At 44.1% G+C, this 143,472-nt stretch overlaps 2 protein-coding genes and 1 non-coding gene across 17 annotated transcripts; 2 read left to right on the top strand and 1 right to left on the bottom strand.

Annotated features, from left to right (window-relative positions):
• Positions 1 to 46,684: 46,684 nt before the first annotated feature.
• On the top strand, positions 46,685 to 121,650 carry FMNL3 (formin like 3). 5 transcript variants are annotated; one of them, XM_077170821.1, is made up of 27 exons: positions 46,685 to 47,083; positions 97,701 to 97,784; positions 99,638 to 99,718; positions 99,990 to 100,066; positions 103,232 to 103,315; positions 106,014 to 106,166; positions 107,275 to 107,383; positions 107,570 to 107,646; positions 107,962 to 108,055; positions 109,127 to 109,201; positions 109,797 to 109,907; positions 110,216 to 110,362; positions 110,791 to 110,892; positions 111,873 to 112,152; positions 112,613 to 112,681; positions 112,770 to 112,894; positions 113,109 to 113,311; positions 114,210 to 114,444; positions 114,542 to 114,610; positions 114,734 to 114,814; positions 114,914 to 115,043; positions 115,741 to 115,901; positions 116,235 to 116,336; positions 116,675 to 116,767; positions 117,067 to 117,190; positions 117,320 to 117,436; positions 118,081 to 121,650. In XM_077170821.1, the coding sequence occupies exons 1-26, from the start codon at positions 46,958 to 46,960 to the stop codon at positions 117,409 to 117,411; spliced, it is 3,084 nt and encodes a 1,027-aa protein (XP_077026936.1). In that variant the 5' UTR covers positions 46,685 to 46,957; the 3' UTR covers positions 117,412 to 117,436; positions 118,081 to 121,650. The 5 variants fall into 5 exon arrangements, with proteins under 5 accessions (XP_077026936.1, XP_077026934.1, XP_077026935.1 ...); XM_077170819.1 differs by having other exon boundaries at positions 110,213 to 110,362; positions 118,081 to 121,648; XM_077170820.1 differs by lacking the exon at positions 117,320 to 117,436 and having other exon boundaries at positions 110,213 to 110,362; positions 118,081 to 121,647.
• LOC143642924 (U6 spliceosomal RNA) lies at positions 82,000 to 82,106 on the top strand. The gene has a single exon (XR_013155983.1). It is a non-coding gene; the product is annotated as a U6 spliceosomal RNA (small nuclear RNA).
• PRPF40B (pre-mRNA processing factor 40B) lies at positions 119,254 to 143,264 on the bottom strand. 11 transcript variants are annotated; one of them, XM_077170829.1, is made up of 26 exons: positions 143,129 to 143,263; positions 133,764 to 133,844; positions 132,875 to 133,018; positions 132,482 to 132,547; positions 131,764 to 131,791; positions 131,507 to 131,532; positions 131,253 to 131,363; positions 130,828 to 130,948; positions 130,702 to 130,726; positions 130,264 to 130,467; positions 129,890 to 130,019; positions 129,744 to 129,808; positions 129,016 to 129,180; positions 128,804 to 128,912; positions 128,276 to 128,426; positions 127,438 to 127,571; positions 126,674 to 126,788; positions 126,413 to 126,504; positions 121,974 to 122,090; positions 121,618 to 121,755; positions 121,312 to 121,407; positions 120,990 to 121,076; positions 120,591 to 120,765; positions 120,161 to 120,222; positions 119,914 to 120,057; positions 119,254 to 119,833 (listed from the first exon to the last, which is right to left on the bottom strand). In XM_077170829.1, exons 1-26 carry the CDS (start codon positions 143,129 to 143,131, stop codon positions 119,783 to 119,785), a joined length of 2,640 nt encoding a protein of 879 aa, XP_077026944.1. In that variant the 5' UTR covers positions 143,132 to 143,263; the 3' UTR covers positions 119,254 to 119,782. The 11 variants fall into 11 exon arrangements, with proteins under 11 accessions (XP_077026944.1, XP_077026945.1, XP_077026940.1 ...); XM_077170830.1 differs by having other exon boundaries at positions 119,254 to 119,813; positions 130,876 to 130,948; positions 143,129 to 143,262; XM_077170825.1 differs by having other exon boundaries at positions 119,254 to 120,057; positions 143,129 to 143,264.
• Between the last annotated feature and the right edge of the window lie 208 nt (positions 143,265 to 143,472).

Raw genomic sequence — 143,472 nt, 5'->3', positions numbered from 1 at the left:
TGCATTATCATTTTATTTCTTTTTCTAAATCGATGCATATGTACTAAGAAATGATGACCATACACCTATGTGATGATATTAAGAATTACTGATTGCATATGTAGAATGGAATGATTTCTAAATGTTGTGTTAGTTAATTTTTTTTAATGAATAAAAAAAGTGATATAGAATGCATGTAAATGGAAAAGGAGAGTGGCAGCTCTTAGTAAATAAACAATAAAATACAACTATTACTAAGAAAAAAAAAACAAGGCATCAGTGGCTAATAGAGATTAAATTGAGTCAAGAGGCTATTCTGGAGGCTACTCTTATGCAAGCCTCAGTTACACAGTGCTAATTGCCTTGGTCTGCTAAACCTCAACCAACATCACTTCAGTTGATTCTTTTTTTTTTCTTTTTATCCAAAGACAAGGTCTAACTTTAATAACAAACACCCAAAGTTATAACATTTTACCTTTACCAACTATTTATGTAGGCACAAATATGGTGTCTAAATTTTAAACTATACAGTTAACGTCTGTTGACACTTAACATCTAGGACTTGAGCTGAGACTCTATAAAGGTTTCGTGCACTCAGTTTGCTTTCCTGGAATCTATCATTTCTGGAGGTTGCCTTGGCTAGATAAATCTCGAAACCCAGAGGGATCAGCCTCTCCAAAATTATCAACTAATCACATCCCCTTATTCTTAGTGTCAACATTCCTTCTCAACATGAAAAAGTCCAAACGGGCATAGCCTAAAGATCCCTATAGATTGGGAGAAGGATTAAAGGAGAAGGAGGAGGTATAACAGAGAAGATAGGATTTAACAAATGCGTATGATTGCTACATCACTATATTAATATTCTTTCCAGGCTCCAGTGTTTTGGCGCAACTAGAAGGAAAAATTTGAGATGGTAGTATAGTAGCCCATGACAAACTCTGGGATCTGTTCTGTAACTACTTGTTGAAGTGTGCTTTGAAAATTATTGCTTTTTCTTTCTTTGCTTTGTATATATGTTATATTTTACAATTAAAAAATGTTTAAAAAAAAAAAAAGGTTAAGGGGTGGGCGGGCCACGGTGGCTCAGCAGGCAAGAATGCTTACCTGCCATGCCAGAGGACCCGGGTTCGTTTCCCAGTGCCTGCCCATGTGGAAAAAAAAAAAAAAAAGTTAAGAGGCAGCCAACTCAATGGGAAAAAATATTGGAAAAATCACATATCAGACAAAGATTTGATTTCCTGTATATACAAAGAAATCATACAACTCAACAACAAAAGAATAAACAATCCAATTATAAAATGGGCTAAAGATATGAATAGGCATTTTTCTGGAAAGCAAATACAGATGGCTCAAGCACATAAAGAGATGCTCATTTTCACTGGCTATAAGACTACAATGAGATACCACCTCACACCTATAAGAATGGCTGCTATTAAACAAACAGGAAACTATAAATGTTGGAGCGGATGTGGAGAAACTGGGACACTTATGCACTGCTGGTGGGAATGTATAATCGTGCAGCCACTATGAAAGACTGTTTGGTGGTTCCTCAGGAAACTAAATATCGTGTTGCCCCATGACCCAGCAATAGCACTACTTGGTATATACCCAGAAGAGATTAAAGCAATGACACAAACAGACATTTGCATAGCGATGTTCATAGCAGCATTATTCACAATCGCCAAAAGATGGCAACAAACCAAATGCCCATCAACAGAGGTGTGGATCAACAAAGTGTGGTGTACACATACAATGGAATATTATGCAGCAGTAAGACAAAATGACATCCAGAAGCACATGACAAGATGGGTGAACCTTGAGGACATAATGCTGAGTGAAATTAGCCAGACACAAAAGGATAGATACTGTATGATTCCACTCTCATGACCAGCATAAACATATAATCAGAGGCTTATAATACAGAAGATGGGGACTTAGAGATACATAGAAGCTAGGATAGGTGAACCATTAGCTAATGAGGTTGAACTCCAGTATAAGGGAAGAGATAGGAGTGAAGGTGATTCTCTAGTGGGTCTAGAAGTAATATTATCATAGTGAAGATGAACAAGATTGAAAGGGGTTGTATAGACCTACATATCCCACTGACTCACACCAGAAAAATGAATGAGTTCTTGTAAGAATTACTTCAAAGATATGATTCTTGTATAAAGAGTGTTTAAGCCAAGCATACAGGGGAAAAACTGCTATTGCATGCTATGAGCTATGTTCAAAAGGAAAACATCAGCACTAACACAGCAACAGCAGAGGTAAATAATGGGGGGAGGGACAAGAGTTAAGAGGAGGTTTAGATTTCCTATTTGGAGAGGGTGTGTTTATTGGTTTTCTTTCTCTTGGGAACAATGAAATTATCTAAAATTGAGAATGTTGATGAACTGTGGACTTTGGGCAATATACATGATGCCCGACGAATGCAGGTGGCTGAAGGATGCACTGATGGAGAAGTAGATTGGCGAATGATGGTGTATACTTATGAACGAAGGTTGTGCTACTACAAAAAGGAACAATGCCGTGAGGCATGCAACGATGTGAATGAACATGTGGGACATTTGGTGAAACAAAATAAGACAGAAAACAACAACAACAACAATGGTGTGGTCACCTTTAGAAAAGGCCTATAAGAAAACAGAGGGCTAGATTGTAAGCTTTTAGAGCAGACACAGTAAGTCCGGCAGGGTGATTATTACTTCTGGATTTTGAGAAGCTGTTTTATATATATAACCTGATATTTAGGGATAAGAATGAAGCTAAACAGGTTGGGGTTAAAGTAATTCAGAACATAGGAGTAAGGAAGACAGTGTCTATATTTTGGAACCACACGTACTCTTTGAGACCAATGGAAGAAAGGTTTATTTGATCCTGGAGCTGAAATTTTCTGTAGTGCATAATCTAATTCAACCTATCTGTATAGCTCATTTGAACAACTGAAACACAGGAAGCACAGAATAAGAAAGAGGTCCTTTAATCCTGTATAGATTATTGTAATGCCTGGAAACATCCTAGAGTATATGTCATGGCCAGGTTCATGTGTCAACTTGGTCAAGTTGTGGTACCTGTTTGTCTGGTTAGGCAAGTGCTGGCCTGTTTGTTGCAATGATGACATTTCATAGAATTAGATCATGATCACGTCAGCTACATCCACAGCTGATTCCATTTGTAATCAGCCAAAGGGGAGTGTCTTCTGCAATGAGCGATGCTTAATCTAATCACGGGAAGCCTTTTAAGGAGGATTCAGAAGAGACAGGCTCTATTCCTACTTCGACTGGTGAGCCTCTCCTGTGGAGTTTGTCCAGACCCTCCATTGGAGTTGTCGGCTTCACAGCCTGCCCTGCGGATTTTGGATCATCCTTCCCGCGGTCACATGAGACACTTTTATAAATTTTATATTTGCGAGTGTTCCCTGTTGATTCTGTTTCTCTAGAGAACCGTAACTAATACAATATATTAAGCAGATAATCAAAAAGTATTGGATAAGTCCCCTGAGGGAGGGGAGAAAGACTATGAAGCTGTTAAATTTTACCATCAGGGAATCTCCTGATACTGTGTCAAACTTTAGAGACACCCAAATCAATAGGCCATGCCCTCGATCATGGGGTTTACTCTTGTGAAATTTATGTAGGTGGCATAGAAGCTTAGACTACTTATAGGCATGCCTAAAAGTTACTTCTGGAGGATCTCTGTTGTTGTTCAGATGTGGCTTCAGTCTCTCTAAGCTCAACTCTGCAAGTGAAATCACTGCCTTCCCCTCTATGTGGGGCATAATATCTAGGGGTGAAAGTCTCCCTGTCAACATGGGTGATGACTCCCAGGGATGAATCCAGACCTGGCACTGTGGGATCAGCAATTCCATCATGACCAAAAGGGGGGAAAGTAGTATAATTAATAAAGTATCCATGGCAGAGAGAGCTCAAATAGAATCTAGAGGCTACTCTGGAGGTTCCTCTTGCACAAGCTCCAGGTAGACCTTCCTACCTGTCATAACCTGCCAGCCCCCAACCAGGACCATTCCAGCCAACCCTAAAGAACACCTAGGGCAATATATAAGATTCTACAAGGGTTCCATGCACTAGAGTAACTTTCCAGAAACCTACAACCTCCAGTGGGTCCCTGGTCCAGATAAGTCCTGAAACCTAGCTCAGCCTCTCCAGGATATCAGATAGTTCCATCTCCCTACCCCATATTAGTGACAGACCCTTCCAATATCAAAAATTTAGAATGGCCATAGCCCAAACAACTCCAAAGAGAGGTATAGAAAGATCAAAGGTGATGTTCGAGTGATACATGGAAGATAGGCCTTACCAAATGAACGTGAATGCTGAATCATTAAATCGATATCTTTTTTAGTCATCAATATTTTAGAGCAGCTAGAAATAAAAACCTAAAATTTGAAATTATAACCCACTTCAAAGTCTGAAATGTTTTCTACAACTAATTGTGGTGCTGTGCTTTGAAATTTATAGCTTTTTTGTATATATGTTATTGTTCACAAGAAAAGAAAGACAAAAAAAGTTGATTGTGATGATAAAAAAGCATTTAAGCCCTCTAACCTCCTATATTCTGGAACAGCTAGTAGGAAAAATCTGAGAGGATCATATGGCAGCCCATGACAAACTCTGGGATCTATCCTGTAACCACTTTTTGAAGAGTGGTTTGAAAACTATTGCTTTTTTATTTCTTTGTTTTGTATATATGTTATACTATACAGTAAAAAAAAAAAGTAGGCCCACAAATTATTTGATACTCCTCCCTTCAAAAGGTGGAGCCTAAGTCCCCTCCCCTTAAGTACAGGCTGGACTTAGTGTCTTCTCTCTAATAAACAGATTACAATGGATGTGATGGTGTGCAACTTTGAAGATTAGGTCATAAAAAGCACTGCAGTTTCTGTGCTCTCTCTCGGATCCTTATAACTAGCTGCCATGACATGAGGGCACTCGAGCAGCCCTGTGAAAAGCCCATGTGGCTAGAAACTGAGACCTTATGCCAACAACATTTGTAACTGAGAATTAAGAATTAACAAATAATTATGATTATTAAATCATTATATAGTTGTTTTTCTTACCTTCTCTTATATTGTAAAATAGCCAAAAGGTAATTTTACACCTGAAATTAGTGAACTGTAACCAACTGCCTTGATCTTTGATAATAATTGTATAATGATATAACTTTTATCTTGTGATTGTAAAATGCTCATGACTGATCCCACTAATATCCCTTTATCCTGTTTTATAACTTTAGAGTCTTATGATCACAAAGACAACCCCTAATGTTTATTAACAAAGGGAGTTGAGTCAGCCCAAAATTGACCCTCCCCAATTTCTAAACTATCTTACTAGACAAAGCTAGCATGTAATCAATCTTTGCATGCTCAATAATTAAAGCATTTCACACTTCATCATCTTGAGTAATTATGCTCATCATCCTAAGGCCTGCCCATCTTTTGATACTATAAAATTATCAGAGTTACTGAAGTTTAGAGAGACAGATTTTTAGGTTGATAGGTCATCTGATCTCTTCCTTCACACTTGGCAATAAACTCTCTCTTTTTGAAACCCTGGTATTCTAGTTTGCTAGCTGCCTAAATGCAATGTACCAGAAATAAAATGGCTTTTTAAAAGGGGAATTTAGTACATTGCTAGTTTACAGTTCTAAGGCCAAGATAATGTCCCAATTAAAGCAAGTCTATAGCAATGTCCAATCAAAGGTATCCAAGGAAAGATACCTTGGTTCAAGAAGGCCAATGAAGTTCAGGGTTTCTCTCTCATCTGAGAAGACACATGGTGAACACAGTCATGGTTTCTCCCTCAGCTGGAAGGGCACATGGCAAGCACAGCATCATCTCCCAGCTTTCTCTCCTGGCTTCCTGTTTCATGAAGCTCCCCGGGAGGTATCTTCCTTCTTCATCTCCAAAGCGCTGGCTGATGGACTCTCTGCTTCATGGTGCTGCAGCATTCTCTGTTCTCTCTGAATAGCCTTCATTCTCCAAAATGTTTCCTCCTTCACAGGACTCCAGAAATTTATCAAGGCACCCCCAAATGGGTGGAGACATGTCGTCACTTAATCCAGTTTAACAACCACTCCTGATTAAATCACACCTCCAAGGTGGATGATCTGATTACAGTTTCAAACATACAGTACCTTTATGAAATGGGATTTTTTGTTGTTGTTGTTGTTACATGGGCAGGCACCGGGAATCGAACCCGGGTCCTCTGGCATGGCAGGTAAGCATTCTTGCCTGCTGACCCATTGTGGCCTGCCTATGAAATGGGATTTTGATTAACACATGGCTTTTCTAGGGTACATACGTCCTTTCAAACCAGCATACCTGGTGTCATAGATTGGCTGTTACATGCATTGGGCAGAGAACCTCACATTTGATCAGAATCACTATGAAGAAACTGAGACCTCTTCTTACAACCATGTGATAGAGATATATTGAATGCCGACAAGCCTTCAGATGCTACAGCCCCTGCCAAGAGCGACTCATGAGAGACCCTGAGCCAGAAGCACCCACTAAGCTGCTCCCAGATTCATGACACTGAGAAACTATGAAAGACGATCAATGTTTTTTTAATTTTTTTGTTTCAAGCTACTGAGTTTTGGATCAATTTGTTTAAGCAGTAATGTGTAACTAATGCCATCATCCAGTTTCCTTTCTTGATTCCACCTGATAATATGACCACACTGGAGGGTTTCACAGCTTGAGCACTTTAGGGGTGCTTTCCATGGGGGGAGAGAGGAGATCAGGAGCCAGTCTGGAAGTACTAGGGATATGATCTGATTTAATGTGGGTTTTTTTGTTTGTTTTTAAATGAAGTTTCATTAAGATATATTCACACAGCATACAAACCATCCAAAGTATACAATCACTGGCTCACGGTATCATCTCATAGTTGTACATGCGTCCCATGGTCAATTTTAGAACATTTTCATTATTCCAGAAAAGAAATAAGAAAAAAAAATCCAAATCCTCCTATACCCCTTTTTTAGTTTACTTTAGCTGCTGGAATGCAATATACCAGAAATGAAATGGCCTTTATAAAGGGAATTTATTGAGTTGCAAGTTTACAGTTCTAAACTGAAAATGTTCAAATTAAGGCACCAACAAGAGGTAACCTTCACTCAAGAAAGGCTGGTGCTGTCCAGAACACTTCTGTCAGCCTGGAAGGCACGTGGCTAGTGTCTACGGGGGTCTTTGGCTTCTGGACACCTCTGTTAACTGGGAAGGCACATGGAGATGATGGCTAGCTTTCTCTACTGGCCTCTCAAATGGCTTCCTCAAGGACATTTTCTTTCTCATCTCCAAAGGTCTCTGGCTGTGTGGGCACTAAAGCTTTTTCCAAAATGGTTCCCTCTTAAAGGTCTCCAGTAAGCAACCCCACCTTGAATGGATGGAAACATATCTCCATGGAAACCACTTGATCAAAAGGTCCCACTCACAACTGGGTGGGTCACATATCCATGAAAACAACTTAATCAAGATCTTACCCAACAATATTGACAAGGATTAAAGAACATGGCTTTTCTGGGGTACACAATAGTTTCAAACAATATTATTGATCCATGGTGTTGGTGTGGTACCTTTGTTACTGAATATTAAAACATTAATGTTAACTGTAGCCCATAGATTGCAAAAGTACATTTTCCCCACATACCCCTCAGTGCTGGTTTGAAACTGTTGTGTACCTTAGAAAAGCCATGTTCTTTATTCCTCATTCAATATTGTTGGGTGGGATCTTTTTTTTTTTTTTTAACTTTTTTTATTAATTAAAAAAAATTAACAAACAAAAAATTAAGATATTATTCCATTCTACATATACAATCAGTAATTCTTAATATCATCACATGGTTGCATATTCATCATTTCTTAGAACATTTGCATCAATTTAGAAAAAGAAATAGAAAGACAACAGAAAAAGAAATAAAATGATAACAGAAAAAAAAAGATTATACCTACCATAACCCTTACCCCTCACTTTCATTTACCACTAGCATTTCAAACTAAATTTATTTTAACATTTGTTCCCCCTATTATTTATTTTTATTCCATATGTTTTACTTTTCTGCTGATATAGTAGCTAAAAGGAGCATCAGACACAAGGTTTTCACATTCGCAGTCTCATTGTGAAAGCTATGTCATTGTTCAATCATCATCAAGAAACATGGCTACTGGAACACAGCTCTATCTTTTCAGGCAGATCCCTCCAGCCTCTCTGCTACATCTTGAACAACAAGGTGATATCTACTTAATGCATAAGAATAACCTCCAGGATAACCTCTCCACTCTGTTTGGAATCTCTCAGCCATTGACACTTAGTCTCATTTCACTTTTCCCCTTTGATTGAGAAGGTTCTCTCAATCCCTTGATGTTAATTCTCAGCTCATTCTAGGATTTTTCTCAGTCCCTTGATGCTGAGTCTCAGCTCATTCCAGGATCTCTGTCCCATATTGCCAGGAAGGTCCACACCCCTGGGAGTCATGTCCCACGCAGAGAGGGGGAGGGTGGTGAGACTGCTTGTCATGTTGACTGGAGAGAGAGGCCACATCTGAGCAACAAAAGGGGCTCTCTTGGTGGTGACTCTTACGCCTAAATTTTAAGTAGACTTGACCTATCCTTTGTGGGGTTAAATTTCATATGAACAAACCCCAAGACTGGGGGCTCAGCCTATAGCTTTGGTTGTCCACACTGCTTGTGAGAATATCAAGAATTCAACTTGGGGAAGCTGAATTTCTCCCCGCTCTCACCATTCCCCGAAGGGGGCTTGCAAATACTTTTCCAGTCACTGATCAAATCACTCTGGGATTCATCGGGCATCACTCTGGACAAACCAACAAAATCTCATGTCCTACCTGAGATTCCAAGTACTTATGACATTCAATCAAACTATCTACATGAGTTATATTAGGAAATGCTCTAGTCAAAATATAAATTTTGTAACAAATAAACATTTTTTGCTTTAGTCTCACACATAAGGTGACATTTTAAAGTATTAATTATCATCTATTTTCAGCACCCTGCAATAATGACATTCCTTTGTTATTCCTCATGCAAAAACATTTTTAAAATTTGTATGTTGTACATTTCACTATTATTATACACTCTAGGCATTCCTAGATTATACCATCTCGATCTTTAACATCTATCTTTCTTTCTGATTTCATTTATGTCCCCAGCCCTCCTCCCTCTATCATTCTCACATGCAGCTTCATTCAGTGTTTTAACATAATTACACTGCAGTTAGGTAGCATTGTGCTGTCCATTTCTGAGTTTTTGTATCCAGTCCTGTTGCACAGTCTGTATCCCTTCAGCTCCACTTACCCACTATCTTACCCTATTTCTATCTCCTGATGGTCTCTGTTACCAACGACATACTCCAAGTTTATTCACTAATGTCAGTTCATATCAGTGGGACCATACAGTATTTGTCCTTTAGTTTTTGGCTAGTCTCACTCAGCATAATGGTCTCAAGGTCCATCCATGTTATTACATACTTCATAAGTTTATTCTGTCTTAGAGCTGCATAATATTCCATCGTATGTATATACCACAATTTGTTTAGCCACTCGTCTGTTGATGGACATTTTGTCTGTTTCCATCTCCTTGCAATTGTAAATAATGCTGCTATAAACCTTGGTGTGCAAATGTCTGTTTGTGTCTTTGCCCTTAAGTCCTCTGAGTAGATACCTAGCAATGGTATTGCTGGGTCATATGGCAATTCTATATTCATCTTTTTGAGGAACCGCCAAACTCCTTCCACAGTGGTTGCACCATTTGACATTCGGGTGGGATCTTTTTTATTAAGTTATTTCGATGGAGATGTGATCCACCCAATTGTGGATGGCACCTTTTGATTATGGGGGTTCCATGGATATGTGTCTCCACCCACTCAAGGTGGGTCACTTACTGGAGTCCTTTAACAGAGAACAATTTTGGAAAAAGCTTCAGAGCTGACAAAGAGAGAGACCTTTGGAGATACAGAAAGAAAACGCCTCCAGGGAAGCCCTTTGAAATGAGAAGCCAAGAGAGAAAGCTAACAAACCTTGCCTTGAATCTTCCCAGCTGACAGCGTTGTAGTGGACTCATCGTTCTTTCTTGAGTCAAGGTATCTTTCTGTGGATGCCTTAGTTTCGACATGCCTTAGGATTGTAAACTTGTAACTTAATAAATTTTCCTTATAAAAGGCAACCCATTTCTGGTATATTGCATTTCTGGCAGCATTAATAAACTAAAACATTCTGTATTATTAACTCTCTGCAATAGTGTCATACATTTTTTTCTAGTTCACAAAATAACTTTTAAATATTTTTACAGTTGCTCACAGAAATTGTCTACCACAAGATTCACTGTGTTATACATTCCCACGCTTAAACTCCAACTTTCCTGTTGGTGATATACATGACTCTAAACTTCCCCTTAATTATTATTATTAATTATTTTTACAATAATGTGTAACCATCACCTCTATCCATTTCCCAATGTTTAAGTTCAATCTAGTTAAACATTCTGCACATATTAAGCACCTGGTCCCCATTCCTTAGCCTCATTCTGTATCCTGGTAACCTATATTCCACATTTTATGTCTATGAACTTACTTATTATACTAAGTTCATATCAGTGAGATCATATGATATTGTCCTTTTGTGTTGACTTATTTCACTTAACATAATGTCCCCAAGGTTTATCCATGCTGTCACGTGCGTTAGGACTTCATTCCATCTCACTGCTGAATAATATTCAGTCATATGTATATAGCACATTTTGTTTATCCATCCATTCATTGATGGACACTTGGGTTGTTCCCATCTTTCGACAATTGTGAATAATGTCGCTATTAACATTGGTGTGAAAATATCTGGTCACATCCGCACCTTCAGATACTCTGAGTATATCTGAGTGGAAGGATTGCCAGGTGGTAAAGCAACTCTATACTAAGCTCCCTGAGGAAATGCCAAACTGCCCTCCACAACAGCTGTACCATTTTACCTTCCCACCAGCCGTCAATAACTGTCCCAGTTTCTCCATATCTTCTCCAACACTTGTATTTTCCTGCTGTTTTGTTTTTTAACAATGGTCATTCTAGTAGGTATGAAGTGACATCTCACTGAGGTTTTGATTTGCGTTTCTCTCATTTTTGAAGGACAGCTTTGCTGGTTGGTAGTTTTTCTCTTCCAGTATCTTAAAGTGTCATGTGACTATCTTCTCGTCTCCATGGTGTCTGATGAGAAATCAGCACTTAGTCTTAGTTGTCTTCCCTTATATGTGGTGAGTCACTTTTCTCTTGATGCTTCTAGAATTTTCTCCTCTTTGGTATTTGACAGTCTGATTAGTATGTTTCTTGGAGTGGGTTTATTCAGATTTATTCTGCTTGGAGTATGTTGGGCTTCTTGGATTTGCATATTCATGTCTTTTATAAGGGTTGGGAAATATTCAGCCATTATTTCTTCGAATATTCTCTCTGGCCCTTTACCTGTCTCTTCTCCTTTTGGGACACCCATGATGCATATGTTTGTGCACTTTTTGTTGTCAACCATATCTCTGAGACTCTGCTCAAAATTTTCCATGTTTTTCTCCTTTTGTTCTTTTGTTTGTTTGAATTTGATTGCTCTGCCTTCTAGCTCATTGATTCTTCTGCCTCTTCAAATCTGCTGTTGTGGCTCTCTTATAAATTTAAAATTTCATCTACCATGCTTTTATTACCATAATGTCTGTTATTTTTCCATGTATTCTTTCAAATTCTTCCTTATGCTCTTCTTGTGTCTTCTTAATACCCTTTATACACATTTTCCTTCATTTCTTTGAACTGATTCAGGACATTTATTTGCACATTTTTGATTAGTTGTTCCAAATTCTGTGTCTCCTCTGACTTCTTGATTTGTTCCTTTGACTGAGCCATTCCTTCCTGAGTTTTAGTGTGCCTTGTTTTTTGTTTTTGTCTTTTGCTGATATCTGGTTACCTGTGTTGATGGGTCTATTTTGAGGGTGGTTTCTCTCTCTTGCCTAGGATTTAGTTGTTGTCTGGATTTGTCTTAGGGCACTGATTTGATAGTTGGGTCATCAGTATTCCTCAGCCAAAACAGGGCCAGATAACCATGCAAGGGGTATAAATCAGCTACAATGGGCCTTGGATAGGGTCTGAAGAGGTTCTGAGAAGCCCTGCAGTTTTTCCCTTGTACATTCCAATCTGCCCAGCAGATGGCACTGTTAAATGATTTCCTTATACTCAGAAGCTATTTATCTCTGGGAGCCCCACAGCATCAGACCAGGTGGAACTGAAATTGCAGGGTTTTTGTGCACTCACTTCGCTGGCCAAAGACTGGCTCAGTGTTGGGCTGTATCCTCCTTCATATTTGTGGTGGAGGACTCCCACAGCTGCCCCAGTCTGGCACTGTCCCCCTGATGCTATTTCCCTCAAGTGTGGGGTCTGGACACCAAGACCCAGAGCTGGAAATACAGTCTCTGTCCATGTTTTCACAGACTATTTTTCCCTCACCGACCTGGGCCTTGAGATGTCCTCCCTTGACCCCTCAGTCCCCAAACAGTTGATTCAGATGGTTTCTGCCTAGCTACTTGCTGGTTTGGGGAAGAATCTGTGGTTCCCTCCCTAATCCTCCAGAAGTTCTTCCTGCTGCCCTTTTGTATTCTGCTCTCCCCAGTAGTTTGAGTCCTGCCGTGGGTCCCTGTGGACTAAGGTCTCTGGGTATGGATATAAGTGAGGGTCTGTCTCACTGCTGTGAGAGGTTTTATAGGCTGTGTCCCTGGTGGGACATGGGAGGGATCCCGGCTGCTGCCTGTGAACAATTCCTGAGCTGTGTGGGACCGAGTGGGAGTAAGAGACAGGACCAGCTGGTCCAGGGTGGAAGTTTCCTACCTGATATTTTTCTCTTTCTTTGATTCAGTGTTTGTGGGATCCTTCTCCAGTCCTGACCTTCCTTCAGAGTTCTAACAAGTGAGATTTGTCCCTTTTTTCACTGTATCTTTGGGGGAGAGGTTTTCAGTCGCTGTCCTACATCACCATGTTGATTGATTAGTGTTTTAAAACAATCATTCTGGCTAATATGTGGTAAGCGGAACGTAAGGGAACAAGAGTGGCACCTAGAAAGGAGCTACACTATTGGAATAGAACAAATGAGGGAGAAAAGGGGCTTAGGCCACAGTGACTACGTGTGAAGATGGAGACAAGAGAATGGATACTGCTCACAGGGAAGACTAGGGGAGGGAAAAGCAACCTGGTTCTGTCTGAAATAATTACCTTGTAAATGTGGGAGTCCAAAAATCTAATGGACTTTATCTAATACTTCTTTCCCTTGAAACCACCTCTTCCTTTGGCTTCACCAACACAGCACTACCTGTTCTTCTTTAGCCTCACTGACTGTTCCATCTCTGTCTCTTCCTCCTGACTTCTCTGTCTCATCAATAGCAACTCATTCTCCATTGTATCCAAGATTAAAACCTGGAGTTATTCTCAACTCTTCTGTCTTTTTTCTTTCTTCAACAAATATTTGTTAAGTCCGTAATATGTACCAGATCTGCATTATGTATTTGAGATGCATTGGTGCAAATAGTAATTGTCTCAGCTTTTATGAAGTGTGCTGGTCTGAATCTGTGATGGACCCCAGAAAAGCCATGCCCTTTGATCCTCATTCAATATTGCTGGGTGGGAGTATTTTGATTGTTTCTATGAAGATGTGACCCACCCAATTGTGGGTGGTAATTTTGATTAGATGATTTCTATGGAGGTGTGTCTCCACCCACTGAAGGTGGAGTTGCTTGCTGGAATCTTTTAAAAGAGGAAACATTTTGGAGAGAGTCTCTTTTTGGCAGAGCCACAAGAAAGTCAGCAGATGCTACCATGTTTGCCATGTGCCCTTCCAGCTGAGAGAGAAACGTTGAACATCGTTGGCCTTCTTGAGCCAACATATCTTTCCCTGGATGCCTTAAATTGGACATTTCTATAGATTTGTTTTAATTGGGACATTTTCTTGACCTTAGAACTGTAAACTAGTAACTCATTAAATTCCCCTTTTTAAAAGCCATTCTGTTTCTGGTATATTGCATTCCAGCAGCTAGCAAACTGGAACATGAAGTTTTCACATTCTTGGGGGAAACAGGCATAAATATTATGTGTAAATATATATAATATAAATATTATAAATTATGTGTTTATAATAAATAGTCACTAAGTGAATATCTGTAGTGTATTTTTTCCAGTCCAAATGTCTCTGCCTTACTTTATTTATTTTATAGGTTTATTGAAGTAGAATTGATATTTTAATAATCTGCACATATTTAAAGTATACAATTTGATGAGTTTTGACATATGTATGTACCCATGAGACCATAATCAGAATCAAAATAATGAACATATGTTACCCCCAAAATATCCTCATGACCCTTGTAATCTTCTGATCTTCACCTATTTATTCCTAGGTGTGTTAGCCAGGGTTTTCCAGAGAAACAGAACCAACAGGAGAGATCTGTAAATAAAAGATTTGTAAAGGTGTCTCACATGACCTTAGGAATGGAAGAGTCCAAAATCCATAGGGCAGGCTGTGAAGCTGGCAGCTCCGATGAAGGGTCTGGATGAACACAGGAGAGACTTGCTTGGTGAAGAAACAGTGAAAGAGTCTCTCTTCTTCCTTAAAAGCCTTCAACGGATTGGATTATCTCATTGTGGGAGACCTGCCTTATGTATGTGGCAGGTGCAATCAACTGAGTGGTAATTTAATCAACCAGCTATGAAATGTTCTTGCAGCAACAGTAATGCCAGTACTTGCCTGACCAGACAATTGGGCATAATCACTTGGCCAAGTTGGCACCAGAACTTAATCATCACAGTCCACCCCTTGTTAATCTGGCCGCTTGAAACAAGCTTAATTTCCAAATAGAACACAACAACTGACATGTTTTACCTAACAATACTCAACTGTCCTGCGTACAGCCAGAAATGCACTATATCTCTCCAGAACAGGGTGTGAGTCCTTAGCTGACATTCACTCTTAAACTTCATATCCTATGACTTATATACTATTTTCAACATGAACAATACAACTTATATCATACAATAAGAGGAAAACAAGATATTTGCTTATGTACAAATCAAACATATCCATAACAAAACAGGGAGGAAATATTTATACAATCACAGCCCTTGTTTCTATAACTGGTCATGTGGTCATAGTTCATATTTCTCACTATCTTCTTCTACTGTTCACTCCATATTCTCTTTACCCTCAGCAAGCGCTTCAGCTGGTTGTGGTTCTTTGCCAGGTGGGGTGACTCAGATCTTCATTCCTAAAGTTTCTGGGCCACTGGTAGTTCTGTCTGGATTGGGTTGTTACAGTTTTCCCTTGACTTTAGTCACAGGGCATGGTAGTACTAGAGATGCCCTAGGGAATCTCCTGTATTCCAGGAAAACTCTTCTTTACCTCCAATGTGTAGTTGCAGTCATATTTTCCCTTGATAGTCAAGATCAATCACCCCAGACAGAACAGTAATCCACTTTCATGCCTGCTGATTCAGTGGCCAGGTGGTGGGCTTAATTTCCAGTTCAGTGGAATCAGTGTTGTGTCTCCTGGAAGGAATACTCCTCCTTTTGGAACTAAGATCTGTAGACCAACAGAGCTTAAGATTTGAGGGACGGGAAGTCCCTCAAGAATTTTCTCAGTGGACCACTAGGGGTAATAGTGAGTGGTGTCACTCCCATTCCCACCCCTTAATTCCTAGACCTGTGAATTCTGGCTAAGGGAGAGAAAGCACCATACAGCAAATGTTGACTCAGAGCATACACAGCCTCCTGGAGAACATTGCCCCAGGCCTGCAAGGTATTGCCATCTATTTGACACTGTAATTGGGTCTTTAAAGGCCATTCCACCATTCTATCAACCCAGGTGCCTCTGCATGATAGGGAACATGGTAAGACCAGAAAATTTCATGAGCCTACGCCCATTCCCACACTTCAATTGCTGTGAAGTGGGCTTCTTGATCAGAAGCTATGCTCTGTGAAATACCATGACAATGGATAACGCATTCCGTAAGTCCATGGATGGTAGTTTCTGCCAAAGCATTGCGCTCAGGGAATGCAAACCCATATCTGGAATATGTGTCTATTCCAATTAGAACAAATCACTACCCCTTCCATGATAGGAGTAATCCAATGTAATCAACCTGCCACCAGGTAGCAGGCTAATCACCTCAGGGAATGGTGCTATATTGGGAACTGACTGTGGGTGTCTGCTGCTGGCAGATTGGGCACTCAGCAGTGGCTGTAGCCAGGTCAGCCTTGGTGAGTGGAAGTCCTTGTAGCTGAGTCCATGCATAACCTGCATCCCTACCACCATGATCACTTTGTTCATGAGCCCACTGGGCAATGACAGGAGTGGCTGAGGAAAGAGGATGACTCGTAGCCACAGGATGGGTCATTTTATCCATGTGATTACTAAAACCTTCTTCAGCTGAAGTCACCTCTGGTGAGCATTCATATGGGACACAAATATCTTTGCCCATTCAGAAAGGTCTATCCACATACGTCTTCCCCAGACTTCTTTGTCACCAATTTTCCAATAATGCTCCTTACAAGTACTTTACCATCCAACCAAAACAGTAGCAACAGCCCATGAGTCAGTATACAAATGCACCTCTGGCCAGTTCTCCTTCCAAGCAAAATGAACAACCATGTACACTGCTTGAAGTTCCCTACACTAGGAGAATTTCCCCTCACAACTGTCCTTTAAGGACATACAAGAATGGAGTTGTAGTTCTGCAGCTGTCCATTTCTGGGTGGTCCCTGCATATTGTGCAGAACCATCTGTAAGACAGGACCGAGTTTTCTCTTCTTCAGTCAACTGACTGTAAGGAACTCCCCAAGAGGCCATAACTCTGGTCTGGGTAAGAGAAGGCAATGTAGCAGGAGTGGAGGCCATGGGCATTTGGGTCACTTCCTCATGTAACTTACTTGTGACTTCAAGTAATGTACCATTTCCACTCTATGATGGAATGCTACTGTGCATGCCAATTTTAAAGTTTGGGGGGGTCCGACAACAGCCATTTTGTGATAGACAACTCAGGTCTCATGGTAACTTGGGCCCGTGGCTAAACATTCAGTCTCTACTAAGGCCCAGTAGCAGGCTAAAAGCTGTTCCTCAAAAGCAGAGTAGTTATCTGCAGTGGATGATAAGGCTTTGCTCCAAATCCTAAGGGTTCAGGACTGTGAGTCCCCTATAGGGGCCTGCCAAGGGCTCCAGGCAGCATCCCTATTTGCCACTGACACTTCCAGCATCATTGAATCTGCTGGATCATATAGCCCAAGTGGCAAAGAAGCTTGCACAGCAGCCTGGACCTGTTGCAGAGCCTCCTCTTTTTCTGGTCCCCATTCAAAACTAGCAGCTTTTCTGGTCACTCAATAAATGGGCCAGAGTAGCACACCCAAATGAGGAATAAGTTGTCTCAAAAATCCAAAGAGGCCAACTAGGTATTGTGCCTCTTTTTTGGTCATAGGAGGGGTCAGATGCAACAGCTTATCCTTCACCTTAGAAGAGATATCTTGATATGCCCCACACCACTGGGCACCTAGAAATTTCACTGAGGTGGAAAGACCCTGTATTTTTGTTGAATTTATATCCCATCCCCTGACCTGCAAATGCCTTACCAATAAATAAGTCTAGAGTAGTTGCTACTTCTTGCTCAATAGGTCAATCAGCATGATATCATCAATATAATGGACCAGTGTGATGTCTTGTGGGAGGGAGAAATGATCAAGGTCACTGCAGACAAAATTATAACATAGGGCTAGAGAGTTGAAATACCCCTGAGGCAGTACAGTGGAGGTACACTGCTGGCCCTGCCAGCTGAATGCAAACTGTTTTTGGTGGTCCTTACTGACAGCTCTTGAGAAAAAAGCACTTGCCAGATCAATAGTTGCATACTAGGTACCAGGCAATACGTTGATTTGCTCAAGCAATGATACCACATCTAGGACAGCAGCTGCAATTGGAATCACCACCTGGTTAAGTTTATGATAATCCACTGTCATCTTCAAAGACCCATTTGTTTTCTGCACAGGCCAAATAGGAGAGTTGAATGGGGATGTGGTATTGCTTCTGATTCACTATTTTGCTAGGTAAGGGCAGTTCTGGTGGCTTTCACTTAACTTTTCCTACCATAATGGCCCTCACTCCATGAGTCGGAGAACCAACGTGCAGATTCTGCCAGTTGCTGAGTAAGTCGATTCCAATTATGCATTCTGGAACTGGGGAAATGACCACAGAATGAGTCCAGGGACCTGCTGGACTCATTGTGCAATCGACCTGAACTAAAACCCCATCAATCACCTGGCCTCCATAAACCCTTACTCTAATTGGTGAACCAGAGTGACATTTTGGGTATCCTGGAATTAGTATCACTTCTGAGCCAGTATCTAATAATCCCTGAAATATTTGCTCATTCCCTTTTCCCCAGTGCACAGTCACCCTGGTAAAAGGCCGTCGGTCTCCTTAGGGAAGGCTGGGAGGAATGTTAACAGTGTAAATTTTGGGCAGCGTAACAGAGTCTTTCCCCACAGGTACCTGACCTTCCCCTCATTCAAAGGGCTCCGGGTCTATAAATTTTTTCAAGTCTGGGAATTAATTAAGGGGTCACAATTCTTTGTTTTTGTAATTCAAGTTAGACTTCTGTTCACTTGACCTAGAATTCTTCTGTTTATAAAGCTCAAAGAAGAATTTAGTAGACTGCCCATCTATTTTACTTATAGGTACCCCATGATCTATTAGCCAATGCCACAAGTCTTTGTGAGTCAGATTATTTTGACTGCTGCTTTGAATTTGTTGTCTATTATGGTGGCCACACCTACCTTGTATATGGTGATTAACTGTCACCACATGGCTTCTGCCAACTTGGGATCCAATCATCCCCATTGTGTTTAAGGACTCCAGCTCAGTGACAGCAGTTCCCACAGTAATATCTGACCTACAGAGTGACTACAGAGCTCTTTGGGAATGACAGAGCTAGTCTCTTGAATTTATTTCTCAAGGTTCTGGTGAAAGATGTGTCCTCTGGACAGTCCTGGGGTGTGGGAGCAGGTCTTCCATGATAAATCCACCCTAACAGTCCCATCTCCCTAAGCTCCTGAATCCCCTCATCTTAATTATACCAGGGCAGTTCTGGCATTTCAACCTCAGGTTGTCAGCCACCTTTGGATCCATGTTTCAGTCAATAATCCAAACAAAGTGTTAATGCCCTTTCTAACCTCTCAAGCTACAACACTGAATGCAGAATCTCTGTTTAGTGGGCCCATATCAATAAATTCAGCTTGATCCAACTGTATATTCCTTCCACCATTATCCCACACCCTTAATATCCATTTCCAGACATATTCCCTTGATTTCTGCCTTTATAGACTGGAAAACTCATGCAGTTCTTTTGGAGTACAGTATATCTCCTCATGGGTCACACATTGCACCTCACCTTTCAGGACCTATTGGGACTTCAGTCTAATCATAGGTCTTGAAGAAAAGGGGGGTGGTGGGGGTGGGTCATGAAAAGAAGTAGAAATGTCTTTCAAGCCAATTACCTCAGGGCATTCCACTGCAGTTTCATCTGGTGAAACAGGATTAGTTGCTCCAGACAGGATTGAGGGCTGTTTCCCCAGGGGAGGTAGTTACAGGGTTAGCAGTCAGTGAAGGGTTAATCTCTTTAGATGGAGGCTGGATGGCAGAATCCTCTCAGGTGACTAGAGGCCAGGAAGCTGTTTCCCCAAGGCAGGCTGGAGGTCAGGAAGCTCTTTCCTCAGGGAAGTCCATTACTGGTCTATCTAGCAAAGGCTCAGCAGATTCCAGAGATCCTGTCTCCGCATCACCATCATTATCAAGCCATATACCACCGCCCCACATTTCAGGATCCCTTTCTTTTTCAATCAAAGCCCTTACTTTAACAGGAGATACCCTGCAAGTTTGAGATTTTAGTTTACGTTGTAAATCCGCTATTCACACAGTGAGGCTTTGCGTCTGTTTTTCAGAAATCTCAAGTCTGCGACCACAGGAAACAAGATTTTCTTACAGGGCACATGGGAAATTTTACATCATTCAAATGGTGCTGAAGTTCTAAATGTGAAGCCTTCAGCTCACCCCTTTCCCTCATCACTGTATCCAGTGTATCTAACAACAACAAGCCAACATCATTTTACCTCTTAATTCCACAAAAGTCTGTAAAATTGTCAAAAACATTATCAGTCAGAGCCTTGCCTCATATAAGCATACAATTAACAAACTCTAATGGTGATATTTTGAGTATCTCTTTTGCCAACTCACCCCATGGACTGTCAATACCATCTTGATTATTGAAAACAGAGTCATTAGTGCCTCTGAGTCTAGTCAGAGTAAAAAATCAATTGTAAAAACCCATTTTTAAGATTCAGTTTCTCAAGAACCATTCCTGGTACCAAGCTGTATTAGGGTTCTCTAGAGAAACAGAGCCCTACTGTTTCAACAGGAGAAATCTGAAATATGAGATTTATAGAGGTGTCTCATGCAATCATGACAATGGAAGAGCCCAAAATCAGGACAGGTTGTGAAGCCAGAGGCTCCAATGAAGGGTCCTAATGAACTCCACAGAAGAGGCTCACTTGCTGGAGAAGCAGTAAAAGTCTCTTTTCTTAAAAAGATTTCAACTGATTGGATTACCTCATTGTGGGAGGTATGCCTTAGTTGATCACAGATGTAATTGATTGACTGATGATTTAACTAACCAACTATCTTTGCAGCAATGGTCAGGCCAGTGCTTGTTTGACCAGACAATTGGGCATAATCATTTGGCCAAGTTGACACCAGAAGCTAACCATCACACTAGCAACCATTGATCTACTTTCTATCACTATAGATTGGTTTATATTTTCTAGAATTATATATAAATGGAATCATACAACATGCACCTTTTTTTTTTTACATTCAAATTATACTATTTTGTTTTCCTTGGAGGTCAGGTTATTATTATTTTAAATTTTTATTTTATTTATTTTTAACTTTTTTATTGTGTAGTATCACATATATACAAAACAAAGAAATAAAAAAAACAATAGTTTTCAAAGCACTCTTCAACAAGTAGCTACGGGACAGATCCCAGAGTTTGTCATGGGCTATACCTTACGATCCTTTCAGATTTTTCCTTCTAGCTGCTCCAGAATATCCTTATTTTTTTGTTTGAATTACTTTATTCTGCATAATTATTCTGAGATGTATCCATGTTATATTGTCATAGTTCATTCTTTTTTCTTTTTTAAAAATTTATTTATTAATTAAAAAAATTAACAAATGAAATAAAAATTAACATAGATAATCAGTAATTCACAATATCATCACTTAGTTACATATTCATCATTTCTTAGAACATTTGCATCCATTCAGAAAAAGAAATAAAAAGACAATAGAAAAAGAAATAAAACGAAAACAGAAAAAAAAAAGATTATACCTACCATACCCCTTACCCCTCCCTTTCACTGATCATTAGCATTTTAAACTAAATTTATTTTAACATTTGTTCCCCCTATTATTTATTTTTATTCCATATATTCTACTCATCTGTTGACAAGGTAGATAAAAGGAGCATCAGACACAAGGTTTTCACAATCACGCAGTCACATTGTGAAAGCTATATCATTATTCAATCATCTTCAAGAAACATGGCTACTGGAACACAGCTCTACATCTTCAGGCAGTTCCCTCCAGCCTGTCCCTTAATCTTGAATAACAAGGTGATATCTACTCAATGTGTAAGAATAACCTCCAGGATAACCTCTCGACTCTGTTTGGAATCTCTCAGCCATTGACACTTTGTCTCATTTCACTCTTCCCCCTTTTGGTCGAGAAGGTTTTCTCAATCCTTCGATGCTGAGTCTCAGCTCATTCTAGGTTTTTTCTCAATCCCTTGATGCTGAAGCTCAGCTCATCCCAGGATTTCTGTCCCACATTGCCAGGAAGGTCCACACCGGTGGGAGTCATGTCCCACGTAGACAGGGGGAGGGTGGTGAGATTGCTTGTTGTGTTGGCTGGAGAGAGAGGCCACATCTGAGCAACAAAAGAGGCTCTCTTGGGTATGACTCTTAGGCCTAAATTTTAAGTAGACTTGACCTATTCTTTGTGGGGTTAAGTTTCATATGAACAAACCCCAAGACTGGGGGCTCAGCCTATAGCTTTGGTTGTCCACACTACTTGTGAGAATATCAAGAATTCAACTTGGGGAAGTTGAATTTCTCCCCACTCTCACCATTCCCCGAAGGGGGCTTTGCAAATACTTTTCCACTCACTGATTGAATCACTCTGGGATTCATTGGGGCATCACTCTGGGCAAACCAACAAAGTCTCATGTCCTACCTGAGATTCCAAGTACTTATGGTGTTCAATCAAACTATCCACATAAGTTATATTATGAAATGCACTAGTCAAAATATAAATTTTGTACAAAATAAACATTTTTTGCTTTAGTCTCACACAGTTCATTCCTTTTAATTACTGAGGATATTTTTATTCTATGGTTATACCATAATTTGTTTATCCTTTCACCTGTTGATGGACTTTGGTATTATTTCCAGGGTTTTGCTGCTGAGAACATTTATATACATACCTTTATGTGTCCACATTTTTTTCATTTCCAGGAGTAGAATGGCTGGATCATGTGGTAGATGTATGTTTAATTTTTAAAAAATGTTTATCATTTTAAAAAACTACCATAAATGGCTGTATCATTTTACACTCACACCAACAGGCCCAGTTTTTCCATATCCTCACAAACACTTAGTTGGTTCAGACTTTTACATTTTAGGTATATAGTGGTATCTTACTGTGGTTTTAATTTGCATTTCCCTAATGACTAATGATATTGAATATCTGTTAATGTGTTTATTTGTCATCCATTTTTCTTCTCTGGTGAATGATCTGCTCCAATCTTTTGCTATTTTTAAAGTTGATTGTTTTCTTATTATTGACTTTTGAGACTTCTTTATATATTTTGAATATAAGCCCCTTATCAAATATACAATTTGCAGTACTTTATCCTATATTATGCCTTGTTTTCCATTCTCTTAACGTCATCTTTCAAATAACAACATTGGTTTTTAATTTTGATGAAATTCAGTATATTGAATTGTTCTTTTATGGTTTGTGCTTTTGACATCATAGTTGAGAAATTTTGCCTAACCCAAGGTCACAAAAGAGTATTCATATGTTTTCTTTTAGAAGTTTTATAGTGTTAGGCTTTATATTTAAGTCTATGATCCATTTTGAGTTAATTTTTGGATATCATACTAAGTATGGCTCTTAAATCCCTACCCCTCCCCCATAGGTTATCCAATTCTCCAGCACCATTTGTTGAAAAGATTATCAATTCTCCACTTCTTTTCTTTTATATGTTTGTTGAAAATGAATTGTTCATATATGAGTGAATCTATTTCTGGACTGTAATCTCTTCCATTAATCTTATTTGTCCATATTTATGCCAATATTACATTGTTTTGATTATTGTAGCTTTATAACACATCTCTAAGTCATAGGGTATTAATTATTCAGCGATCTTTTTTCTTTTTCAAAGTTATTTTGGCTATTCTAGGTCCTTTGCCATTCCTATAAATTTGAAAAAAGTTTGTGAGTGCCACAAAAAACTCCTGCTGAGAGTTTGATTGGGATTATAGTTAACTCTGTAGATCAATTTGGGGGAAATTGACATCTTAACATTATTGAGTCTTTGGATCCATGAACACAGTGTATCTCCTCCTTTATTTAGGTTTCCCTTTATTTCTTTCAGTAATTTTTGTAGTTTTCATTGTTCAAGACTTTCACATCTTTTGTCTGCTTTATTCCTAAGTAGTTCATATTTTTGATACCAGTGAAAATATATTTTTATTTCAGTTTCTGATTGTTTATTGCTAGAAATAAATTGTCTTTTTTAATTGTGAAAAATAACATATGTGCAAAAAAGCAATACATTTCAAAGCACACCACAAAAATTAGTTATAGAACAAATTTCAAAGTTTGGTATGGGTTACAGTTGCACAGTTTTAGGTTTTTCCTTCTAGCTGCTCAAAGAGACTGGCAACTTAAGAAATATCAATATAATGATTCAGCAATCATATTCATTTGTCAAATCCTATCTTCTTTGTTATAACTTAACTTTCTCTTTTGAGCTTTCTCTCACTCTTTAGAGTTATTTGGACTATGCCCATTCTAGTTTTTTCATGTTGGACAGGACTATCAATAATATGGGATAAGGGAATGGAACAAGTTGATGTTCTTGGAGAGGCTGGCCCCTCTGGGTTTCAGGACTTATCTGGCCTAGGACCTCATCTGGAGGTGGTAGCTTTCTGGAAAATAATCACAGTTCATGGAATCTTTGTAGAATCTCAGATAAAGCCCTAGGTGTTCTTTAGGGTTAGCAGAAATGGTTTTGGTTGGGGGTTGGCAAACCAGGATAAGTAGCAATATCTAGCTGAAGCTTACATGACAGTAACCTCTTGACTCTGTTTGAACTCTCTCAGCCACTGATACCTTATTTGTTACAATTCTTTTCCCTCTTTGATCAGGAAGGCATTGTTGATCCCATGGTGCCAGGGCCAGGCTCTTCCCTGGGAGTCAATTGACTATTTTAATGGAGAAGTTGAATATTTTATTATTATTATTAAATGGTTTATTACTTTGCTGCAAAGCTGTTGCTTCATTCTATGAGAATAGCACCAGCAAATGTGGTTTTGCTTTGCTAAAGTTGCCAGAATGCAATATACCAGAAATGGAATGGCTTTAAAAATGGGAATTTATTACAAGTTTACAGTTCTAAGGCCTTAAGAATGTCCAAACTAAGGCATCCAGAGAAAAATATCTTGACTCAAGAAAGGTTGATGAGTCCAGAACACCTTTGTGAGCTGGGAAGTCACATGATGACCATTGCTAGCTTTCTTTCCTGGCTTCTCACTTTCAAATGGCTTCCCCAGGGTGTTTTCTTTCTGTATCTCCAATGGTCTCTCTTTGTCAGCTCTGAAGCTTTTTCCAAAGTGGTTCCCTTTTAAAGGACTCCAGTAAGCGACCCACCTTGAATGGGTGGAGACACGTCTCCATGGAAATCATCTAATCAAAAGTCCTACCCACAACTGGGGGGACACATCTCCATGGAAACAACTTAATCAAAAAGATCCCACCCAACAATATTGATTCAGGATTAAAGAACATGGCTTTTCTGGGGTATGCAACAGTTTCAAACCAGTACACATGGTATATTGCAAAATTAGTATAGCACAGCTCCTCATCTGACACTGTACAATTAGCAAAAGCTTATCTCCACTTTCATTTATTTCCAATGAAAAAAAATCATTAAGTATTTTGACCCAAATCCAGGGATTGAGGCAAGCAAGTTACAATATTACATAAGGCTTAAGATAACCATATTATCCTTGAATTGCATACTTTTTTACAAGTAGTTTTTACTTTAGATAAATCATGAATTCTGAATATAACTATATCTTAGTCCAAATCACAGGGTGGTATGAAAAAGTTGTATATTGTGTTTAGTTGTTATTTTTAGTTATGGGGTATTTTCTTTCAATAGCATAGTTGGTACCAGTAGTTTCCATTTTCCTATTGCTATTGCTAAAAATTGCTATTACAAATCTCTATGCACCAATAAGTTAAAATATTGGGTTAAGTTGTTTCAGAGTAGTTAATTTAAGGGTTCCATTTTCACTCCTCAATGGATTTTATGTATTTCTCATATGTTTCTTCCTTCACTAATTCATCAAGTTCTGAAGGATTTACTCAATGTCATATTGATCAGCCAACCACCTTCACAACAAGGCTTGTTGACAAGTCCTGGATTTTCTGCAAGAGCTTCATTAATTTCTGTTACTTCTCCTGATAGAGGAAAATAAAGTTCACTTTCCAAAGCACCAAATTCATAATATTTGTTCACTTTTGTCCCAATCTCAGGAAAACTACAGTAAACAACATCTCCCAAAACTTTGATACTGGTCAAAAGTGGTGGTTTCTCTGCCCTAAGCGCTCAAATGACCAATTCCTGACACCAGGGTTTCTAAGAGTTTATTGCTAGACACTAAGCAGGAGATCAGATGCATAAAAAATTGTTTCCCCAAACTGCAGTAAATCCGACAATTTTAAAAGTAAATCAAAAGATGGGCAGGTTTAGGGTTATGAGCACAATGGCTTGAGATGAGAAGGTTAAAGATGATCTAATTATTGAGTATATGTGGATTGATTACATGCTTAGTAACAGAATGTATATAAGAAAATGGTGGCTTTAATATGATGATAGATTTTTAATATTATAATGAGGTACAAGTCACTTACAGGTTAAAATTTAAACTACTGAGCATGTCAGGTGGACCCATTTTGATTAGCTCCAACTTCCTTTATCAAGAAAGCTTTGGAATTGGTTAGTTCTGGTCAGACTCAAGACTCTTCATTAATATACAACAGGGGCTGTCTTTAGTGGTCATAAGACTAAAAAGTTGAAAAGTCAGATAAAGGGGTAGTACAAGTGAGGGTCAGTCACAAGGTTTCTGTAATCACAGGGGCACAAGATAAAGGCTATCTAGTTATGGAATCATTATCAAAGATCAAGGTAACTGGGTTACAGTTAAGCAATTTCAGGTATTTCTTTGTGGCTATTCTAATACACTAGAAAGTAAAAAGAAATATCGATACAGTGATTCAAGAATCATAATCAGTACTTTTTTTGTTTTCCACCTCCCTCCTGCTCTTTTGGGAACTTGAAGTATATTAGGCCATTTAAAATTGCCCTACAATTCACTGATGCTCTATTCATTTTTCATAAAATTACCTTTTCTCTCTGTGTTCCATTTTCAAGTTCACTAATTTCTCCTGTAAGGTCTAATCTGACATTAATCATATCCAAGGTATTTTCCATCTCACACATTATAATTTCCATCTTTATAAGCTTTACATATATAATTATACATATATAATTATTATCATATCTTCCATAACTTTTTGTGATATATGAAATACATTTACAACTGTTTCACTGTCCTTGTCTGAAAATTCTAAAAGTTGTGTCAGTTCTGGGTCGGTTTTTTTTTTTTTTAACATACCATACCCTCTCACCCCTCCCCCTCACTGATCACCAGCATTTCAATCTAAATTCATTTTAACATTTGTTCCCCCTATTATTCATCTTTATTCCATATGTTTTACTCCTCTCTTGATAAGATAGATAAAAGGAGCATCAGACACAAGATTCTTGCAATCACACAGTCACATTGTGAACGCTGTATCATTATACAATCATCTTCAAGAAACATGGCTCCTGGAACACAGCTCCACATTTTCAGGCAGTTCCCTCCAGCCTCTCCACTACATCTTTACTAACAAGGTGATATCTATTTAATGTGTAAGAATAAGCTCCAGGATAAACTCTCGACTCTGTTTGGAATCTCTCAGCCTTTGACACTTAATTTTGTCTCATTTCACTCTTCCCCCTTTTGGTCAAGAAGGTTTTCTCAATCCCCTGATGCTGAGTCTCAGTTCATTCTAGAGTTTTTCTCAATCCCTTGATGCTGAGTCCCAGCTCATTCTAGGATTTCTGTCTCACTTTGCCAGGAAGGTCCACACCCCTGGGAGTCATGTCCCACATAGACAGAAGGAGGGTGGTGAGTTTGCTTGTTGTGTTGGCTGAAGAGAGAAGTCACATCTGAGCAACAAAAGAGGTTCTCTTGGGGATGACTCTTAGGCCTAATTTTAAGTACGCTTGATCTATCTCTTGTGGGGTTAAGTTTCATATGAACAAACCCCAAGATTGGGGACTCAGCCTATAGCTTTGGTTGTCCACACTTCTTGTGAGAATATCAAGAATTCAACTTGGGAAAGCTGAATTTTCCCCCTTTCTCACCATTCCCTGAAGGGGACTTTGCAAATACTTTTTGATTCACTGTTCAAATCACTCTGGGATTTACTGGGATCTGGGTCAGTTTTGATTGATTTCTTTTTCTCCTTATTATGGGATGTATTTTCTTGTTTCATTGCATGCCTAGCAAGTTTGTTTATTGTTTATTTGTTTTCTGGTTTGTTTGTTTGATAACATTCGTAGGTTAACAGAAAAAAATCATGTAGAAAGTTCAGAATCCCCATAAACCATGCCCCCCCAATTTTCTCTATTGTTAACATTTCGCAGTACTGTGCTATATTTGTTACAACTGATATTGACAAACTAATATTATTATAATTATATTATTAACTATAATTTAGAGTTTATTTTGGTTTCACCCTTCCTGTTGTACAGTTGTATCATTTGTTTGCTTTTTAGTTTTTATTGTAGTAACATATATACAACATAAAATTTCCCATTTTTACCACTTTCAAATATGCAGTTAAGTAGTATTAGTTACATTCACACCATCCAATACCAAAACTTTTATATCACCTGAAACAGAAAGTCTGTACCAATTAAGCATTAATCCCTCCTTCCTCATCTCTACCTCTGCCCCTGGTAATCTATATTCTTATTTCTGACTCTATGAATTTGCTTACTCTATTATTTCATATCAGTGAGACAGAAACAATGTTTGTCCTTTTGTGTCTGCCTCATTTCACTCAGTATGATGCCTTCAGCATCCATGTTGTTGCATGTTCAGAACTTCATTCATTTTTATAGCTGAATAATATTCCATTGTATGGATACATCATATTTTGCTTATTCATTCATCTGTTGATGGACACTTGGGTTGCTTCCATTTTTGGCAATTGTGAATAATGCTGCTATGAACAGTAGTGTGCAAATATCTATACTAATCCTTGCTTTCAATTCTTTGGGGTATATAGCTATAAGTGGGATTGCCAGGTCATATAAGCTTGGTAAGTTTTGATTGAATACAAACACTATGAATTTTAACTTTTTGGTGCTTGATTTTTTTATATAAATATTCTTGAGCTTTGTTCTGGGATGCAGTTAAGTTACCTGAAAATAGTTGATCCTCCTGGGATTTGCTTTTACAGTATTTAAGGCAGGGCCAGAACAGTGCTCAGGCTAGGGTTATTTATTCCCCTGTACTGAAGGAAGACATTTCTGTGGATGCTACCTCATGATTTTTTTTTTTCTGAATCATGAGGTTCTCTAGTCAAGCTGATTTTCTTTCAACACTGCTATGTCTATCCTTTTGGGAGCTCCTTTCCCAGGCCTCAGGTGGATTCTTCATATATATATATACACTGATCAGTACTCACCTGAACACTGGAGGGGGATCTCGTGAAGGTCTCTGGAATTCTCTCTCAGTGCAGCACTCTCCTCTCCTGTACTCTGTCTTGTGAACTCTAGCCACTTTGGACTCCTTGAACTCTCAGCTCTATCTCCTTAACTCAGGGCTCTGCCTGGGTTCTTCTCCCTACACTTTTTTTTTATATTAATTAACGGGGAAAAAAAAAGAAATTAACCCAACATTTAGAAATCATACCATTCTACATATGCAATCAGTAATTCTTTTTTTTTTTTTTTTTTTTTAAAGGAAAGACAGAGAGAAGGAAGGAAGGATAGAAGGAAGGAAGGAAGGAAGAAAGGGAAACATTTTTAAACATTTTCTTGTTTTTTATTGTATTCTGTTTCTCCGTTTTTGTTACATGGGCTGGGGCCGGGAATCGAACCGAGGTCCTCCGGCATAGCAGGCAAGCACTTTGCCCGCTGAGCCACCGCGGCCCGCCCAATCAGTAATTCTTAACATCATCACATAGATGCATGATCATCATTTCTTAGTACATATGCATCAGTTTAGAAGAACTAGCGACACACCAGACAAAGATATAGAGTGTTAATATAGAGAAAAGAAATAAAAGTAATAATAATAGTAAAAAAAAACAAAAAACAAAAAAACAAAAACAAATAAACAACCAAACAAAACCTATAGCTCAGATGCAGCTTCATTCAGTGTTTTAACATGATTACTTTACAATTAGGTATTATTGTGCTGTCCATTTTTGAGTTTTTGTATCTAGTCCTGTTGCACAGTCTGTATCTCTTCAGCTCCAATTACCCATTATCTTACCCTGTTTCTACCTCCTGCTGGACTCTGTTACCAATGACATATTCCAAGTTTATTCTCAAATGTCGATTCACATCAGTGGGACCATACAGTATTTGTCCTTTAGTTTTCGGCTAGACACACTCAGCATAATGTTCTCTAGGTCCATCCATGTTATTACATGCTTCATAAGTTTATCCTGTCTTAAAGCTGCATAATATTCCATCGTATGTATATACCACAGTTTGTTTAGTCATTCTTCTGTTGATGGACATTTTGGCTGTTTCCATCTCTTTGCAATTGTAAATAACGCTGCTATAAACATTGGTGTGCAAATGTCCGTTTCTGTCTTTGCCCTTAAGTCCTTTGAGTAGATACCCAGCAATGGTATTTCTGGGTCATATGGCAATTCTATATTCAGCTTTTTGAGGAACCGCCAAGCTGCCTTCCACAGTGGTTGCACCATTTGACATTCCCACCAACAGTGGATAAGTGTGCCTCTTTCTCTGCATCCTCTCCAGCACTTGTCATTTTCTGTTTTGTTGATAATGGCCATTCTGGTGGGTGTGAGATGATATCTCATTGTGGTTTTTTTTTTTTAAACTTTTTTTATTAATTAAAAAAATCAACAAACAAAACATTAAGAGATCATTCCATTCTACATATACAATCGGTAATTCTTAATATCATCACATAGTTGCATATTCATCATTTCTTAGAACATTTGCATCAATTTAGAAAGAGAAATAAAAAGACAACAGAAAAAGAAATAAAACAATAACAGGGAAAAAAAAGATTATACATACCATACCCCTTACCCCTCGCTTTCATTTACCACTAGCATTTCAAACTAAATTTATTTTAACATTTGTTCCCCCTATTATTTATTTTTATTCCATATGTTCTACTCTTCTGTTGATATAGTAGCTAAAAGGAGCATCAGACACAAGGTTTTCACATTCGCAGAGTCTCATTGTGAAAGCTATATCATTGTTCAATCATCATCAAGAAACATGGCTACTGGAACACAATTCTACATTTTCAGGCAGTTCCCTCCAGCCTCTCCACTACATCTTGAACAACAAGGTGATATCTACTTAATGCATAAGAATAACCTCCAGGATAACCTCTCAACTCTGTTTGGAATCTCTCAGCCATTGACAATTAGTCTCATTTCACTCTTCCTCCTTTGGTCGAGAAGGTTCTCTCAATCCCTTGATGTTAATTCTCAGCTCATTCTAGGGTTTTTCTCAGTCCCTTGATGCTGAGTCTCAGCTCATTCCAGGATCTCTGTCCCACATTGCCAGGAAGGTCCACACCCCTGGGAGTCATGTCCCACGCAGAGAGGGGAAGGGTGGTGAGACTGCTCGTTGTGTTGGCTGGAGAGTGAGGCCACATCTGAGCAACAAAAGAGGCTCTCTTGGGGGTGACTCTTAGGCCTAAATTTTTTTTTTTAGTTTTGTTAAAGCATTTTTTTTTTATTAATTAACGGAAAAAAAGAAATAAACCCAACATTTAGAAATCATATCATTCTACATATGCAATCAGTAATTCTTAACATCATCACATAGATACATGATCATTGTTTCTTAGTACATTTGCATTGGTTTAGAAGAACTAGCAACACAACTGAAAAAGATATAGAATGTTAATATAGAGAAAAAAATAAAAGTAATAATAGTAAGAACAAAACAAAACAAAACAAAAAAAAACAAAAACCTATAGCTCGGATGCAGCTTCATTCAGTATTTTAACATGATTACTTTACAATTAGGTATTATTGTGCTGTCCATTTTTGAGTTTTTGTATCTAGTCCTGTTGCACAGTCTGTATCCCATCAGCTCCAATTACCCATTATCTTATCCTGTTTCTAACTCCTGCTGAACTCTGTTACCAATGACATATTCCAAGTTTATTCTCGAATGTCGATTCACATCATTGGGATCATACAGTATTTGTCTTTTAGTTTTTGGCTAGACTCACTCAGCATAATGTTCTCTAGGTCCATCCATGTTATTACATGCTTCATAATTTTATCCTGCCTTAAAGCTGCATAATATTCCATCATATGTATATGCCACAGTTTGTTTAGCCACTCGTCTGTTGATGGACATTTTGACTGTTTCCATCTCTTTGCAATTGTAAATAATGCTGCTATAAACATTGGTGTGCAAATGTCCGTTTGAGTTTTTGCCCTTAATTCCTTTGAGTAGATTCCCAGCAATGGTATTGCTGGGTCGTATGGCAATTCTATATTCAGCTTTTTGAGGAACCACCAAACTGCCTTCCACAGTGGTTGCACCATTTGACATTCCCACCAACAGTGGATAAGTGTGCCTCTTTCACCGCATCCTCTCCAGCATTTGTCATTTTCTGTTTTGTTGATAATGGCCATTCTGGTGGGTGTGAGATGATATCTCATTGTGGTTTTGATTTGCATTTCTCTAATGGCCAGGGACATTGAGCATCTCTTTATGTGCCTTTTGGCCATTTGTATTTCCTCTTCTGGTAGGTGTCTGTTCAAGTCTTTTTCCCATTTTGTAATTGGGTTGGCTGTCTTTTTGTTGTTGAGTTGAACAATCTCTTTATAAATTCTGGATACTAGACCTTTATCTGATATGTCATTTCCGAATATTATCTCCCATTGTGTAGGCTGTCTTTCTACTTTCTTGATGAAGTTCTTTGATGCACAAAAGTGTTTAATTTTGAGGAGCTCCCATTTGTTTATTTCCTTCTTCAGTGCTCTTGCTTTGGGTTTAAGGTCCATAAAACCGCCTCCGATTGTAAGTTTCATAAGATATCTCCCTACATTTTCCTCTAACTGTTTTATGGTCTTAGACCTAATGTTTAGATCTTTGATCCATTTTGAGTTAACTTTTGTATAAGGTGTGAGATACGGGTCTTCTTTCATTCTTTTGCATATGGATATCCAGTTCTCTAGACACCATTTATTGAAGAGACTGTTCTGTCCCAGGTGAGTTGGCTTGACTGCCTTATCAAAGATCAAATGTCCGTAGATGAGAGGGTCTATATCTGAGCACTCTATTCGATTCCATTGGTCAATATATCTATCTTTATGCCAATACCATGCTGTTTTGACCACTGTGTCTTCATAATATGCTTTAAAGTCCGGCAGTGCGAGACCTCCAGCTTTGTTTTTTTTCCTCAAGATGTTTTTTGCAATTCGGGACACCCTGCCTTTCCAGATAAATTTGCTTATTGGTTTTTCTATTTCTGAAAAATAAGTTGTTGGGATTTTGATTGGTATTGCATTGAATCTGTAGATCAATTTAGGTAGGATTGACATCTTAACTATATTTAGTCTTCCAATCCATGAACACGTTATGCCCTTCCATTTTTTAGGTCTTCTGTGATTTCTTTTAGCAGTTTTTTGTAGTTTTCTTTATATAGGTTTTTGTCTCTTTAGTTAAATTTATTCCTAGGTATTTTATTCTTTTAGCTGCAATTGTAAATGGGATTCGTTTCTTGATTTCCCCCTCAGCTTGTTCATTACTAGTGTATAGAAATGCTACAGATTTTTGAATGTTGATCTTCTAACCTGCTACTTTGCTGTACTCATTTATTAGCTCTAGTAGTTTTGTTGTGGATTTTTCCATGTTTTCACGTATAGTATCATATCATCTGCAAACAGTGATAGTTTTACTTCTTCCTTTCCAATTTTGATGCCTTGTATTTCTTTTTCTTGTCTAATTGCTCTGGCTAGAACCTCCAACACAATGTTGAATAATAGTGGTGATAGTTGACATCCTTGTCTTGTTCCTGATCTTAGGGGGAAAGTTTTCAATTTTTCCCCATTGAGGATGATATTAGCTGTGGGTTTTTCATATATTCCCTCTATCATTTTAAGGAAGTTCCCTTGTATTCCTATCTTTTGAAGTGTTTTCAACAGGAAAGGATGTTGAATCTTGTCAAATACCTTCTCTGCATCAACTGAGAAGATCATGTGATTTTTCTGCTTTGATTTGTTGATATGGTGTATTACATTAATTGATTTTCTTATGTTGAACCATCCTTGCATACCTGGGATGAATCCTACTTGGTCATGATGTATAATTCTTTTAATGTGTTGTTGGATATGATTTGCTAGAATTTTATTGAGGATTTTTGCATCTATATTCATTAGAGAGATTGGTCTGTAGTTTTCTTTTTTTGTAATATCTTTGCCTGGTTTTGGTATGAAGGTGATGTTGGCTTCGTAAAATGAATTAGGTAGTTTTCCCTCCGCTTCAATTTTTTTAAAGAGTTTGAGGAGAGTTGGTACTAATTCTTTCTGGACTATTTGATAGAATTCACATGTGAAGCCGTCTGGTCCTGGACTTTTCTTTTTAGGAAGCTTTTGAATGACTGATTCAATTTCTTTACTTGTGATTGGTTTGTTGAGGTCATCTATTTCTTCTTGAATCAAAGTTGGTTGTTCATGTCTTTCCAAGAACCCGTCCATTTCATCTAAATTGTTGTATTTATTAGCGTAAAGTTGTTCATAGTATCCTGTTATTACCTCCTTTATTTCTGTGAGGTCAGTGGTTATGTCTCCTCTTCCATTTCTGATCTTATTTATTTGCATCCTCTCTCTTCTTCTTTTTGTCAGTCTTGCTAAGGGCCCATCAATCTTATTGATTTTCTCATCAAACCAACTTCTGGCCTTATTGATTTTCTCTTTTGTTTTCAATTTCATTTATTTCTGCTCTAATCTTTGTTATTTCTTTCCTTTTACTTGCTTTGGGATTAGTTTGCTATTCTTTCTCCAGTTCTTCCAAGTGGACAGTTAATTCCTGCATTTTTGCCTTTTCTTCTTTCCTGATATAGGCATTTAGGGCAATAAATTTCCCTCTTAGCACTGCCTTTGTGCGTCCCATAAGTTTTGATATGTTGTGTTTCATTTTTATTTGCCTCGAGGTCTTTACTAATTTCTCTTGCAATTTCTTCTTTGACCCACTTGTTGTTTAAGAGTGTGTTGTTGAGCCTCCATGTATTTGTGAATTTTCTGGCACTCCGCCTATTATTGATTTCCAACTTCATTCCTTTATGATCCAAGAAAGTGTTGTGTATGATTTCAATCTTTTTAAATTTGTTAAGACTTACTTTGTGACCCAGCATATGATCTATCTTTGAGAATGGTCCATGAGCACTTGAGAAAAAGGTGTATCCTGCTGTTGTGGGATGTAATGTCCTATAAATGTCTGTTAAGTCTAGCTCATTTATAGTAATATTCAGATTCTCTATTTCTTTATTGATCCTCTGTCTAGATGTTCTGTCCATTGATGAGACTGGTGAATTGAAGTCTCCAACTATTATGGTATATGTGTCTATTTCCCTTTTCAGTGTTTGCTGTGTATTCCTCACGTATTTTGGGGCATTCTGGTTTGGTGCGTAAATATTTATGATTGTTATGTCTTCTTGTTTAATTGTTCCTTTTATTAGTATATAGTGTCCTTCTTTGTCTCCTTTAACTGTTTTACATTTGAAGTCTAATTTGTTGGATATTACTATAGCCACTCCTGCTCTTTTCTGATTGTTATTTGCATGAAATATCTTTTCCCAACCTTTCACTTTCAACCTATATTTATCTTTGGGTCTAAGATGTGTTTCCTGTAGACAGCATATAGAAAGATCCTGTTTTTTAATCCATTCTGCCAGTCTATGTCTTTTGATTGGGGAATTCAGTCCATTAACATTTAGAGTTATTACTGTTTGGATAATATTTTCCTCTACCATTTTGCCTTTTGTATTATATATATCATATCTGACTTTCCTTCTTTTTACACTCTTCTCCATACCTCTCTCTTCTGTCTTTTCGTATCTGACTGTAGTGCTCCCTTTAGTATTTCTTGCAGAGCTGGTCTCTTGGTCACAAATTCTCTTAGTGACTTTTTGTCTGAGAATGTTTTAATTTCTCCCTCATTTTTGAAGGACAATTTTGCTGGATACAGGAGTCTTGGTTGGCAGTTTTTCTCTTTTAGTAATTTTAAATATATCATCCCACTCTCTTCTAGCTTCCATGGTTTCTGCTGAGAAATCTACACGTAGTCTTATTGGGTTTCCATTGTATTTGATGGATTGTTTTTCTCTTGCTGCTTTCAAGATCCTCTCTTTCTCTTTGACCTCTGACATTCTAACTAGTAAGTGTCTTGGAGAACGCCTATTTGGGTCTAATCTCTTTGGGGTGTGCTGCACTTCTTGGATCTGTAATTTTAGGTCTTTCATAAGAGTTGGGAAATTTTCAGTGATAATTTCTTCCATTAGTTTTTCTCCTCCTATTCCCTTCTCTTCTCCTTCTGGGACACCCACAACACGTATATTTGTGCGGTTCACATTGCCCGTGAGTTCCCTGATACCCTGTTCAAATTTTTCCATTCTTTTCCCAATAGTTTCTGTTTCTTTTTGGAATTCAGATGTTCCATCCTCCAAATCACTAATTCTATCTTCTGTCTCTTTAAATCTGTCATTGTAGGTATCCATTGCTTTTTCCATCTTTTCTACTTTATCCTTCACTTCCATAAGCTTTGTGATTTGTTTTTTCAGTTTTTCTATTTCTTCTTTTTGTTCAGCCCATGTCTTCTTCATGTCCTCCCTCAATTTATCAATTTCGTTTTTGAAGAGGTTTTCCATTTCTGTTCGTATATTCAGCATTAGTTGTTTCAGCTCCTGTATCTCATTTGAACTATTGGTTTTTTCCTTTGACTGGGCCATATTTTCAATTTTCTGAGCGTGATCTGTTATCTTCTGCTGGCGTCTGGGCATTTAGTCAGATTTCCCTGGCTGTTGGACCCCACAGGTTGAAAGATTTTTCTGTGAAATCTCTGGGTTCTGTTTTTCTTATCCTGCCCAGTAGGTGGCGCTCGTGGCACACGTTTGTCTACGGGTTCCACCAGTAAAAGTTGCTGTGGGTCCTTTAACTTTGGAAAACTCTCGCCGTGGGGGAGTATCAGCAGCCGAAGCGGCTTGGAAGAGTGCCAGCTGGCCCGGGGGTCCGAACGTGGGGAGGGTCGCAGGCCACCGCAGCCTGGGAGAGCGCCCGACCGAATTTCCTAGTCGGCCCGGGGCGCCAAATGTGGCGGTAGGGTGCCAGCTGCCGCAGCCTGGGTGAGTGCACTGTTCCCAGCCGGACCGGGGAGTCACGTGTTTGGAAGGGACCCCCCGGTCACCATTCTCCGCGGTCTGGGGATTTCCGACCCAACTCTCTCAGTTGGTCTGGGGGGCCTCGTGTCGTGGGGGCGCCAGCTGCTGCGGCCCGAGGGGACCGCCTGCCCAATTCTGCCAGCTGGCCTGGGAAGGAGGAAGGGAGGGACTCCGGCCACTTGCTGTCCTGCCCAGGAAAGCCCGTGCCCCTCGGCGATCTCTCCGGAGCTGGTTCTCCCAGACAGTCAGCCCTTCCAGGATGGGGTACGCCGTCCCTTTGATCTCCATTGTGGCTCTGGGAGCTGCTCTGTATCATCTCCACTCCCCCAGTAGCTGTTCTGGAGGAGGAAAGGTGAGGGTGGCAAGGTTGTCGAGGCCGGAGGCGGAGGAGCCGGTGAAGGCGGAAGAGGGCACGGTGGTGGTTGGAGAGCCGCCGGAGCAGGAGGAGAAAGGGAAGGATAAGATGGCGGATGGAACACCGCCGGAGCAGAAGGGGGAAGAGGGAGAGGAGGACGGGCTGGCAGGTGGGATGTGGGCGCCGCGCCGCACCGGCGGGCAAAGAGGGAGAGGAGGGCAGGCTGGCAGGCAGGGGTGGGCGCCGGCAGACAAAGAGGGAGAGGAGGGCGGGCTGGCAGGCGGGGCGTGGGCGCTGGCGGACAAAGAGGGAGAGCTCTCCCTACACTTTTGCCCACAGACTCTCTGAGGGCAGTAAGCTAGGGCAACCATTGGGCTCACCTTGTTGTTTCCCATCTCTTGGATCATGGCCCTTCATTGCATGATCTCCACTGTCTTGAAACGTCCTTCGTTGCCTTCTGTCCACAGCCTTGAAGACCACTGCTTCACCTATTTTGTTCATTTTTGGATGTTCCAGGCAGTCTCTTTTATTCCATTTCAGTGGAAAACAGAAGCCCCCATTCATATTTAACAAACATTACAGAGCATTGTACTAGGGTCAAGGCAAAATTCCTCACTAATCATTATTCTCTTCAATCACCTTTCTTTGCTCTTTTCAATTTTTTTTTTATCTTGGCCTATTGTTCCCTCTGGCTGAAGTGTCATAATCTGTATTGTTTAATATTTGAAATAATTATTTGGCATTAGAAAATCCACATCTATCAGAGTGATTCCCTAGAGGTTTATAGTAAGTAGTCACTGAATGAGTGACTAAAATTGACATTAATTCACATTGTTAAATACTTACTTGTGCTAGGCATGATCTAAATGCTTTACATCTATGAATTGATCTAGTGCCTCAATAAATTCTTTGGGGTAAATGCTATTATTATCCCAATTTGTAAATGAGGAACCTAAGAATAAATAACTCAAGTCATTTGGCAAAATTATATAGCAAGGGTGCTGGAACTAAGAAATGATCCAGGCAGTCTGATTCTAGACTGTTTGCTTTTAACTACACAGCATAAAAAATTACTAAAGTCACTTCCTGTGCCAATGAGTGAATTACATTCAGTTCTATTCTTTTCCATCCTCCTCTCTCTTCATTCAGGAGAAGTTAGGTCGATTTTCTATATAGTTACATAGTATAATAAATGAATAAATGCTAACTCTGATAGTTACCCATATCCTTCCACGTTTCCAGTATTTCTCCAGGGATAGTTGATTGTGAAATGAGCTGGGGGGAAAAATAACATGTCCAAATAGAGATGGAGAAAATAATTAATAATCAATAGTGATAAGAAGCATATTCATGGTCATCTGGAGCTGGGAGTGGGAGGGGATTGTTAGGAAAGGGGCACCATCAATTTCCATTTCTTTGTACCTAAAAGTTCAGTTTTAACCTCTCTTTCTTGTTGCATTTTACTACAATCTGCAACGAGCAGCCAGGTTGCATTTTCCACATTTAGATTGGAAATTCCTTCTGCTAAATATCTAAGTTCATCTCTCTCAAATTCTGCCTTCCATCCACAAAGATTGCCCACCTCCCAGTCTGCAACACCACGTTCATCATTTCTGTCTAAAGCCTCGCTGGAGGTATCTTTAGAGTCCACATTCTATCAACAGTCTCTTCAAAGCATTCTAGGCCTTCTCTATCAAACTCCTCAAAATTCTTCCAAAATCTTCCCCTTATCCATTTAAAAAGCTTAGTTCCAACATGTTTGGTATTTGTAAACTGTAGCACCCCACTTCTCCACTACCAAAATCTGTATTGGCTTGCTAATGCTGCTAAAATGCATTATACCATAAATAGAACAGCTTTTAAAAAAGGGAATTTATTAAGATGCAAGCTCTAAGGCTATAAAAATGTCCGAACTAAGGCATTCAGGGAAAGATAACTTGATTCAACAAAGGCCAATGGATCCAGAACTCCTCTGTCAGCTGGAAAAGCACATGGCTGGCGCCTGCTGGTCTTTTGGCTTCTGATTTCAAACAGCTCCCCCAGGGGCATTTTCATTCTGTGTCTCCAAACATCTAGGTGTCCTGTTGGCTCTCTCTGTCAGTTCTGAAGCTTTTTCCAAAATGTTTCCCTTTTAATGGGAATAAGCCACCCACCTTGAATGGGTACAGACACATCTCCATGGAAACCACCTAATCAAAAGTCCCACCCACACCTCTCTCTCCAGCCAACACAACAAGCAAACTCACCACACTCCCCCTGTCTATGTGGGACATGACTCCCAGGGGTGTGGACCTTCCTGGCAACGTGGGACAGAGATCCTAGAATGAACTGAGACTCAGCATCAAGGGATTAAGAAAAACCCTAGAATGAACTGAGACTCAGCATCGAGGGATTGAGAAAACCTTCTCGACCAAAAGGGGGAAGAGTGAAATGAGACAAAGTGTCAATGGCTGAGAGATTCCAAACGGAGTCAAGACGTTATCCTGGGGTTATTCTTATGCATTAAGTAGATATCACCTTGTTAGTCAAGATGTAATGGAGAGGCTGGAGGGAACTGCCTGAAAATGTAGAGCTGTGTTCCAGTAGCCATGTTTCTTGAAGATGATTGTATAATGATATAGCGTTCACAATGTGACTGTGTGATTGTGAAAACCTTGTGTCTGATGCTCCTTTTATCTACCTTGTCAACAAATGAATAGGACACACGGAATAAAAATAAATAATAGGGGGAACAAATGTTAAAATAAATTTAGAGTGAAATGCTAGTGATCAATGAAAGGGAGGGGTAAGGGTTATGGCATGTATAATTTTTTTATTTTTTTCTGTTTTCGTTTTTTTTATTTTTCTGCTGTCTTATTTTCTTTTTCTGAATTGATGCAAATGTTCTAAGAAATGATCATGATGATGAATATGCAACTATGTGATGATATTGCAAATTACTGATTATATATGTAGAACGGAATGATCATATGTTAAGAATATTTGTGCTTCTTTCTTATCACATGTTTTTTTAAAAAAATTTAAATTAATTAAATAAAATAAAATTTAAAAAGTCCCACCCACATTTCGGTGGGTTACATCTCCATGGAAAGAACTTAATCAAAATGATTCCACCCAAAAATATTGAATGAGTATTAAAGAACATGGTTTTTATAGGGTATACAACAGTTTCAACAACCTTGTGTTCTGAAAATACCTGGAGGGTTTGTGTTTCCTACATTGAACCCTGAGTGATACAAGCAGTCAAGATATTTCTGGGAGGAATGCTAAAGAATAAAAGGGCTTCCAATGGGTGGGAAGAATGTGACAGTGTGGAAAGGCATTCACTAGTTCAATGCACAAATGTCAGACATGCAGTGTGCACTATTGTTAGGCACTAGGGATATCTGCCTATCCTGAACAAGCTTACACAATCAGATGATTTCCTGGTATGATAGAGGTATGTTCAGGACACTATGTGTTTACAGATACGTTCTCAATCAGACTTGGAGGAGAAATCATGAAAGAGGTAACCTCTAAACTAGATTTTAATGGACAAATGACATGAGCCAGCAAAGAAGAAGGGAAGGTACATTCTATCTGTAATAGGGCAAATTATTAAGGAAAAAATGGAAATAGCAATATCTGGGTTCACATTCCCTCCCCCACTTCCCAGGAAAGAGATGGGATGTGGTGGGGGAGGGGGGAGGAAGAGCTATGAGTGTTTCTATTGGCCTTAGGGAAGGGGGCTAGGAATAATGTAGGAGCTTCCTGGATAGGATAGGGAGAAGGAGGCTGGAAGTGATTTGGTAAGAGGTCGGGAGCAGTTGAGCTAAGAAATTCTGGGCTTCCTTATAGACTAAGGGCAGGGTATTCTCAAGTTGGTCTCAGCTCTTCAGTCTTTACTCCATCGCTTAACACAAGAGAGTCAGGCATGGGATTCTGAGTCCAGGACCTGAGTTCAGTCAGGAACACCATCTACTAATCACCTGACCTTGCACTATGTTACTTCTGTTAGTCTGTTTACTCATCTATAAAATGAGGATAATGATATTATCTCCCTCCTATGGTTGTTAAAAAGGTTAAATCAGATAACGGATGTGAAAAAAACATTGTAAATTATAAAGCACTGTGCAGACATTTGTCACTATTATTATCTTGTAGGTAACTGAGCCTTATTGGTTCTATTTCAAGTATATCTCTTTTGCCAACTTTACTTGTCTTCATCCCCCTGACATGATTTGGTTCAGCCCCTTATCATCTCTATCATAATCTCTGTAGTTTTCTCTGTATTCTCAAGGAGCTTTCCAAAGAGCATACTTAAAACCTGTCTAAGACCCAGAATTCTTTACAAAATAAAGTGCGGAGTACAAATCTCCTCTTGGGCTTAATTCAGGCTGCCCTTCTAGCTTACACCCAATACTTCAGCCTCACTGAAATTCTTAACATTGCACAAATGTTCTATGCTCTTTCACTGTTCTTCATTATCACGTATCCTCTCCCCACTTCCAGGAATGCTTTTTCCCATTCCTGATCTCCTTCTCATCACACTGTTCTCACTTTTCCATCTGGCACATCTATTCATCTTTCAGTACTGCTCAAGTGTCACCTTCTCCCTGAAGCCTTCTGTTTCAGTTTGCTAAACCTGCCAAAATACAATATACCAGAGGTGGGTTGGCTTTTAAAGGGGGATTTATTAAATTATGAGTTATAATCCTAAGGCCATGGAAATGTCCAAATTAAGGCATTAACAAGAGGATACCTTCACCGAAGAAAGGCCAGTGACATCTGGGGTTTCTCTGTCACATGGGAAAGTACATGGCAATGGCTGCTGGTTCTTCGCTCCTGAGTTCTGTTGCCTTTAGGTTTCATGTGTCCTTACTGGCTTCTCCTGGGACACTTCTCTGAGTTCTCTGTATCCTGTGAATCTTCTCCCATGGCGTTTTTCTCTCTGCGTCCTTCACTTGGTCTCATCTCTCTGCTCTCTGTTTATCTCTCTGTATGTTTCCTGTCTTTTATTCTCTTCATAGAGGACTTCAGTAAAAGGATTAAGACCTACCTTAAATTGGGTGGATCATATCTCCATGGAAACAACCTAATCAAAAGGTCCTACCCATAGTAGGTCTACACCCAGAAGAATGGATTAAAAGAACAGTCTTTTCTGGGATTCATAACAGATTCAAACCAGCAGAGCTCCCTTTACTGCTCCACCCTCAGCTCTTTCAGTAGCACTCTGTGCATCTCCCTATTACCCCACTTACCACACAGTTTTGTAAATATGAGTTTGAGCCTTTTCTTTTCTACCGTGAGCACTTGGAAGAAAGACACCTATTCATCATTGAATCTTCCTCAGTACAAAACAAATAAGCACTGGATATTATTTCTTAAATACATAAACAAATAAACCTGCTGTCCAGACAAGACAGATGCAAAAAATTAAACAAACAAAATCAGTTGAGTAACTGTGAGTTATGTATCTGGATATCCTCCGTGGTACCTAGCAGAGTGTCTTCAAGACAGTAGACTCTCAATAAATGGGTTGAATTGAGGTCCAAATGAAAAGTAGAGAAAATAAGAGTTACAATCATTTAAACTTGAGAAAAATTCCAGGATGGGATTTAAAAGTGAGGGGGGAACATTTTATTTCTCTTTGGTCTTGCATCCACCTATGTAACACCAATACCGCCTCTGTGGCTTTTAAGCTTGTTCCATCCTCCTCCTCCTCTCTGCTTTGCCTCCCTTCCTCCAGATTGTGAGCTGTTTTGAAGTGAGGGGGAGCCTCTTATTTCTCTTTGTATCTTGCATTCTTTATCTGTCGGTCTCTAGCCAGATGCTTTATATATGGTAGGCATCCAACAAGCCTTGGGTAGGGATTTGGATGGGTAGAGAAGAAGGAAGCAGGGATCTAGATCAGGGACACATAGGAGTTTATTCATTTTCTATTCCTGCTGTACCAAATTATCACAAAGTCAACACAATACAAATATATTACTTTCCAATACTAGAGCTCGGTAGTTTTGAAAATGGGTCTTGAGCTAAAATAAGGGTATTGACAGGGTTACATTCTTCCTGGAGACTCTAGGGGATAATCTGTTTTCTTGCCCTTTCCAGTTTCTAGAGGTTGTATTCCTTGGCCCCATATCACTCTGACTTCTGCTTCTATCACACCTCCTCCTTTTGCTCAGACCCTCCTGCCTCCCTTACTACATTGGGACCACTGTGGATAATCTAGGGTAATGTTCCTATCTTAAGAAGTTTGATCAAATCTGCAAAGTGCCTTTTGCTATGTAAAATAGCATATTCACAGGTTCTGAGGATTAGGATGTGGGCATCTTCGGGAGTGATCAGTTACTACGTCTACCTCAAGGGGAAAAGCTGAAGACGAAGGAATGAGCAACTGGTGTTTGTAGGTAAACTCTTCTAGCTGAATCAAAGAGTTCATTTGAAAGATTAGAGCCAGGCAAGGTAGGAAAATAAAGTTGGAGTTTGAAAAATATATAGATCCTTAAATACTAGATAGAGAAGCTCTGGCTTTATCCTGTAGAAAGTAGGGAAGCATTGAAGGTATGTAAACAGGGAGTTAACAATGAAAGCAGTAACCCTGGCAGAGCCCAGGAGACCCTAAAATATATAAATATGGTGTTTAAGCCTGAGGTAAAGAATAACAAAAATAAAGTTGGGAACTGAGAGATCACACAAGGGCAAATACACTCCTGTTTACTGTCCTATTGAGTCCTTCTGCTAGATGTTCCTTGAGTGTCCAGGATGAATAACTGATGAATTATTTCTTCTCTTGGGTACTCAATTTTTTTTGTCTAGTAGAAGTCTTCGAACTTGTTAAAAGCCCTCTTCCCTAGAAGAGTCTACTACAGAAGTTGGTGTTTTTTCGGGCAGGGAGAGAAGAGGGGATAAGATGTGGGTTGATTGACTATCCAGCTGACTGGAAGATGTTGAGTTTTGTGGGAGAGGTTTTCATTGGGTTGGAAAGATAGAGATTACATTTTCTGGTTGTAAACAACACTTAGGTTGAAGTGACTTCCCCCAAAAGCAGAATTTAAACAGTATCTAAATGGTGATGATTCCCAAATTTATATTGGCAGCCTGCATTTCCAGACTCATATATTTGCAATTACCTAGTGGGTGTCCTGATTTGCATGTTCAATAGGAAAATTAAACTGAACATGGCCAAAAACCCATTCCTGATCTTCCCTTTCCAATTCCCCCTCACCACACCTGCTCCTACTATAACTTTCCCCATTTCAGTTCATGAAAACTCCATCCTTCCAATTCCTCAGACCAAATACTCTGGAGTCATCTCTTTCATTTACTTACCCAACACATTGAAACTATTAAGAAATTCTACCAGCTCTACTTTTAAATCATCAAAAATCTGACTAGTTCTCAGCTACTACCCTGGTCCAAACCACCAGCACTTCTCACCTGGACTACTGTAATAGTTTTCTAACTGGTCTCCCTGCCCGGGTATCTAAGTGTTTTATTTTCAATGTTAGAGCCAGAGTGGTCCTGTTAATAAATGTTAGATCATGGCTACCTATCCTACTCAAAGAAAAATCAAATTCCTTACAGTCGCTTACAATGCCCTACACAACATACCATCTAGTTATTGTTCTGAACTCATCTTACCACTCTTTTCATTGCTTACTGTACCTCCTTGCTGTTCCTCTAACATGACAGGTAGGCTCTGGTCATGACATTCCCTCTATCTGGACCGTTCTTCTCCCAGATAGCCACATAGCTTACTCCCTTACTCCTTCAGATCTTGACACGAATGTGACCTTATTAGTGAGGCTTCCCCTGACTGACCCGTTCTAAAATTTAAGCCTTCTCCTACCTTCATCTCCTTCTAGTTTTAATTTTATTGCAAAGATCATTATCACCTGTACCTTTCAGTTACTTTAGTTATTGTCTACTTCTCCCACCAACCAGAATGTAAATTCAGTGAGGGCAGGATATATGCCCTTTCTGTTCGCAGATGTCTCTTCAGTGCCTAGAACTCTATCTGACATACAGTGAGCTTATCAACGAATATTTGTTGAATAAATGAATGAAAAGTCTGGGTGATAACTTCACTCATGGTTGGATCCAGAATCTCAAGATGTCAACAGAATTCTGCTCTACCTCTTAGCGTTGCTTTCTCTTCACTGGCTTCATTCTCAAGCAGGCTTGAGATGTGGTGTGTGATGGCCAGATGGCCACCAGGGGCTCTTGATTTACATTTAAAAAATTCTGCAAACCTAATGGAAAGAGATTGCTTCTTCCCTGATGGTTCCAGAGAAAGTCTTGGAAATGAATGTTGTAGTCTGGGCTTGGGTCAAGTACCCAGTCCTTAAGGGTAGGGAAAGAAGGTGCAGGGACTGGCCAGACCTGGTCATAGGGCCACATGGAATGGAAGCTGAGTTCAGCTCCACCTGGACTGAGAACAAGGCATGGTGGTTTCCTGAAAGTAAATGGGGTTCTACCACTGGAAGAAGGTGGATGGATGGTAGGTAGGCTGGCAAAACAACAAACGTCTACCATGTCATCAGTGTTGACAACCAACAGTCCTAATGCAGAACAACATTCTCCTGTCTCTTCATTTTCACCCCCAGCCAGAGGAGCCTCTGAACTTTACTACGGTCCTCTCCTCCTAAATGCCTGATCATCTGTTAAGGTCAGTTAACGTTCACCCCATCCTTAAATGCCCAACTCAAATACTGTTTCCCCCTCATGATGGCTATGGCTGTGGTTCATCTCCCTCATCTGAGTATTCTAATCGTTTCTACTTCTCTTGGTTTTAGCTTTGCACATTGTACACCCGATTTTACTTATTTGTTCACACAGTGAGAGTCTTGCATAAAAGAGTTCTGGTGCACAGTCTGGCGCCTCACACCCGTCTGCAATGCAGGCAGTTTGATGCCCACAGGGGCCGCCAGGGCGCGCTCGGCTCCAAGCGCGAGGCCGCAGAGGGCGGGAGCCGATGTGATTGGCAAGGCGCGGCCGTCAATCGGGCGCAGGCGGGGGCGGGGCGGGCCGCCCAGGAGGCCTGAGGGAGGGAGGCGGGGCTTGCATGAATGGGGCGCGCGGCGCGTGGGCTGCAGTCGGCGCTGGTGGGGAAGCCGGAGTCCCCGCCTGGAGTGGGTGGGAGGAAGCGAGGGGGGAGGGAAGGGAAAGAGCGTGGGGGGCGGGGAGGGGCAGCGCCGGGGCGGTGCGCGGGGAGCGGCGAGGCGGTGAGTGTGAGCTAGAGCCGGCCGCCGCTGTGCCCATCGCTTCGGTGCGTCTGTCCGCTGCGCCGCCTCCACCCTCGCCACGCGCCGCAGCCTGCGGGACCTCGCGGAGCCCCCAGCGTCTTTGACGGGGTCCAGGAGTCGGCACCTGGGGAGCCGGCGCTGAAGGAGGAGCCGGATCCGAGCGGCTGAGCCCAAGGCCCCCCGGCTTGGAGGTGGGGGGCTAAGGCCCCCGAGGGGGCCCCGCCGGGATGGGCAACCTGGAGAGCGCCGAGGGGGGACCGGGCGAGCCGCCCTCTGTCCCGCTGCTGCTGCCGCCCGGCAAGATGCCGATGCCTGAGCCCTGTGAGCTGGAGGAGAGGTTCGCCCTAGTGCTGGTGAGAACTGAGCCCGGCCCCTTCCCCCTTTTACCGATCCCACGTCCCAACGCCCCGGGTGGGACTTTGTGCGAGGCCCCCGGTCCGTCCCACTCCTTCACTCAGGGCTCCCGACAGACCCCGGCCTTCAGTGCCTTCCCCGAAAGCGCAGAGCAACGGCTGGCGGATCCCGACAGACCTGTCGGCGACTTCGGGACCGACGCCTCAACCTCTGGACACTTAAGAGGAGGAGGGGTCCGCAGCCCGCGGCCGCTGAGGGATCCAGACTTCCCCCTCCTCCTTCTGTTACCCTTTCTTCGCTCTTCTTCCCACTTCCCGTCGGTCACCCGGGTCCCTAGCGTTCTCATTCCGAAACCCTCTCTTCCTCTCTCTGGTGCCCGGGAATTCAGAAGCTCGGGGCCGGCTCACTCATCAGCCTGTCTGGGTCCTCTGACTGGGGAGAGCGCCCCTGATGTTAACATGGAGGCTTCCCAGGGAGTGGGTCCCAGTCCCAGCCTAAACCAGATGTTGGGGTGGGGGAAAGAGGAACCGGGAAGGGGCTGGCAGCACTTGAAGGAGCGGAATAGAGAGATACCATTCTAATTTTCAGAACAGTCTGCAGGCATCCTACTCACTTATAGTGGATTTGCCTACAAGGCCTGAACATGTGGCTAAGCCATTTCACTAGTATATTTTTCCAATTGAAACAATACACAAACCATCCTGCCTCCTTTTTTTTCCCCTTCCTCTAGTGTTAAGCACTAGTGGCTGTTCCATTGTTAGCATAGGTTCCAAATGACCTGCTTGGATGGGTTTTGTTGTTTCACTTTTTTCCCAAACAGTTTCAAACTTACAGGATAATTGCAAAAATAATACAAAACCCTTACAGAGACTTACCAACATACCACCACCCAAATATCCAGATCCAACAACTTAATATTTTGCCTCATTTGCTGTATCATTTTAATAGATGGGTTTTTGGAGCTGACTTTGGAATTCTTCTTTGGTGTGGGAATTGGACATTGATACCACTAGCTCTGTGGATAGAGAGACTCTGAGCTGGTATCATTGGGATAGAGCCAGAGAATATGTTGGGGCTGAAAATAGAGTTTTGAAGAAAGATAGAAAGTTGGTAGAACATTTGCTAATGGAGGTAAACCTTTGTGAATCATGGAGAAATGATTTCCAGTTCCCCAAATAGCTCTGAAAGAGGCAGTATTAACGCTGGCATTATTGTTAGTATGGCCTGAAAGACTGACTTTGCCTTTGCCCGTGAGGAGGGATAAATTGTGGACTTAGAGCCTTGTTAGATTTCATCTGCCTTGGAATAGGGAGATTAGATCTGTTGGCAGCAGTGTAGCTGTCTAGAGATCCTGGCCTCTCTGATGGTGGAGAGCCTGACATCAGCCCACTGGCACCAGAGCCAGCTCAGAGAGGGTCCGTAGTGTTCCAAGGGGAAGTGGTGTTACTGGCATCTCTCCATCTGCCAGCTCTGCGAAGGGCCAGCGGGATCTGGGCCACACATCCTGTGGCCCTCTGCATTTCCCCCAAACTCCTAAGGGGGATGAGGTGAGTCAGTGATTACTAATTTGCTCTGGCCACCTCAGAGGCTGAGGAAGAGACTGTGGACTTGGTGCCCTTGAGAACAAGAGCTCAACTGTTGGGGGAAAGAGTGGGAGGAAATCTATGATTCGGTGGGGGTGTGAAAACCCCTAGCAAGCTGGCACAAGTTAGTTACAGAAATTGGAGATAAAGGGATGGGCTGAGGTGGACTGGGTGGGGGAGCTGACTTAGTTAGGGGCTGCCAGACCATTTGTCATGAGAGTTTAGAGCCAAAGTCCATCGTGTCCTCATTGGAGCTTCGTTGACCTGTTTGAGTAGACAAATTGGTGGCTTACTATGCCCAAAATGAGTGTAGTGTCCTGTTACTAACCGGAGGACCCAGAGAGCCCAAGTCAAGCAGGGGTCCAGATCACCCACTTAGAAGCCTTTATTTCTGCATAAAATTTTGATTTGTGTCATCTTGTATTTGTGCCTGAGCTGCTGCTGATGGGGTTTGGAACAGGACAAGCCAGGGCTTGTTAGCTATTCTCAGGGGAGGAGGGGATTTTACTTTGATTGTTTTCAGCACAAGGAAGTCATGCTTATTTGGGGCTTTGAGTTCTTCTGGGGTCTCTTAAAGATCTGTCTTTCCGCTGCTCCTGAGGGTGCCTTTAGTACAGGATATGAATTGGCTGTTTACCCTGGAATAGTCTCAGGTGTATTTCCTCAGCAGTAAGGAAAAAGCAAGAGCTCTGGCATAGCAAATGTCTTACCCTCAACCCAGTGGGGCTGTGAGAATTAGATTAGCCCCTGTATGTAAGGTGCTCGGCACCCAGTGTATACTCGGTCTGAATGAACTTCTTTCCTCGGCAGTATGAAACAAGCATTCAGGCAAGCTGCTCTTTTCTCACCTTTTTCTTTCCCACATTGTCAGATTCACTGTGATTGACTTGGTTTACGAAAAATCTGTTGGGAGGATGTGGGGGTGGGGGAGGGGTGGGGTTGTTCAGCAACATACCGGTGTCCTGGTTAAGCGTATGGACTTTAAAGTCAAAGTGGATTCCATGGTCTCGAGTTAATTTGACCTCAAGCAAGCTACTTCATTTATCTCTTTGAGTCCCATAAATGAGACTCTTCCTATAAATGGGGATAATAATAGTATTTGCTACATGAGATGGTTCTGTGGATTTATTGAAATTGGAAGTCAAATGCTTAGCAGAGTCTGGCACCTACTGCATGCTCAATAAGTGGTAGCTTTTAAGTTTGTATCTCTCAGCAGTGACTCAGATCCGAGATCACTTGTGTTCCCCAAAAGCGGTGTTAAATTCAGAAATCTGATGAAGCTGGTTAGCTATTCTGTATACTCAGCCTTAGGGTATGCCTCTTCTGCTGTCAGACGGAGGGCTTCCCCCAACCCCAGTGTATTTATGGAAACCCCGCAAGACTGGGGGAAGTTGTATCAGTGCTGAGTCAAGACCACAGGCTCCAGCTTTCTGGTGGGGACACATAATCTGGCCCATAGGCCTGTTAGCTGAGGTTGGAGAGCTTGGGGTCCCAGGCCAGGAGGCAATTTGTTCAGGACACTGATCTTAAAAGTCCTAACCCAGTCCTTAGCCCTAATCCTGGGCTTCCCTGCTGGTATGCTGCAAATAGGTCACAAGTAGGTTGAAATCTTCTCTTCCCTCAACCAAAGGGCTGGAAGTAGCCTCTACCATTGTAAAGCTGCTGTGTTAAGCCTTTTCCTTGGGATCATTCCCCTCTCCCCTGTCTGAGCAGCAACTCCTAGTCTGTGTAGTATTGAGATATTTGGAGATGAGGCAAATACTGGATCTCCTCTTTATTTGTACTAGAATGAGAGCTGATCTCTGGTCTCATAGAGACCTGGCCTGTGTTTTGGTCTGGACTACCACCGAAGCCCAGTTGCTCAGAAGCTAGTATTTTGGCCAGTTACGAATTTTGTTTAGATAGAGAGGAAAATCAGAGGGTTCTAGGGCTTTGAAAGAACAACTGTCTGCCTTTGGTGTATTTGCACCTCGGATTTTTCTCTTTGCTGACTTATTAGACTTCAAACTAAGATTTTAGTCTAAAGTTTCTGATCCAGAAAAAAGGCCCTGGAGATACCCAGAGCATAAAGATGGGGCTGTTCTGCCATGGCTTCTCCTCTCACATGTCCTTGATGATGACTGACAGTTGGGGCCATTGCTCTAAGTGTACCAGTGATGTGGAGCTAAGCTGGCCTGGGTGCTAGATGTCTAAGAAGCTTCGAGGGGCCTCCTTTGACACAAAGAGGGGCTAGAAAAAACTTGAACTAAAGATCAGGTTCCAGATCTCCATGATGAAAATTTTTTCCCCAGCCCTGGATATTGTGGTGAATTAGTTCAGACTGAACCAGGACTTGGGGGAGGGAAAGGGACCTTAACAGTAGCTGTCAGAGGAGCCCTCTTCTTGTTCAGAGACCCCACCCAGAAGACCTTGGGCCACAGAGAGGGCCTCATTCCCTTGATCTTTCCCTTGACCTTCTGCTTTGACCCTGCCTTAGACTAGGGGGTGGGGGCTGTGAATAGGGGAGTGGTGGGTGATATGATGGGCTGATGGAATAGATTACTTCTCATTTGAGAGTATTTTCATTGCTCTGAGGGAGACACACCTTTTTTGTTTGTTTGTTTTCCTCTTAAAGTAATACTTAGTCTCTAAGGAAAGTATGGGGCAATTTAGAAAGAATGAAGAAAAACATATTTTCTCTAGTTCCTTAATCAAATGTACCCAGAGTTTTATATAATGTTGCCATTGTATATATATCTATACATTTTTTTAACCATTTTTTGTGTGTGTATCTCATTAGTTTCCTTAGGTTCTTAAATAGTCATTGTAAACATTTAAAAATATCTGCCTATTTAATACACCACTGCTTACTTAACCATCCCCCTATTTTTAGACATTTAGGTTGTTTGCTTCTGTTTGCCATCATAAACAATGTTGTGACAAACATCTTGGTGTACAAAGCCTTTCAACATTTCTTTTTTTTTCCCTAGAAGGCTAAAATTGTACTTAACTAGATTGTAGGGTTTAAATGTTTTTTTTTTTAAGGTTCTAAATACTATTTCCAAATGTTTTTTTAAAACAGAAAATAATGCATGTGAGTGTCTTCAAAGAGAGGGGGAACAGTTGAGAATAACTGCTCCTGCTCATGAAAATAATACATGTTTATTAAGCAAATCTGGAAATTACTGGGAAGTATAAGAGAATTAAAATCACCTGTAATCTCACACCTACCTGATATCATACTTTTTAGCTTGTTCTGTAAACTGGTTTTTCATCTACTATTTTAAATATTTTACCATTTGTTTAAATATTCTTCAGTGTCATGATTTCATGGTACTCCATAATATAGAAGTAATGTAGAGTATTTTATTACTGCCGTATTTCATATGTTTTTTCTATTATAAGATACACTGTGATGAGCATTCTGTGTATAAATATTTGCGTGTATCTCTTGACTGTTTCCTTAGGGTAAATTTCTAGGATGGAAATCTTGGAGCAAAATTAAATTCTTTCTAAAAGCCTTTGAGACAGTTTCTAAAAAAGTTGGACCAGTTTGCTTTTCCACTGATAGTGAATGGTTGACGTTTTAAAAAACTTTGCCAACTTGATATATGAGAAGTGGCATTTTGCTTTACATTGCATTTCTTTGAGCATTTTATCTTAAGTTGTTTTGGCTATTTTTTGTTCATGTCCTTTATTCTATGTAGGGGATTTATTACATATAACATATTTATGTAATAATGGTATATATTTTCCACATTTTTCAATATAAAATATTTTGCACATATAAAAGAGTATATAACTATTATGTAAGATTAGAATAATAGCACAATGAACACCAGTGTATCCACTGCGAGTTCTTAGAACTTCTTCTTGCCCCTTAATACCTTCTCCTTGCAATCTTATCTAGGATGAAAAGCCCTTAAGCTCAGGACTTGTTAGGTCTGTGCTGTGCAGCTGGCACAGTGCAGGTGGCAGCCACGCCAGTGCTTCATAATGCTGTCTCTGGGGGAACAGCCACTATAGTGGTGAGAACAGGAACTGGTGGAAATAGCTACTCTTTTCACTGAAGTGAAAAAAAAGAAGCCAAGGTGGAGAGGAAATGAGACTACAGATCATCCCCTGTCCCTATTGTTGCTTGGGAAGGCTGGGCAGAGCCAGTACCCTGATTCTGTGGTCAAGACCAAAGTTTCTGCCCCAGAACTGGCTTTAGTGGGCCCAGGAGACAGTATGTCGTCTGGTCTGCAAAGCTGGTCACCTCCATTGCAGGGAAGCGTTTCTCCCAAGTCAGAGCTGAGCTGAAGCAAGTGCCAGGGAAAGGCCGAAGGTTCGTTCCAGTTCGGAAATGTACTTCAGAGGAGAGGAAAGACCTTTTCCTTTGAAGATAAAAGAGGGTGCTGTCTCTACACAGCCTCCCCAACTCCTGCATACTGTGTAGTTCAGGGCTCCCTTTGAATAGCAGTTAAAGATGGGAACGGGGTGGTGGGGGGGAGGGGGGTATTTAAGGTGGTTGTCATCCAAGAAGAATAGAAGTGGATTTCAGAATAGAATTGAGCTGGGCAGCTAAAATTCCTGACTTCCCATTTCCAGGCTCTCTTTTGCCTTCCTTAGAAAAGCCATGTCTTTATATCTTGTTTTATATCTTGTTTTCCTCACATGTGGGTAAATGAGTCTCCTCTCTGCCCTTGAGATACTCTTATGGTTCTGGCCTCCCATCTCTACTTTTCTCTTCTCTTCTCTTAGTATCCTCCCCTTTCCAGGTTCTTTTACACTTCCTGTCTTTCATCACTTTACAACAAGGTGATGGGTTGGGAATTTGTTGGCTGAGGCAGGAATTTCCTCCCTAACCCCCTACTTTAACTCTTCTTAGTTTGTAAAGTACTTTGAGGTCCTTGAAAGGTATTCTAAATAATGTTTGAACCAGGAGGGGCTAGCGGAGTTATTTACATGGCAGATTTTGCCAGGAGAACAAGTACTTAGACTGTTGTATACCAGTGATGGTTCAGTTCTTCTCCTCATTTCCCCTTCCCCAATCTCTTTTTACCCCCTTTCCACCTTCACCTAGGCTTATCACCCAGGCTGGGATTGAGGTTAGTAGTCTTGCCTCTGGGTCCCTAATAAACATTACAAGGAAGGTTCCTCTTTTCCTCTCCCCTACCTGCTCACCTCTACTGAAATCCAGAATGGAGAATATCATAGGCTTTTTCTAACTGCCTTTCCCCTCCTTAAATAAGAGCTGGGTGTGAACCTGGTGTGCGGGTACTTTTAGGAGTTTGTTGTCCCGTTTTAATAGCCATCTACAACTCAGGAAAGAGTGAGTTTCTACTTCGTTTTTACCAGCTTCCTTTCAGGGAGCTAGGAAATAAATCTTCCCCATGTTTCCTGTGAAATCTTAAAAAAAAAAAAAAAAATCTGCTTTTGAGACTTTTGCCTTAGGCAAAGCCCTTAACTTTTTTCAGCCTATTTCATTCTTTATGAAATGGGTAATATAATACCTTCCTTTCAGGGTTTTGAGAATGCTTAAAGTAGACAACATAGTGAAAACACTTTGTAATCTATAAAGGTTCTACAAATAGATGTTTGTTGTATATACAGCTCTCACCTCATACATGTCCATTCCATTTCTCACCACCCCAATTCTGTTCCCATAAATTAAAGTGACTTTCAGCTGGGGAAGGTATTGTCCTGGGAGGGGAGTTTTGGAAACAAGTGAGGGTGTTTTTATCACAAGAACTGGGCAGTGTTACTGGGTACTTAGTGCCCGAGGGCCAGGGATGTTAAACATCTACAGTGTTTAGGTCCGTCCCACACAATGAAGGATTATTCGGCCCAAAATGCTGAGAGCACCCCTGTGGAGAATCACCTTGTACTTCTCTGTACCTCCATTGTCCTGGGTCCCAACTGGGCATGAAGTTTCAAGAGCAGTAAAAGTGAATGCAGAGCCATAGATTTTAGTGCTTTCTCTGTTTCCTATTATACCCTCAGGCAATAGGAAGACCTCTTTTTATTACCTCTATCTATTGGCTTAGCCTCGGATTCCCTCTGTACTGTGAGCTCTACGCTAAACTCAAGAAGCAGTTTGTAGTAAATACACGACACTGTAGACCTATACCCACCCCCTGGTTAGTTCCTCCAGCTAGGGAATATGTTTGAGAGATATTTCAAGCACTTCTAACAGTGCTTCTTAATCTTTTGGTTAAACAGACCCCTTTGAAAAATCTGATTAAATCTGTGTGCACACAACATTTGGGGAGTTTAAAACCAGTTCTCAAGTCTGCTAGAGATGCCCTGGTTTTGAGCTTGGAGGAATGGGAAGGGAGCAGAGCTCCTTAATACAAAGAAGCAGCAGCCCTGGTTATCAGTTCAGATAAAATGATGCCTCTGTTGGTGGTTGCGACAAAGACAGCTTGTTGAACTTGGCTGACTCCCATTCAGAGAGAAATATTCAGGCCCCTGGACATTTTCATTTTACTTTGATTAAGGACCTTTTGTGCTGGTATGTTCCCCTTTGAGCTCTAGGTTCCTAGCCCTCAACCTCAAGGAATACCCAGCTAGGGAGATGAGAAGATGTACTTTTTTTTTTTTTTTTTTTTTAAAGGAAAGACAGAGAGAAGGAAGGAAGGATAGAAGGAAGGAAGGAAGGAAGAAAGGGAAACATTTTTTTAAACATTTTCTTGTTTTTATTGTATTCTGTTTCTCCGTTTTTGTTACATGGGCTGGGGCCGGGAATCGAACCGAGGTCCTCCGGCATAGCAGGCAAGCACCTTGCCCGCTGAGCCACCACGGCCCGCCCGAGAAGATGTACTTTGACAAGCCGGGGGAATCAGTGGCACTGAGGACCAATGGTCAGGTCATATCCATTTTGAGGAGACACTATGTACCTAAAACATCAACTCCTTCCCACAGGTCTAAGGTCCTCTTGGAATTTCCAAGCAGCTGGTTTCCAGGGTGAGCCTGTGAACTTCAGGTCTCTGCCAGTTACTTCTATACTTAAATCCTATTACTTTCTACCTTACGAAAAATTGCCTGTACATTTTTAAATGCTCAGAATATTTTCTACATAAGTTTTTGAAGAAAAATTCAAGTATTTTGAGGGCCTTACTTATTATGGAAAAAAAAAAAGTTGTGTTTGTTTTCAGGATAATGTTAACTTGTGGATGGAATCCACTAGCTCATCCTTTTAGGAATGGCTTAGTTCCTGGTCACCATCAAATGTGTGGGTTAAAGAAAGGGAATTAACATAGGATATATTCTGCGTGCTTTCTCATGTGTTGTCTCATTTAACTGGACAAATCTGTGGAGTAGTTATTTTACTTCTCATAACTACTTAAATGCACCCTCTGGGCTAAAAATTTTATCCCTCTGAACTAAAATTTGAGCTCAGAGGGGTAAAATAACTTGAAGGTTTTAGTCTTAGAGAGCTAAGCATTTTTGGTTAGATTTTTGTTTATGCCAAAAGGCCTTCTGGAAATACGTTTAAAGGATGCTTAGTCCTTGATTACATATGTAGGCTTAAAAAAAATTTTATTGAGGTATATTCACATACTACACAAACCATCCAAAGCATACGCTCACTGGCTCATAGTGTCGTCACATAGTTGTGCATACATCTCCATGGTTGATTTTAGAACATTTTCAGTACGCCAAAACAGAAATCAGAATTAAAATAATAAAATCCAAATCTTCTCATACCCCTTTCTCCCCCATATTGTGACCCATAGTATTGGTGTAGTTAATTTGTAACTGTTGATGAAAGAATATTGAAATATTACAGTTAACTATAGTACATAGTTTACAATAGCTATGTTTTTTCCCATATACTTCTCTATTATTTTTTATATTTGTTAGCTTCATGCAAAAACTTACTTAGATACATAACTTTATTATTTTTTATTTTTTTAAGCATAGCAACAAACACAAACATTCTTACCATATGATCATTCCATTTTACATATATAATCGGTAATATACAATATCATCACATAGTTGTGTATTCACCATGTAGATACATAACTTTAAACAACCACTTTTATCACATTCACCTATAATTCATTACTATTATAATCCCAAGAATGAGCTACTATCCCACCTCTGTCCATTCCCAAACATCTCAGTTCAACCTTGTTAACAATTCTATACGATTCTGTTCTCCCCCTTTTCTAGCTTCTGCCTGTCTCTAGGTACCCTGTATTTTACATTTTTTTCCCATGCATGTTTTTATGTTATTACTCATCTAACCAGAGGCTGGATTAAAGGGGGCATCAGCACAAGGTTTTACAATCATGTAGTCATAAGATAAAAGCTTTATAGTTATAGAAGGCCTGCTAGAAATACAAAGATCAAGGTTGCTGGGTTGCAGTTCAGCAATTTCGGGTATTTTCTTCTGGTAATTCACTAGTGATAATCACTTGTCAAATCCTAACCCCTCTTTCATAACTCTTCTCTCTCATTTGATAAATCTCTCAGTCTTAAGGGATATTTGGGCAACGGCAATTCTAACTTCTCCATGATGCAAAGGGGTATCAACAGTGATTACATATGTGGATTTAAAAATTCATAGAAGAATATCTGGAAGGATACAAAGAAAACTGGTAACAGTGGTTACTGCTGCAATGCAGGATGGGAGGAGCAGGGGAGTCAAAAGAAGTTTAATCAGAGGGATTCTACAGTCATGTTTTTTACAAGGATAATGTACTTCCGTGTTAGTTATATAATAAAAAATCAAGGGAAAGGGGAAAAAAGATTCTTAACGTCACTAGAACTCACAGAAATGAAAATTTTAAATGATATGCTCTTTGAGCCAGTCACCTGGGCAAAATTTTATACTGGCAGTTTCCATGATTATCATCAATGGCTCGTTAATACGCTATTAATGGTACTGTAATGTGGTACAGACTTTTTAGAAGGCATTTTATAGGGTTTGTCAATTTAAAGTTTGCATATTCCTTAACCCAGCCATCTCAGACTGCCCTTTAGACCTGCCGACACATGTGCACAACAGTGCGTGTAAAGGATGCCCAGGGCCGCTCTGTTTAACAGTAAAAAGTTGGTAACAACCTGATTGTTTCCTGCCCAAATCTCTTTCCCATTCGGATCCTGGGAGTTATCCTTAATTTTTCCTTCTCCCTTATCCACACTCCATCTATCAGCGTTCCTGCTGAGTTTGCCTCCGAAAGTATATCTCAAATCCACCCGTTCTTCTGTCTCCACTGCCCCAGTCTAAAGCAGTATTAACTTTTGCTTGCACTACACCAAACAGCTGGCCTTCTAATCTCTTTTATTTTCCTCTCCACCCTCTCATCATTCTTCACAAGGCAGCCAAAATAATCTTTCATAAATAGAAATCAAATATCATCATTCCCCTGCTTAAAAACATTAAGGCTTCCCTTTGAACTCTTAAAAAAAAAGAAGAAGAAAGAAAAGAAAGCACAAAACTCTTGTCCTTGGCCTTTAAGACTGCATACCATTTGACTCTTGCTAGATTTTGACCCTCCTGTTTACCAAGATCCACATTCGTTTTCTTTCAGTTCAGCTCTTTTCTGTCTTTTCCCTCCTGGAATTCCTTTTGCCTAGCTATCCAGGTGTTCAGTCCAACTTCTGCTTCAGGTCTCGGTTTAAAAAGTGCTACCTCTCAGAGAGGCCCTCCCTTGTCATTCTCTATTTTAGCATCCTATTCATTTCTTGAGTATTATTTTCCATTGTGAAATTATTTGTTTGATTACTTTGTTATGATCTGTCTCCCCCAACTGTTGACTCTCTGTGGGTGGGGACTTTTTGTTTGCTTATCACTGTAAAGTCAAATACCTGGTCCAGGTAGGTACTCAATAAATGGCTGTGACTGATGGAAATCTCCAAGATATCTGGCTGCGGGTGTGGATGTGTGTGTGTGTGTGTGTGTGTAAATAAGATTGTTTAAAAAGAATTAAAAGAAGACTTTATATAATGTTTTATAAAGTCACAAAAGTTCATATATTTGTATGTAAATTTATAGGGAAAAGGTCTGGAAGAATAAACAGCATGCTCTTTATCTGTGGTGACCTATGAAGAAGGATGGTTAGGGCTCAGGGCTGAACTGTGGCTCATTTTTAAAAAATTCTATATGCTTTTGAAGTGATTGATTTTTTATAAGTTTGTACTCATGTATTTATTCCTCTTTTAAAGAAAAAGGAGGAATAGAAGTGGTTGGTGGCAGGGTAGGGATTCAGCTTTTAAATCAAAGAAAGGAAGCTACTCTCTTATTCTCTGCACTGAGCCAAAAGAAGAGAGCAAGAGGGAGAAAAGCCACCAATGAGGTCAGCAACTGGCCACAGCCCATCCCCTGTCTTGTGCTGAACTTGGCGCTATTTTTTCACAGTAGAAAGAGTCTTAAAAGATGCACTTCTGCTGTGAGGCTATATTTCAAATTCTTTACATGTAGTCATGATCCTGGTCTTCCAGACACAGGCAGGTTGTATATTTTTAGCCACTTTCATTTTCAGGCCAGCAAAAGCCTCTTCCAGTCTTTGCAGAACTGCAGCACGTGAATTAATCTGAGCTCTGGGCTTCACTGCAGCGAGACTCCTCAAAGGCAAACCCAATGAAGTAGTCCTGACCCCTCTGGAAGCCAAGTTCTCTGGATTCTTGACTGTTGGGAATAAGGATGGCTAATAATTTTAGTAACTAACATTTATTGAGCCAGGCATCAAGCAAAGCATTTTATATCCATTAGCTCAACTCTATGAAGTAGCTATTATTATTTTCTCCACATTATAAATGAGGAAACTGAGGCCCAGGAAGTTAAATAGCTCATCTGTGATCACACGGCTAGTAGAGATAAAGTCAAGATTTGAATCAAAGCAGCCAGATTCCAAAACCCACAGTCTAAACTCCAATTTCCTTCTGTTACATGATGGGCCCCATCTTGCCCTCAGTACTGCTTTGGAGGGGACTGTGTAGATTGTAATAGAATTTAGGGAAAGTTCCAGAGCAGGTCTTCCTTGGCTAAGAGGTATCCTGGCAAGATTTGAGCTTTGGAGTCAGCTAGACTTGGGTTTGAATCCCAGCTCTGCCACTAAGACATTTGCTATTTAATATGTATTCTATTTGACAGATTCTATCTGTCTTCCCCAATCATATGTTTTTAAAGAGGAGGAAAGAAACAATGACGGGAGCTCTACCTCTAGAGTAGAGAAACGTAGTTACGGTCAGAGGTCAGCTGGACTCAGAACAGGTAGTCGGTTCACAAAAAGTCTGATGGTCCCCTGGTTACTAGAAAATGCTGTAGTGCATTTCTGCCCAGGCTTTCAGCCGGGAGTACAGACTGGTTGGTAGGTGCTGTTCAGGGGTTTGTTCCTTAAAAGTTGAATGTTGAAATTCATGGGAAATAAATTCTCAATCTTCATGGGTTAGAGAATCAGAATAATTTGATTTATGTAAAACTGGATAGGAAATTATCCCACATATTACCCCTGAATTGCAGAAATTCAAAAATGTAGAAACTTTCTTTTCTGGTTATCAAGTATCAGACTAATTCTTTCCTTTGCTAAATCTTAATTTCCTATAGAGTGAAATGTTGTCAGTACAAGACAACATTGCACTAAGTAATTTGTATTATCAAACATGTATATTTAAAAATGTGTGTGTACGAAATAATTTGTATTGTTAACAATGCCTTGTTCATAGTAGATGCTCAATAAATATATCTTATTAACAGGGTCCAGTGTTTGTGAACCCTTCCTACCTTTTAGTGTTTTGTTTTGTTTTTTTGCATGGGCAGGCACCGGGAATCGAACCCAGGTCTCTGGCATGGCAGGCAAGAATTCTGCCGCTGAGCCACCGAGGCCCGCCCTTCTAGGGTTTTCTTATACATAATATTTAGGAAGAATGGTACCCTGTCCCACCTAGTCATTCAGGCCAGACACTTGGGAATCACTCTAGACCACCCCTCTTGTCTTCTCCCTATCTGTGCTGACACCTGATCTGTTGTAATACATTCCTTAGTGGTCTGTCTGCTTCAATCTTGTAGACTCACCCATCCCAGTCTATCCTCATAGCTGTGCAAAGACTTAGGGAAAGAGTTTTCTAGCCAGAGAGAACACCCATGCAGAGCGTGGTGTGGGAAGGAACTTTGCACATTTGAGGCACTAGAAGAAGGCCAGGTTGGTTGATAAGGATGCTGAAGAGAGGTTTGAGACGATATAAGAGAGGTGAGCAGGGCCAGAGCGTGTGGGATCTTGGCTTGGTAAGGTGTTTGGAGATTAATTGTAGGGAGAGTTATAGGCCTGAGAGTGAGACCTGGACTTCTCAACAGGCTCTGCCCGGCAGGGTGATCCAGTCCTCTACACTTTCAGGTTTGGCCGGTGCTTACTCCTATCCTGCCCTCGGGGCAGAAAGGGTAGTGCCTCTGCTAGGCTGGCCCCAGTGTTTGGCGTGCCTACCCAGTGCCTGACCCTGTAATTTGGTGGGTTGGCTGGTTACAAAAATAAAAAGTGCGACCTGTAACTAAAGCCTAGTGGATTCAGTAAAGAGGGAGCTTTTAATTTGCAGAGGTCCTGGGCTGTATTTAAGTGGAAGGGAAATGTGTCTCCTCCCTAGGCGCTGCTTCCATTTTCTCCCTTTAGTACCTGCTCTGGGATGGCTTAGGATTTATGGGCTGGGGGTGACATGTGGGGGCTTGAGGGAAATATTTGAAGGGGGGGACTTTGATGGGGCTTCCTGGGAAGGAATCTGCATCATTCAGGCTTGCTTCTCATGTAGCCCACTGGATGGAAGTAGGGTTCTAAAATACGTGATTGTTCGTTCACTTCCTCATTCATTTAACAAAGATTTTTCGAGTGTATACCCTTTATTTTAGGCATTAGGGATAGTACAGTGAATAATAGAAACAAGGTCCCTGCCCCATCGAGTTCTTGTTGATGTTGGGGATAACAACAATAAACAAATATGCAGGTGCATAATGTAATGTTAGGTAAAGTGAGTGCCACAAAATAAAACAGGGTAAGGGGATCGGGAGCAATGGTTCAAGACTTTAGAAAGATAGTCGCTTTGGTGGTTGGGGTACAAGAGAAAAGTGAAACAGTGAAGGGCAACTTTCCGTGGACTCTGATTTTGAGTGTGTCTCTGAGGAAAGGGTAATCTATGGTGGCTCAGTCAGAGCTCGTCCCCAGCCCCAGGTGGGCCCCAGTAAGAGCTGGGGTTGCTTCTTCCCGGTTCCATTTGTGAGAACTGCCTATAAGGTCTGGCACGGTGCTGACCGACTGTAAATAGATGCTTGTCTTTCCAGGGCCCTGCAAGCCAGACTGAAGACGTTCTAAAATCACTCTGTGTGTTCTCTTTTAGAGGAGGAACATGAAGTCTGGCTGGGGAAACGGCTGCAAGGAATGCAGTGGTTCCTTCTGTGTGACCTGGGCTCAACTAGGCCCTTTCCAAGAGGTTTCGGGCTCAGTGGATTTGGGTTAGGATTCTGATGTTGAAATTTGCCATTTTCCTTAACTTCCCTGAACCTTAGTTTCTATATCTGTATAATCAGAATAATACTAATGCCTTCCTTCCAGGGATTTTGTAAGAATTCAATAACATGTAAAGGACCTAAGACAGTGTCTGGCAGAATGGATGCTTGGTAAATTTTAAGTGGCAATATTATTCCGTGACCACTAACCTCTTGAAGGGATCTGGTATTGAGGAGCCTAATGAGAATATTCAATAAATATGAATTATTGTTGATGGCTAGAGACTGGTTCTATGCAGTTTAAAGTTGTACCGTCACTGACCAGCACACCACACATTCATCACCTTGCTTTCCCACTCCATGACCTCTTCACAGGTCTTGGGTGTTCCAGGAACTAGCCTAGCCCTGGGCTTCTGTTGTCCTGCCCTTTAGCACATTTCCTCTTCTGAACTGGGGGCTTTTATCAAGGTCAGAACAGCCAGCATAGGCCTGCCGAGGTCCCGACCTGTGTTCCTGGAGCTGTACTGAGCTCTGGAGTGGTGGGGACCACTGTGATATGATCTCATTGGAGATCAGACCCTCCCCTCCAGTCAATGCCAACTTTGAGGTGAGAACCAGACAGTGCTCTAGAATGAATCAATAAGAGATCATCTAAATGGGAAAGAGCATCTTTGTTTGAACCTCCTGTGTCCAGAGGTTCTCACTTTGGACAGACTTCTTATTTGTGGTTGTAGTTATTTTGTTTTTACTTGCCCCTCATCAGAATTAGCATCACACAAGCACTCATCATCCCGCAGAACTTTGGCAGGCAGGGTACTTGGTGAATCCTGCTTCCCTGTGAAGTGCTCACATCTGCAAATTATTTTCTGTGCATCTGGCACGAGATCCAGATTGATGGTCCAATAGCAGCTTTTAATTGCTTCCTTTGGGCTTGGCTAATTATTTTCGGCATCATGGATGACTAAGGAATTAAGAATCTCTTGTACATTTATGGGGCAATAGTCCTGGTGAGCTCCCAAAGCATTTGTCTATCATTTCCTCAGAATGTTCTTGTTAAAGGTGGTGAGCATAACCTTGGGAGTTAAGGGGTAGCCAGCTCGAGGATGTCAGGTGGCATTTGGCTTCACAGTTGATCCCCTCTAAGAACCGTAAAGAAAGTTTTTAGTACTTTCGTCGATGCTCAGGAATATCAAGATGGTGTCATGAAAGTATAAAAGCACTACCAGCTGCTTCTGATTGTCTTGGAGGCAGGAGGGCTGAGAGCTTATTTTGACCTTGTTAGATGTCAGGGCAGGTGAAGATTCACTTCAGGATTCTGGATATCCTGAGGCAGGTGAACCGAGAATGGTTAGGGTGTCGTCTTCCCTGCCTGGAGACAAGAGAGGACAGAACACCAAAGCTCAGAGACTCTCCAAGTGCAGCCTAGTGTCATTCACTCCACAAATATTTATTGAGCACTTACAATTGTGTTAAGTATCAAAGAAATAAAAATGACTAAGACAATATCTGCCCCCAGGAGTCCTGTCTAGGGAAGGAGACAAGACATTATACATATGATGATAATATCAGCTTGGTAAATGCAATGGTAAAAATAGGCAGGAAGCCCCTGGGGAAAACGGGAGCGGTGGGGCTCAGAACATACTGCCTGTAGGAGGTCTGTGCTGGATAAAAGGATAATTAGGAGCTGGACAGAGATGGGGGAGAGAAAGCATTCCAGGTAGAGGGGACAGCACGAGCAGAGGCATCAAGGTGAGACTTGTTAAGAGAACCCTTAATGTAGCTTCCCAGTGCTGTTTGAAGTGTGAAGTACAGAGTGGTGGGAGCCCAGGGCAGAGTGGGAGGGAGGGCGTTGAATGCTAGCCCGAAGAGACTGCACTTCATGCAGAGGGCTGCCAGCTCCAGGAAAGGGTTATATAGGAGAGTGGTGAGGTCAGATTTTGACTTGTGGGTGGGTCGCTCTGGCAGCCATGGTAGGGAATCAGAATGGGAGGTGGGCAGTCCAGGGGAAGCCGTGGTGGTGTGGTGATGATGGGCGCCCGAACCAGAGCTAGTTTGCACGATGGAGATGATTTTTGGGGACTCACGGCTGATTAGATAGTACATTGGGAGAGAGATGTGAGCGAAAAGGGATTAAGGCTGACACGGAGGTTTCTAGCTTGCTAGAATAGTTAGATGGAGGTGCCATCAGTTAAGAGACCATAAGAATGACCTTCAAAGGGACAGTTCAAGACTTGTGAGGTTGAGCCTGGGGAAGTCCGGGTGGAGTGTTTACTGAGCTGTGGGATATTTTAAAGCTGACGCTCAGGAAAGATCTGGGATTGGAAGTACATATTTGAGAGTCACCAACAAACAAACCAGGTGAGGCCGAAACATTTACGTGCCTTTCCCTAAGTTCCCACAGACAGCATTGCCCTTCAGTGACTGGGAGAGAAAATGCCTAGGATTTATGTAATTTCACAAGGAGAGAAGTAGATTACTTGAGATGAGAGTTGGTTGAGGGGACAGAAATCGAGATTTGTGACAGAACTGCACCTCAGGTTTGCAGGCTGCAGGCTTGCCCTGAGGAATTTGGTAGGCATTTGGCGAATTAAGGAGGGCACACTGGAGATGACCTAGCAAAATCTCCTCAGAATTTCACCACAGATAAACTGTGGCCCCAAAAGGCTAGAGGAATAGTCTGGCTGCTCAAATAGCAGAGCAGCTTCATTGGTACCGTGATTTTGACTCCCTGAGTTCTGGTCCCGGCTTTCCTGTGAATCCCGTGGGGAGCCGCTGGTGCCTGTCTCACCTTTCAAAGGGGCGTGCCCGTGAGACAATGGAAGTGCAGCCTGCGTAGATTTAACCTGGACCGTTAGACTGTATCTATCTGTACATTCTTTGTCATGTATTTAAAAATACTATGAAATTGTGTTTGGCGTATGTACTTTGACGCTAATGTGAGTCAGATGCGATTCCTGGAGTCCATCTCCCCAGTTGCCATTTACAGAGCCCTTCTGAGCCAGGCACTGGGCAAAATCCCTCACTTTCATCCCTTCACTTAATTCTTGCAAGAGGTAGATCTTATAATTTGCATTTTATAGATGAAGAAACTGAGGGTCAGGGGAGTTTAATAACTTTACCACTGTCTCATGAAAAGCACCAGGTTGCAAATCCATGTCTTCACTGAGTCCAAAGCCTATCCTATTATCTACAGAACTTGGAAACTTTAAAATGCCATTCGGGTGTACGGCGTTTGTCACCATATCACGTCCACGAAGGCAGTTTCCTTGTCCTCCTTGTTCTGCATAGTCTTCCTCATAGCTCTGAGGCAGAAACCCAGAATTTCAGGTGTGTCTGAAGTACACCTTTGCCTCCTTCAGCTGGTTTTGCCGCAGTCCTTTTGGACGGGGAAGCACTGTTTAATAATCAACTACAGCCAGTCAGGCAAATCCATTTGGACCTTCGCAAGTTGGAAATGGAGATTTGTTTTCCCGATAAAGAGATGTCATAACATGGTAGAGAAAGTCTGTGTGTTGGTGTGCACACTGCTGGGTGTGAACCTACGTTCTGCCACTTTCTGTATGACCTTGAGCCAGTTGGTCTCAGGTTCTTAATTTCCTTACCTGTCAAGCAGGCGTAACGACATCCACCTCCGGTGCTTATTGAGAGCCGCACATGAGAAAATGTGAGAAAAAGACCTGCACATCATAGATGCTCAACAGTGTTTCTTGCCACATTCCTGGATCCTGATTGAATGTGGCGCTTAGAAAGCCAGAAATTTTGAGAAGCAGAGAAGATTCTGGATCTCCCCGGGTCAAGAGAGGAAACTCTCAGAAATCTAACTACAAAGAGGTGTTTTTGTTTTTTTCCTCTAGTTGCACAATCAAATGTGATGTAAAGAAAGTGGAGACAAATAAAAGATGGAGTTAGAATTGGGCAACCAGACCTCTGTGTGACGCTCTGACCTTAAATGCATGAGGGGAGACCACTTTGGGAGGCCACCTCATGGACCAAAATCTGACTAGGGTCATTATGATTCCTCCCAAAAGAGGACAGGAGCACTGAGGCACTGAGGATGTAACCCCATTTGAGAGCAGCTGAAAAGCAAGGGGAGAGTGAGGACTTGTAGTGCCTGTCCCCAGCTGATATGACTTTGGACAGGTGTTTCCGTGCTGGACCTCAGTTTTTTTTTTGTTTGTTTTTTTTTAACCACTGACTTCATTGTCAGTTTACTTTTATATAGAGCAAGAGTCATGACCCTCCCACTTATAGTCTGGAAGTGGGAAGGGGTTCATTAAAGTTTTATGGTTTGATAATATGCTCTTGGGTTTATAATGAGACTTCTGGAAAGCCAGAGCTCAGCCCCAGACCATTACACTGGACGAGTTGGGGCACAGGCCCCTCCCATCAGCCTCTGCTGTCAGCCTGGGCTGCCCATAGTATTTATGAAGCTCCTTCTCTGGGCCAGGCATCCTTGTCTAGGAATGAATCCTTGTGAAGGATTCATGTCCACATGGAGCTTACAGTCTAGTTCAGGAAATAATACACAAATGTGAAAGGAGAAAAACAATAAGAGAAAAGTGATTTTTCTATGAAATCTTATAATTAAAAGGTCTAGTGCACTCCTTAGCAGATGTTTATAAGCCATGATTTCCCCACTCCTTGTTTTGTCACAGGCAAAGCAGGTCCCCCAGTTGGCATAGTACACGATACATGGAAGGCATTGATTGATTGAATCTGACCGCCCACGAGAGGTATAGGCCGTAAACCCTGCAGAAGTTCAGAGCAAGGAGTATGCAGAGATCTGGCATTGTTTTGGGACAGGTTTCATGAGGAAAGATTGGTTCAGAAGGATGCATACAATTTGGGAAGGTAGAGAGAAGGGCTTATACAGTTCATCATCTCAGAGGTGGTGTTACATGATGGTTATAAGCGCAGGTCTTGGAGTCAGACCTGAATTCAGATCTTGGCTCTGCCATGTACTTACTATGTGACCTTTGGCAATTTAGCCTTCCCAAGCCTTTTTTATTTTACTCATCTCTAAAATAGAGTTAATGATAGTCTCTACTTCATAGGGTTGTCCTGAAAATTAAATGAGATTATTCATGTAGAATGCTTATCACAATTCTATAAATAAATGTCAGTTTTGTCATCATTACTGTTTTCATTTTAATAGTATTATCAACTTATGCCCACCTACTCACCTTAGCGCACAAGACCCTTCGTCATCTGCCTGTTCTGTACCTGCTGGAATCTGCCCCTCCCCATCACATTTCATTATAGCAAATCATTTGCAGACTCCTGGATTTCTTATGGTATTTTATGCTTCTGCATATTTGCAAATGCTGTCTCCTTCCCTAGAGTATAATCGTCTTTTCATCTTCCCGTTTTTGACTCCCTCTTGCTTAAGGTTTAAGACTTAGTCCTTGTAATATTTCTTCCAGGAAATCTTCCATGACACTTTGGCCCAATTAACTGTTCCCTTCCTAGATCCCACAGTGCCTCTTTCACAGCCGCGCTTCGTACACCACCCCTAGTTTGCTTGTCTACCTTGCCTTCTAGAAATAAGCTTCCTGAATGTAGGGAACATGCACTATTTATTCTTATAACCCCAGCTCCTAGCTTAACGTTTGGCATATTGTTTTCCAGCTAAATATGGAATGAAAAGCACAAACAAAATAGATAGCTAACATTATGTGTAACATTTACTGTGTAGGTTCTGATTTAAATGCTTTATGTGTATTAATTTATTTGATCATCACAGCAGCCCTGTAAAGTAGATACTGTTTCCTCCTCTGTTTTACAGATGAGGAAACTGAGGCTTACAGAGATTAAATAACTTTCCCAAGACCACACGACTAGTAACTGGTGGAGCCAGGATTCAAACCTAGGCAGTGCAGCTCTTCAGTCAGTGCTTTAACCATTACACTGTCTGAGTGCTGCTAGTAGTGTCTCTGAGATTTGTGACAAGGATAATTATTGAATATCCAAGGAAAAGTGAGCAAACATTACCTGTAAGTCAGAACCCCATGAGCAGATTTTTTCATCAGTATATACTGAGAACGGATCAATTCTCACTAATTCAAGCCATCTGAAAAATAAACAGCCTTTTCTTAGCAGCTACTAATTTTATATTGTTCATTTTCTCTTTGAGCTTATTTTACCATTCTACTTCCCCATAGAATATGATATTAATATATTTTTATGCTAGAAAATTTTAATTGGTTAACTTCTTATCCTTTTCTGTTGTTGAAATATATAAATTAATTTATATAATTAAAAAATTACTTGTTTGATCATAAGGCTCCATAGGTTAAAAATTTTGCAAATATTATTATACACTTGATGAAAACAATTTATCAGTATAAAAATTTTGATAACTAAACCTGAAAATTCAAATACATATTTTAATGAGATGGACTGGGGATGTCACTTTCCTTTCTTTTCTTATCTTCCCTTCTTTTCTCTCTCATTCTTCCTCCTTTCCGTTTCTTAAAACTTTTTTATTTTGAAATAATTTCAAACTTACAGTACAATTGAAAAAATAATACAAACCCCAGAGAAAGAACTCCAGCATAACCCCCCGATACACAAATCCACCAGTTTTAACATTTTGCTACCTTTGCCATTCCTTCCTTCCTTCTTCCCTCCTTCCCTCCTTCCCTTCCTCCCTTCCTTCTTTTGAATGGCTTTTAAAAAGGGAATTTAATAAGTTACAAGTTTATAGTTCTAGTGCTGAGAAGATGTCCAAACTAAGGCACCAACAAGAGGTTACCTTCACTGAAGAAAGGCTGATGCCATCCGGTATACCTCTTTCAGCTGGGAAGGCATGTGGCTGGTATCTGCTGGGGTCTTTGGCTTCTGGACACCTCTCTCAGCTGGGAAGGCACATGGCAATGTCTGCTAGCTTTCCCTCCCAGCTTCTCATTTCATAAGGCTCCCCTGAGGGCTTTTTCTGTCCGTATCTCCAAAGGTCTCTGGCTGTGTGGGCTCTGAAGCTTTTTCCAAAATGTTTACCCTTTTAAAAAAGGGCTCTAGTAAACTAATCAAGATTCACCTTGAATGGGTGGAGTCACATCTTCATTTAACCAAAAGACCACACCCACAATTGGGCATACCACATCTCTGTGGACATAATTAATCAAAAGTTTCTACTTTACAATATTAAGTCAGAATTAAAGGACATGGCTTTTCTGGGGTACACAACGCTTTCAAACTGGCACATTCCATACTCAAAAAGACATATTTTTCTTTTCTTTTTTTAAAAATTTAATTGCACTGGTATCTTTATTGAAAATCAGTTGACCAGATAAGTATAGGTCTATTTCTGGTCTCAATTCTGTCCATTGGTATATTTGTCTATCCTTATAAATATTGTCCCTTTTCTATCCCTTATTAGTCCAGACTACAGTGGTTCCATTTATACAGATCCCACAACACTTTTGTCAGTTTACTATGTAGTATGCTGGGATCACAACATCAGAAAATAGGACTTTCTACAAATCCTTTCTGGATAACTCAATTTCCAATCCTTGCTTGTTCTGAAATAGCTGACTGCTTCCATGTTTGATTAAATCCTCATGTGTGACTCTGTTCACTGGGGTCTCATTTTCTTGAATCCCAGAATTTTCCACACCACCAATTTCTGTTTTCTTTGTATGCAGCAGTTCATTCAGTTCTCAACTTATCTCTTTCCTCTTGCGCTTTACTATAACCTTCAAAGAGCAACCAGACTGCAATTTCTGCATTTAGTTTGGAAATTTCCTCAGCTAAGTACACAAGTTCATTAATCTCAAGTTCAACCTTCTGTCCACAGAGAACACCTTCTTTCCAGTTTGCAAAGACATGTTTATCATTTCTGTCTAAAGCATCTTTGGGTCCACATTTTTTTTGTTTTTGTTTTTAACTTTTGATCATTCTCTTCTACATATGTAATCAGTAATTCACAATATCATCACATAGTTGCATATTCATCATCATGATCATTTCTTGGAACATTTGCATCTATTCAGAAAAAGAAATAAAAAGAAAACAAAAAAATTCATACATACCATTACCCCCACCCCTCCCCCTCACCGATCACCAGCATTTCATTCTAAACTTATTTTAACGTTTGTTCCCCCTATTATTCATCTTTATTCCATATGTTTTACTTGTCTGTTGATAAGGTAGATAAAAGGAGCATCAGACACAAGGTTTTCACAATCACACAGTCACACTGTGAAAGCTATATCATTATACAATCATCTTCAAGAAGCATGGCTACTGGAACACAGCTCCACATTTTCAGGCAGTTCCCTCCAGCCGCTCCACTACATACTGTGGGTCCACATTTTTATCTACAATCTCTTCAAAGCATTCTAGGCCTTCTCTATCAAGATCCTTACAACTATTCCAGAATCTTCCCCTTATCCATTTAAAAAGCCGCTCCAGTATGTTTGGTATTTGTAAACTGCAGCAACACCCCACTTCTCTGGTACCAAAATCTTTATTAGTTTGCTGATGCTGCCAGAGAACAATATACCACAAATGGAATGGCTTTTAAAAGGAGAATTTAATGTTACAGGTTTACAGTTCTAAGACCATAAATATGTCCTAACTAAGGCATCCAGAGAAAGATACCTTGGCTTAGGAAGGGTGATCTGGGAAGGCACATGGCAGGCATCTGCTGGTCCTTGTTCCTAGTTTCGTTGCTTCCTGCCTCTTTTGCGTGGTTTCTTCTCTAAGCATCAGTGGCCTTCATATAGTTGCTCCAGGTCAAAATTCTGGATTTTATCTCTTAGCTTAGCGTCTGCCAGAGTCAGAGATTTCTTCTTTTCAGATTCTGGCTATTTCTGTGAGTCCTTGTTTAGTATCCAGGCTATTTCTGTCTGGATCTCCAAATGTTTGCATCAGCTCTGAGCTTTTTCCAGAATGTTTCCCCTTTTAAAGGACTCGGGTAAACCCACCTTGAATGGGTGGAGTCACATCTCTATCTAATCAAAAGGCCGCACCCACCACTGAGAGTGCCACATCTCTGTGGAGATAATGTAATCAAAAGGGTTTCCACCCTACAATATTGAATGAGGATTAAAGGATGTGCCAGTTTGAAACTGTCTCGTGCCAGAAAAGTCATGTTCTTTAATCCTCATTCAATATTGCTGGGTGGGATCTTTTTGATGGTTTCCATGGAGATGCGTCTCTACACATTCAAGGTGGTGTTGCTTACTGGAACCCTTCAAGAGGGAACCATTTTGGAAAAAAGCTTTAGAGCCAATAGAGCCCACACAGCTAAAGCCTTTGGAGATGCAGAAGGAAAATGCCTCTGTGGAAGCCTTATGAAATGAGGAGAGAAAGCTAGCAGGTATTTCTGTATGCTTTCCTAGGTGAGAGAGAGAAACCCTGGATGTCTTTGGCCTTCGTGAGCCAAGGTATCTTTCCATGGATGCTTTAGTTTGGATATTTTCACAGCCTTAGAACTGTAAACTTGCAACTTAATAAATTCTCCTTTTCAAAGCCAATCTGTTTCTTTTATAGTATATTCTGACAGCTAGCAAACTAAAATAAAGGACATGGCTTTTCTGGGGTATACAGCACTTCAAAGCAGCACACTATTTATTATATCTATCCATATATCTACCTACCCACCCCCCTACCTACCTACCTACCCGTCTGTTTTCTGAACATTTGAGAGCAGGTTGCACACGTCATACTTAAACACATAACACTTCCATGTATATTTCCTATGAATGGGGATATTCGCTTATATAATCACCTTAAGTGCTGTTATCAATTCAAGATATTTCACATTGATGTAAAGGTTACATTCTTTATTCCATTTTTTTCTTATGTCCCAATAATGTGCTTTTATCCTCCATTATTAGATCACATCTGGTATATGCATTGCATTTAACTGTCATTATCTCTCTAGTTTCTGTTTTTTTCAATTGATTAATTATGGTAACATACACAGAACATAAGTCTTCCCATTCCAACCTCTCCCAAGTATACCACTCCATGGAACTAATCACATTCATGATGCTGTAGCACACTCACCATCATCCATTACAGGGTTTCTATTCAGCCCAAACAGAAACCCTATACTCAGTTTGCATTAGCACCCCAGTGTGCCTATCTTCCAATCCTGGTTACCTGTACTCTACTTTCTGTCTCTATGAGCTTGCATATTCTCTCAATTTTCTTTGTGGTTACCATGAGGCTTTAATTTTTTTTTTTTTTTAACTTTTACTTATTGTGAAAAATAACATATATACAAAAAAGCAATAAATTTCCAAGTATATTTTAACAAGTAGTCATTCAACAGATTTTTTAAGTTTGGTATGGGTTATGTAGTACCATGATTTTTTCATTCTGTCTTCTAGCTGCTCCAAGACAATGGAGACCAAAAGGATTATCAGTATATTGATTCAGCAGTCATATTCATTTGTTAAATCCTATCTTCTTTATTATACTTTTCCTTCTATTTTTTCTTTTTTGTGAAAAATAACATATATACAAAAAAGCAATAAATTTCAAAGTACATTGCAACAATTAGTTATAGAACAGATTTTAGAGTTTGGTATGAGTTACAGTTCCACAATTTTAGGTTTTTATTTCTACCTGCTGTAAGGTACTGGAGACTAAAAGAAATATCAGTATACTGATTTAGCACTGGTACTCCGTTGTTAAACCTGACCTTCTCTGAATAACTCCACAATCACCTTGGATCTTTCTCTCACTCTTCAGGGGTATTTGGGCTATGGCCATTCTAACTTTTTCATGTTGGAAGGGCTGTCAGTAATATGGGATAGTAGGATAGAATTAGCTGATATTCTGGAAGGGCCAAACCTCTTTACATTTCAGGACTTATTTGGTCCAGAGGCCCATCTGGAGGTTGTAGGTTTCTGGAAAGTTACCCTAGTGCATGGAACCTTTGTAGAATCTTATATAATGCCCATGGGGCTTAAATTTAACATCCTAAATCTGTAACAGTCTCATCTGCCTTGATACCAACTTAAATTCAACAGTATATGTACACCTCTTGTCACAAATTACATGTTTATACATAATGAATCCAGAACCACTGATTTATCATTACATTTTATGCATTTGCCTTTTAGAACCTGTAAGAAGTAAAAAGTGGAGTTACAAATCAAGTACAGTAGTACTGATATTTTTATTTACTGAGTCATTTTCTTTACAGAGATCTTTATTTCTTCATGTGGCATCAGTTAGTTGTCTAATGTCCTTTCCTTCCAACTTTAGCATTTCTCTTAGGACCAGTCTAATGGTGATGAAGTCCCTTAGCGTTTGTTTGTCTGAGAATGTCTTAACTCCACCCTCATTTTGGGGGCGGAGGGTGGGGGATGCGTGGTCTGGGAATTGAAACCCGGGTTTCCTGCGTGGAAGGCAAGCATTCTACCATTGAACCCACCCTCTTTTTTTGAGAAATCTTCACACACATACATTCTATACATAGGTTACAATCGATGGCTCACAATATCATCACAATTGTGTATTTGTTGCCATGATCATTTTTTAGAACATTTGCATCACACCAGAAAAAGAAATAAAAAGAAAAAACTCAAATATACCATACACCTTAACCCTCCCTTTCATTGGCCACTAGTGTTTCCATCTACCCAATTTATTTTACCCTTCATCCCCCCATTATTTATTTATTTATTATCTGCATTTTTTACTCATCTGTCCATACCCTGGATATAAGGAGCATCAGACACAAGGTATTCACAATCACACAATCACATTGTAAATGTTATATCTTTATACAATTGTCTTCAAGAATCTACGTTGCTGGAACACAGCTCAACAATTTCAGGTATTTCCCTCTAGCCACTCCAATACGCCATAAACTAAAAAGGGATACCTACATAATGCATAAGAATAACCTCCAGGATAACCTCTCCACTCTGTTTGAAATCTCTCAGCCACTGAAACTTTATTTTGTCTCATTTCTCTTCTCTCCCTTTTGGTCAAGAAGGCTTTCTCCATCTCTTGATACTGGGTCCTGGCTCATCCTGGGCTTTCTGTCCCACGTTGCCAGAGAGATTTACATCCCTGGCAGTCATTTCCCACGTAGGAGGAAGGGCAGTGAGTTCACTTGCTGAGTTGGCTTATAGAGAAGCCACATCTGAGCAATGAAAGAGGTTCTCTGGAAGCGACACTCAGGCCTCATTTTAAGTAGGCTTAGCTTAGCCTTTGCAGGAATAAGTTTAATAGGGACGAATCTCAAGATCAAGGGCTCAGCCTATTGATTTGGTTGCCCTACTGATTGCAAGAATATCAGAAATTCTCCAAATGGGAAAGTTGAATATTTCCTTCTTTCTCCCTATTCCCCCAAGGGAACTTTGCAAATACTTCTTTATTCACTGCTCAAATCACTTGGATTTATAGGGGCATCACACTAACCTAGACAAACCAACAAAATCTCATGTCCTATTTAAGATTCCATGTACTTATGGTGTTCAATTAAACTGACCATATAAATTTGGAAATGCACTACCCAAAATATAAATTTTGCTCCAAATAAATATCCCTCCCCTTAGTCTCACCCAGAAGTTGAAGTTTTAGATGTGAACGATACTATCCTTTACCCAGTCTGTTGATACACCTTAGTCCTATCCAGATCAGCTTCATTCATATCTCTACTCGGTGTCTGATCATTTTTTATACTTTTTATACAGTTCCTTTTTTGGGTACTGCTGACTTTCATAACTTCAGAGCTAAAACTCTGAGTCTCAGGTGTCACAAATAAACCCAAAGTTTCTGGGAAAAGACCATGTTATATACAAACATACCAGTATCTCAGAATTTAGAATTAACACTTACATCTCCTGAATATATGTGACTGCTGTAAGAGATTACAATCTAGGACCCTTTACATCAAGCCCCAATCTGAAAACCAATGCTTTTTTTTTATATTGATTTTTAAATTTTTTTAAAAATACCAATAGACACCAAACAAACGGAAACATTCTTCACTTTTGATCATTCCCTTCTACATATATAATCAGTAATTCACGATATCATCACATTGTTGCATATTCATCATCATGATCATTTCTTGGAACATTTGCATCTATTCAGAAAAAGAAATAAAATGAAAACAGAAAAAAATTCATACATACCATACCCCTTACCCCTCCCTTTCATTGATCACTAGCATTTCACTCTAAATTTATTTTAACATTTGTTCCCCCTATTATTTATTTTTATTCCATATGTTTTACTCGTCTGTTGATAAGGTAGATAAAAGGAGCATCAGACACAAGGTTTTTACAATCACACAGTCACATTGCAAAAGCTATATCATTATACAATCATCTTCAAGAAACATGGCTACTGGAACACAGCTCTACATTTTCAGGCAGTTCCCTCCAGCCTCTCCATTACATCTTGACTAACAAGGTGATATCTACTTAATGCATAAGAATAACCTCCAGGATAACCTCTTGACTCTGTTTGGAATCTCTCAGCCATTGACACTTATTTTGTCTCGTTTCACTCTTCCCCCTTTTGGTTGAGAAGGTTTTCTCCATCCCTTGATGCTGAGTCTCAGCTCATTCTAGGGTTTTTCTCAATTCCTTGATGCTGAGTCTCAGCTCATTCTAGAATTTCTGTCCCACATTGCCAGGAAGGTCCCCTGGGAGTCATGTCCCATGTAGACAGGGGAAGGGTGGTGAGTTTGCTTAAAACCAATGCTCTTGACTTTAATTAATTGAATTTTTATATTATAGTTAGTCCATATGTTTGAGGCATGATAATATTTGTCTTTTTGTCCCTGACATTTCATTCAACATACAGCTCTTAAAGTTCATTCACCTCGTTGCATGCCTCACAGCTTCATTTCTTCTTGCAGCTGCTCAGTAGTCCATTGTATATATACCCCATAGTTCCCCTTCCAGTCCTCAATTGTTGTACCCTTAGGCCACCTCCATTGAATGTGGATTGGAAAACCCATGCTCATTTTTGAAAGACAGTTTTACTGGATATAGAATTCTTTGTTGGTATTTTTTTTTTTTTTTTTGCTGTCGACATTATAAATATGTCTTCCCAGTGCCTTCTTGCCTCCGTAATTTCTGATGAGAAATTGGTGTTTAATCTTATTCAGACTCCCTTGTATGTGATATATTCCTTCCCTCTGATGGTTTTCAGAAGTCTCTCTTTAGCTTTAGCTTTGACAGTTTGATTATAATATGCTGTAGCATGGGTTTATTTGGGTTTATGCTGTTAGTTCATTGAGAGTCTTGGATGTATATATTCATATCTTTCATTAAGTTTATGAAGTTGTCAACTATTATTTCCTTGAATATTCTTTCTGACCCTTTCTCTCTTTCTCCTCCTCCTGGGACTCCCACAGTGCATATATTGATATGCTTGATATGCTCACAGGCTCCTGAGGCTCTGTTCACTTTTCTTCATTCTTCTTTCTGCTCTTCAGACTGAATAATGTCAGTTGTCTCATCTTCAGCTTCACTGATCCTTTCTTCTGCAAGCTCCAATCTGCTGTTGAATCCCTTTAGGGATTTAAAAATGTCTATTTCTGTGGCTTCAGCTGTTGATACTCTCTTTATGCTTATCTATCATTTTCCTGATTTCTTTTGGTTCTTTGACCATGTTTTCCTTTAGCTTTTTGAGCACAATTAGGATCTTTTTTTTTTTTTTTAAAGTTTTTGTCTGGAGTGTTTGTCTGATCCTCCTCATTGATGCTTCCTAATTTTCTCCTTTGCCTTCATTTCCTGTTTCTTTGTATGTTTTACATTTTTGAAACCAGGACATTTTGCTATTTTAATGTATTATTGCTCAAATTTAGACCCTGCAGTATCTGTTCCTTAAGCTTGTATTCAGCTAGGCAGCTAGTGTTATGACTGACCCTTCCTTGAATGCCAGGAGCAAAAAAAAAGGAAGAGAAGAAAATGCCTTTCCCATTCTTGCATATTTCCCTGTGCAGGTGGTCTCTTTCTAGGCTTATCCATACAATAAATTTAGAGAAATATCCAGGTCAAATTAATAGGGGCTTCCCTGTCCTTTCTGTGCATGCTTTTTGTCTTGGGCATGTATGTTTGGCCCTGGGAATTGCCCCATTTATATGGGCACAAATGTTCCCTCTCCCTAAGAAAGTTTCTTCACAGTGCAGTCCAGGTACTGCACTGTTTGTCCTAGAGCCCGCAGTCCCTTACACCAGCATCCACTTAACTGCTCTAAACAGTGTTCTCTAAGAGAGTTCTGTGAGTCACCTTTTACACACAGGGCAAGTTCTGCTATGGCGAGTCCCTTAGGCCACCACCAGACAGATTTAGCCAGAGATACATGCTCCCAGTATGTGAACCCTAAGGGTTACTCTGCTCCGTCTGGAACCAAGAACAGGGATCTGCTCTGGGAGCATGGGTTGGCTCCATGCCACACTCGTGAGGGGTGGGGAATGGGTAAACCAGGGCAACAGGAGTACCACTTTAAACATAAATATTTTTATTGTGAAATATACCATATATACAGAAAAGTGATCAATTTCAAAGTTCACTTTAACAAGTTGTTATAGAGCAAATTTCAGGTATTTCCTTCTGGCTGCGCTAGTGCACTAGAAACTAAAAAGAAATAACTATATAATGATTCAGTAGTTATAATCATTTGTTAAATCCTAGCTTCTCTGTTACAACTCCTCCCTCTCATTTGGTCATTTTCTTACTCTTCAGGGATGTATGGGCCAGGACCATGATAACTGGTTGATGTTTTGGGAGAGACTGGTACCTTTAAGTTTCAGGGCTTATCTGGCATAGGAACAATCTGGAAGTTTTATTTTTCTGAAAAATAAACTTAGTGAGTGAAACCTTTAGAGAGTCTTAGATAGAGCCCTGGGTTTTCTTTAGGGTTTTCAGAAAAACTGTTGGTTGGGGCTTGGCATACCATGGCAGTTTATAATATCTGGCTGAAGCTTGCACAAGAGTAACCCCCATAATGACCCCTTGACTGTATTTGAATTCTCTTAGCCACTGAAACCTTTTCCTGTTAAATTTCTTTCCCCACTTTCAGTCAAGAAGGCATTCTTAATCCCATGATGCCAGAGCTAAGCTCAACCCTGGGAGTCATGTCCCATGTTGCCTGGGAAACTTATGTCCCTGAAAGTCATGTCCCACTTAGATAGGGTGGTAGTGGTGGTAATGAGTTTATTTGCAGAGTTTGGCTTAAAGAGAGGCCATGTCTGAGCAACAAAAGAAGTTCTCTGGGATGACACCTAGGTATGTTTATAGTAGGCTTAGCTTCACCTTTACAGATTTTATAAGGGCCAGTCTCAAGATCAAGGGCTTGGCTTATTAAATTGGAAGTCCCCAGTGCTTGAGAGAATATCAGAAATTTCCCAGGTAGGGAAGTTTAATAGTCCCATATTTTTTCTCCAGTCCCTTAAGGGACTTTGCATGTACTTTTTTATTATCTGCCCAAAATACTCTGGAATGCATCGTGGTATTACACTAAGCTATGCTGAATCACCAGACCTCATTCCCTATTCTAGGCTCCATGTATTTAGGTTGTTTAAATAAACTGGCCTGACAGGTTAAGTTAGATAGTGTGCTACAGAAAATTTAAATTTTGGACAAAATAAACATCTCTTCCTTTGATCTCAGCAGAAGTTGAAGTTTTAACATACAGATAATATACTTTACCCTGTGTTTTGGTTTGTAAAGCTAATAGAATGCAATATACCAGAAATGGGTATATTTTTCAATGGTGATTTATTAGGTTTCAAATTTACTGTTCTAAGACTATGAAAATGTCCAAATGAAGGCATCAACAAGAGGATACCATCACTGAAGAAAAGCCAATGGTATTTGGGGTTCCTCTGTCACATGGGAAGGCACAGAGCAACATCCACTGGTCCTTTTTCTCCTGGCTTCTGGTTTTAGTGGATGTCTCCAAAATGTCACTGTGTGTTTCTTTCTCTCAAATCTTCTCCCAAGGCATTTTCTTTCTCTGTCACTGAAAGTCTCTGATATCTCTGTGTCCTCTCATAAAGGACATCAGTAAAGGATTAAGACCCACTTTGAATTGGGAGGGTCACATCTCCAACGAAACAATCTGATCAAATTGTCCCACCCACAAGGTCTGCCCTGACAAGAATAAATTAAGAGAACATGGCTTGGCTGGGCCATGGTGGCTCAGCAGGCAGAATTCTCGCCTGCCATGCCTGAGACCTGGGTTCGATTCCTGTTGCCTGCCCATGCAAAAAAATAAAACTAGTACATTCCATCCTCTGGACACGAAAAAGACATTCTTTCCATATACAAAATGCATTAATTCCATCACAATATCACAAAAGTTTACACCATTTCAATAACAATAAATAAGTACAAAGTCTTGTCAAAATCAGGATCAGGCATGGGTTTTGGCTAAGGCAAAATTCTCCTATGGCTATGGATCCATGAAACTCAGAATAAGTTATCTGTTTCAAATATACAGAGGGGGGACAATCATAGGATAAACATTCCCATTGCCATAGGGAGAAATTGAAAGGAAAACAGGGGTCAAAGTTCCAAAACATTTACAAAAAACCTTCAGGGCAAACTTCATTCAGTTTCAAAGTCTGAGTCATTTAGAGGGTCATGTTTTATTCTCAGGGTTTGAGACAGCGGCAGTCTCACCCTCTCCATGGGTTTACACAGCAGCTGTGCTGTCTCCAAACACTGGGGTGAAGGTTGCAAAATTGGGGAACATTGGGGAGACCACCTTGTTTTCCGTTCCACCCTCTTCAAGCATTTGGGTGGCGCACGTGGAATCTCTGACATCTCTGGGGGGATATGCTCAACCCCTTCAGAACAACGGGATAATGGCTAGGCTCTCCCCAATCACTGGGGAATGTACACCATCCTCTCTGAAGCCTGGGCCAGCAAATTCTTCCTGAACAATGGGGTGGCCAGGCTCCCCTCTTTAACCTCTGGGGCAGACTCACCTTTTCCACATGCATGTGTGGGTCTGCTCTCCTGGCCTGAGTTTTTTTAGCTCCAGACCTTGGTTCAGCCTTTGAAGTAATTTTTTCCTTCAATCTATCCCTTTTCTGTCCCGTTTAGTCCAGACTAGCAGTGATTCTGTTTATACCAATCCTGCAACAAACTTGTCAGTTTTCTATGCAGCATAAAGGGGTCCTAGCCATCAGACAATAGTACTTTCCACAAATCCTGAATAATTCAATTTCTAATCCTGGCTTATACTGAAATGGCTGGCAGGTTCCATGTTTGGCTAAATCCTCACATGGGGAACTATTCTCTGGGGACTTATTTCCAAGAGCTCAGAATTTTCCAAACTATCAGTTTCTGGTTTCTTTGTTCTCAAGAATTCAGTTCTCAGCTTATCCCTTTCTTCTCGCATTTTACTATAAGCTGCAAGGAGAAGCCAGGCTGCACTTTCCACATTTAGTTTGGAAATTTCCTCAGCTAGATATCCCAGCTTGTCGCTTTCAAATTCTCCCTTCCATCCGATACCAATACTCAATTTTGCCAAATTCTCTGCAACTTTAAAACAAGGGTCACCTTCCTTTCGGTTTGTAATGGCACATTCATCATTTCTATCTAAGGCCTCATTGTAAGTATCTTTAGAGTCCATATTTCTACCAACATTCTCTTCAAAGCAATTCAGGCCTCTCCTGTCAAGCATCTCACAATTCTTTCAGAACCTTGTCTTTATCCATTTAGAAAGCCATTCCAGCATTTTTGGTATTTGCAAATTGCAGCACCCCACTTCTCTGGTACAAAATCTTTTTCCATTTGCTAAAAAAGCTGCTGGAATGCAATATACTGGAAATGGGTTGGTTATTAGGTTACAAATGTACAGTTCTAAGGCTATAATAATGTCCAAACAAAGGTATCAACAAGTGGATAACTTCATTGAAGAAAGGGCAATGACATCTAGGGTTCCTCTGTCACATGGGAAGGTATATGGCAACATCTCTTCGTCCTTTTCTTCTGGCTTCTGGTTCCAGTGGCTGTTTCCAGAATGTCTCTGGGAATTTTCCAGAATGTCTCTGGGCATTTATTTCTCAGCTTCTCCCAGGGCATTTTCTTTCTCTGTCTCCAAAAGTCTCTGAGCTCTGAGCTCTCTGTATCCTCTCATAAATGATTCCTGTAAGGGATTAAAACCCACCTTGATATATTAGAGTGGCTAGAGGGAAATACCTGAAACTCTGGAACTGTATTCCAATAGCCTTGATTCTTGAAGATGATTGTATAGCTATATAGCTTCTACAGTGTGACCGTGTGATTGTGCAAACCTTGTGGTTGATGCTCCCTTTCGGGGTATGGACAGATGAGTAAAAATATAAGGACAAAAATAAATAATGGGGAAATAAGATGTAAAAAAAAATTGGGTAGATTGCAATACTAGTGGTCAGTGAGAGGGAGGGGTAAAAGGTATGGGATGTATGGTTTTTTTCTTTTTCTTTTTTTTTATGTAGTAATGCAGATGTTTGAAAAATGACCATGGTGATGAATACACAACTATGTGATGATATTGTGAGCCATTGATTGTATACTTTGGACAGACTGTATGGTGCATGAAATAAAATACTGAAAAAAAAAAAAAAAAAAAGATCCACCTTGAATTGGGTGGGTCACATCTCCATGAAACAATTTAATCAAATGGATCCACCCACAATACATTAGCCCCCTACAAGGATGGATTAGAAGAGCATGGTTTTTCTGGGGTACATAACAGTTTCAAACCAGCATACCCTGTATTCTGATTAACTTTAGTCCCAACCAGATCAGCTTCCTTCATGTCTCTAATTGAAGGCTGATCTACTTTAACAGTTGCTGCATGGAGTAATGCTAACTTTCAGAGCACAAGACTCTAACTCTGAATCTTAGGTGTCCTACAGGTACCCATAGATCCAAGGAGCTACCACGTTATATGCAAAAAGCACAGCATCTCAAAAATTAGAAATAACACTCAAAACTTAGAAATTGTGCTTGCTTTGGCAGCACATATGCTAAAATTGGAACGATACAGAGAAGATTAGCCTGGCCCCTGCACAAGGATGACATGCAAATTCGTGAAGTGTTCCATATTTAAAAAACAAAACAAAACAAAAAAAACTTAGGAATAAATGTGATGGCTGTAAGAGTCTACAATATAGGCCCTAATTTTCTTGTAAGACTCTTCTAAATAAGACCCTACAATATTTGCCCTTTTGTTTCTGGGTTATTTTACTCAACATAATGTCCTCAAGTTTCATTCACCTCGTTGTGTGCCTCTCAGATTTTTAAAGGCATTAGTATATATGTGGAGACACTGTAGGAGAGGTCTTTTCATGTTCCACTTATGAAAGATTTGCTCAAGAAGGTGGGGCTTTATCTATTGGGAATTAGAGGAAGGACATGGCTGGTAGTTGGAAAGGAGGTGATCTTTCCTGAGTATAATAGAGTAGAAAATTTAGGTACAGGAGGAAGAGAAGTATATGTCTGAGGAGATTCAATTCACTTAGTCTTTATATTTAGTACCTTCTATAGTGGTAAACAAGCAGAGGGTGCTGCCTGTGCTCAGGAGCTGTGGTCTAGCAGGCTATAAGAAAATGAGTCTAGTTAAAGAGCAGGGATGGACATGGGAATGGCTTAAATTTATGGCATGCACCGACAAACAGAGTTGAAACTCAGAATGAAAAGTGACAGTTTGCTGAGGGAGAAACAACATAACAAAGAAAATGATTGGGCTATAGCAGATGGGGCCGATTATGGGAGAGAGCGCCCAGAAATAGCAAGAACAATGGTGAGAAATTAGAGAATTCCTCCACAAAACAACCAGGAGGCTCAAGAAGGCACTTGGTGGTGGAGAGGTAGTAGAATCAATCATTTGGTTAAGCATCTACACATGATGCAAAGAAGGATAAAGGCATTACCTGCCCTCTAATTTATGTTCTAGTTGGAAATAGAAAAAATACTCACATGAAGAGATAACTAACAATACCAGACACTCTCAATGTGGAACACACTCAATTTGAGTGGAACACACTCAATTTTTGCTAAAGGGCCATGGTGTCAGCGACCACATATTCTCTCTCTTGCTGCTTTACTCTATGTCAGCTTCATTTCCATTGTCATCTAGTCGTCCAAAATATCTGCTGAAATTCCAAACATTACTTTTGCATTCTAATCATCTGGAAGCAGGAGCAAAGAAAGAAGGGTACACTCCCTTTAATGACACTTCTCTGAAGTCATATATACCACTTCTGCTTATATCCCATGTGGTCATATAACTACATCTGAATGCAAGGGAAGCTGGAAAATATCTTAATTCTGGACTTTCTAGAGCTCAACTAAATATTGGAGATTTATTACTATTGTCTTAGTTTGTTAATGCTGCTGGAAATGCAATATACCAGAAATGGGTTGGGGTTTTTTTGTTTTTTGTTTTTTGTTTGCATGGGCAGGCACTGGGAATCAAACCCAGGTCTCCAGCATGGCAGGCAAGAACTCTGTCTGCTGAATCACTGTGGCCCGCCCTGGGTTGGCTTTTATATAATTTTTTTATTAATCAAAAAAAAGAAAAGAAATTAACACAACATTTAGAAATCATTCCATTCTACAAATGCACTCAGTAATTCTTAGTATCATCACATAGATGTATGATCATCATTTCTTGTACATTTGCATCGATTTAGGAAAAGAACTAGCAAAACAGCAGAAAAAGATATAGAATGTTAATATAGAGAAGAGAATTAAAATAATAATACTAATAATATATATATATAAAAAGGAAAAAGAAAAAAACAAAAACAAAAGATACAAACACACAAACAAACAAACAAAAAACCATATTTCAGGTGCAGCTTCATTCAGTGTTCCAACCTAGTTACATTACACTTAGGTATTATTGTGCTGTCCATTTTTGAGTTTTTGTATCTAGTCCTGTTGCACAGTCTGTATCCCTTCAGCTCCAATTACCCATTATCTTACCCTGTTTCTAACTCCTGCTGGTCTCTGTTACCAATGATATATTCCAAGCTGATTCTCGAATGTCGGGGACTATATTCAGTGGGACCATACAGTATTTGTCCTTTAGTTTTTGGCTAGACTCACTCAGCATAATGTTCTCTAGGTCCATCCATGTTACTACATGCTTCATAAGTTTAGTCTGTCTTAAAGCTGCATAATATTCCATCGTAGGTATACGCCACAGTTTGTTTAGCCACTCGCCTGTTGAACATTTTGGCTGTTTCCATCTCTTTGCAATTGTAGATAATGCTGCTATAAACACTGGTGTGCAAATGTCCGTCTGTGTCTTTGCCCTTAAGTCCTTTGAGTAGATACCTAGCAGTGGTATTGCTGGGTCGTAATCCATTCTGCCATTCTATGTCTTTTGATTGGGAAATTCAGTCCATTAACTTTTAGTATTATTACTGTTTGGATAATATTTTCCTCTACCATTTTGGCTTTTGTATTATATATATCATATCTGATTTTCCTTCTTTCTACACTTTACTCCATACCTCTCTCTTCTGTCTTTTCGTATCTGACTCTAGTGCTCCCTTTAGTATTTCTTGCAGAGCTGGTCTCTTGGTCACAAATTCTGTCAGTGACTTTTTGTCTATAAATGTTTTAATTTCTCCTTCATTTTTGAAGGACAATTTTGCTGGATATAGGAGTCTTGGTTGGCAGTTTTTCTCTTTTAGTAATTTAAATATATCATCCCACTGTCTTCTAGCTTCCATGGTTTCTGCTGAGAAATCTACACATAGTCTTATTGGGTTTCCCTTGTATGTCACAGATTGTTTTTCTCTTGCTGCTTTCAAGATCCTCTCTTTCTCTTTGACCTCTGACATTCTAACTAGTAAGTGTCTTGGAGAACGCCTATTTGGGTCTATTCTCTTTGGGGTGCGCTGCACTTCTTGGATCTGCAAATTTAGGTCTTTCATAAGAGTTGGGAAATTTTCAGTGATAATTTCTTCCATTAGTTTTTCTCCTCCTTTTCCCTTCTCTTCTCCTTCTGGGACACCCACAACACGTATATTTGTGCGCTTCAAATTGTCATTCAGTTCCCTGATCCCCTGCTCAAGTTTTTCCATTCTTTTCCCTATAGTTTCTGTTTCTTTTTGGAATTCAGATGTTCCATCCTCCAGTTCACTAATTGTAGCTTCTGTCTCTTTAGATCTACCATTGTAGGTATCCATTGTTTTTTCCATTTTTTCTTCTTTGTCCTTCACTCCCATAAGTTCTGTGATTTGTTTTTTCAGATTTTCTATTTCTTCTTTTTGTTCAGCCCATGTCTTCTTCATGTCCTCCCTCAATTTATTGATTTGGTTTTTGAAGAGTTTTTCCATTTCTGTTCGTATATTCAGCATTAGTTGTCTCAGCTCCTGTATCTCATTTGAACTATTGGTTTGTTCCTTTGACTGGGCCATATCTTCAATTTTCCGAGCGTCATCCATTATTTTCTGCTGGTGTCTGGGCATTTGATCAGATTTCCCTGGGTGTGGGACCCAGCTGGTTGAAAGGTTTTTCTGTGAAATCTCTGGGCTCTGTTTTTCTTTTCCTGCCCAGTAGGTGGCGCTCGTGGCGCTCGTCTGTCTGCACAGCAGTCGGCCCGGGAAACCGCGCGTGGAGGCGGGGGTCGCTGGCTGCCGCGGCTTGGGACAGTGCCGGTCCTAATTGCCCAGCTGGCCCGAAACGCCAAGCGTGACGGGAGGGCCCCGCTATCCAACGTTCCCAGTCAGACCGGGGAGCCACGTGTGTGGAGGGGACCCCAGTCGCCAGTCGCCAGCTGCCCCGGCCGGGAAAACGCGCGCCCCTCGGGTATCTCACCGCAGCAGATTCTCCCTGCCCGTTCAGCTGTTCCAGAATGGGGTACGCTGTCTTTTTGGTCTCTGCCGTGACTCCAGGAGCTGTTTCGTGTTGTTTCTGTTTCTTTAGTTGCTTTTCTGGAGGAGGAACTAAGACCCGCGCGTCTTACTAAGCCGCCATCTTCTCCCCAAAGTCCTGGGTTGGCTTTTATAAAAGGAATGTATTAAAGTCACAAGGTTACAGGTCTAAGGCTATAAAAATGTCCAAACTAAGGCATCCATAAAAAGATACCTTGACTCAAGAAAGGCCAATGTCTGTTACATGGAAAGGCATATGGCTGAAGTCTGCTGATCCGTGTTCTCAGTTCTGTTGCTTCTACCTTCTAATGCCAGTGGTTCCCTCTCTAAAGCCTTGTGGGCCTTCACTTTTCTCCTCTGGGACACAATTCTGGCTTCTGGCTTGCTTAGAATGTCATGGGAAGACACATAGCGATGTCTGCTGGGCTCTGCATCTCCAAACGTCCATGACTGTGTGTCTGCTTTCTCTGTTGGCACTCCAAACATCTCCAAATGTTTGGCTATGAAGCTTTTTCCAAAATGGTCATAAAAAAAACCCACAAAAAAAATCAATTGCAAGCAAATCTGGGGTCAGCGAATGATGAGAGTGTCTGTTCCAGGAGAGAGAATCTGGAGTGGGAGGGGATGAAGCTGCTCAGAGATGCTGGTGCCAGACTTGGGGGAATCTTGCCTCTGAAGCAATTTCCAACTTTACAATGCTAAGAACAGCAGGCCATGAAGCCCAGGTTTTCCTGTATAAGCAATAATCAGAGAAGATTTCTGAACCAAGAAGAGACATAATTTATCTTATGTGCTTGGAAGTTTGGAAGTTTCATCCGTGTGCAAGGTGGATAGGACTGGAAGTGATGGAAGTAGGGCCACCAGCTAGAAAGTTATCACAGGGCTCCGGGATTGGACAATAAGGGCCCATCCAGGTGGTGATGTTGTGAATGGAAAGAAAGGTATGGATGAGAGACCCCGGGAGGGAGACTCATTGGGCATCAGTGAGTAATGGTCTTCGGTGTTGGGAAAGAGATGGAAATGCCTTTGTGGGATATGGCCCCAGAAACATTGTGTCTTCTGAGAGGTAGCACTGCCTATTAGGACTCCCCAGGCGGGTGGGCAGAATTGCATGAAGAGAGGGGAGGACCTCTGGTGGCTCTGCCCCAGGACTTCTTGGTTTTGGAAAGCTGGCTGCCCCCAGTGGAATAGTTTCCATTCTGCGTAACTGGGGAGTGTGGGTCTGGCTAACCGCGAGGAGGGGCTGGGGAGTAGCTAAGGAGCCAACAGACAGATCAGGTTGCCCTGGCAGTGGCTTTTCAGCAAGGGCCGGGGACTCAGTCGGGAAGAGCTAAAAAGAGTTCTGAGATTCAGTGTTTCTTGACTGGGTAAGCTAGAAAGGAGTAACCACAGCCACGTTCTGGGGGTAGCCCTGCAGAGGTTACCATGTGTCAGGGGTGAGCCCACTCGAGTGGCAGAGGGTAGAGTTGGGGGCTTCCCGGGCCTTGGAGACACGGCCAGCTTCCCTTGCTTTCTCAGGATCCAATGGAAGAGTCCTTTAGGGTTAAGAAGAGGACTTAGGGGTGGAGTCATATTTGAAAAAAGCCCTCCTTTTGTTTGATTTATGCTAGCCTTCTAGGACCCTCTCCTTCACCTGACTTCCCTGGTGTGAATTGCAGAGCTCAGCCTGAGACATCTGGTGAATCCATTTCTTTTTCTTCCGGTCTGCTCAGGGCCTTGGCCCATAACTGCACAGCAAGTTATTTCTGGCTGTAGAGTCATTAGTGACCACAGAAGCATGTCCTCCAGACACGGGTTCCAACCCTATGGAGCTGGCTTTTCCCTGGCGTCAGTTAAAACTAAAAAGTCAGCTCCTGAGCCCCTACTAACACTTGAATCAAGGAGCACCTACTCTCCCAATGCTTTTTGTCCTGAGGTGCCCTAGCAGCTTTCCCATAAATCTAACAGGGCAGCTCAGGCCTAGAGAAAACTGTGTGCAGCTGTAGTCACGTCGCATCCAGGTGCTCCTGGGTGTGAGGCTGTGTTTGGAGGGAGATGAGGGGCAGTGGGGTTGCTGGGGTGTCGAAGCTGCGGGGTTTGGAGCAACTAGGGCTGGAGACCGGGAGTCCAGGAAGGTTACTGGCACTTTCTGCTCCTTCCTTAGCTTGAGCTCTTTAGTATGTAGGAGGCTGGTTGAAGTTTCTACCCATCCTCAACAAAAGGGGCTATCTCTCCCTCCAGCCAGGTGCATTAGCTGTTCTTGTGATCTCCTTTCGGCCTCAGGATACCGTTCTTCTCTCAGAACCTTTCACAGTTGACTCAGGCTCATTCCAGGCTGACAGTCTCAAGTTATCTTCTCCAAACCGGAGCCCTGGGGAAAAAGCTGGGAGGGAGGCAGGCAAGGACAATAGTCTAGTGCTTCATCTCCTCGGGTTGGCAGGGAAGCCAGGCTTAGCCTTGGTCACCGGGGGCCACAGTGCAACCTGGCCGTCGCCAGGCACCCTTTCTTTCTCCTGCACTGCTCCAGCCAGCCTCCGGGCTGGAGGAGAGTGTGGATGTTTGAAGGAGCTGTGGTGCTTCCCATGCCTCAACCCTTTTTAATATTAGCTCTTGGACCTCTGACCATACTCTCTGAGATTTTGTTTCCTTTTGACAAGATTGCAGTTTTGGAGGGGAGTTAGAGGAGTCGTGCTGAAACAACGAGATAAACAAACAGTGACGCAGAGGCGGTGGCAGCGTAGGCAGTGGGCCGGGCCGGCCTGCTGTCTGGGCAGGCTGGGTGGAGGAGGACTCCCGCCCTGCACACTGGCCAGCTGGCTCATGTTAAAGTGCTGGCTGAAAATAACTCTCATTGTCTGGGAGCTGCTACTGCAGCAGGGTTCTCTGTGGCTGCCAACGGAGCCAAGGCAGCAGGAGCTGGCACCTCCCACCTTCTTGGGCTCCCGTCCTTCAGGAGCAGTGCCCAGCTGGCCACAACTGTGCCTGCTACCCACCAGTGGAGACACGTGCAGGGCAGGCTGGACCGTTTGTCGGGCCTCCCTGCTTGGTGGCTCGGGATGGATGGGCCTTTGTGCCTTGTGTTTGTTGGTTCGTGAGGGGGACCCCGGGTGGGAACACGAGAACACAACGCTGCAGCTCCCCCTGCAGCACTCTTCTGGACTCCTGAATGTTTTGTCCCCTCATCCATCTTTGCTCATCTGTACAGTGTGCTGATCTGTAGATGCCAGACAGGACTTGGTGGCAGCTATGGCCAAGGTCTCAGCAGTCTGCTGAGAAGCAGGGGGTGCCCAGGATAGTGCCTTATTTGGTCTCTGGGGCAGTTCTAGATTCAGCTCCCCAGGGCTCCCGCCTCTATGAGCTGGGCCCGGGGCTGTGGCTGTGGCTGCCGCACTGGGGAATGTCAGTCATAGGAGACTCCTTGGGAAGGCGGGTCTGAGAGGGAAAATAGGGGCAAAACCCCCAACTCACATTCTGTATTTGCCTAGAATAAACCGATCCCCTGGCCTTCCCTAAAGCCTCTAGAATCCCCTTCCCAGGAAAGTTTCAGACATCTCTCAGAGGAACTATGCCACTTTTTTTCTCTGTTCCTAAGATTTATCATGATTGCCTGGGACCATCAGAAACAGCTGGGAATTTTTGGTGGGTCTCTTTTCTGTTTGCTGGGTTTTTCCCAGGCCTGGCCAAGAAGACTGGCCGAGGCAGGGGCAAGTCCCAGAGTAGGGGCCACTGCTTTGAAGGAAACTCCAAACCCCACTGGCATTTCCCCTCCCCTGCAGGGGGAAGGAAACAAGGAGGGGCTCTCCGGGTTGGGGGTGCAGAGAAGGAAAGAGAAGAGAACCTCCGTGACCAGAGCCAGCCTCCATCCTCCTTGGCTTCCCCGGAGTGGGCAGGGGGTCAGTGTGGGGAGTGAGGAAAACTGCTGCAGGGACTGGGTGCCTGCTCCCACAGAACCCAGGAGTGGGCTGGTCCTGGAGCAGGAGAGCGGTCTAGCCTTGAACTGGCAATAAACCAGAGCAGCCTAGCATCAAAACCACCCCTTTCTGCTTCTTCCTGTTATAGGTTTTTTAATTATTAGACTTCGCATTGGCTCTCTCTATCAGTTTCTGTGTTACTTCCAGTTTGAGTTCACCTTTCCCTTCTCCCTGACCTCCTGTTCTGACTCTTGGTTTACTCTCCCTTACTCCCTCCCCGCAGTCTGCCCTCAGACCTCCCCAAAGATGTCGGTATTTAAATTGATGCTTTAGTCTTAGAGGAAACCAGGGAGGGATCAAAGAAAGGCTAAAGGTACTCTGTAGTTGTAGTATTGAGAAGTAGTTACTGAAGAAGGGACAGAGGCACATAGAGACAAGCTAAAAGCCAAAGGGCAGGTTCTTGGGATGTCAGAATGCGACACAGTGTTTTCCGGAGGAAGGAGAAGGAACTGTGTTGAACACTCACAGTCCTCCAGAAACATAGTGACCAGGGGTGTGACTCCCAGGGATGAGCCTGGCACCATGGGATCCGCAATGCCTTCCTAACCAGAAAGGGAAATGAAAATAAGGCATCAGTGGCGAAGAGAGAGCAAATGGAATTGGGAGGCTATTCTGGAGGCTGCTGTCATGCAAACTTCAGTTAGATAGTGCTAATTGCCATAGTTTGCTAAACCCCAATCAACGTCACTCCTATTTCTTCCCAGATACAATGTTTTTGTTAAACTTTTCATTATGAAAAAATGCCCAGCATAGATAAAAATAGATATAATATTATAATGACCCTATGTACCTATTACCCAGCTGTAACAATTAATAATTCCTATCTAATCTTATTTCGGTGACCTAGGCTGCACAGCCTTATTTCTGCTCAACTCCATCCATGCCCACCCCCCATGTTATCTTGAAGTAAGTCCTAGCCATTATATCATTTCATCTATAAATATCTCAGTGTGCATCTCTAAAAGATTAGGACTCTCTCTTTTTTTTTTTAACAAAGCACAATACAATTATAACACTTTTAAAAAAAAACCTTCCTATCATAAACTATTCACTAAGTGTTGAATTATCTCATAAATGTCATGAATTCTATTCAGTTTGTTTGCTTGAACCAGAATGAACATATGGCCCACATACTGTGGTTGGTTGATGTATATGTCACATCTTTTTCATCTGTATGTTCCCCCCCATCTGTTTTTCCCCCACTGCAATATCCCCCCTACTGCAAATTTTTTTTTTTTTTCACATGGGCAGGCACCGGGAATTGAACCCGGGTCCTCGGGCATGGCAGGCAAGCACTCTTACCTGCTGAGCCACCGTGGCCCGCCCTGCAAATTATTTCTTGAAGAAACTTTTCCCTTAAAGTTTCCAGTAGTCCAGATTTTGCTGCTCATATCGTTGTGGCGGCCTCCATCCTCTGTCTTCTTGACAGTTGAGAGTTGGATCAAGAGAGTGGATCAGATTCAGATTTGATGTTTTGGGCAAGATCGCTGCATAGGTTCAGCTATGCTATTGTAGGAGTCCACAAATGGCCCCATATCTAAGATAAGCAGCTTAATTGCCCTTCACATGGTTAGTGGCTTTCAGATGGGGGCAGGAGGAATGGGAGCAAATACCCTACCCCCCAAAACTGTTTTATGGTAGCCCTTGCCTTCAAGGAACCTCCAGTCTTGTTGAGGCGGGGGAAACTGATATATGTGAAACAATTAAATAATAATAAAGTGCAAAACTACCCTATGACGATAAATGAAATCTCATTCTAAAGGTCAGATCATCCAAGAAAACTTCAGGGAGAATAAAGTTCCCAAAATCGGTCTTGAAGAATGGACAGAGTTGAGAGAAAAGAAGGCATTCTGGGAAGTGAAAACTATACCAAGAAAAGCACAAATGTTGACGTTGAGGTGCAGGACGGAAGGCAAAGTAGAAAGGCTGAGTATAATACTATAAGGAATATGAACACCCAGCGGAGAGACAAGGGTTGGAAGAAACCTACTGATTCCTAGAGGTTAAACCAAATCAGCTATTACTTCCGTTTTGACATACACACTTTGGCAAGATTCTCAAGGTCTGCAACTAGCATGGTGTATTAGGATCAACCTCCAATACCTTTTAATAGAAGAATTGAGGTTTTGCCTAATTGAAATATTTTTCAAATGAGTTGATTCTTTCTAAAGACTAATTACATGAAAAAGCATTTTGTGAAAAATACAGCTAGATCCTGATATAGTGTCTAGAATTCTCTCCAGAAGATGAAAAAAGATTGGCTAAGATTTGATAATTATTAAAACTGAGCCATGAGCACATCAAGTTCATTATTGACTCTTAAGAACACCTAGGGCTTGAACTGAGACACTATAAAGGTTTCTTGCCCTAGGTTTGCTTTGCTGGAACATACAATTCCCAGAGGTTCCTAGGTCAGATAAATCCTGAAACCCAGAGGGACCAGCCTTTCCAGAACTGTAAGTTAATTTCATCCCCCTAGCCTTTAGTGTGAACACCCCTTCTCAATGTGGAATAGTCAGAACAGGCATTGCCCAAAGTACCCTATAGATTGGGAGAAGGGTCAGAGGAGAAGGAGGAGGTATAACAGAGAAAATGGGATTTAACAAACGAGTATGGCTGCTGAATCACTATATTAATATTCTTTCTAGCCTCTGGTGTTTTGGCGCAGCTAGAAGGAAAAATCTAAGATGATGGAATGGTAGCCTGTGACAGACTCTGGGATCTGCTCTATAACTACTGGTTGAAGTGTGCTTTGAAAATTACTGCTTTTTTTCTTTCTTTGCTTTATATATATGTTATATTATACAACTTAAAAAAAGTTAAAAAAAAAAAAAAAAAAGACCACCGGGAACAAGGAAACCTGAAGTTATCTGCTGAGTGATGGCCACACCCCCTCCTGCCGGCCTCCAGGATTCAGCATTTCACAGCTTGCAGGGCTGTGAGAGTTGCTGTATTGGACTTTGGCCAGGAAAATGCAGCATCTCCACCCGCAGCGCCTGAGACTAGAATAGGTGCCTACTTCTTTTGCTGGAATAATTTACAATTAAAACCCTAGGGAGTCTGTGTTTAAATAGCAACTACAGATTAAAGATGGGATGTTATGGAAAAAATTAACTTGTATAACGACTAGTATACTATTTTTCTTCTCATTTTAAAAATAGTTTAAAATAAAAGAAAACTATTTTCAAACTGAAAAATAATAAATGGACTAGAGAGTCAAAAAAAAAAAAACCAAAAACCAGCCATTTAATCCTCTTAAAAGTTGAAAGTAGTGAGATTATCTCCATTTTCTGGATGAGTTCACTGAGGTCTTGGGCCGTCTGACACTACCCCACCTTCAGTGTCCTCCCCTCGCCAGGACAGCCACCTCCCCTCTGTTCAGCCAGGAGTTAGTGAGAACAGAGCTCAGGCTTTGCCTTCTAAGAGCCCAGTCTCTGCAGACAGCTAGAACTACTAAGAGAATGTCAGGGAGACGACGCCATTGACTGAGAGTTGGGGCTGTGCCAGGTCTGCTTCCTGGTTGTCCTCAGAACCCAGCAAGTCTCCCTCCCTAAAGCAGAGTGTCTTCCTCAAGACCTTGGAACTTTGCCCAACTCATGCACATTATCGGGTGGAGGCAAAAGCCATGACACTTGTCTGGGCAGACCGAGAAGTGCCCTGTTGGCTGGTGGCTCCCACTGGGCAGTTCAGTAACCCCCTTTGTGGGAGAATGCTGGGGGAATCCTTTGCACCATCTCCTTCCCCATCGCACTTAAGCCTTGAAGAAAGGGCTGGGGTCATTGTCAGAAAGTGCTACCCAGAGCTCCGGACTGGAGGATGCAGGCCTAAGGTCAGAGCTGATTCAGGCTCCTTACCCATTTCCTTACTATGGGGAGAAGGTTGTGTGTCCATCTTTCCTGAGGATCTGAAGTTTGACCAGGTCCCTGATGTGCCTCTTGTGTGCTGTTTGCTAGCGTTCCCAAGTGACTTTGCTCTGTCTTTGAAGGGAGCTGAATGTTTCCTCACCAGTTCATCTGGTGGGGAAGTGTGAGAACGTAACAGCTGACAGTGAGGTGGCTGTGGGAGGAAGCTGGTGTAGACAGGATGTGATTTCTGCCGCAGTAGCGACAGACTCCCTCCTCCCCCCCCCCCCCCCCTGGCCAAATCTCTTCTAGGGGAGACAGCATGCGCTGTCTGGGTGGGTCCAACCTGAGGACAGCTTCTGCTTCTTTCTTTTTTTTTAAAATATTTTAATTGTAAACAACAACAAACAAATGTACAAATATTCTCGACATACAAACATTTTTGACATGGTTATAATCAATGGCTCACAATATCATCACATAGTTGTGTATTCATCACCATGATCATTGTTTTGAACATTTGCATCTCTCCAGCAAAAGAAAGAAAAGGAAAAAAGAAAAAACTCATACATTCCATACCCCTTACCCCTCCCTCTCATTGACCACTAGTATTTCAACCTACTCAGTTTTAATCTTGTCCCCCTTATTTGTTTATTTCTTATCCATATTTTTTACTCATCTGTCCATACCACAGATAAAAGGAGCATCAGACACAGGGTTCTCAACAATCACACAGTCACATTGCAAAAGCTATATCATTATACAACCACCTTCAAGAAACATGGCTATTGGAAGACAGTTCTACAGTTTCAGGCAATTCCCTCTAGCCACTCTAATACACCATAAACTAAAAAGGGGATATATATATATATAATGTGTAAGAATAACCTCTAGGATAACCTCTTGACTGTTTGAAGTCTCTCAGCCACTGACACTTAGTCTCATTTCTCTCTTCCCCCTTTTGGTTGAGAAGGTTTTCTCAATCCCTTGATGCTGAGTTCCAGCTCATTCTAGGATTTCTGTCCCACATTGCCAGGGAGGTTTATATCCCTGGGAGTCATGCCCCACGTAGGGGGTGGGAGGAGGGCAGTGAGTTCACTTGCCATGTTGGCTTAGAAAGAGAGGGCACATCTGAGCAACAAAAGAGGTTCTCTGGGGCTGATTCTAAGGCCTAATTTTAAGTAGGCTTAGCCTATCCTTTGTAGGGATAAGTTTCATAGGGGCAACCCTCAAGATCGAGGGCTGTTGATTTGGTTGCCCCCACAGCTTGCAAGAATAGCAGGAATTCCCCAAATGAGGAAATTGAATTTTCCCCCTTTCTCCCCATTCCCCCAAGGGGACATTTCTGCTCATTTCTGACTTGGGTTCGGCTGGCAATAGCCTGGCCCGAGTGAGGTTGGAGACCTGCCTCTGGGCCTGCCTTTGACCTGCAGGTCCCTGTTTCCTCAAGGCCTCCTCCCCTCCTGTCCTGCTGTCCACACAGATGTGTCAGGATTGGCCTTCAGGAAGGAGTGATCTTCCTGGAACCACGTCCACATTCCAGGGTTGTACTTGCCCGCCTAGCCATCCCTACTGCATTGGCCGTGGAGAAGGTTCGTTTAGGCCCTCTTTCCAGCTGCAGATTGAGGCAGATTCATGGGGCAGCAGAGACCGTGGGGAGAGGTGTAGTGTGGGGATCTACCCCCCCTCTTGTCTTCTCTCGCCCACCACACCTCTGCATTCCTAAATTTGTCCATTTCTAAAATCTGACCGGAGACCCCAATCCTACTTCTTTTTTTGAGCTATAATCACCGTGTTTCCAGCCAGTACTGTACCCATAGCTCAGAACTGGGAGGTCTTAACCATTGATTTCCCATCAACTTACTCTCTACTAAGTGCACGTCACAGTGTTAGACATACAGGGAGTTGGAGACTGTAAGAATAGACCTAGTCCTCTAGGGGCCAGAGGAACAAACGACTAGTCTAATAGCATGTTTATGGATAAGTGCATAATCAAATGGGCAAGTATGGCAGAAATCAATGATGTTTAAGGATTTTCTTTTAGCTCCTTAGACAATGGAGGAAACACTCCCAGAATGCTTCTGCTTCTGCAACAATGCAGGACCTGTGCTGGCTGCTCGCAGTTCATATCCTCAGGGACGAGGCTGTCCAGTAGTGAGCAGAGGTAAACCAAATGCTCAAAGGAAACCAGGGAGATAGAGCTGAGCTTGGTGCAGCAGATGTAGGAGAGAAGGATGAGAAGAAAGCTTCTAGGGAGCTTGAAGTGTGCTGGAGGGGTGGCTGGTTTGTGAGGACTCACATAGGTTATCGCTTGGCGCTGATACTTCACGTGGGAGATCATTTTTGATTCAGAGGTATGCAGATACTGAGGGTAGTGCGCCCAGAGATCTGATTAAAGTGTCAGGCTGCCTTTAGAGGCAAGAGCTGTGGCCTGGAACAAACGCAGCCAACCGGCCAGAAGAAGGGTTGGCTGGAGGGAGATAAAGGAGGGCAAGTTGTGGCTCCTGGCAGGGGCGGGATTGGTCCATGAATGCTTATAGGCTTCACTCACTCTCTCACACCTTTATTCATTTATTCATTCAGCAAACAGCAGTTGTTTTAGTTTGTAAACTGCCGAATGCAACATACCAGAAGTGGAATGGCTTTTAAAAAGGGAATTTATTATGTTGCAAGTTTACAGTGCTAAGACCGGGAAGATGTCCAAATTAAGATATCCAAGGAAAGATACCTTAACTCCAAAGAAAGGGCCGATGAAGTTTGGATTTTCTCCCTCAGCTATGAAGATACCTGGAGACGTCTGCTAGCTTTCTCTCCTCACTCATTTCATGAGGCTTCCCCAGGGGCGCTTCCCTTCTGCATCTCTAAAGGTCTCTGGCTGTGTGGGCTTGTCGGCACTAAGCTGTTTCCAAAATGGTTCCCTCTTAAAGGGCTCCAGTAAGCAACTCCACCTTGCACGGGTGGAGACACGTCTCCATGGAAACCATCAAAAAGATCCCACCCAGCAATACTGAATGAGGATTAAAGAACATGGCTTCTCTGGGGAAAATGACAGTTTCAAACCAGCAAAGTAGTGAACCAAATAACATGATCTCTGACTTCTTCTAGAGTCTACATTTAAGTGTCTCAGTAAGGGTTCAGGACACTTTGCAATGTCTTACTTAATTGAGAGGTGTGCCATAAGTAATTTGCTCAAAGTAATGAAATTTTGCAAATTGTTTCCTTAATAAATTTGTGCAGTTATTTTTATTTTTATTTTTTTGCACAGGCAGGCACCGGGAATTGAACCTGGGTCTCCGGCATGGCAGGCGAGAATTCTGCCTGCTGAGCCACCGTGGCCCGCCCTGATCAGTTATTTTTAAGCTAATATTCTTCTCATTCACTCCTATCCTGATACGGGGAAAGGGGCGGAATTGTAGCAACTCTACAGGCCATGGGCAACTCAGGATTTGCCCTTGGAGGTGTGTTCAGGATGCAGGAAGCTCACCCATGTCTCAGGCAGTGGAGAAAAGCAGATTGAAATTTGGTGCTTTAAACTGGTGGCTTTCAAGCTTTTTTGACCTGCTCCATATTAAGAAATATACTTTACAGCATGACCTGTGTATGTGTGTATCGATATGTTAAAAAATATGTGTGTGTGTGTAGTAAATGAAACAAAAGTTTCACAAAATGTTGTTTATTTTTACTACTTTCATTTTCTTTGCTATTCCTTTCCAGACATAGCCCTAATTTTGGTATTTTCTTTCCTATTCCTTTCTGTTTTAATCGGTTTGTTCTCATATAAAATAATCTTGATTCACAAAATTAATTCCACACACTCTGGTGTGGAAAATGTTGTTCAACCAAACTCAACTGACTGTGAAGGGAGGCAGAAGGACTATCACACTTCTCAGAGCCTTCCTCGTTGGCTGCTTCGTCAGGGTGAAGTGTGGGGGTCAGAGAGGGGAAAAGGTCTGCACAGACCTAGCCTTTTTCTTCTCCACATGGAAGGTTTCAGCTCTTTTGACTCCGGTTCTCTCCTCAGAGCTCCATGAACCTGCCTCCCGACAAGGCTCGGCTCCTGCGGCAATATGACAATGAGAAGAAGTGGGACCTGATCTGTGACCAGGTACAGGGTTTGGGGAAGGCCAGGGAGGTGGAGTTGTATCTTGGGCCGGACAGGGCAGCAGGGTCAGAGATGGGCAGCTCTGGGGGCCCTTGGAGAATTCTGGCCTGGGCTACCGCAGGCACGGCACTTCCTAGCTTGGCCTCAGTCCGTGCTCATTTCTGTTTCAAGAGGACTCTCGTAAGACATACAGGGTGGGTAGGCCAAATTCCCCTCTGGCTCCCACAAAAAAGCAGCTTTGATTTCTTCCCAATGGGCAGTGGCCTGAAGGTAGTTATGTAGGTCTGGGACATACGGGCCAACAGTGGAGGAGTTTGATGGTTTTCCCAGCAGAGCCTCCTTCTGCCTTTCCCAGGTTGGGGTTATGCCTCCCAAGGGCTCCAAAGGAGCGTTTATCTCTTACTCTGTCCCAGACCTGGTAAATAGCAGGACTTCTCTCATTATTTTTACAGGCCTCTAGGAATGAGAAGCCCCAGTCCCCTAGTCTTTTATTCCCCACTCTCAGAGCAGTCAAGGACTAGAAGCTCTTCCTACGTAAATAGTATGTAGAATTGGAAGACAATATGGAGATTATTATTTAGCTGAGAATCAAGACTTTCTAACACCCACGGCCTTGTTCTTTCTGCTACTTGCAGTTGAAGGTCACGAGTTGGGAGCTCACAGGCCTGCCTCCAGGGCTAGGAGAGCCAGCATTTTCCCAGCACTTGGCTGTGGAGCTTTATCATGAACCATTAATTTTACTTCTTTTCAAGCTCTGAACAAAATGATAGTAGCTAACATTTGTTGAGGGCTTATTATGGACCAAGCACTTTCTGTATACTGAAACACCTACTTTAATCCTCACAAAAACCCCAAGGGAGGCACTGACGGTTACATCTTATAGATGAAGCTTGAAGCTTCCTTGACACTGGCAGGTGCAGCTAGGACCGGGCAGGGCAGGCAGGCTCCATCTGTGTGGACCGTAACAGCCCACGGCCTCCTGGGTGGTGCTGCTTCACCCGAGCTGGGTATCATGCTCCAGGGACCCTAGTCCAACTCTCTTCTCCAATGAAGGTCCGTTCCCTTGTGTCCCACACTAAGAGGAGTTGGTCATCTACTTAGGGGTTAGAGAATAGTAGCTTTTTGGTTTTGAGGATCTTTAATTGGTAATCTCTCAGTCTTTTCTTGATCACATAAGTTCAATTCTATCTCAAACCTTTTTTAATTGTTCATTTTGTTTTTAGGTCCTATTTCCTAACATTACACCTCTCTCCTTGGACTCTTCCCAGCCCCCTCCACCCCAACTCTTCAGATATCTCAGTTGTTGAGGCCCCGATAGGACCAGAATGCTTAAAGGTTTGCCTGGAGTTTCCTCTTGGCTCAGATGAGGGGACTGGGCCAAGTGACATCTGAAGCCTGAAATCCCACCCAGCATGGGAGGGGCCGTGGTCCAGTTCCCTGCGTAGAAGGGGGTAAAGGGATAGCAGTCTGAAGTCTTTAAAGTTGCTTTGGGTTGTTGGGAACTGGGGCCCAGGCAAGAAACAGAAAATGTTTGCAGCCTTGAATTATATTAACTCTGCAGAACCAGCCCAGTCCCAACTGCAGGGCTCGGGACTGAGAAAGCTTGGATTCTACAAAGCCAAGCTCCCCTCGCCTTAGCCTGCCCCTTCCTGATCCCCTGCCCATCAGTTTGCCAGGCAGTGAATGACATTCTGATGGTAAGTCAGGGAGGGAGCATGTGGCTTAGACAATGGTAAGGGCCAGATGGCTACTTTGGAAGACTGAGTCCCCTTACCTTGAATATTCTGAGGGTTCTGCTTCCTGCCCTCTCTGTACCTGGGTGCCTATGTTTTCACATACGCATATTTTCCTTCCAGGAACGATTCCAGGTGAAGAATCCTCCCCACACTTATATACAGAAACTCCAGAGCTTCTTGGACCCCAGTGTAACTCGGAAGGTGAAATGTGGAGCTGGGAGGCCCTTCTTTGCTGCCCTTTATGATCTTGTGGAGTTTGGGGGGAAACCCTTTGACTTGGGGGTGGGATGTCTTCTGAGCAGTGGGAATTGAATTTCTGAGTTCTGAGGCCCTGTCCTGGAGTGGTTGGCCAACGACGGAGAGAAGGTCCATGCTGGCTCTTTCGGACCCCTCCCTTATCTTTTTTACCACCTTTGTACTGTAAAGTTGGGTTGAGAGCCTCCATCAGTGACAGAAAATTCAATGTTTACAGAAGTTCAGAAGGAGAGTGCAAGAGTCAACCAAAGTACTAAGGGAGCTGGAGATCTCACTTCGTACCAACCACATTGGGTGAGTCAGATTTGACCATAAGAGTCTTTACCTGGCCCCAAGCCATTTCCTGGCCATGTAGGAGCTAATATCCTCCAAGGATGGTGTGCCTGTTTCTCCTCCCTTCCGTGGATAGAGTTGCCCTTTGAATGGCTTTTGGTTCCCCAGAGTGTCACACTGGTCATTTTCTGGTTTTTCTCTGTATCTGCTCTGCTGGCTGCTGGCTGGATGCTGTTGGCAAGCTGGGGACCTCAACCTTGGCTTTGAGTAGAGGACATTCCCCCAGCAGCTGAGACTGGAGTCTGCCTGGGGCCTAGGCCTGGGCCAAGCAAGGCCCAGAGAGGCTAGGGGTGGGAGGAACCAACTGCATTGTGTAGCTAAGGCCTAGTTCCTGGACCCTTTGGTACAGAGTGATGATTAGCTTGTTTGGGTAAAGACCATCTTAATTCATGAGAAGAGGCTTCCTGAAGCACCAGGAAAGAAGGTCTAAGGCACTGGTGGCCAGGAGTTGAATATCTTCTGTGTTTACAGACCATAGTGCTGCCAGTCCATCGATAGGATCCTTAGAAACTGCATGGGTCCTCTTTTTCCAGCTCTGAGCAGGAAACCAGGACTTGCAGAACAGGGAGAGAGGGTAATGCATGAAATAGAGTAAAAAAAGGCATTGGCCTCGGCTTTATAAAGCTATAACCGGTAAGAGTATATATAACTAAGTGAGAAAGTGAGTGGGTGTGCATGCACACAAAGGACAGTGAGAGACACTTGATGTGAAATTGCAGGTGGGGGTACAGCCTGGCCAGAGGGGCCTGGCACCAGTGCTGAGAGCTTCAGTGAGTGAGAGTCAGGCCTCGGGTGGGGTTGCAGGTCTCTGGGCAGGTGCCAGCCCTAGGTTTCTGGGTTTCCTGAGAACAGGAGTGGAAAGAGACAAATGACATCATCTGCCTTTTCCCTCCTATTCACGGCAGCCGCCCACTTGTCCACCCCCAGGCCAAGCCTACCCGGGCCCCTGGAGAGGTTGGGGGACACCTGTACCAAGCCAGCTGCAACAGTGGCAGTCAGAGGGGAAATGGCACTGGAGAGAACAGGAAAGAGACAGTTCCTGGCCTCGGTGCTGTGCTCCGGTGGCCAGTGTATGGCTTCCATACTTCATCTGGGAACCAGACATCGAAAACTGAGCCTCTGGGGACATGTGACTGAGCTTCCACCTCTGCTTGGTGGAGACTTCCCAGAAGTAAAAATTGGCAGGACCTTGTCAGTCACCTGCGCATGAGGGGGAGAGTGACACGGGCTGCAGCCCTGAGCACCACCTACCACCCTGCACTGTTCCGTGGGGTCTTTCCCTCCCTCCCTCTGCTGTCTTCCTTATTAAGTCCTGCAGTAGTCAGGGTGTGGGGGTCTGCTCTTCTTGGGAGAGGGCCACAGAGTACTGCCTGACACTCCCAACTGCTCACCCCTTCTACCTGGTACCTGCTCCTCTGGCCACTGGCCAGGAGCTGGGCCAGAGCAGCCTGGTTCCCAGGCCCAGGGCCTCCTCGGGGCCTCTTGGCAACTGGCACACAAGTTAGAGGTCTGGACCTGGTCCTTGGTTCCCAGGGAACAGCTTAGTAGCTGGCATTTTAGGAGTTCCTGTCATCTGAACTGTGGCTTCTCTGAGTAGAGTTATGTGGGAGGGCTGGGATCCTTCCCGGGTTTCTGGGCAGGAAGAATTTTTTAGGCTGTCATGCTGGTGTGTGGATGCCCCAGGGTGGTAGCGGCCCAGGGCAGGGTGAAGAGACGGGGATCCTGCTTTGGCCCTGCTCAGCCCAGGGTCTGCAGAAGCAGGAGGATGGAACTCAGGCTCCGGAGTTGGGACAGGGTGGGAAGCGGGATTCCAGAGCCTTTGCAGCTCACTCCTCCCTCCCTGGTTTGTGTTGGTTTCTCTGCCTTGCCTAAGTGCCCTTTAACCTCCCCTCAAAGTGTCAAGATCCCGAAAATAGCAGTGTAGACTCAGACAGGAAATGAGAAGGGGGCGGGGAGCTGGAGAGCAGACAGACAGGAAACTGGAGGCCTGTCGGCCCCCAGAGAGGAAGCTAACTTCAGGCAGCTCCGGTGTCAGGCAGCTTCAGCTGGAGCCCGCTGCCAAATCTCAGCCAGGCCTGGTACTTCAGGCCCCAGCCTGCTCTCCATAACTCGGGGTGTGGCTGGAAACATGGCGCAGCCGTTCCAATCCAGGGCGGAAGCTGATCTGGAGGGCAGTTTGGGCATAGCTGGTCTGTGAAGAACCCCAGATGTTTCTAGGGAATAGAGTACTCAGGAGAGGAAGGATTTATTATGAGAGTTTTATGTCTCTCTGCTTTTCGATGAACCTGTCATATAACAGTCTCTCCTGGATTTGCTCTTGACTTTCATTCCAGGGCTATTTTGGTCCAAAGGGACTGAAGGAGGAAGGGTGAAAATGGCCAGGTACATTGTCTTTAGGGTGCCTTGTTGTCTGCTTCCCTGGTTGAGGGGGCCCCGGCCCTCAGTCTGATTGGTCATAGTCATTCTGGAGTTACTCGGGTCTCTGACTTCTCCCCCAGCCTCTTCCCAGGTTGTCAAACTCGGCTGACTGTACCTCTGACTCCTGCATCCCTGTCGGCTCACTGCTGCCCCCAACACGTTTCCCTGAACTCAGTAGAGGACCCTTTGGTCAGTGTGCCTCTGTTCCAGAGCTCTCTCTGTGTCTCTTCCTGCCTGTGTCCTGAGGCGGTGGTCAGCCTGGGGACGGACGGGCTGGCTGCTGTTCTGCAGGGCATACAGATTATGCTCTCATTGCCTCTCCGATTCTTCCACAAACACGGAGTGAAGACAGTGTGCCTAGCTAGACACCAGCGATACAGAGAAACGGTTGAGCCAGGGCCCTGGCCATTATGGAGGGAGCACCCAGGGGCTTGTTTGGCCAAAGTGCTTTCATGATAAAACCAGTGGGATTGGGAGGCCTGGCCTTTCCCGTCCCTGGCCCCCCTCCCTAGGGGAGGTCCAAGTTGGTGATATGACCATGGATGGGTCTACTATGGTTGTGGATCCCCCCAAATTTCCACCCTAGAGGGATCTGGGAGCAGGTTCTGCTGGGTCAGACCCCATACCCTGACTTCCATTAGCCTACTTTAGCAGACCCCCCGCCCCCCGCTTTAGCAGGCCCCTCCGCTGTGTTTCCTTTGTTGGCAGGTGGGTCCGGGAGTTTCTAAATGATGAAAACAAAGGCCTGGACGTGCTGGTGGATTACTTGTCCTTCGCCCAGTGTTCTGTCATGTGAGTACCACTCTGGGGCTGAAGTTGAGGGGCTGGTGGAGGAGGACACAGTCTCATTCCAATTTGCTGAGGAGGGGACACATCTCAACAGTGAAGATGGGAGCAGGAGTCCATGGAAGGTAGGGAAAAGCCCAGGCTGTGGTGTGGAGAGATCACTGAAGAAGGCCGGTTGGTGAGGGTAGAAGGTACTTGCTGGGAAGTAGGAGAAGAGAGATGTGAAAGGGGAGTTGGAATCAGAACCTAAGGGATCCAAATGCCTGGCCATGAGCCATCCAAGGAAACATCCTTGCTTCTGGAAGAGATGCCCTGGTAGGATTCATTTGCCTTTGGAGAGTTGAGTCTTCAGGAAGGTCCTCTGAGTCTCCAGATGTGAGATGGTTATGGCAGGTCATTGTTGAAGAATCCTAGAAGGAGCAAACATGGCCTTTGCCTGTGCTGAAAAGAAAGCATTCAGGAGGCTTCTTCTGGTTGAGGGCTTAGAGGCAGCTGGGAGGAGGTTGGTGCAAACTGGAAATCAGACAAAACTGGGTTTGGGTCTCAGTTCTGTCATTGAGTAACATCAGGCAAGTCTGTTTACTTTTCTATAAAAGGGATCCAAGTTCCAGGATTGTCATAAGAATTAGATGCAATAAGCTATGTAAAGCCCTTAGTAGTAGGTAACTGCTTTATTGTTAATTGTTACTCAAGATGGTATACCTACTGTAATCCCCTGAATATGTGGAAAGAGGGATTTTAGTTGATAATTCACATGATAACCAGCACATTCAGATTTATGGCCAAGAGTTAAATCAGATTTAGGGTGACTTCATCGTCCAAGTTTGTCTGTGATTTTTGCAGTTTTAGCACCAAAAGTCCCATGTCCTGGGAAACCCCTCAGTTCTGAGACTCAACAAGACTTTCACTTTTATTACTGTCCATGTCCCCGTGGCCGGCCTCCTTTGTTTAGCAGCTTCAGTCTCACCTTCTTAGGAGAGTCAAACCAACGCCTCTACTAGGTTTGACTTTGCTGTCACCTTTTCCAGGTCATCCCCTGTTAAAACCAAAGAGTAATCCACCACCTTCCCTGGGCAAGTCACGCCTCATGATCCTCCTCTCTCTTTACATGCTGCTTTTCTTGTAGAAAGAGAAGAAAAACACTTGCCGAGGTGTGCTTTTTTTAAAATTCAGAGGTTTTATAGTAAAAAAAAGAGGTACTTCACTTTTCAAAACACACCTCTCTCTCTTATTTGAAAAGCAGACAAATTCCAGCTGCCTTAAACCAAGAATACATGGAGACCTCAGGACTGTAGTGTCCATGGAAGCATCTTTGACCTTGTTTTAACAAGACAGATAGATGAAGAGAGGAGCTGGGGGAGAAGAGAGAGAAGAGAATATGTGTGTTTGGGGAAAGGATGAGAGGAAAGGGTGAACCAAGCCAAAGAGAGAGGAGTAAAGGCATGTATTTGTAAACTGCATGTACTGGTGCAAGGGAATATCATCGTGGTGGAGGGAAGCCTCTGGGGAGCTGTTTTCCTGTCCACGGGATTCCTCTGCTGTCTACCTGGGGGCCCAATTAAGCTCCCCTGATCACCATCAGCGGGACTCTAACACCTGCTCCCGTTTCCTTAGGACCATCTGGGCATCTCCAGATCCTGCTTCCTACTCCAAAATGCCTCAGTCTCTGTGCCTTCTGACCCCAGGCCATGCATTTCAGAGCAAAATGTTCCTGGGGGAAGACCCTATAGGAGATGCTCACTCAGTCCTCAGTGACCTGAGAGGGAAAGGAAGGCAGAAAAGATGAGTGGGACTTGTTTCTCAAAGGGGATACATCCCAGTGTGGAGATGTGGAGGCGAGGAGTTCCCCTTGCTCTGGCTGCACGCATGAGCTGCTGATGACAAGAGACATCTGGTCCCAGGAGAAGAAGTGTCAAACAGAGAAACTACCGCAGCTCCTGCAGGCAGGGCCTAGACTGTAGGACCCCTGTCCAAGACCTCAATATGTGATTTCTTCCCAGGGAAGCTAAAATCCAAGGAGCTGCTATCCCAGAAAAATCTAGAAACCTCAAGTAGCCAGAACCACAGAAAACCTGGTTACTAAAACCCTGTGCTGGGATGGAGTGAGGGTTCTACTCCTGAACTAGAGGACTGACCTTTCTAGGCTTGCTGGGAGTCCCACTGCCTTCCACTCAGCCTTGTCCTGAGCCCAATCCAGAACCAACTGGGTTCCTCACAGTACCAGGAGGAGGCCCTTCTGGCCACTGCCATTTGCTGACCAGCAAGACCAGCAGTCAGCCCATTCCCCACCAGCCCTCCCTGACAGACTCTGCACCGGAAGCCACAGCTCCTCTAGTCCACACAGGGCTGGGAGTGCAGAATGCCTACCAGCTCCCAGCATGCCTTTGGGGCATGGAGGGGCCACTCCTGGGAACACCTGGCCGGTGGGGAGCAGAGGAGTTCGCCTCCACCAGCCCGGGTCCCCATCTCCTCAGACCTCCCTCCCAGCTGCCACCTGTGTCTCCTCTGTCCCTGTCCTGTGTCGGTGGCTCTTGGACTAGGATTGGGGTCTCTGCTGTCCCGTTCTGCTTTCTCTTCCTGCTGCCCTTGCTTCATGTTGCCTTGGAGGCCTGAAGTGCGGGAGAGGCAAGCCAGGGGTGCTCGGCACCGGAGCTCTCCTGTGTATGTGCCTGCGTGTGCGCATGTGTGTCCTCTCACGCTCCAGGTTTGACTTTGAGGGTCTGGAGAGTGGTGACGATGGTGCCTTCGACAAGCTCCGGTCCTGGAGCAGGTCCATCGAGGACCTGCAGCCGCCCAGCGCCCTGTCGGCCCCCTTCACCAACAGCCTCGCTCGCTCTGCGCGCCAGTCTGTGCTCCGGTATGTGTGCTCTCGCTCTGCGCGCCTGCCTCCCACCCTTGCCCCCAATCCAGAACTTGGGTAACAGCGGTGAGTGCTCATGCTCCTTCCACCACTCTTGCTTCCAGGCTCAGCTCTCTTGCCCTCTGCCTGCCAGTCTGTCTCTGGTCTGTCCTCTCTGTCTCCTTGACTGCCCAGCGATCTGTCCTGGGTAAGTACATAGTTCTCAGCTGTGCCCACCCCATCTGGGGTTCCAGCCTTCCCCTTTCCTCGCCCCGTCTCCGGGGGCCCCTCTATGCCTCACTCTCTCTCTCTGAGGTTCTTCCTGGGCCTGACCTCACATCCTCCCTGGGTCATCCAGCTCCTGCCTTCATGTCTCTTTCCCTCCAGCTCTTTCACTCTGCTCCATCGGCTGTGCGGAGGCCAGCTCCTACCCAGCCTGTCTACCCCTCACCTTCTTCCTTTAGGCCATTTCTCTCCAAGGGTGCAACGTGCTCATTTGTTTGCTGTGTCTTAAGTGCGGCCCTGCCTGGAGGCAGGTGGGTGAACCTGATGGCTTCTCAGAGCACCTTGCCAGGGAGACTTTCCTTTGGATCCTGGGCCCCTTTCTGTGGCCATGTTTTCTTACCTACTCCCCTTTGGGTTTTGTCCCTCTGAAGCCTTTCATCTTAGTCATGCTTTCTTAGTCATGCATGAGCAGATGCCATTTGTGTTTCCTCTTTTTTCATTTTCATGAAGCAGTCATTGAGGGGATGGAGGGGTGATACCAAATCAGATGGCCGTCCTCAAGTCTTTGGGGATCTGCTCTGCCTTTTCTGGGATACAGAAATCAAGGGAACCAAGATGCTCAAGGCACAAGGAATATGTGGAAGATGCACATTCTCCATCCCACCTGGAAGCGGGAGGAGGAAAGCTCAAACAAATGTATCTCTGGACCCATCTCGAGGCATTGATTATAAAGCTGGGATCCCTATTCTGGGGAGATGAAAACAGACTGACCGTCCTGCCCTCTGCACCCTGTCTTTCTTGGCTGTTCGTGCAAGGTCCTCTTTGCTCCTCTTCTGCTGTTGTCTAGACTCTTCACCAGCAGCCTCAGCTCCCCCCTCACTGCCCGGCCCCTCTCCCCCAGGTATAGCACTCTCCCTGGGCGCAGGGCTCTGAAGAACTCCCGTCTGGTGAGCCAAAAGGATGATGTCCACGTCTGCATCCTTTGTCTCAGAGCCATCATGAACTACCAGGTAAGGGGGCAGCACCAGCCCTGGGTGCGCTACCTCTTCTTCATATCTGCCAAAACAGGAGAGCTGGGAGGGCACCAGCTTGTAAAAGACAGGTTTGCTGGTGGCTCTACCGTCCCAGAGATCCAGCTGGGATCCACTTTCCCCATCACCAGGGACTTCCCCTCCTTTTTTCCTTTCTCCCTGCAGTATGGATTTAACCTGGTCATGTCCCACCCCCATGCTGTCAACGAGATTGCACTCAGTCTCAACAACAAGAATCCAAGGTGAGCGCCTCCGCCCTCCCGTCCATGGTTCTGGATATTGGACTCCATTTTTGTCCCTGACAGTAAATCCTGCCTTGCCTTGGGATCCTGTAGCCTGGGTTGGAGCCTCGATTTGGCCCCTTCCCCTCTGAGGAAAAGATGTGCAAACCTTCTGTGGTTTGCACAGCTTAGTGAGGGAGGAATCCTTTCTTCCCTTTACCAGGGAGGCTGCCTCTCCCCTCTGGAGGGACTCACCAGGGTGGAAGTGAGGCATGGTGGCCGGGATGGGGAAGGGGCTGGGGGTGAGCATGTTAATCTTCATTCTTCACTCCTTAGGACGAAAGCCCTAGTCTTGGAGCTCCTGGCAGCTGTGTGTTTGGTGCGGGGAGGTCACGAAATCATTCTTGCTGCCTTTGACAATTTCAAAGAGGTCCGTTTCCTGCATTCACTTGTGTGTGTATTGGAGGTGTTTGTGTGTGTTTTGGGGTGGGTGAGGGGAAGCCACCTCGATAAATATGGTTTTGTGTGATCGCCAGTGATTCTAACATTCCAATTCTTGGCTAAGCAACTTGTCCCCCGCCCCCCTTTTTACCCAGAATCTCCGATCTTATGACAGGAAAGCTCCTGATTGGCCAGTTAAGGATGCCTTCAGAGAGCTGAAGGATGCAGTCCAGGGATCCTAACCTAGCCGGAAATCAGAATCTTCTTGAGAGTTTGTTAAAAATATAGATCCCTGGGTACATCCACAGTCCCACCCCAGCCCCACTGGAGGCCTGGGTATCTTTTTTTTTTTTTTTAAGAGTCCCAGATGGTTCTGATGTGGCAACCCCACCGGGAGAACCCAAAGCAGGTGTGTTTATAGTGAGAGGAGACGATATGGGGGACATCTCCTGAGTTGTTGGCTGTTATCGGTGAGGGGAGAAGGAGATCCTACTTGGAATCTCCCCAGCCACTGGGCTTAGCTCTGAACCCCCAACTGCTTGAACATAGGATTCCTCGACGTCCAGCCACAGCTGCTGGTCCCACCCCTTCTTCCTCTTTGGACCTCTTCCCTAGCATCCATTGTTAATGCCAGGAAATGGCTCTTCCTCCTTGAAGCCCAGAGGCTCAGAGGAGCCTCTGGACCCCTCTCAGCTAAGGGGTTTTCCTGCACAGTGGCCCCTCCCCTGTGTCCCCGCTAGGACCTCAGCCTCCTGCCTCAGCGATGGCTTCATGCCCTTGCACCCTCCTTCCCTCCTTCCTTCAGTTACTAGGCAATATCAGATCCTTGTGTTTCTTCTTCGCCTATCCCCATAGGTACCTACAGCCCAGGCTGAAGGCACAGGTCCCAGGTCCCATATTTTCTTTTATAGGGTCCTGAATGGCCCATTTCATAGATAGAGTTGTGGCTAACTTTGGTCTGAACCAACCCCTTTGCTGCCAATATTCCAGAGAGCCAGGGCTCAGGAGCTGGGGTCCTGCATGGGGCAAATCCTTCCATTGAGAACGTTTGCTTGTTCAGGTATGCAAGGAACTGCACCGTTTTGAGAAGCTGATGGAGTATTTCCGGAATGAGGACAGCAACATCGACTTCATGGTGAGTGGCTGGGCCTGGATCAGGCATATCCTCAGCAGGGTCACGTGCTCCACGAGAGCAGGGCTAGGCCGATAGTGTATTTTCACATTCCATGTAGAATCCAGAATGACTCTGTGTCGTCAGTGAGTGCTCCTTATTCACCTGCCCACCCCAGAGAGCTTTTAGAAACTTGAGGACAATGTCACTGTGTAGATGAGACCTACTTCCTCTTCCCCTTTCCTGTGGCCCCTGGTTTGGATCCTTTCTGAGTTGCCTTCCCTTTCCCAGCCTCTTCCCTCCGGTCCAGGGTCTTCAGCTAGGTAGGGTTGTCTCAAGAATTCCCTGCTGGTGTACAAAGGAAACCAGAGAATTGTGTCTTCATTCACGTCTCTTTTCCACAGAACGTACTCATTTTCATATACTGAACATTAAGTTGGACACTCTTAAAGCTAAAATACTGTTTTTTTCCCCCCCATGATGTTTTTTTCATTCTTTTAATTTATCCATCTGTTCTTGCTGCATATGATGATGATGGTTCTCAGCCCCGTCCTCTCCCTTTCTCTTGGCTCTCTCCTCCCCACTTCCCACCTCGGCCTCTCTGGGCTTCCCCACCCAGGTGGCCTGCATGCAGTTCATCAACATCGTGGTGCACTCCGTGGAGGACATGAACTTCCGGGTCCACCTGCAGTATGAGTTTACCAAGCTGGGGCTGGAAGAATTCCTGCAGGTGAGCTGGGCCAGGGTCCTCACAGCCAGTAAAGGACCAGCTTAGCCGTGTCACAGAGGTGATTTTTTTTTTAACAAGAGCTTAGTCCTGGTTGCTTCTGGAACCCTTCCTGTCTTCTGTGGCCTGGGACTTGGGTCCTCCTACAGTGCCATGGAGGCAAGACTGACTCATGGCCAGCAGCCAGAACTCCCTGGGTTTGATGCTGTAGGAAATGGGAGTGGAAGGTGATAAGGACTGAGTCTTTCTCGGGGGGCTCCCCCTGAACCTGTGACTGCTTCCCCAGTACTACTCTGCTTTTCCCTCAGAAGTCAAGACACACAGAGAGCGAGAAGCTGCAGGTGCAGATCCAGGCATACCTGGACAATGTGTTTGACGTGGGGGGTTTGTTGGAGGATGCTGAGACCAAGAACGTGGCCCTGGAGAAGGTGGAGGAGCTGGAGGAGCATGTGTCCCACGTAGGTGGTCTTCTTTTGCCTGCCAGAGCCATTTTTGGGAGTAAAGGGAGCTTAGGGCCATCTGAGTTCCAAGGGATTCTGAGCCACCTGCAACCAGACTGAGCCCCAAAAAAGCTTTAGAACCCACAGACTCTCTAGAGCATGCTCTGGCCTGGGGCCCCAGATCATCCATAGATTGGAACACACGCTGATCTCTAGGGCTGGGCATGAGGTAGCCTCAGGCTCAGACTGTCTGGATATGGTTGTTTTCCTTGTATCTGCTATTGTTTGACTTGGTGTCAGATCCTGGGCCCATGGGACTGACTAATTTCAAGAAGCCATCTTATTAAATTGTCCGGTGCTCTGGCTGGAGGGACTGGGCCAGGGTCCTGGCTAGGATTCAGGCTGTGCCAAATACTAGCCCTGAACTTGCCTTTCTTGTCCTGCAGCTCACAGAGAAGCTTCTGGACCTAGAGAATGAGAACATGATGCGGGTGGCAGAGCTAGAGAAGCAGCTGCTGCAGCGGGAGAAGGAGCTAGAGAGCATCAAGGTACCAAGTAATCTGGAGGAACCGTGTTCCTGACTGATACTGGCTCCCATGCCTGTGATCTCGCTTTTATTTCCTAAGTCATGTCAAGGCCTTGAGAATCCAGACCTTGATTCACCCTTGATGCACTCAGATGAGTGTGAGCTAATGATTTCATCCCAGTTTTTGGCCGGGGGAGGGAAGCTGAAGTCAGAGTGGGCCAGAGACACACAGAAGAGGGTGGGAGCACCCAGGACACCCAGGTGTTCCCTGGAACCCTAATCCAGCCCTTATCCCACCCAGCCTTTCCAGTTGCTCTTTTCTCTGCCACACCTCCATGTGCTTCCCGCAGTCTGGCTTAATGAGAGTCAAAGTAGCCCCTGAACTCTGGGGCTTCCTTCTCTCATTTCAGCTCTTCTCTGTTTCCTCACCTGACTTATTGTTAGTTATAACATCATGCCCCCAACCTAGCTTTTCTTGCACAATGCAATTATGCTGACTCTGTTCACCTCAATGTATACTTGCTGAGTTCCTGTTAAGGGTTTGAAAGCGCTGTATTGGAAGCTGTGGAGGATACAGAGATGGCTGAGACAGCGTCCCTGCCAATAAGGGATTTCCAATTTAGCAATTACACAAAGGCCAGATGAAATTAAAGAAGTAACGAGGTACAGAGGGCTGTGATAGAGCAGCTCTGTCAGACTGGTGGTGGGTTACGGAGCATCTTACAGAGGCAGCCCTTTACCTAGGCCTTGAAGAACGTGTGCAGTTAGAATAAGGCTGGAGCAGAGAGGGGAGGACAACTCAAGGGCCAGCAGATACAGGCAGCTTCTTTGGCTCACGTCTTTTTTTTCTGCGGCATTCTGGCTTCTCCTGTTCCCCTACCTGGATTTCTGCCCTCAAAGAGCCTAGCTGAGAGACCTTTGGGTAGGAAAGCCTCCGGCCAAGTCTCACTCTCACAGGCCCTTCAGCTCACTCTTTCCTTAATGGTGCTATCTGCCCAATAGGAGACATATGAAAACACAAGCCACCAGGTGCACACCCTGCGGAGACTTATTAAAGAGAAGGAAGAGGCCTTCCAGCGCCGATGCCACTTAGAGCCAAGTGCCCGGAGCCTGGAATCAGTGGGCGGGGAGGCTCTGGCCAGGGTAGGCCCTGCAGAGCTGACTGAGGGCATGCTGCCCTCCGACCTGGACCTCCTGGCTCCAGCCCCACCTCCCGAGGAGGTCCTACCTCTGCCTCCACCGCCGGCCCCTCCCTTACCCCCTCCACCTCCTCCATTACCAGGTAACCAGGACACCTGGGGGGCTAGGTGTCAGTCCCATTATGGGGGCCAGACCAAGAACCTAGTTAGCAGTGACTCCCACAGGGAGAAGCTGGAAAAACGACATCATTTAAGGGCTTGGGAGGATGTAGAACAAGGGGAAAGAGGGTTGAGGGAGGCTAAGCCACTAGAGGAGGGATGCCTAACGTCAGGTGTGGGCCTGTTGTAAGGATGATGAATACACTTCCCCGAATTCCTCTTAAGACAGCCAAGAATATGGCTTAGACCATAGGAGGAGAAACGGGATCAGACCAGCAGGAACTGCCCCTGTTAGAGCTAGGATTCCTTAGAGCACCTCAACCAGAGAGTTCCGGCAGCCTCCTTCCCTGACAGTCTTTAAGGACTGGTGGGGTGGGTAGAGGGGAGGAAAGCATCTGATGACTCTCAGCCCCTGGACCCTACTGCCATCTCTTCTTCCCCTAGACAAGTGTCCCCCAGCTCCACCTCTCCCTGGTGCTGCTCCCTCTGTGGTATTGACAGTGGGGCTGTCAGGTGAGTGTCTCGAGGGCCTTGGGCTGGGCTTCTGGGTCTGGGGAGCATGTGCTTGGCCCCTGGTTCACTGACCCTTTCTCCAAACTAGCCATTCGTATCAAGAAGCCTATCAAGACCAAGTTCCGGCTGCCTGTCTTCAACTGGACAGCGCTGAAACCCAACCAGATCATTGGCACAGTCTTCAGTGAGCTTGATGATGAGAAGATATTGGAGGTGAAAGGGCCTGGGATCCAGAAGAGGCTCTTGGGAACTGGAGACCAGGTTGCCCTTTTAACCAGATCTCCTGGCCTTAGAAGATTCCTGAATCTCAGGGTGGGACTAGGGCAAGCTCCATGAGCCTCAGCCAGGCTGCTGCAGGGTGATCTGCTAAGGGGTCTTCTAGTAATATGAGGCAATAGCATTTTCCTTTCTGTTCTACTCCTCTAAGGACCTGGACCTGGACAGATTTGAGGAACTGTTCAAGACGAAAGCCCAGGGCCCTGCCCTTGATCTCATCTGCTCCAAAAACAAAACAGCCCAAAAGGCTGCCAGCAAGGTGACTCTGTTGGAAGCCAATCGTGCCAAGAACCTGGCCATCACCCTCCGCAAGGCCGGCCGTTCGGCTGAGGAGATCTGCAGGGCCATCCACACGTGAGGCTCCCACTGACCCGGCCTCAGCCCCCACCCGCTGTCAGCCCAGTACTCCACCTAGAACCTGACCTTCTCTAGATTCCAAGGCTTCTGGCAGAACCACTTCACACCCCTCACACCCCCAGTCATTCACTGGCTTGGCCAGAGCTTACTGCCTCTGTGCTGCATGCCAGGCACTGTGAAGGGCTGGGAATTAGGCCCAGACCTTCACTCAAAGAGCTTCCCATCTAGTAGGAACAGTCCAGTAGTACTGAGTAATAACTGCCAAGATGGTGGAGGTACAACAGCTTGTAATGGAGGGCCATTTAGCTGGGCTTGGCTATCAAGAGAGGCTTCCCAGAGGAAATGCTGTCTTGATTAGGACCTGAAGGAAGTGTAGAAGTTAGTCCAACTCTGGGTCTGGAGGGAGAAGTATGGTGCCATGGGTACTGACAATTGAAAATGGTTTTAGTGTAAAGAGGGGAGTAGGAGAAACAAGGTAGAGCATGGACAGGAGTCCTACAGGCTGGGCTTCCTAAATCACGCTCAGGTGTTTTGACTTGACCTCAGGTACAGAAGGAAAACATTGAAGGGTTTTAAAACAGGCGTATGAGGGTAGAGCCAGGGTGGTTTAGTGGCAGAGTTCTTACCCACCATGCCAGAGACCTGGGTTCGATTCCCGGTACCTGCCGTTGTTTTTTTTTCTTAAAAAAGAAAAGTGTAAAACGGAAGTGTGGAATATTTCCCCAGGATGGTGGCTTGCATTCTGACGGAAAAGACAGTGGGTCCTCTGCTTCTGGCTGTGTCCTGTGCATACCCACCTCTCCGTACCCCGGTCCCTCTGAGAGCTGGAGGATAAAGGGATGAGGGCATAAGAGGGCAAATGTGAGGCCTGAGGTGGCCCTTCCCTCCTACACAGGTTTGACCTACAGACTCTACCTGTGGACTTTGTGGAGTGCCTCATGCGCTTCCTGCCCACAGAGGCTGAGGTGAAGCTGCTGCGGCAGTATGAGCGGGAGCGGCAGCCTTTGGAGGAGCTGGCGGCCGAGGACCGCTTCATGCTGCTCTTCAGCAAGGTGGAGCGGCTGACCCAGCGAATGGCTGGCATGGCCTTTCTGGGCAACTTCCAGGAAAATCTGCAGATGCTCACGCCGGTACAACCCAACCCCCAATCGTGGTCCCTTGAGGCAACCACCTGCTAGTTACCCCATCACAGTCTAGGGTTACTCAGCTGTTCACCTTTCCTTACAGCAACTCAATGCCATCATTGCAGCCTCTGCCTCTGTCAAGTCCTCACAGAAGCTGAAGCAGATGTTGGAGGTGGGAGACGTGAATAGGGTGTGGTGGTTCCAGGAGCTAGATGGGGACCTTGGGCTCTATGGAGAGGATGAAGGAGCCCCTCAGAGCTTGGGCTTGACCTGCTCCCATGTATCTTTTGCACAGATCATACTTGCACTGGGTAACTATATGAACAGCAGCAAGAGGGGAGCTGTGTATGGCTTCAAGCTCCAGAGCCTGGATCTGGTAAGAGAGAGGGGACTCCATGGGGCCAGGAAGCCTGAGGGGCAGAGGGTGGGGCCAGGGTGCTGAGCCCCCTCACACTTCCCCTTTACCCCCTCTCAGCTACTGGATACCAAGTCCACTGACCGGAAGATGACACTGCTGCATTTCATTGCCTTGACGGTGAAGGAGAAATACCCAGACCTGGCTAACTTCTGGCATGAGTTGCACTTTGTAGAGAAGGCTGCAGCAGGTGAGGGGAGGCTGACCAGGCAAGCCTGCTTTCATGTCCAGCCTGGGACAATCTCAGGAAGCTAAGAGAACAGGGAACACTTGGGTCCATTTGTTTCTGGCTTCTGTAATCTTTCTGACCACTTCAAAGCTTTCCGCTGGGGCCATGAAAAGGGGTTACCCCAGAGGGAGCCTTCCTCCAGACACTAGGCCTCGCCCAGCCCTCCCCAGGTAGGTGTGGTAGGAGCAGGAACAGAAAGGGGAGTAACGGCTCTTTACGCTTCACTCCCTCAGGCTGGCCCCAGAGAAGGTGGATTTCTCCATCATGTATGTGAAATGCTTAGCAAACTCTCAAGCCTTCTACAGACATAAAATAGCTGTTATTTCTGCCTTACCTGTGAAAACTGGGGCAAGCCAGAGGTGGATACATTTTAGAGATTAGCAGTCTCTATCTTGTATTCTTCTGCAACTTTATTCTTTGGGGTCATGAGTTCACAGCCTCTGTTCCTTCTCCTGCCCAAAAGCCAGGCTCACCCCTCTAAGGGCCCACATAGCTTGGTGCACTTCTTTCTACTTCCATTAGGATGGCTTAGGAAGCAGGGGCCTGAGAGTCTGAGTTAGCCATGTTGAAGGGGAAGATCTGGGATTGCTGTAGCCCTGGGCCAGGAGGTGGGCATGTCAGCCTGGGCTGGCCTCAGCCAGGGTTCTGGTGACTACAGTGTCCTTGGAGAACGTGCTGCTAGATGTCAAGGAGCTTGGTCGGGGCATGGAGCTGATTCGGCGGGAGTGCAGCCTACATGACAACAGCGTCCTTCGGAACTTCCTCAGCACCAATGAAAGCAAACTGGACAAGCTCCAACGAGATGCCAAGACAGCTGAGGCGAGCACAGGGTAGAGGCCAGAGGGAGCGTCCAGGGTCAAGACGCTGGGCCCCTCTAGGTGGCCGTAGTTCTGGTTCTTGGCATCAAAAGCCTTTTCTCAAGCAGCTGGGCAGAGGTTGGGCAGAGGTTGGGGGTGGGGATCAGGGTTTGGGGCTGGCAGGTCACTGCCTTCTGGAAACATGTACTTGTTTGTATTCAGCTCACTGGGGATCAGGGCTGTTGGTTTTCTTCCCCTTATCTTGAGCTCTGTGTCCTGTGAGACTCACGTCCCTGGTGTGGGAGCTGGGCTTCTCCTTCCCAGCCAGGCTGACCCTCTGCCCACCTCTCCCCAGGAGGCCTACAATGCAGTTGTACGCTACTTTGGTGAGAGTCCTAAGACCACTCCTCCTTCTGTGTTCTTCCCAGTATTTGTCCGATTCATTCGTTCTTACAAGGTAAGCAAGAAAGGCTTTTAAAGAGGAGTCTAGCCAAGAGAAAACTGGTTGGGGGGGAGGGGGTATTTCTGAGCTTCAAATCTAGGCTTTTTCTGTTTCCTGAATCCTGGGGTGGAAGCCATCTAAGCTGGGCACTGGCCTCTTAGCCGTGAATGGGTGGGCAGGGTGGGGGCCCAGCCCCTTCCTGCCATTGTTTGGGGCAGGAAGTGCCCCTCCAGAGGGTGGCCACCCAGAGTCAGTTGGTCCCACTGCCACCCACTCTCCACCCTCAGTTTTAGCCCCTCCCCTCAGCCTTTTTGAGCTTCACCCCCACTCTCCTCCCCTGCCATGGTTCATAGGAAGCAGAACAAGAGAATGAAGCCCGCAAGAAGCAGGAGGAGGTAATGAGGGAGAAGCAGCTGGCTCAGGAAGCCAAGAAACTGGATGCCAAGGTGGGTGGGACCAAGAGCTGGGGCCTGGAGGAGGCAAAGGATTAGGAGTGGGTGGAGCAGAGAGCTAGAGAGGGCCAGGGAAACTGGAGCAGACAGACCACCCAGAGGGCCCAAGGGCTAGAATCCAAAGGGAGGAGGAGATGGAGCTGCAAGTAAGGGGGTTGAGGCCTTGGGTAGGGGTTCCCAGGAAGTGATGTGGGCTGGGTCTGCAGTACAGTCACAGACTGCATCTTGGGGCAGGAACCAGCCCCGTGTTAGGATTTGATGACTCCCTTCCCTCTTAACATGCTTGGCCCTAGGCCCCATCCCAGCGGAACAAGTGGCAGCAGCAAGAGCTAATTGCAGAGCTGAGGCGGCGCCAGGCCAAGGAGCACCGGCCTGTTTATGAGGGGAAGGATGGTACCATTGAGGACATCATCACAGGTGGGGCCCTTTTGCCTCCCTGGGGCCTGGCTGTGAGACCCAGCTCCCAAAACCCAGCCCAACCCCGCCAGCATCCCCCCACCCCCACTTCATGGGGCCTGACCACTGTGTCTCTCTCCCGGGCAACAGTGCTGAAGAGTGTCCCCTTCACGGCTCGTACTGCCAAGCGGGGCTCACGCTTCTTCTGCGATACAGCCCACCATGATGAATCAAACTGTTAACTCCCAGGGCTGGGGTCCCTGACAGGTACTGGGCACCATAGCTGCCCCCTCTGCATGACTTGGAACCATTCTCTGGCAGCTTCCCAGTGATGGGGACACATACTTCTCCCCTTGCATGCCCCCTGCATGTACCCTCAGGGACATGGTCTCTCTCCTGCTAATGCTGTGGTGGCTTCTACTAAGACTCCAGGGGTAGAGAGTTGCCAGACCAGATTTGAGAACTATGCCGTAATCAGGCCCAAACCAAGGTTTCTGACCACCAAGGTGGAAAGGTCCCATTCTTGGGCCAGGAGATGCTTTGTGCTTGTTTCCCCTAGGGTTGCCTACTCACAAGGGCTCTGGCATTAGCTTCTTCTAAGGAGCAGTCAGATGTCCTTGATCACTATGCTTGATATCCCAGCTCTGACTCCTGTGTCTTCCTATCTTGTTTCTGCCCAAACAGCCTCTAGTCACTCCCCCCAACACCATGATTCTCTGAAGAAGGCCCCAGCAGTTGTCTGGCGAGCTCCTCAAGCCTCTTTAAGCTGCTTCTTATCCATACCACACTTGTGGCTGGCCACTCCTTGCCCCTGCCCATGGTGCTGCTCCTGGCTCCTGAAGGTGCCACTCTTACGGAAGATGGGCCTGGCCCAGCCTGCCTGCCCATTCACAGGCCTGTCTCTCCCACAGGCCTCAACCAACAGCCCATTGTCGTTCGCCACCAAGCCAGGAGCGCTGCACCAACCAGTGGCCCCCCTCGGGCTCCAGGTCCCCATTGAGACCCTTTTGGGGGCAGAAGCACTTCAGCCCTCAGGGTCCTGCAAGTCTAACCAGTAGGTCTGGAACCTTGGGATCTGCTCCGGAGCCTGCGGAAGGCTGTCCTGCTGTCTCAAACCAGCACCAACCCCAGCTCCCAAAGCTGGGTCTTGCCTGCCACCACTGTGGGCACTGGGTCTGCAGGGACTTGGCACTTCCCTGGTGCCTCCAGTACTGCACTTTGCCCCCAAGGTTTTTAACCATTTCCCAGAGGGTCACCCAAGGTCAGCTTTAATCTAGGAGCACCGAGGCCCCTCTGACAAAAACCCAGAGGGATGAAAGAAGAAAGCAACTATCTTCTTTTTTCTCCTTCCTTTTTCCAGTCCCACGGTCAGATCTGGTCCAAAAGTATCCAGGCTTAGAGAGCCCCATGCCCCTACCAAGTCTTAGATCATATCATCTCTTACCAGGAGTGCAAGGCCCTCCTAAGGCTGGATCCCACCCAGCTGTGCCTTGGTGATAAGGGTAGATAAGCTCACTGCCCTTATTCCTTAGCGCCTTTTAGTTTAGGCTGGTTCTGTCCTTGCTCAGGCGGACAGACAGGAAGGGGTTTTCTCTGCACCAGCCCCAGGATGTGCCAATAGCAACTTCGTCTTCTTTCCCCAGCTAGGTGTTTTGGGGAGATGGGTGGGCACGGTGGTCTTAGCTGAGCAGTTGCTCATTTCCCTGCAAGTTCCTTCTCAGTCCCTGGAAGAGAATGTAGGGGGCCAATCCTTTTTGTACATGTACGACCTCCCTTTTCTCTTGTACATAAACCCAACCTTCCTCTCAAAAAAGGCTTGAAGCACCAGGCCTGACTTTGTTTCCTTTTTCTGAGTTTGGGAGGCTAAGGTGACCATCAGTCTGGTCTGAGCTATGGGAGGAGAGAGGCTAGAGGGAAACTGCTTCAGGGGCTGTGGACTCAGAAACCTGGGGGAAGGGAAAGCAGGCTGGGTGGGCTCCAGCCACACAAAGGGAGGTAAGGCTGCTTGAGATACCAGTGCCCTCTGCTGGGCATCTGTACACTGTCCACCAGTAGCATATGGAGAAGAACAAAAGAGCCACTGGCCATGTTATAAATATTATTTAAAAAAACAAAACAAAACATGTATTCTGGGGCCCAGAGCTGGAGGAAGCAGTGGTAGAGCCCCAGGGCCAGGGCAGGCAGGAGCAGGCACTGATGCTGGAAGGTAAGGACCCTGCCCTCTGCTACCCAGGCTGTGTCCACCAGCCTGGCCCTCTTCCTTGAAGACCTCGTCTCACATTTTATCTACTGGCATCACCCAGCCACACAGCATATACCACCAATCTCTGGTCTGGGGCTGAGGGCAAGCACTGCACTAATTGTCCAGGAAGTGGGGGACCTTTGAACACCAAGATCAACCTGGAGAGGTACCAACAATGGTGTGTTGGGGGTGGGGTGACTTGAGGAAAAGTGGACACAGACCAGATGAGGAAGGTGTTTGGGGAAGATGGTGAGGGTGACCTGGGAGTCACAGCCTCACACAGACTGGGGCAGAGAACAGCGCACTGGGTCACTGGTGATCATCCAGCTGCTGCAGAAGTGTCCGCCGGCGCCTCTCCAGCTCACCCTCACTCAGCTCACTTTCTGACGTGTCCCAGCCTGTCTGTTGAAGCAAAGGCACAGCTGACCCAAGACCTCCACTGAGAGCCAGGGAGGCACAGACAGAGTGTGGCCTTGGCTGGGCCGGGGCACCTGCCTCTCACCTTCTCCTTCTTGATTCCAAAGCCTGGGGAGCGGTTAGGGAGTTCTGCTGGCCGGAGCTCCCTGTCCTTGTCCTGTTCTTGTTCTTTCTCATCGCTCTCCTTGCCAGCCTTCTCCTCAGGATCTGTCTCACTCTCAGGACTGTTCTGTAAGAGCCCAGAGCCCATCTTTCAATTCCTATGAAAGAGGCTGGGGATAACAGGCCTCACAAAATAGGAGGACTTGGGTAGAAGCTCCTTCTCTACTCACCGATTTGTGTCTTCTCTTCTTATTTTTCTTTTTTGGTTTCTTGGTTTTCCGAAGGCCATGATCTGGAAATGGAAAATTCTCCAGTCAGTTCCAGCAGGAGAAAAGAGGGCTCATTTCTCTTCTTTGCCACACAGCAAAAAACCCTGTTCTTTTTTCACCATTTCCAGTTTTAGTCTGTATATAGGAGTAGGACCTCATAGTCTGAGGTAGGAGGCTCAGTTTGAGAAAGTCCAGTTTTGCTCCCTTCTCCCAGTTTCTTGCTGAGGTAGGGAGACAGATTTGTTCTTGCTCGTCTACAGGCTCAGCCTCCCCTTCCACTCTCCTCCTGGTCTCACCCAGGGCCGCCTCTGGATCTGGCCTGCCACAGACCTCCACCTTCCCCTTTGCTCCCAACACTTCTGCAGGTGCTGGGTTCCTAGCAACTGCTTACCTGATCCAAGAAGGCGGGAGGATGGGGAGCCCCGTCCTCCAAGGGCAGCACCCCCACTTTCAACCGAATCAAGTGAAGAAGAAGGCTCAGAGCCAGACTCTGAGGGATTCCGCCGCCTCCGCTTGGGGGGCCGGAGAGATGGTGGAGGCAGCTCCTCCTCTTCCGACTCAGAACCCTGAGCAGACCAGCAGACACTGAGTACCTCGGCACCATGTCAGCGCAGAGGTTCTCTGGCCTCAGAAGTCCTCAAGTTTGGGAATTGGGGACAAAGAGGAGGATCCAGGCCAAAGGAATTCTCAAATCTCCCTTCAAGGGAGGTAATGAAGGAGTAAAATGAGAAAAGTGTTTATTTTTCCCAAACCCAGCCTCACCTCCCATCCCTTCTACCCGCCAACTCACTGAGGGTGAGTGGGAACGCTTGTGATGGTGCTTCTTGCCCTTTTTGCCGTGTTTTCGGCCTTTGGTGTGGAGATGCTGGCATTCATTCTGGCAGAGGCAGAGGGAGGGGTGAGGAAGGCACAGAGTTAGCTCTAGAAATGACTCTGCAACCTAAAATCTTGCTTTGCCTCTCTACTTTGGGCTAGGGCCCTCTAAGACCACCTCTCCTTAGCTGGCCAGGCAAAGAAGAACCCTAGGGGTGAAAGGTCACTGAAGTTTCTGTTAAGCCAGCCCAGGGAATTCAAGGGCCCATGACAGATCCAGGGGACAAAACCTCCCTCACCTCCAGCACCTGCAGGAACTCCCGGAAGAGCCGGATCCGCTCCGACTCCAGGGTGATCTGCTCAAAGGCTGAGTCGCACACAAAGCGCTCACGGACCTTGAACGGGGAGAGCACTGCTGATCAAACCAGCCCCGGCACGGCAATGACACAGCCACGAGCACAGGGCAGGGCTGGGGCAGAGGTAGGAAGGGAGCTGGAGCAGGCCCGGAGCTGTGCTTATGACTGGGATGGGCCCTCAGTGGTCGAGAAGTACCGCTGCCCTCGGGGTCGAGGGGGTGGTGTTTGGTGCCAGGCTGCGGTCCTGACCTCTTCCCAGGCAGTGCCCAGCTCCAGGGCAGGCACGGCCTGCCTCAGCATGCTTCGAAAGGCAGCTTCCCTGCGCCGCATCCTCCGTGCTTCTTCCTTCTCCCGCTCCCTCTCCCGTGCCTCTGCTTTCTCCAGCAGCTAAGGGTAGAAATGATATAGAACAGGGTCACCTAGGAGAGTGGGTGCCCAGGTCCCATCCAGGCATACCTTAGCAGGTAGGAAACTGAGTTCTGGGTTTTTAATATTATCCCCCTGAACTGGAGATAAAGTCACATTAGGGTGGAAGACTGTGACAAATGAGCGCATTCAGCCCTAGCTGTGACCTTGCCCCACCCAGCCCAGCCCTGCCTCCTCACACTATTAAAGGTCAGCTTGATGTTGCCTGCGTCCAGCGCAGCAGCCCTCTTGTCAAAGCTTATGATGTGAGCGAAGTCCTCAAAGGCTGTGTTCACCTCCACGCAGAAGCCCCGGTCCTGTGGGCACAGCAGTGCATGAAACAGGGGACACCACCCTAAGGCCCACAGCTGGCTTCTTGGGCAGGCAGAGCCGACAAGATTACTAGAAGATCAGGAAACCCCAGCCTCCAGAAGAGATCCACAGGACTGGAACAACGTGGAAACCAAGCTGTCTAAGTCTTCATCACCCAACGATTAATCCCCCCCATGCCCACCCTCGGTTGGACGTCTCTAGCCACAAGGAGCTAAGGGGGTTGGCTTGTGGGGTAGAGGAGGGTGGCGAGGATTCTCCATGACTTCACCCTTTTGCTTCTCCTTCCTTGACTGGTGATTGATGTCTGAGTTTCTCACAATTAACTCTTGGTTCCTTTGGCTTAAATCTCTGGTCCCAGCTGGGTCCTTCTGCTGCTCAGTACTGCATCTCTGCATTCAATCAACAGGTGCTCCAGGCTCCCACCTGGTCCCTAATCTTGACCCACCTAAGCACCCTTTGGCTATATTATTTACCGAGTGCTTACTATTACCAGGTAACACATACACTATCTCATTCAATTCTCATATATATCTAAACTTAACATTAGGTCCCATTATCCTAATTTTATGCAGGAAAAACAAATGTTGGGAGAATCTGGAGCACGCCAAGGTCTCACAACTGACACATGGCTGAGTAAGAACTGTCCCCCATCTCTAACAGCACAGCACCCCCTCCCCATCACTCCTCATTCCTCAGAAAAAATAGAGGCAATTAGGTGTGCAACTCCTCAAGAATATTAGAAACATCCCACATTCTCCAATCACTATGTGGCAGGCTCTGTGCTCTAAACCTCACAACACGCCAATGAAATGACAGCTTAGAAAAGTGATCTAACTTGGCCCAAGACGACACAAGTAGCAAGTGGTGCCACTGGAATTTGAAATCTGGCCCTCAAGTCTAGTCTTCCCCACTCAGCTGGACCATAGGCCCATTCCTTTCCGCTGTCTCCACACAGCCATTCCTTCCATGGCCTGCCTGCTGAAATCAGGGGCAGGTTCTTCTCACTTCTTTCCAAGAGTACTTCCTCAACCCATGCTCACCAGCCCTTCTCTTCAGTCACTTTACTTCCCTGTCATAGAGAACTGAAAGCTTCAATCCCATCCTCTTAAATGGCTCCTCCATCAAGCACAAATCTTACTGAATGGAACATCCTCCTTCCCATCCTGCTCCCACCTTCCTCAAGCTAACAACCTCTACTTCTTTCCATTTATTCCAAAATCTCTTGAAATGCAGCATAAAGGAAAGGAATAAAATTTATTGAGGGCCTACCATAAGCAAGACACTCTACAAATGTCGTTTGTAATTCTCACACCCTCGCACATTGATTATCCCTTTTACAGATGAGGAAAGCCATGGCTCATAGACATTTTGTCTATAAGTTGTTGAGGTCTCAAAGCCAATAAATGGGATGACAGCTGGGAGTTACTTGATTCTAAAGTCTGTGCTGCCTCCTCCACTCTCTTCATGGACATGTTCTCCAAAGGTTAGTCATGTCCTAATAGACAAATCCAAAGGCCCCTGCTCAGTCCTCTTTTATCTGGTCCTCAGAGCATCTTTAACACTGCCCTTCCTTGATACCCTCCTGACTCTGACCTCGTACCACCCTTTCTTGCATGTGTGTGTTCCTCTGTGAATAGCACTTAGTCCTTTTTCACTACCTGTTCTACTTTTCCCAGCAATCTCATCCTCTACCTGTCTCCTGATTTTCAGAGGCATACTAGATGGGATATCTCATAGACACTTCAAATTCTGCAGGTCTCAAGAGAATCCATTCCCTGCAAGTCCCTGCCCAACCCCATGGATCTCCCAGACCCAGATTTTCCATCTTCTAACTGCTCCAAGTCCAGGGCTCTTTCCATTAGCCTATGGACAAGAAGTGCCATCACCATCCACCAGCCAGGTGGTCACATGGGGTCCTAAGATTGACTGCACTCCATGGGCAGAAGCCCAAAGGGGAGTGAAAAGGGGAACCATCTCAAGAAGTCTCTTTCTTGTCTGGCATGGAGAGTCAGGATCAGTGAGGATAGGATCCTCAGGCCTGTAAGCAGTACCCACCACTCTGTGACTGAAAGTTAATTGTCATATAAAATTTAGCCATCCTGGGATTAGATATTTCTACCTTATAAGATTATCTTTTTAAAATACAGTATTTGTTGTTGTTTTATTCCTCCCTTCCCCAGACTGTGTTTGAGATAATTCCCCAAATGGAATTCCTGTTTTCTCCAAACTTGCTCTTCCTGCTTGATCCTTACCAATGTGTCATCATCCACCCAGGCCATCACAAACTCCTTCCTTTCCCTCAATTACACAAAGCAATCAGCCAATTCTACCTCTGAGTGACTCTATCCCATTGGTTTAAAAAATTTTTTTTCAACAGCAGAAACATTTTTTCATTAAAACTCTTATGTAGAACCTCAATGTATAAGAGATGGAAGTAGAGCCGCTGTACTTCAAAGCAAGGGGAGGGGTATAGAATACCCCCTTCCCCCCCACACTAAAATTACCACCACCCCCTTGCTTGTCCCAATGCATCTCTGAGGAAACCTAGGGAATCTCAGAAACTTAGTTGAGCACTCCCGCTCTCCCTCCTCTGCCATCCCCACTGCCTGTGCCTGAGTTCCAGAACAGCTTGGCTCCCATCTAGGTCACTGTGGTACTCCCCCACCTCCTCTCTCTGCTCACCCTCTTCCACATCTCTCACTTAGCCTCTAGCATCCAGCGCTTCTTAGAATTTTCTACCAAGTCTACCCAACAGCAGAAAAGGCATCTGGGAGTGAGTTAGAAGATGATGATTCAAGCCCAACATTTATTTGAATTACTTGCCACTATCACTTTTAGTATTCTTGTGGCTTCCAGAACTGTCCTACCACCACCATCAGGAGGACACCAGTACCCAAGTCTGAGGTACTTTTGACACTTTCCTCAGACACCCACCTGATCACATCATTCCCTGGCTCCTTGTTACAAGATCAAAATCCAAATTTCTTAGCTTAGCACTCAAAGCATTTTATAACCACAACTCTACTTCTAAACTGAGGCATGTAGCTCCAGAGAAAGAGAAGAAGCCATAAAACAATATGATAAAGGTTACCTAACAGTAATTTTAAAATATTAAATTTATATTAAACAAGCAGAGACATAATATGGTATTAACATGCAAAACTTGCACAAATTTGTAAGAAACATAGGACTTAAAAGAAATGTGTGTGGAGTGGGACATTTCTAGCAATGGTTCTTAGGCCCCTCTCACCCCAGGTACCAAATTACTTTTCTCTGTAATTAGGTATAATTTGGTAGGAAACTCCCACTTTCCAGATAAGGAAACTGAGGCTCATAGAGCTGAAGTAGTCTGACCAAAGTCTAACAACTAGTAAGTAGCTAAGCTGGACTTTTACCCCAGGCAGTCTGGCCCCAGAGTCTTGTTCCTAACCACTGTGTTACACTGTCTCATCAAATGCATTAGAATGTTCTTCACTTTCACAAAGAAATATGCTTTCTCCTTGTTTTTTCCTTTTGAAAAACAAGGCTCTCCTAGACCATCACTTTCTTATTCACTTTTCTAGCTTTGACAGACATGAATACTGAGAACTACTTCTCCAGTATAAGAAAAGTGACAGTATGTGTGTGGTGGAAAATGGCAGCTGACAGTGGCTTCAGTGTCAGGGAGGCAATAGAGAGGTGAGGGTAAGGACAATGTGCCTCCTCTAATAGGGAGTGACAGCTCAGTTGGAGTCTACGGTACGCCTTACAAAACCTGCCAGTGCTGCTAGATGATCCAAATTTTCAAAAGAAGCTAAAATATTTTTATGTGACATCTCCTGATTTTAAAATGGCAGTAATGAATTCCAGATTCTTCTAAAACACTGTGCAGGTCAGAGAGAACACATGTGGGCTACCAACTGACAATTAGCTGTGCTTCTTGGTCCTCAAACTCACCATGCACCTTCCATCCCTGGTCTTTGCTCCTGCAGACCCTATGCCCTGAACGTGCCCTCTCTTCCACCTACTCATTCTTAAAGGTGCATGTGGTTCAAATGCCAATTCCAATTCCTGTCTCTGTAATAACACTTGCTCCTCTGTATGACAGTTTTCATGTCTATCTTCCTATTAGACTATGAGCTTCTTATGGGGAAAAATTGTATCTTATTCATTTCTGTATCCCCAGCACATAGTAGAGGATCATAGTAGGCATCTGTTGAACAGAGAGCTCCAAGGCTCCTGCAAAACAGGATTCATCAGGGAGTCCTGCCCAGGAGCATGCCCCGTACCCAGCCTGCATCCCTGCATCACCCCAAGCCCCATTCACCTTAAGGATGTCTTTAATGATCTTCTTCTCATCATGGAATCGTGCCTTCAACTCCTCCACATAGAATTTGAACAAGTCCAGAGGGGTGGAGCCTGTGGGGGAGGGAGGGATGGGGGCCTGGCGGGCGGCAGCTTCCCAAGGCCGGGGGGGTGGGGGGGTGGGGGGGTGGGGCCGAGGACAGGACCAGGGAGTGGGGGTGCAGAGAGGTCGGCTGGCAGAACAGGAAGCCAGGCCAGAGAAGGGGAAGCCTGGCTGCCTTACCCGGCTGGCCCAGCATATTGGCAAAGCGGACATCAGTGCTGACTGCTGGGTATAGTTCCATCCAAGTGGACATAGAGTGCAGCTGCCCTGTCTCGTGCAGCTCATCCAGGAAGGTCTGAGCAGGGAGAGGCCAGTTATAAGAAGAGAGAGACTGAGAGGGAGGCTTAGCCAAAAATTGGGGATGAAAAGAGGGATGACAGGGAGAGGCAGGGGCAATACAGATGAGGAAAAGCAGACAAGGGAGACAGAGATGAAGAGATACAGATGGGGAGGCAAAGAGCAGTATGGAAGGAAAGAATGTCATATACAGAAAGGGACAAACCAAGAAAGCAGAGCTAGCCTGTAAAGAAACAGAAACTTGCCTATAGCACAAACTTCCCCATGACTTGGCTTCAATTTCCTGATGGATGATGGTACAACTTTCCCCCCAACCCCAAGCCCCCCGAGCTGGAAGATAAGCTGCACATGTCTGGGTTAAAAGAAAATGAACCTGGCCTAGCTTCCAAGCCATGCCTTTAGGGTGCTCTCTGCTGGTAGTTTCTGGGTGGTACAGAGATCTATTCTTCCCTAGAGACGCATGGCCCAGAGTAGAGGGGTAAGAGCAGGAGCAGATCTACAGGCAGAGAGAGGCCTCATGGAACTTGGAGAGGGGAAAACATAAACAAAACAGTTGGTCTGGTCAGGCAGGATGCAGGTACGGGTGAAGAGGCTGTAGTCTGGGGCAGAAGTGAGCTCCCGTCTGTCCAGAAGAGCAGTAAAGGTACCTGGAAGGCTTCCCGGTTCTTGCGCTGCTGGCGCCGCTCCCGAAGCCGGGCTCGCTCCCGCTCCTCCTCCTCCTCCTTCTCCAAAGCTCGGATGTGCTCCTCAAAGCAGATCAGTGCATCTTCCTTGTCCATGTCTACCACAGGGAGGAGGCTCAGTGGGCACTGTACCAGGGGGACACCCTGTATCCCAGCACCCCCTGTGCTCCAAGGATGCTACCCCTGTAGATGCTGGGGACAACCAAACGGGTGGGGCAAAGGGGAAGAGGACTCTGGTGGCAGAGGTCAGTGGATCAGGAGGCTTCTGAAGGAGGCCATTAATTGTATGAGATAAAAACTGGCAAGTATTAAGCTGTTGCAAATTCAGTTACTGGAAGCCAACACATGAAGCCAATTATCTTGGGGCCTAAGATATCATGTCTGTGGAACTAAGAATCAATCAAGCTTTGACGTAACTTTAGATTGTGGATTTCTGATATTACTGGTGATTACAGGCCAACAACAGCTAAGTTGACAGTTAAGACCCCCAGTGCTATGACGAATGAAGACCATATTCACATGAGCTATAAAGCCACCACCATCATTATCTCTGGGTCTTCTGATACCAATCCCAGACCTCTGCCTCATGAATGGTGGAGCCTGGGTGGACGGTGGGGGTGGGGAGTGTGATCTGAAACATTCTGGGATTCAAAGAATCCAGAGAGTATCAGAGATTGAATGAATGCCAGGGGACTCCTGGAATGTGCAGGAGTGGCAGGGGAGTGTGCATGAGGCAGGGTCTAGGGTCCCAGATCAGGGAGGAAAGGGGAAGGGACAGGCAGGAGTCAAGACCCGGGCTTACTCTGCAGTTGATGGTCCTGGGCAAAGCTGGGGTTATCCATGAGGTACTGCTGGGCCTGGGACCATGTGGTTTGGAAGTTGACGCTACTCATCCCATCCAGGATGCTCTTCAGGGCCTGGATATTACGGCGCCGCAGCTGCTTGGCCTGTTCCTGGAGAGTCACAGGATCAGAGTGAGGCAGGGCAGGCTAGAGCTATTCAAGTGGGCCTGGACAGAGGAGGATTTGTGGAAAGAAGGGCAGTGTGGGCACCACTCAGGAAAGCCAGACTCAAGGCTTTTATGTCTGTGGAAAGGGGAAGGAGCATAGGTTACAGACTGACCCTCAGAGCCTCCTTTCTGCCCTTCCATACCCAGGGCTGCGCCCAGAGCAGACATGGGGGATTGTGCACTGTAAACATAGACAAATGTAACACCAGCTTCCAAGACAGGGGGATTAAAGTGAAGAATGACCAGGGGCCATAATAAGACAGGCTTTTTCTCCATGGATTAGCCTCAGGCTGAAGGATCTGGCCCAGGCTAGACTGTTACCTTCTCCTTCTTTGCCAGGAAGAAGAGGACATCATCATAAACCTCTTTTCGATCCCTCTCAGGGACCACAGCCCAGACCTCCAGCTCCCCAAAGGTCTGCTCTGCCCTCCTGTGGAGCACATAAGCTATGAGTTAGCAGGCAGAGAAGGGAAGACCCTGGGCACTTGTGTTTCCCAGGGTTCCCAGGCCCCACCCCAGCCCAGCCCCCTGACCGGTAGCGGGTAGTGGAGGTCATGCGCTCATGCTGCTCCAGGAAATGCTGCAAGGTCTGCTTGGCCTCCTTGGCCCTTAGCCGGGCTTCCTCTTTCTCCTCCTTCTCCCGCTGTGCCTTGTAGGCATTGAATGCCTGCTTTTTCTCACTCAGTTTGGGCAAGGCACTAAGGTGGAGAAAGTAGGAGTAGGGTAGGGATACAGGAGTCAGTCTAAACTACACAGCCCACAAAGTAGGATCATAGGACACTGGGAATGGGTCCCCACATTGCTGAGTGTGGGCTCTATACATGGGCTCAAAAGGGCTGGCGGGATCCAAGACACAGGGAGGCAAGACAGATTTCTGGAATGTAGGTAGGGGTGAGAGGTAGTGAGGGGAAATATGTTGCTCTAAAACACTGCTAATACTTGGCCCTTTTTCTTTGGGGTACTCAGGTCACCGTCATGCCTCTGCCCTATCTAGCCCCCTCTTTCCCCAATTACTTTAATTCAATTCAACTCAATGCAATTCAACAAGCATTTATTGAATGTCTCATATCAGATACCTTTCCGTTTCCTTTTACAGGAGTGCCTCGAGCTTCTTTCCCTAACACCCCTACCTTAGCTTCACTTTCCTGACTCTGGCCTCTTTAGGGACCTGACTATTGAGCTGGGGTTTCTTGGGAAGCCCTGGCCCAGCTGCTCTCATGAACAGGATCTGAAGGGCCTGGATCCCTCTGCCCAGGCCTACCTGTAGCGGGGGTCGGTGACTACCATCTTCATGGCCTGTTCCCAGGATGCGTTGGAGGGGACAGCCTGGAATGGAGCAGGTGGGAGTCATAGCCTGCCTACCTTCAGCTGCCTCCAGGCCTTCCCTGGGAGCCCCACCCCCAGCACCTTGTCTCTCAGCAGCTCCTTGAATGCTTGTTTTGCCTTCTCTCGATTGCTCCAACTGAGGCCAGACCTCTCTGGTTCTGGCTTTGATTCTTCCTCCTCCTGTTGTGGTGGCTGATGCTGCCCAGCAGAACTAAGGGGCAGAGGAGACTGAGCCACAGGATCTCCCAGCTCCCATAATTTCCAGTTGGCTTGTGCTCTCAGCAACACACCCCTCCTCTATGCTCTCCAGGGTAGTCTTTTGCTGCCCTTCAGAGGTCACACCCAGATCTTCATGCCTCTCCCAAGATGTCTTTGTAGAGGTCAAGGGTTGAACCAGGATAAGGGGCTGGGAGCCTAAGGTCTGCATCTGGGATGACACAGGAAGCAGCCCTCACCTGCTGGGGCCCTCCTCTGGCTGCTGCAGGATCCCCTGCTCCAGGGCCTGGGCAACCTCTGACACATCGCAATCTTCACTTCCACCTGGCTCAGGTTCCAGGAGGCCCGTGGGCACTGGGGTAGGGCCAGGAGGTGCAGGTGGGGGATCAGGTTGTGGCTGAGGAGGCTGTGGTTGTAGTGTCTGTGGCTGCTGCTGCTGTTTTCTGCAGATGAACCAGAAGGATAGGGCCCAAGAAGAAAGCAAGGAAAGAGGAGGTCAGGGGCTAGCTGGTCTCTCTATCCTAGGAAGGATGGGGTAAGAGCAGACCACTTGGCAAGGAGACTGAGCGCTGGCTCTTCCTCCCATGGAGTGGGGATATTGGGAAGACAGTCCACTTCCACCCCCTAGGTGGCCCCAAGTATGGACAGATTGGTGGAAAGGTGGGTGAGTCACTCACCCTGCAGTCTCTTGTTTGACTAGAGCTGCAATGGGAGAAGACAGAATGGTCAGTCACAGGGTAGCAAGGGCCCCACACTGGAACCCCTGCCCAGGCCCACCCCATACGTATCCCAGAACCCCTCACCCTCCAGGTCATCCAGGTCCTTGGGCCGGGTCCAGCGGGACTCCTTACTCTGGTTGTTATAGTAGTAGGGTTTGCCTGTGTCCGACTTGTATTCTTTCCAGGGACACTGGGACAGCAGCAGCTGTAAGAAGATGGGTCAGTGGACATAAGCGGGCTGGGCATGCTCTCTAGCTACTGTCAGGGGATGGAGGGACACCAGTGGGTAAGGGCCACAGGAGTCTTTAGCTTCCACCTGGCCTGCCTCAATCTGGAGAAGATAGACTTCCAGAGATTGCAGGGGGACCTTTCTAGGGTGATTGGGGTTGGTCAGGGATCTTGGGATCAGAGGACCCATAAGTAACTGTACTGTTAGAGACTTGGGGAGGCCAAGGACTTGGAAGGGTCAGGGCAGTTGAAAGGAAAGGCCAGAAAGCTCTGCTCAGGACCTCTGCCTTGGACTTGAGCACGCTGGGCTTCTCCCACACGGACTGCTTGTTGTCAGCATTGTAGTAGTAGATGCGCCCATCAGGGGCCACATGTTCACTCCATAGGGCCCTCTGGGGTGGGGGGGGCACAGAATGGTGGTCAAGGTCCCTCTCCCAAAGCCTCAACTCCTCACCCCAAAGACTTCATCATCAGCTACCCCTCCCCCTCCCCTTTTAGCTTTCTACCCAGGGACCCCTCAGATGGAAGAACTTACCGGAGGACCTGTCCCAGTCACAGCAGCTATAAAAGAAGCCAAGAAAACATATTAAGCCCTTGCTCCAAACCCCATTCTCATCCCCACCTATTCCTCCCTTATCCCATCTCCAATAAATATCCCCTGGTCCCATCAACATCCCAGGCTCCCTGGATCCCAACAGGCATGATCCACGGTGGGCTCCAGTCCATGGTTCCCTCTCCCCTGCATCCCCCCAACCTCCGAGCCTGGGGGGAGCAGGCCCCCAGAAGACTCACAGCTGGCGGTGTCCGCACCTGGAGCCGTCTGCCGAAGAAAGAGGAGGGGGAAGGGTTGGGGCCAAGCCCAGTGGCCCCCAGGACCCAGGCCATGGGAGATGGAGAAGTAGGCCAGGCCAGGACTCAATGCCCTGGCTCCCAGGGATCTCTGTTCCCTAACAGGCTTCCTCCACCCTCCAGGACTGTGGCTCTAAAATCCCAGGGGGAAAACACAGCATCTCCTTTCTTTGCTTTCCTCAAGTGAGAGCATTTTGTTGAGTCAATTCCTGAGGTCCATCTCTTACACAGTGGATGGCAAATTCTACATCCTACCAAGACTCTAAACTGAGCAACAGCACAAGAAGGTACAGGAAGATCCCCAAGACTGTTGCCTCTTCCAGAAACAAAGAAGATGTAGGAGACGGGACTATATTCATATGTCCATAGAGCACATTCCTGTGAGGGTAAGGAATGTGTGGTAGGAATGTGTTCCTAAGGGAGCTGAACACAAACAGGGGGACAACAAGAGAGACTGTCTATGACTTTGGGGCTGAATGAGCCAATTAGAGAAGCTGAGCATGTGGCTGGAAAAGAGAAGTTGAGGGGGGTAAGTGCTGCTGGAAACCAGCGTGGATAAGATGAGAAGAGGGAAAGAACAGAAACCATATTCCCTGTACTCCAAGTCAGACCCATAGGGCTGCAAGACAGAACCTGCTTCCTGCCAGCCCCCAGTGCTTACCGCTGCGGTGACGGGCACCGCTGGCATCAGCATTCCTGGCATCATGGGAGGTACCATTCCTGGTATCTATGGATACAAAGAAGACAAAAACCAGCTACCAAGGTCAGGGTAGGCACAGGCTAGGTAGGTCCCTGTGAATCAGGGCTCCCCAAGGGGCCTGAGAGATCACTTTGGGGCCATGACTCTCACTTGACTCCCCTGAGGCAATCCCCAGGTTCTAGGCTCTCAGCCTAGCCTGAAAGTTTTCCCAGCCATTCTGCAGACAAATTCATACAAACCTGACCCAAAGCTCCCTTCCCTCCCCAGTTACTGAAGCCAAGATACCCAGTCTCATCTTTATCCTCACATAAACTGGCAGGGCTTTCTGAGGCCCCTAGTGGGGGAGAGGATTACCTGTGTGAGTGGAGGTGGTGCCCCCATTGGTGGAAGCATTGGGGGCATGATGCCAGGAGGCATGGGGGGGATGGCTGGTGGTCTCTGACTCATGGGGGGTAGCCCCATCGGAGGAAAGGGTGGGGGGATCCCTGGAGGGGGCATCTGAAAATGAGGAAGGGAAGAGATACTGAGCAGAGAAAACAATGCCTTGGACCTGTTAGGAAATATCCATCTGTCTCCCACCCCCTCCCTCCACCACAGCTCTGAGGTAACTCAGAAGCTTTAGGTTGAAAAGCATAAGACATGAAACCCTTCTCATTACTGAGAAAGATATAATAGGGGGAGTCCTCTGGTTCTAACAGGCAAGCACATAGCTTCTTGAAAGGTAGGGAGGAGAGAGGGAAAAGGGAAGCATAATAGCCTCCAGACTAGAAGGCTCTTTGTCTTCAGCAACTCTCCCCAAACAGGCCCTCTCAGATGAAGGGGAGAAGGCAGGTGTCCAGGCAAACTGCCCAGTCCCCTGCTGTCCATCCCTTTTTTTCCAACTCGATGACCACAATGCTATTCCAGCCTGAAGTCTGTGGCATATTTAAAAAGCAAAGATAAAGAGTAGTGAAAGAGAAAGACAGCCCCACCCTGCCCTCACACTACAGGGTCCTTCCCCTTCCACTTCTATCCCAGCCCCAATGTGTAGGACAAAAAGCAAAGGGGGAGTTGTCAACTTTATGTCTGAGAGCTTGAAAGCAGCTCACCCCACCCCAATACCCAGGCAAAACCATCCCTCTTCCTCGGGCAACAAAAGGGGGCATTACACGAAAACCGTGCTGGCGATACAGCAGTGTCTAGGGCCTGGGGAACTGGGGTGCAGGCTGGAAAAGCCAAGCCCAGGGAAAGACATAAAACTTACGAAGGGTGGTGGCATCATGGGGGGCCCCGGTGGGAAGGGGGCAGGCGCTGCTGGGGGCCGGGGACCAGAATCGGGAACCGACTGTTGAGGGAGAGAAAAGTCATAGGACCCAGGATGGGCACAGAGCTGGGCTTTTGCAGAAGGGAAGCAGAAGGGGTGAGGATGAAAAAGGAGCACAAAGTCCAGAGGGAGGGTCTCCAAGCCCAATTTCCTGCCCAGTCCAAGCTCTGAGCCCTGGGTAGGTCTGTTTCCTCTTCTGCCAGGCCAGAGCCAGCAGGCTAGGCTCCTCCAATGTCATCTTCATTTTGGAAGGTTCCACTTGGCCAAAGCCACAGAAAAGATGGAAGAGGTTCTACTGCAGGCACAGACTGGCTCTTCCAAAGGCTTCTCATCCATTATTCTGCTTGTAGGCAAGTGACTCCTCAAACCAGTTAAACAGAGATCTCTCATTCCTAACGTATCCAGGGAGGGAGTGGCCTCTTTCCTGTTTCCTACCTGAATTAATCCAGTTGCACATTAAATCCCAAAGCTTCTTAAACACAAATATTCATTAGTCCATTGTTAAGTACTAATCTCCCTAACTCTCCTCTCTTCACCATCAGCCTCTTTCCCCAACTGCTATCATCTTTAGTCACCTGCTTCCTTTGAAATCTTCCACTCCTAATCACCCATTTATCTCCCTAGCTCTATGTCCCTACCCAGCTTTTTCTCGGTGGCTGCCACTTCCCCTACAAAATGTAAACTCACTCCCCCGTGAATATAGGCTTTGAAGAGCCTAAGTCTCCCTGCCCTACAACTACATTCTTTAATTTTCAGCTGAGATATCAGTTACTCTAGGAAGTTTTTCCAAATCTGTTTAAAACAGAGCCTAATCTATTATCTATCTGACCCCTTCTTCATTTTCTCATATAATAAATATGAGTATTATGCTTGGATATGTGTTTTTCCCCCACTAGAGGATAATAATATTCCAGGAGGGCAGGGGTCATGATGGACTAGTTGACAGCTGGCTTCCTAGCACTTGGCAGTGTCTGGCACATAATAGGCACTTAACAAATATTGAATGAATTCATGAATGAACAAATGAAGAAACAGATCCTCCCTATACAGAACGTTCCACTTATAAGAATTCATCCCATAGATAAAGTCCCACATGGCCAAAATAATGCGTCTACAAGGTGTTCATTTTAGCATTACCTGTAACAACAAAAGATTGGAAATCAACCAAAATATCCATCAATAAGGAACTATAAAATTATTCCCCAAAATAAAATGGGATGCTTTGCAGCCATAAAAAAGAATGAAGAAGCTTATTAAATGTCTTAATATGGAACAAACTCCAAAATATATCTCAAGTTAAAAAAAAGGTAGGTGCAGCAAATGTGTATACAATATTCTATCATTTGCCTAAAAACTGGATACTGAAAATGATAACACAAGAAATTGACTGAAGGGCAACAGAGATCCACTGTATGCCCTTTTGTACCTTTAGAACATGAAACCATATGACTAAATTACTTGCTCAAAACAAAATTTTTTATGTAAATCAAGGCTTGGCAATACAGCTAAAAAGGCCCCACTACCTGAAATTTGGGAGGAGGGAGGCAGGAATTCTAGAGAAAAGTAGCAGCTGGATGAAAAGGACCAACCTCACTTCTGTGTAATTTATTGCTCCCCAATTACCCCTATGATGAGAAGCCTCATCATTTAAAAATGCTTTCTTATCTCTATTTTTAGCAATATCTGCCCTACTCTCTTCAGTTTATCCTGCCCAGTAGAGAAGGGTATAGACCAAAACATTCCACCTTGACTCACCTTTTCTCAGTACTCTAACTCCCCTGGCCTTCTTCCCTCATTATGGGAAGTCAGAAACTAATAATCATGGGAAGAAACCCAATTTTCTCTGTCACACTTTCCCACTTAAAACTGCCTTAGCCGTAACCCAAATATCCCTAAAGAGTGGGATAGAAACATCAAAGATGATGGTGGAGTTATAGAGAAGGTAGGGTTTAACAAACGATTATGATTGCTGAATCATTAAATTGATATTTCTTTTAGTCTCCAGTATCTTAGAGCAGCTAGAAGTAAAAACCTAAAATTGTGGAATTGTAATCCATACCAAACTCTGAAATCTGTTCTACAACTAATTGTTATGCTGCGCTTTGAAATGTATTGCTTTTTTTGTATATGTTATTTTTCACAAAAAAGAAAAAAAAGTCGATTGTGATGATAAAAAAATATTTATTCCTTCTAGCCTCTTATATTCTGGAGTAGCTAGAGGAAAAATCTGAGAGGATTGTATGGTGGCCCATGACAAACTCTGAGATCTGTCCTGTAACTACTTGTTGAAGAGTGCTTTGAAAACTATTTTTTTTCTTTGCTTTGTGTATATGCTATACTATACAATAAAAAAAAGTTTAAAAAAATGCCTTAGGACCCTCTCTAACCTCCCAGATACCATGGAACTATGTTAGGGTAGTTCACCATCTCAGAGAATGGCACCACCATCCATACAGTTATCCAAGATAGAAACCTGTGAGCCACTCTTCATACCTCGCCCTCCAGCATTCTACCACTGAGTCCTGTTAATTTTACCTCCTAAAGGTTTCTTGAATGCATATACTTCTCTCCGTTTCTTCATCCACCACCCTGTTCAAGTTATCAACTTTTTTCATCTGACCTACTGCAGTTGCTTCCAAACTGGTCTCCTTATATCTGCAGCCATAATGAGCTTTTGAAAATGCACATCAAACCACCTTATTTCCCTGCTTAAAACACTTCAATGGCCTCCCACTCTTCTTAGGCTAAATAACAAAAGCCCTGGCCATGGCCTGTAAAGTCTGCGGAGTCTATTTCCAATTGCCTCACCAGCCTCACTCATACTGCACTCCAGGGTCTATGCTCCAGCCACACCCACCCTCTCTATCTTCCCACTTCATGCATCCACTGGGACAATCTTATCTCCAACCCACACACTTCGTTCACATATCCTTCACATCTACCAATCTCATTTCTACAGGAAAACCTTTCCCAACCCACTGGACTAATCAGACCCTCTTTTACACATTTGTACAGCACCATTTATTTTCCCCTTCAGCAATTATCCATTGGAATTTTAGTTATTTGTGCAATCCTGATTGTACTATTATTTTATGTGGCACTAATAAAAAATGTTGCCAATTAAATTGATACCCCATCCCTCTTAAAAATGCATTCTGGAGCTAATAAATGAGTACAGCAAAGTAGCAGGCTACAAGATCAACATTCACAAATCTGTAGCTTTTCTATACACTAGTAATGAACAAGCTGAGGGGGAAATCAAGAAACGAATCCCATTTACAATCGCAACTAAAAGAATAAAATACCTAGGAATAAATTTAACCAAAGAGACAAAAAACCTATATAAAGAAAACTACAAAAAACTGCTAAAAGAAATCACAGAAGACCTAAATAGATGGAAGGGCATACCGTGTTCATGGATTGGAAGACTAAATATAATTAAGATGTCAATCCTACCTAAACTGATCTACAGATTCAATGCAATACCAATCAAAATCCCAACAACTTATTTTTCAGAATTAGAAAAACCAATAAGCAAATTTATCTGGAAGGGCAGGTTGCCCCGAATTGCTAAAAACATCTTGAGGAAAAAAAACGAAGCTGGAGGTCTCGCGATGCCGGACTTTAAGGCATATTATGAAGCCACAGTGGTCAAAACAGCATGGTATTGGCATAAAGATAGCTATATCGACCAATGGAAATCGAATAGAGTGCTCAGATATAGACCCTCTCATCTATGGACATTTGATCTTTGATAAGGCAGTCAAGCCAACTCACCTGGGACAGAACAGTCTCTTCAATAAATGGTGCCTAGAGAACTGGATATCCATATGTAAAAGAATGAAAGAAGACCCGTATCTCACACCTTATACAAAAGTTAACTCAAAATGGATCAAAGATCTAAACATTAGGTCTAAGACCATAAAACAGTTAGAGGAAAATGTAGGGAGATATCTTATGAATCTTACAACTGGAGGTGGTTTTATGGACCTTAAACCTAAAGCAAGAGCACTGAAGAAAGAAAGAAAGAAATGGGAGCTCCTCAAAATTAAACACTTTTGTGCATCAAAGAACTTCATCAAGAAAGTAGAAAGACAGCCTACACAATGGGAGATAATATTTGGAAATGACATATCAGATAAAGGTCTAGTATCCAGAATTTATAAAGAGATTGTTCAACTCAACAACAAAAAGACAGCCAACCCAATCACAAAATGGGAAAAAGACTTAAACAGACACCTACCAGAAGAGGAAATATGGATGGCCAAGAGGCACATGAAGAGATGCTCAATGTCCCTGGCCATTAGAGAAATGCAAATCAAAACCACGAGATATCATCTCACACCCACCAGAACGGCCATTATCAACAAAACAGAAAATGACAAGCGCTGGAGAGGATGCGGAGAAAGAGGCACACTTATCCACTGTTGGTGGGAATGTCAAATGGTGCAACCACTGTGGAAGGCAGTTTGGCGGTTCCTCAAAAAGCTGAATATAGAATTGCCATACGACCCAGCAATACCATTGCTAGGTATCTACTCAAAGGACTTAAGGGCAAAGACACAAACAGACATTTGCACACCAATGTTTATAGCAGCATTATTTACAATTGCAAGGAGATGGAAACAGACAAAATGTCCATCAACAGAAGAATGGCTAAACAAACTGTGGTATATACATACGATGGAATATTATGCAGCTTTAAGACAAGATAAACTTATGAACCATGTAATAACATGGATGGACCTAGAGAATATTATGCTGAGTGAGTCCAGCCAAAAACTAAAGGACAAATACTGTATGGTCCCACTGATGTGAACAGACATTCGAGAATAAACTTGAAATATGTCATTGGTAACAGAGTCCAGCAGGAGTTAGAAACAGGGTAAGATAATGGGTAATTGAAGCTGAAGGGATACAGACTGTGCAACAGGACTAGATACAAAAACTCAAAAATGGACAGCACAATAATACCTAATTGTAAAGTAATCATGTTAAAACACTGAATGAAGCTGCATCTGAGCTATAGGGTTTTTTTTTTGTTTTTGGTTTGCTTGTTGGTTTGTTTGTTGTTGTTGTTTTTTACTATTACTACTACTTTTATTTCTTTTCTTTATATTAACATTTTATATCTTTTTCTGTTGTGTTGCTAGTTCCTCTAAACTGATGCAAATGTACTAAGAAACAATGATCATGCATCTATGTGATGATGTTAAGAATTACTGAGTGCATATGTAGAATGGTATGATTTCTAAATTATGTGTTAATTTCTTTTTTTTCTTTCCGTTAATAAAAAAAAAAAAAAAATGCATTCTGATTTCACAAATGTTAAAACATCTCAGAATCAATGTAATACAGTATCTGCCACCAGAAATAGATTGAAAACTCTAAGAGGGCAGTAACTTCATCTGTTTTCACTCACCCAATACTGTATCCCCATTATATTTTCCTCACCACCACCTACTGGTACACAGTAGGAACTACTACATATTTGTTGACTGAATGGTCTTGGCAGGTCCCACAAAACACAGGAACAGGCCACTGGAAAGGCCTAGCATTCATTCAGAGAATACAGAATGTCAGAGCTGGAGAGAACTCTGGCAACACTAGGTGGTCCACACTTTTCAAATGATAAAGCTAAGGAGGAGTAATTGGTCCAAGGTCCCACAGCCATTAGGGATAGAGTCAGAACTGGATCCAATCTGTCTTCCAGCCTCCTTCCTTAAAAACACAATCCCTGCTATAGGAAAAGCATCTGCTTCTTTACTCTAGCATATCTCCTGCAACCCATGTGGCTAAATCTGCAGGGATCTGACATTTTCTTGCTTGAGAACCAGCACTGGCTTCCTACTGCACACCCTATGGAATCTCATTTAACATTCAAAGCCTTTTGACAAAGACCCACCTCATACTTTTCCTTGTTTGTCCTGATGAAATGGCTTCCCTCCTTCTCTGCACAGGAACTGTTAATTACTCCCATGTGCTTTTTATTCCACTTTGTCTCTCCTTTTCTTCAAGAGGATCCAATATTCACCTCCCTGAGGTTCTTTGACTATTCCCCACACATACATGCACTCCTACCTACTTGTGTCCCCTAAGATAAATGCTGTACTCTTCTGCAGAGTGAAATACTACTCTACGAATGTTTGCTGGGTACATCATTTGGAACTTCTTGTCTCCCCACTCAGGTGGATATCCCTACATTCAGGGATTGAGTTTTCTTGTTTTAAACTTCTGAGTGCCTAGTCATGGCCCTCTTCAAAAAAAAAAAAAAATCCTGTGATAAAATGCAGAATCATCCCAAACCTCACTAGATTTTTGCATAGTGGAATATCCTAAAACAGGAAAATGTGTATGTACACGCATGTGCCCAGGGACATTTGTAAAAATTCTCTGAGCACAGGCTAACTGTGCAGAGAGAGGCAACACAGAAGGTCTGTGTGCTGAAGAAAAGAGGACTGGAATCAAATACTGGCATGGAAAAACTAATTGTAGATAATGAAAAATTAAATGTATATGACCATCTCCAACTAGACATGGAGACCCCTGCCAGGATCCAATCACTGGGCTGTTTTGGACACTTCCCCACAGAGACGGAACAACAGGGTTAAATGCAAACTACCATGGGCTTCCAAAGCCCTCCCCTCCTAGCCTTTCCTGTGCTATGGGTATCTTCTTTCTTTTCTGAAACATCCTTGCCCTTCTGCTGTGGTGCCTAAACAACTTTGGACCTTATTACTCTACTGAGTTAGAACCTTAAGAAGAAATTAATGTGAAAGAGGGCTACAGGAAAGGGGGTTGACATAAAAGCAGATCCAGCACCTTCCCTGGAACAAAAACATACTTGTGAAGGACAAATATTGTATGATTTAATCTGAAGGAAATAATTAGAATATGCAAATTCAGAGTCAGAAACTAGAATACAGGTTACTAGGGACCAGGGTGCGGGTTGGGAAGAGGGAATTAAGGCTTAAAAGGTACAGAGCTTCTGTCTGGGGTAATAAAAAAGTTTTGTTAATGGATGGTGGGTGATAGTAGCATGACATTGTGAAAGTACTTAACATCACTGAATAGCATGTCTTTAAAGTGGTTAAAGTAGGAAATTTTAGGCTTTATATATGGTACAAGAAATAAAAATCTTTAAAAATCATACAACATGAGTGAACTCTAATGCAAACCATGGACTATAGTTAATTGTATAATCATACTCATGTTTCTTCAATTATAGCAAAGGTACCACACTCATGCAAAATGTTAATAAGAGGGAAAACTGCATGTGGGGCAAGAGGGCCTATGGGAACTCTGTATTTTGAATGATTCTTCTGTAAACCTACAACTTCTCTAATAAAAAGAGGGAAAAAAAAGAAATAAAAAACAAAAGCAAAAACACCAAAACACACTTGTGGGCTGAGGTGAGACAATAAAGAGATAACTGATCATCTTATCATCCTGTGTTCACCTGGGCCACTGGAAGGAACCCCCCCCCCCCCAAGAGGCAATCAATTCTTCAGCCTCCACATCTAGGGGGCATCCCACAACTAAGGATTCAGAAGAAAGAACAAAAGCAAAAAAGGACAAAAATGGAGAAACAGAAGAGCAAGGAAAGAGGGAATAATAACAGCTAATAGCTAACATTTATTGAGCGCTTATTATGAGCCAGATATCATGCCATTTATTTAAACCTCCCAACCATCACAGAGGTTACTATTTTACTTTGTAGACAAAGTAGAGGTTCAGAGAGATCAAGTAACTTGCCCAAGGTCCCAAGAAATTAAATGGCAGAGGCAGGTTTGAAAACCGAGCAGTCTAACACCAAAGCCTGTGCTTTCAACTACAGAAAGCTGCTTCCCTCAAAAGATGATGGTCCATGGAAGATATTTCTTATATCCTAATTCTCGAACAACCTTGAACTCCTCAGACAGCCAGCCAGATGATCTCTAGCTCTGCCTGGTCTGACACTCCCTGAAGAGATTTGTGTTGGAAAATAAAGGCTGCCAGGCACATTTCTCAGAAAGAGGTAATCATCCTCAGAAAAAGGCATCATGGAGGCTGGGAAAACAGCTGATTATCCTGTGGTCCTACCTACTGCCCTTCTTCAGCTGCCTCAAATAGCTCCAGCCCCTCCCTATTTCCAAGACCATCCTAGTCCCCACTCTCCTCTATCTGCCTGATTTTTCCTCCTGCTCCCCTCAAATATTTGCTGCCTTACTAGAAAAAATCTTCTTGTTGCCTCCCTCTGATCCTGCCACCTCCTCATCTTTCTTCCTCTACAGAACAGAATTTTACCTCTGGTCTTCATCCTTCTTGGTTTAGGTCTCAACCTTTTCTACTTAAAAGAGTTCTCCTTCCAGTCCTCCAGCAGGACTCCGGAGGCACCAGCTAGCATGCACACCTCCAGGCTTTGTGCGCCTACCATTCCCCGACATCCCAGGGGATTTTCTCCAGCCTCAAGCTCAAGGCCTCTCCTCCATCTTTATCCTTCTTTCCTTTACTTCCTCCACATCTTAGAAACCCTTCTCCTGAACTCCTCCTTAAGAATTACCCAATTGTGAAATTGGAAGAGATCTGGGGTATCATTCTCATGCACTTTTCTTTCTTTTTTTTTTTTTATCGGGAAATCTGAGGCCCAAAGAAAGGCAGTGACTGGCCCAAGGTCACACACAGTTTTGTTACAAGGCTTGTTGAAGGCAGAGCCACGGCTGGACAAGGGGCCTCTGCTCTCCCATTTCTTGGACCACCCAGCACTGAGTGGAGGACAAGAACCTCTCCTTCCTCAATAGCCCCCTCCCTTTATAAGGAGAAAACGTCTTGCAAATGCGGGGAAATAGGGAGGAGGTGTCCAAGTGGTCTTAGGGGGCACGGAATCGCTTCCAAAGCGAGCAAGCACTGGGTCTATGGGTAAGGCATGTCGCACGCCAAATATCCCAGAAGGGGAAACTGTGGTCCCAATTTCTCCCCTTGTCCCACTGTTCCCACATCTCCCGCCCCCTCTCTTCTTTCCCGATCTTTCTCCACAAACCCACCCTTCACTTCTTCCTTCCCCCTCCACACCCAGTCCCGCAACTCTCGCCCCTCACAAGCCCCTCTTCATCCTCCATCATGGCCTCCCCCACCCCATCTCCCCCAAATCCCCGCCCCCATACCCTCTCCCCGGCTCCTCTCCCTAACCCCTCAATCTCCTCTCCCGCCCCCGGGTTCCTGGGTACACCCGGTGGCTTCCCCGCCGTACCCCCGGCCCTGGCCCGGGCCGCAGAGGGCGCTGTGGGACCGCCCCGGGCCCTTCCACCCCCGCGCGGGGACGTTACCATGCCAGAGCCTCCGAGCAGCTGGGCCGGCTCAGCCCACCCGCCAGTAAAAGCCACTCTGATTGGTCGGGCCGCAGCCGGGAAGGCGGGGCCAGTGGGGGGTCGCACCCCTTCGTGGCCGGGACTCCGGTTGCTCCCGCGGATCAGCCCGGCACTCAACCGGGCCGGTGCGCTGGGTCAGGCCCCGCCCCCCGGCGCGGAGAGCTGGGCCCCGCCCCAGTGTGGTTGAGTCCGCCCACCCGGGAGGCGGGGCGTGCCTCCTCCGGGGTTCTGACTGACAGCACGCGCTGCGGACGCTGGGCTGAACAAAGAGGAGCGGACCGCAGGTCCGGGGGTAACTCCGA

This window comes from Tamandua tetradactyla, chromosome 7 (assembly GCF_023851605.1).
Source record: "Tamandua tetradactyla isolate mTamTet1 chromosome 7, mTamTet1.pri, whole genome shotgun sequence".
Classification (NCBI taxonomy): Eukaryota; Metazoa; Chordata; class Mammalia; order Pilosa; family Myrmecophagidae; genus Tamandua; species Tamandua tetradactyla.
The sequence above is the reverse complement of the archived record's forward strand: the minus strand, read 5'-3'. Positions and strand labels throughout refer to the sequence as shown.

Bases quoted from the DNA above. Each gene is read 5' to 3' on its own strand.
- PRPF40B (XM_077170825.1), bottom strand. The intron at 131,533-131,763 runs GTGAGTCTTCTG...CTTCTTTTATAG, and splicing joins AGGTGCGGACACCGCCAGCT to CTGCTGTGACTGGGACAGGT. The intron at 130,949-131,252 runs GTCCTGAGCAGA...ATCTTCTTACAG, and splicing joins TGCTCAAGTCCAAGGCAGAG to CTGCTGCTGTCCCAGTGTCC.
- FMNL3 (XM_077170819.1), top strand. From the start codon at position 46,958: ATGGGCAACCTGGAGAGCGCCGAGGGGGGACCGGGCGAGCCGCCCTCT. The intron at 110,363-110,790 runs GTAGGTGGTCTT...CTTGTCCTGCAG, and splicing joins TGGAGGAGCATGTGTCCCAC to CTCACAGAGAAGCTTCTGGA. The intron at 114,815-114,913 runs GTAAGAGAGAGG...ACCCCCTCTCAG, and splicing joins AGCTCCAGAGCCTGGATCTG to CTACTGGATACCAAGTCCAC.